The sequence below is a fragment of the Vicugna pacos genome, chromosome 9 (genome assembly GCF_048564905.1).
Source record: "Vicugna pacos chromosome 9, VicPac4, whole genome shotgun sequence".
Taxonomy (NCBI): Eukaryota; Metazoa; Chordata; class Mammalia; order Artiodactyla; family Camelidae; genus Vicugna; species Vicugna pacos.
This window is the reverse complement of record NC_132995.1, coordinates 24949326-25093504: the sequence shown is the minus strand read 5'-3', so window position 1 is coordinate 25093504 and position 144179 is coordinate 24949326. Positions and strand designations below refer to the sequence as shown.

Here is a 144179-nt window from a genome sequence, read left to right as displayed (position 1 = left end):
GACACCAAATCTGCCAGCACTATAATCTTGAACTTCTCAGCCTCTAGAACTATGAGAAATAAATGTTGTTTAAGCCAGCTAGTCTATGGTCTTTTTGTTATAGCAGCCTGAATGGACTAAGACCAAACGCTCAGTAATGTCTAGCCCCTACGCCAATACTTTGAGACCTTCGGCATCCCATTGATTCACCCCAAAGTTACTCTTCTTAGAGGTTCTGCGGTTCAGAAGAGTCTGGAAACTTGCTCAAGATCACACAGGCAAGATTCAAAACAAGATTTGCCTGCCCTAAACCTGAACTCCTTCTCCAAGGATTAGTAGCTCCTAAACTCAAGATTTCTGGGCCCCATCCTCTCCCACCCTTATTCAATAAATCTAGGGGCAGGTCTGAGAATTTGTATTTTAAGAGTTTCCTGGGTGACTCTAAAGATCGGCTAGGTTTGAGAACCATTTCTAGAGAGCCACTGTATTTCCCCAAATCTAAACAAAATGGCCCCATGAGGCTCAGTTTGTGACCTGAGCCCAATTTCACCACTCCCTGTAAACAGTCAGTTACCAGTCTATTTCAAATCATGTCTGCGCTTATTTTAAATCAAGTCTTTAAACATCTCAATATGTTAAGTCCTTTACTTATTGACTAAATCTCTGCCCTAAGATAGCATTTATTCTGCGACTAGGTACACTGTGGACCCTTCCAGCCCTGTGCCCTCTGTCATGCTGTAATCTCCTAGAAACAGAAATTGAGCATCTGTCATCTCATCCTGTGCAGAAAGACACTTAGTATGTGCCTCAGCCCAGCACACATGGCTTGATAGGAAAAGATGTCTGCCTTGTTGTCCTCCAATTTTAGTTCCTAGAATTCTGTAGGCTCCTTTCTGGCAGAAAGATTAGACCAAGGGCTGCTTTAAAGACACAGTTCTATGCCGTCCAAGGCATTAAGAGACTGGAATCATTCAGGAGCTTTCTAGAGCAGAACCATCTCTGCAGTCAGAGCTGCAAGTCTGAACCAATTTAGGAGAGAAGTTACTGCTTATGAGAAAGAGAGTTGGCTGAGCTTATAAATGGATTTTTTTTTTCATGAACTTCTTGTCCTGCCTCTGATTTCAGAACTGGAGCATGACAGATTATGCTTCTAACAAATACTTTTCCCTATTCAAAAACTGGGCTTACAATAAACCACTTTTAATAAGTCAAGGACTTGATCTAAAGAGTGGCTTATTTCATGCAGGCTGTATTTCTCTCTATTTAAACAGTATAAACCCTCTTTTCCTACTACACCGACAGAAAGCCTCAGGGAGCAATAACTTAATAGCTAAAATAAATGTTTCAATTCTCTGTTCAAAAAATAATAATATAGCTGTACTTAAACATTTAAAAGTAATTGCTGACTCTTTTGTGAGGCGAACGTGATAATGGTGACTCTTTTGATGAGTCTCTTCAGAGTTAGCCAGAAAAGATACTAAAAATGTCCCACAGAATTATTTTTAAAAAAAACAAACTGGCAGATAAAATGATTATGACAGTATAAATGATGACAAAACATTTTAATGAAGAGCAGAACTTAGTCAGTTAACTCTTGTCTACACCATGTCAAGAAATCTGTTTGATCTTTTGCTACTGAATTGTTTTTTCCCAATAAGTTGATTCAGTTTGCCAGACTGGCATCAAGACTGTACGTGTACCAATTTCGGTTAGTGCAGTGAACTCAGTCTCTGCATGTATGGCAGAGACGATTATGTGTGGCGTGTGGTAGCCTTACTGGTCTGGACATCCCATCATTTGGTCCCAGGGACCAAAGACATGTCGGATCACTGCCCAAGGATTTAGCTACTGTGACCTTTCTCTTAGGGTCACTAGACAGACACTAAATGGACATGAACCAAAAACACACTGAGGAAGGGGCACAACTGGTGGAAACAGGCAGAGAGGCTTCACCAAGAGAGGACTTTGCAGCCATGTCTTGAAAGATAAGAGAACAACTGGCAGATCATATTGCCTCAGGGACCCAATTAACCAGCTAGAGAAAGAAGGAAGGAAGGAAAGAAGGGAGAAATCAAGAAAGAAAAGAAGAAAGCAGGCAGGGGGAGAGACATAGATACTGATATATGGGGATCCCCAGCAAAAGAAAGGTCCTAACCAGTAATTCTTCACAGAAATCTCCTATAGAATTGACATCAGAGAGCTGATAAATACTTCTAACACTGTATTTCTCAAAGAACTCTAGGGTTCTGCAAGGTATCAATAGGGGCTCTGTGAAAAACCATGATTCAAAAAACAATAATAGAGGGAGGGTATAGCTCAGTGGTAGAGCACATGCTTAGCATGCACAAGGCCCTGGGTTCAATCCTCAGAACCTCCATTTAAGCAAACAAACAAATTACCTCCCCACTAAATTTAAAAAAAAACAATAATAAATATTACTTATGAACTTCACATGCCTTATGGTAAAATGATGGGCCAAAAAAAGATAAAGTATGATCCCCTCAAAATTAAAGTAGATCAAAAGGACCTGTGCAGTTTTTATATTGAGCTTCTTAATAGGCAAAGGGTAATGGGAGAGACATAAGATTCTTTTATCAAAAAAGAAGAAAATGTATCAAATATAAGAAAACCTTACCATATTAAAATTGAACTTTGATTTTACAATATAGGTTATGGTAGGAGACTCTCTGGTGGGAAAGTATAGCCAGTTACTGTTATTCTAAATAAATGTATGATGTTTACAGTTTTTATTTAACATAAAATTAATAGATATTCATTGAAGAAAATATGGCAACTCCAGACAATTGGAAAGAAAATAAAATTCTTAATAAATCACACCTTGGTTTATGACATATGCAATCATCTGCAGAATACTTTTTCTGATACACAGACTCATGGCTCAGTGTTGTCTCCAGAACCCTCAAAGAAAGACGAAAGCTTTCCAAGAGGTATAGTGTAGTGGACTCTGGTGGCTGCTCTGCCACTTACTATGCAACACTAGGCAGATCCACCTCTCTGCACCTCCGTGTCCTCATCTGTGAAACTGGGATAGGAACAGTACCTACCTGAGGGGTTATGAAGACTAAATGAGCTACAATGAGTTCATGCTGTACAGCACAGGGAAATATATTCAATATTGTATAGTAACTTATGGTGAAAAAGAATATGAAAATGAATATATGCATGTTTATGTATGACTGAAGCACTGTGCTGTACACCAGAAATTGACACGACATTGTAAACTGACTATACTTCAATAAAAATATACATTAAAAAAAAGAACTGTTATTATCTATAGAAGTCATTTTAATGGTATAGCCCAGTTCTTGGAAGACTGATAATATGCATAATTCACATTGATTAACCAGGGTGCTGCCTTCTTTGACCATGTCAGGTAACAGGAAATTTATTGTACTTGGTGTTTCTCAGGCATACATTAGAAAGGATAGTTAACATCGCTATGGGTAGCTTAGTATAGACACAGATGGACAGCTACAGAAGTAATTATAGATCTATACGCATACATGGGTATCAATTTTCCCAACTCTGTGCATTGAGAGGGCCTTGTAGCAACAAACACATCCAATGTTGAGATCTTATTTTCTAAGTACCATTCTCCAACAAGAGAAACCAGGGCTCTTTGGAGAAATAGCTGATTCTAGGTCTGGAGTTGGGAAAATACAAGATAAGCCCGGAGCATGTTGTTATACCAGAAAGTGCTCAAAAAAAAAAAAAAAAAAAGAGAGAGAGAGAGAGAGAGACAGATGTGAAAGGGACACAGGAGCCAACTTGAGAGAACTCCCAATGGCCAAGACTGGAAAAATTTAAGCAATAAAATAAATAACAGTATTAGATTATAACCCAAAACATAAAAATAAATATACATGAGTTCATACTGAATAAATAAATAAGGGAGAAGAGAAAAATCTTTTGCAGAAGAATTTATATTGATACCCCTCCCCTTCACAATGTGGAGCTTAACCTCTACCCCATATCAAAAATGGACTGTACTTAGCGATTTTCTTCCAAAAAATAGAGTGTTCTGAGAGAGAAGCAGGGAGAAACTTTACCGTACAGAAACATGGCAAACACTCCCAGGTGATTAAGATTAGCACCAAAAATGATGTCATATTGATAGCATGTACCTTGTAGGATGTGATGAAAAGGGTACTTCCTTACTGTGATAAAACCGCCCTAAAAACCCATAACTCAGTAAGTGAGAAAAACATTAAACAAACTCAAATCAAGGGAGAGTCTACAAAGTACATGATCAGTACTTCTCAAAACTGTCATAGTCAGGAAAAACAAGGAATGACAGAGAAACTGTCATAGACTAGAGGAGAGTAAGGAGGCATGACGGCTGAATGTAATGTGATATCCTGGATGTTACTCTGGAACAGAGGAAAAGCATTAGTAGCAAAACAAGTGCAACCAGAATAAAATCTGGAGTTTAGCTGATAGTAATGTACCAAGGCAAGTCTTAGAGTTGTGACAGAATTACCATGGTAATGTAAGATGTTAAAAGTCAGGGAGACAAGGTGAAAGGTTTATGGGAACTCTCTACACAACCTTGCAAGTTTTCTTTAAATCTAAAACTATTCTGAAATAACTTATGAACCCCACCCTCCCTCCCAAAAAAGATGGCCAAATATTTGTTTTCTTCTGGGTCTCTGCTCAGTTAGTGACTCAGGAGAGTTTGTTCCTTATTTGAGTGTCTAGATTGATCAATAGTGAGTGTCCCTGTTTCTCTCCATTTTTGCCCTTTCAGCCATTTTTTTAATCCAAATTATGTTAAAGTAAATTTCTAAATATTTTTGAGATATATTTCAAGTGCATAGGTAAAATCAACTACTTTGTTTCTTTCATAAGTTTATTTTATAAATCCAATGGGAAGAACCATAATATTCTTCTAATGTGGTTCTAGGGTATATATTCCTAATGTTTGTTACTCACAATCCCATTGTCTTCAACATTTTGGCACTGAATTTATTATTTTATTTTTTAAAAATAAAAGTGGAATCGAGAATTTCTCATTTATCAGTTTTTGAAGAACAACAGAAATGATTGTGAAGCAACTACAAGTTTGAGGTCTGATGGAAAGATTAATAATAAATCAATACTACGTTTGCTAATTTGCCAAGTTTGAAGTGGATTTTTTTAATTAAATGGAAACTGTAAAGAAAGAATTTTTAATCCCATTAAATGCCACAGAGGCATTTCTTCTGCACTTAGTGGTTGGAATACATTTAAATTTTCCAAGGGTTTCTTTAGTGGCTTTTGTTATATTCTTTTATTTTCTTTTTTTCATATTACAGCTTATTTTATTTCATTTTTAAATTTTTTAATTGATATAATTGACTTACCATATAAGTTTCAATGTGCAATATAGTGATTCAGTATTTTTATAAATTAAAAAAGGTCACCAGATAAGTCTAGTTACCATCTGTTACCATACAAAGTTATTACAACATTATTGAATATATTCCCTATTTGATACACTACATCCCTTAACTATTTTATAACTAGAAGTTTGTACCTCTTAATCTCCCATACCTATTTTACTCATCCTCCTCACAACCCTCCTCTTTGGCATCCACCAGTTTATTCTCTGTATCTGTCCTTCTGTTTCTGTTTTGTTATGTTTGTTATGTATATTTTCTGTTTTGCTTTTCAGATTCCACTTATGAGTGAAATCACATGGTATTTGTCTTTCTCTGACTGACTTATTTCACTTAGTGTAAAACCATCTAGGTTCATTTTGGATGGACTGCAAATGGCAAGACTTTATTCTTTTTTATGGCTGACTAATATTCTATTGCCAATATTCTAATATAGCTGACCAATATTCTACATATACATATACACACACACAATGGAATATATGTGTATATATACCACATCTTCTTTACCCATTTATCTGTTGATGGACACTTAATTTGCTTCCATATCTTGGCCATTGTAAATAAACCTGTAATGAGTTAGAGGTGCATATATCTTTTCAAATTAGCTTTTTTGTTTTCTTCAGAAAAATACCCAGAAATGGAATTGCTGGATCATATGGTATTTCTGCTTTTAATTTTTTGAGAAATCTCCATACTGTTTTCCACAGCAGCTGCACCAATTTACATTCCCACCAAAGGAGAATGAGGGTTTCCCTTTCTCCACATCCTTACCAACACTTGCTATTTGTTGTCTTTTTGATGATAGCCATTCTGACAGGTGTGAGGTAGTCTCTCATTGTTGTTTTGGTTTGCATTGCTCTAATAATTAGTGACATTGAACATCTTTTCATGTGATTGTTGACCATCTGTGTTTTTTTTTTTTTTGGAAAAATGTCTATTCAGGGATCCAAGATGGCAGAGTAGAAGGAGCTGAAGCTCACCTCCTCTCACAGACACACCAAGATCACATCTAACTGCAGAACAACTCATGATAAAAAACAAAAAGACTGGAAACTACCAGAAAAAGATCTTCTGTAGCTAAAAGCTTAAAGAGGAAACCACAATAAGACCAACAGGAGGGGTGGACTCATGATACAATCAGGCTCCACACCCCCAGGTTGGCAACCCACAAACTGGAGAGTCATTATATTGCAGAGGTTCTCCCATGGGAATGAGAGTTCTGAGTCTCATGTCAGGCTCCCCAGCCCAGGGGTGGTGGGGAGGGGGGTCTGGCACTAGGAAGAGGAGCCCCCAGAGTGTTGGGCTTTGAAGGCCAGCAGGGCTTGACTGGAGAAGCTCCATGGGACTGGAGGAAATAGAGACTTTACCAGAGACATTACACTTCAGGGTTACACAGAAAATCTCACCCTTACTGGGACCAAGGGCAAAAGTGGTAATTTCATGGGACCCTGGACTAGACATTCCTGCTAATCTTGGGGGTCTCCTGGGGGAGGCATGGGGCAGCTGTAGCTCACCCTGGAGATATGGACACAGTGGAAGACATTTGTGGGTGTTCACCTGAGTGAGCTCTCCTTCTGGGAGGCTGGCAACTTGCTTGGACATTAGCACTGAGACTTGGCCCCACCCAGCAGCCTGGGACACCTCAGGCCAAACAACTAACTAGCTGGGGACATATTCCCCACCATCAGCAGACAGACTGCCTAAAGATGACTCTAAAGCTGCATCTAGACACGGCCCTGCCCACCAGAGAGCCAAGACCCAGCTCCACCCACCAGCGGGCAGGCACCAGTCCCTCCTGCCAGGAAGCTTGACAAGCCTCTGGAACAGCTTCACTCACCAGGCAGCAGACATCAGAAGCTAGAAAACTTTCATCTTGCAACCTGCGACATAAGTCTGCAAACATAGGGCCAGAAACTACCCTAGGATCAGCTGGCCACAAGCCCCCAGATGATGAGAGGGGAATGTGCTGCTGAGATGCATAGGATGTCTCCTACAGAGGACCACTTCTTCAAGGTCAAGAAATGTAACTAACCCACCACACACATAAAAATACAAATAGAAATTCAAACAAAATGAGGCAACAAAGGCATACATTCCAGACAAAGGAACAAGATAAAATCCCAGAAAAAGAACTAAGTGATGTAGAGATAGTCAGTCTACCTGAGAAAAAGCACAGAGTTAAGATCATAAGGATGATCAGAGATCTCAGGAGGAGAATGGATGAACAGAGTGAGAAGATAGAAGTTGTTAGCAAAGAGATAGAAAAAATAAACAACCAAACAGAGATGAAGAATATAGTAACCGATAACCACCATATACAAACATAGATTAAAAAACAAATTTCTTCTGTACAGTACAGGGTACTATATTCAATATCTTATAATAACCTTTAATGAAAAAGAATATGAAAATGAATATATGTGTGTGTGTATATATACATATATATATATGCATGTCTGGGACATTGAACTGTACACAGAAATTGACACATTTTAACTGACTATACTTCAATTAAAAAAAAGAAGAATACAGTAACTGAAATGAAAAATACACTAGAAGGAACAAATAGTAGACTAAACAGGGCAGAAGAATAAATCAGTGAGCTGGAAGACAATGTAGTGGATATCACTACCACAGAACAGATAAAAGAAAAAAGAATAAAAGGAAATGAAGACAGATTGAGACCTCTGGGACAACATAAAGTGCACTAACATTCACATTATTGGGGTCCCAAAGAGAGAAGAGAGAATGGACCTAAGAAAATATTTGAAGAGATAATAGCTGAAAACTTCTCTAACCTGGGGAAGGAAGTAGTCACCTAAGTCTAGGAAGTGCACAGAGTCCCATACAGGACTAAAGAGGAACCCAAAGAGGAACACATCTAGACATATTATAATTAAAATGTCAAAAATTAAAGATAAAGAGAGAATATTAAAAGCATCAGGAGGAAAACAACAAGTAACATATAAAGGAACTCCCATAAGATGATCAGCTGATTTTTTTCAGGAGAAATTCTGCAGGTCAGAGGGAGTGGCATTATATATTTAAAGTGATGAAAGGGAAAAACCTACAACCAAGAATACTCTATCCAGCAAGGCTCTCATTCAGATTTGACGAAGAAATCAAAAGATTTACAGACCAGCAAAAAGCTAAAAGAATACAGCACCACCAAACCAGCTTTATAACAAATGCTTAAGAAACTTCTCTAGGTGGAAAGGAAAGAGCCACAACTAGAAACAAGAAAATTGCAAAATGGAAAAGCTCACTGGTAAAGGCAAACATACAGTAAGTGTAGGAAATTATTCTCAAATTAGTAGGAAGGGTAGACAATAGTAGAAAAATATCTATTCAGATCCTCTATTTTTTATTGAGTTGTGTTGTTTCTTTTTTCATCTCCCATTCAGTAAGCAGGCTTTTTGTTTTGTTGATAGATTCCTGCTACATAAATGCTTTTTAGTTTGATATAGTCCCATTTGTTTATTTTTGCTTTTGCTTCCCTTGTCTTAGGAGACAGATCCAAAAAAAAATATTGCTAAGTCTGATGTCAAAGAGAATACAGCCTATGTTTTCTTCTAGAAGTTTTAAGGTTTCTGGTCTTACATTTAAGTCTTTAATCCATTCTGAATTGATTTTTGTATAGGTGTGGGAAAGTAGTCCAGTTTGATTCTTTTGCATGTAGCTATCCAATTTTCCAAACACAATTTTATTAAAGAGGTTGTCTTTTCCTCATTGTATATTCTTTGTCATAAAGTAATTGACCATATAAGTGTGGGTTTATTTCTGGGATTTCTATCCTGTCACATTGCTCTATGTGTCTGTTTCTATGCCAGTACCATACTATTTTGATTACTGTTGCTTTGTGGTATAGTTTGAAGTCTGGGAATATGATACTTCTAACTTTGTTCTTTCTCAAGACTGTTTTGGCTATTCAGGGTCTTTTGTGTTTCCATACAAATTTTAGAATTATTTGCTCTAGCTTTGTGAAAAATCCTGTTGGTATTTTGATGAGTGTTGCATTTAATCTGTAGATTGCCTTGAGGAGGTGGTCATTTTAACTTCATTAATTCATCTGATCCATGAGCATGATATCTCTTTCCATTTGCTTGTGTCATCTTCAACTCTTTTATCACGTGTAGATTTCCAAATACAGGTCTTTTACATACTTGGTTAGATTTATTCCTAGGAGGTATTTCTTTTTGACACAAATGTAAATGGGATTATTTTCTTAATTTCTATTTCTGATAATTCATTGTTAGTGTATAGAAACACAACAGACTTCTATATATTAATTTTGTATCTTGCAACGTTATTGAATTCATTTATTAGTTCTAATAGTTTTTATGATGGTGTCTTTAGGATTCTCTCTATATAGTATTATGTCATCTGCAAACAGTGACAGTTTTTTTTGCTTTATGTATTTAGGTGCTTCTTTATTGGGTGCATATATATTTACAATTGTTACATAATTTTGTTGGAGCGATTCTTTTATCATTATATAATGTCCTTTGTCTCTTGTTACAGTCTTTTTTTTTTTTAAGTCCATTTGTCTTAAGTATTGCTAGACAACACCCTCCCTCTAGCTTTCTTTTCACTTCCATTTCCATTCATCATTCATTCCATGGAACACCTTCATCCGTCCCTTCACCAAAGTCTGTGTGTATCTTTAGGTAAGAACTATCTCTTGTAGGCAGCATTTGTATATGGGTCTTATTTTCTTATCCATTCAACCCCTCTATGTCTACTGATTGGAACATTTATTCCACTTACATTTAGAGTAATTATTGATATGTGTGTTCTTATTGCCATTTTATTAATTGCCTTGGGGTTAGTTTTGTAATTTCTTTTTGTTCCTTTCTCTTCTTTTGTTCTCTTCCCTAGTGATTTGATGACTATCTTTAGTGTTATGTTTGTATTCTTTTCTCTTTTATGTGTTTGTATCTATTTTGGATTTTTGGTTTGTGGGTACCATGATATATTGGGGTGTGTGTGTATATATATATGTGTGTGTGTGTGTATATATATATTATATATATATATATATATAATATATATATATAAAATTACTATTATTTTAAGTTGATAATCTCTTTAGTCTGAACACTTTCTAACAATCCTGAATTTTGACTGCCTCCATTCAAACTTTCAATGTTTCTGATATCATATTTTTCATCTAATTGTTTTGTCTATTCCCTAACTACTGGATGAGCAGCCTGTGAGGTTGCAGGCCTGGTGCCAGTCCACTAATGGGCAGGGCTGAGTCTTGGGGCAGTTGGTTGAGGAGGGAGGGGCCAAGGGATTCTGGGGCTAGTGTCAACCCACTAGTGGGCAGAACAAGGGTCAGGGTGGCTAGCTGTGTGACCTGGGGTTCAGGGCCAGTGCTAGCCCACTGGTGGGAGGGGCTCAGTATTCAGGTAACTGTCTGTGGGACCCACTGGTAGGTGGGACTATGTCCCAAGGCATACTGGTGCTGGCCCACTGGTGAACAGGGCTGGATCATGGAGCTAGTCCTGGTCCACTGGCCAGTGGGTAAGCCCCTGGAGATAACAGCCTAGAGGAAGGAACCCAAAATGGCACTTGCCAGCACCAGTATGCTCATGGTTGATCAAGCTCCCCAAAATGGCTGCTGCCAGCATCTATGTCCCCAGGGTGAATCCCAGTTGCCTCCTGCCTCTCTGGGAGGCTCTCCAAGATCAGCAAGTGGATCTGACCCCGGCTTCTTTCAAATTACTGCATCTGTGCTGGGACTCGGAGTGTGTGAGATTTTGTGTGTGCCTTTTAAGTGCAGGGTCTCTGTTTCCTACAGCCCTCCTGCTCTCCCACATGCCCCAACTGGCCTTCAAAGCCAGATGTTCTGGGAGTTTGTCTTCCCAGTGCAGGACCCCTGGGCAGGGGCAGCCCAGTGTAAGTACTGGACCCTTGGGAAGAACTCTGCAATTGTAATTATCCTCCAGTTTGTGGGTCGCCCACCTGGGGGTTGGGTCTTGATTACTGTGTGTCTCTGCCCCTCCTACCTGTCTCACATTTCCTTCTTTATATTTTCAGTTGTGGAAATTCTTTTCTGCTGGTCTTCAAGTAGTTCTCTTAAATGTTGCTCTGTAAATAGTTGTAATTATGGTGTGCCCAAGGGAGGAGGTGAGCTCAGGGTCTTCCTACTCCCTCATCTTGGTGACACATCTTTCATATCCTTTTCTAAAAGATATTTTCCCCATGTGCAAATTCTTTTAGTGCAATTTTTTGCTCTGTTCTTATTTTCTGATGAAAAGTGTCACATTGCCAATATTTGGAAGGAGTTTTAATTTCTCACTCTCTTTCCCGGATTAAAAATATTTTCTCTATTATCTGTATCAATCTGACAGAAATCTGCCAAAAATCTTGCTTACAGAGTCTCACAGTTTAATTTTTTATAACAAAAGTAGTATAAACCAGAAAGTCTAGAATAGAAGCTGCAACCTGGTGACCCGTAGGCCAAATCTGGCATGCAGGTTTGTTTTGGTAGGCCCCATATTACTAAAAAAATAATCAATGAATTTCACATGAAAATTTGAATTTCCATGTTGCCTTGAAATAGCAGTCTGACAGCATGGGACTCACATTTCCGTCCAGCTACAATTAGCTGGACCTGAGAAGGGGCTTCTTCATTTAGTTGACATATGAGTCCTCTAGAACACAACAGTCCTCATCAATCCAAATTGTAGGACCCTCAATTTACCCCATTTGTGCCTCTATGCAGGTAACTAAATTTCCAAGTCCTGATCTGGAATATCAAATACCTTCTTGGTCTAAATGATTTTCTTTGAAATGTCAGAAAGAGAAAATAACTAGACACATGAAGCAAAATAAACCTCCTACAAACCCTATAAAACCAGCTTAAAATCACCAGTTTATACATTTTTAGAATAGAGTAATAAAGAAGTTAACAATTTATTATAAATATACGAACTTTGAAATAATACTGTTGAAGCTGCCGACCAAAATTTTGGGTTCTTGATACTCAAGGCAAGAAGCAAAGTCACCTGCCAACCAGTACCCACCTTTGCAGTTGCCAGGGGATTCTATGCAGCCCTAGTGACTTTAAATTACATGCTGAATGCTTTTCTAAATTTGAAATGTAATCATGACTGGAAAACATCAGTTCTCAAATGATGAATCATGATCAGTGGTGTTGACAGAGGGAAAGAGATGAATGCATTTTCTGCATCCTTTACCATGGTGACAGCAGTTAGAGACTTCCCCGCTGACAGAGCCTGCTGGGGGCAGAGCAGCACAGACACGACAGAGGCACATGCTGTTTTCCCAACTTCTCAGAATATATTAGGCACTGACTGCTTAATGTCTATGCCACAAATAAAACTATATATATGTTCACCTTTTTCCCAAAAGCTCAATTTATAATACTATACAGCAAAAGAAAACAAAACTGATTGATATTTTCATTCTAACAGAATATATACACTGCTTTTCTATGTTTTTTGTAATAAAATTCTTCTTGTCTTAAGCATTTCTAAATTATCTGCCACGTCTTAGAGCCCTGAATCAAGAGTTATATACACTATGTATTAGACTCATGATCTTCTAGATCTCTTTGTCTAAAGTCAGCAGGAGTTAGTACAGCTGCATCTGGAAAGTTGGGTTGAAGGCAGGAAACTACAAAGGCCAGTTGTCCCAAAGGTAGAGAGGACCAATGTGAGCTGGGGAGACAGAAGTGGATGAGCTGCCTCCACCCCAAATTGTTTGCCTCCAGGGACCAAAGACTTGACCCAGGCCACTTTCTGCGCTTGGCAGCTCAGCCTTCTGCCTGGGCCTTGTCAGCTGTTCCCCTTAGGGCTTCTCTCCTCAGGAGCAAAGAACAGATTCTGCTGCTCTCTGGTTCAGGTTTGCTGGATGTCCTGACCCTTTCAACCCTATCAAGTGGGACAGAAAGAGGAAGACCCAACTTCAGCAAATAGAGTCCTCTGGAAAATGAAGTGCAGACCAGCGGGAGCATTTCTAATGGATTTTTCTTTACATGATGTAACAGGAAGAGGCTGATATGCTGGGGACAGACAGGACCAGATGTAGGTGGAGGCGAGGGCCAACTGAGTATCATCCCAGATTAGAAACCTAAACTAAATGCTAAGAGATTTTACAGTAACAGAATAATGGCCCCTTTTACCTCTTTGATCCCTGCCCCATCTTCATTTATCCCAGACTAAAACAAAAGACACCTTGATTGAGGGCTGATAGACTGGGTGGTGAGAAAAGACAGGTGGAAGGAAAGCGATGGAAGTTTAGACACAGGTGGATACTGGGTAAAGGGGGACTAATGCTGTCTGGTGGACAATGCAGAAGGAAACACATTAAAACCTGACAGCCTGAGAGCAAATAGCCGTGTGTCCCCCTGCGTGGTGGAGGCTGCAAAATCCCAGAGGAAATGACTGCATAGGAGCGTAGGCAGATGTGGCTTCAGAGAGACTCAGTTCCTTCCCAAGCCCAAGCACAGCAATGGAAGCAGCAGCAGAGTGGCCCTGATGGCCTTCACAACAGTGTGGATCCACCGACACGACCTGAAGGGACCAGGCAGATGGGGGGCAGGATGGCTTCAGGGACACTTGGTAGGCCACAGAGGACACACTCCAACTTTCTGGTATGACAAAAGCCCCTGGCGCTTGGACACAGCCACAGGAAAGGGAGGAGCTCCATGTTTCTATAACCGCACTCAAATAGGGGTCCTAGATGGAAACTGAGTTATAGAAAAATAGAAGAAGCTCTATTCCTTGCTTACCTCAACTGTGTGCCCACTAAAATGTGTAAATTTCTCTAGTTTTAGCCAAGGACAACAGCACTGTGAACCTGAAATCATGAAACATTCTCAGCCACACACAGCCACGGTCAGTGTGTCTACACTGAATAATGAATGGCTCTGTATTGCTTATTGGGAATGAGTGGTTTATTCTATGATCAAAATTTTAAACCTTTTAATATGCCTCCCAAGGGGTCATCTGATTTGGAAAATTAAAAAGGAAAACTAGCGTGTGAATAAGACTGCAGAAAAAGGAGAAACTGTTCTACTGAATTTTTTCAAACATGAATTGCGCTGGCCAAACAAGGTAATGTAGTAAACCAACCTGTTTCTAGGTACAATTTTTTATTAAAATTTCGTAAGAAAGGAAACCTGCACTCTATGCCATTTTTGTGTACAAAATGGAGATATATATGTTTGCATGTGCATAGAAAGTGCCTGAGATGGTGCATAAGAAACTGCTCTTAACAGAAATTACCTTCTGGGGAAAAAGCCAGAGGGTCTGGAATGAAGGAGAAATAATTCTTTATTCATGAATGCATCACTTTAATTTCAAAAGCCACGACAGCAATTAGCCAAAAACAAAACACAAAAACACAAAACCCTAAGTCATTAGTAAGTCAAAATTATTACAGTAGTAGACAGAAGCAGCAAATGAGCAAAGAGAGTGGGACCCCAGAACTGGGGGCATGCAGCTCCCACAGTTTCTGGTCCTAGGTTCCTGTGGTTGGTCCTAGTATTGGATCAAGGTTTGGGTCAAACTTTGTAAATCCTTATAATAAAACCTTCTTTGCTTGAGTAAGCTCAAGAAGATCTGTTTCTTGCCACCCAAAGAGCCCTACTGAAATTGCCAATCTCTTGGGAAGAAAGGCTGATTTGCAAACAAAATATCTAGACCAGACAGTCTCAGCTCACCTACTCTCCCCATGAGCAATGGGAAGGAGTATGATTCACAATTTTTACATTGTGTTTTTCACTCTTTCTGGCAACTCCATTGCCTTTTGTCTACCTTCTCTTGGCCGTGGTTCTGATAGACTGGCTGAATTCTGTATCATATAGCTAAAAGGCTCTATTCTGGCAGCTCTTTATAGTTACTAATCTGATGATGCATTTTATTTATTCATGTATTTCAGTTGAAGGTGGATTTTGTGATCTTGGTGATCCACTTAAATCCTTCTGAAATTAAAAGGTACAATGTGTATAATAACTGAACGGAAGAGACTTGCCGAAATATCAAATGTTTCTTTTCAATGGGACTGTCAGAAGAAGCTGCTTTTCTGAAAAAACAAAAACAAGAACAAACAAAAAAACCCCAACTAACCAACCAAGCCCTCTAAATATATTCCAGTCTCAGGGTCTTTGTACCTGTTGTTCCCTCTGCTTTGAAGGTTCTTCTCCCAAAGAGCAGGATGGCCAGTTCCCTCACCCTCTGTCTGGTCTCTGCTCAATTGTCTTCTTTATAATGAGGTCTTCCCCAGCCATCTTATTTCAAATAGCTTCTTCCGCCCTCAGTCCCAAGCTGCAAGCACACTGCTCTTAGACCAAATTTTATTGAAGTACAGTTACAATGTGTCAATCTCTGGTATACAGCACTATGTCCCAGTCACACATATAAATACATATATTCACTTTCATATTTTTTCATTAAAGGTTATTACAAGATATTGAATATAGTTCCCTGTGCTATACAGAATAAACTTGGTTTTTTGTTTTTTAAATCTGTTTTTATATATAGTGGCTAATATTTGCAAATCTCAGACTCTGAGACACATTTCTTATTTAGCCTTCTGAGATAAAGGTGGTTGATACTCTTTACAGCATAGCTGATGTTGTGAAGATTAATATAATATATTAAAAAAATTATAAATATGTCTGCTCAGAGTGACCTGTTTTTTTTAAATATCCCACATATTTCCTGGGGTAACAAATGGTTCAAAAGATTTAAGAATATTTAGGAAGAAACTTGTCTGCTGTGCAGGGTTGGGTTCTTTCAGTAGGAGAATCTGAATAACAATTGCTGGGGATGGAAAGAAAGTTAGGGAAAGGTTCCCATCACATTTCCCTTTTCAGGTGTTGTAGGGAAGGTGGGAAATGAAAGAGATCCAGAAGGATTTATTTAACTTTATTTTCTTTCAAAGGTAATATAAGTCTGGTAATATCAAGTAATATCACCAAGTTGGATTCGACAAATTAGGTTAGAAGCTACTTTATCTGCTGGCTTAGGAGCCAATAGGTGCTAAACATGAGTAGATGGAAATGAGAAAGTGGAGTTCAGGGTGAAATAAGAGACAGGTTTGTGATGAGAGCAACTGAAAGGATAAGGTCATTGTGGTTAAAAGAAGTCCTGGGGTAGCAGGGCAGTGGGAATCTGAGTGTATTCAGGGCCACTTTTGTGCTAACAAACTTCTTAAAACAGAACACGAAAGTTCCCAGTTAAGAGAAACCAAGCTTACTACAAAATAAATTCTCACATGCACAACTTAGAATTGATAGGGAACATATTAATAATATAAGTTCAGTAAGAATCTAAAGAAATTTTAATCGAATTACATGGACAGAAAAAGCAAAAGAGCAGATGTTCTGAGCACAACCCTAGTGTCATTTGCCATGTGTATGTATTTTAACACAAAAAACTTTTGTGTTTTATAAACAAAAGTATTTTAGAATAAACTCATATAGAAAATGTTTTATACATTCAGAAAAATGTATTCATTCAGTGAACATAGGGCCTCCTCTATGCCAGGTACTTTGCTAGGAAGTAAGAGAAATAAAAACAAGAGCCACGAACCCTACTCATTAAAAGCCTAAAGTCTGCTGGGTTCGACATTCAAGCTGCACGTAATCCAGTGCTGTAACTGCTAAGCATGCACATACACAAGTCAAGAAATTGGATGGGGCCTGCTACTTTGCATCACCTTTTATTCAGGGAGTTTTATGTTTTTACTTTCCACCTGTGAATAGTGTTTCAGTGCAACATACTATGTTCGCAGACAAACTCAACACCAACTATATGACCATTTCCCCATGTTGCTTCTCCTCCCTCACTTTTTCTTTCACACCTCACAGCAAAGCCTTAAAAGCCATTACTTTCTGTGTTGTCTTCAAAACTGATCCAGAATTCAGCCACTGCTAAACTTCTGGCACCAATAACACCTTGGACATCTTTTGCCTGGATTGTTGCAATAACCTCCTAACTTCTGTGTTGGGCTAACTGATGTCCTTCAAAGTCCAAGGACCCCCATTCCGGGGCTCTCAGATGTCTGACATTCTTTGCTGGGCATGTTTCCCCTAACAAACTCATAGCCCCAGGTTATGCTCACATTATCAGAGTCGGACCCCACCGCCCTTCCCAGACCCTAAACCTCTCACCTCACCTACAACCAATAAGACTTGTACACAAGCTGATTGGGCACCTTGTGACCCAACCTTATCAAACACCCCAACAACCAGCCCTTGGTGTTCATACAGACATCTCTCATCTGTGTGGCCCGCTGTTGTCTGTGACAGCATACCCTAAAAACCCCCTTCTATTCCCATACTTTATCTCTGCTAAATCCTTTTACCAACCCACGTGTCACCATGCCACCAACCAGCAGCCCTGTTGTGCCCCACAACATTCTGCCCTTACTATTCTGTAATCTATTCTCAATGTAGCAGAGTACCCTTTGAAAATGACCATCCCTCTATAAACAATAAATGCTGGAGGAAGGTATGGAGAAAAGGGAACCCTCCTTCACTGTTGGTAGGAATGTAAACTGGTACAGCCACTATGGAAAATGGTATGGAGAGTCCTTAAAAACTAAAAATAGAGTTACCATATGATTCAGCAATCCCACTCCTGGGCATATATCCAGATAGAACTATAATTTGAAAAGATAATGCACCCTGATGTTCATGGCAGCACTGTACACAATAGCCAAGACACGGAAGCAGCCTAAACGACCTCCGACAGATGAATGTATAAAGAAGTTGTGGTGTATATACATACAATGTACTACTACTTAGCCATTAAAAAGAATGAAATAATGCCATCTGCAGCAACATGGATGGACATAGAGATCACCATACTGAGTAAATCAGACAAAGAAAGACAAATACCATATGATGTCACTTACATGTGGAATCTAAAATATGATTCAAATTAACTTATTTACAAAACAGAAACAGACTCACAGATAGAAAACAAACTTACAGTTACTAAGGGGAAAGGTGGGGGAGGGGTAAATTAGGAGTTTGGGATTAGCAGATACAAACTACTATGTATGAAATAGATAAACAACAAGGACCTACTGTATAGCACAGGGAACTACAGGCAATATCTTGTAATATAACCTATAACGGAAAAGAAAATTAAAAAAAAAAAAAGAAAGAAAACGTCTATCCCATCACATTGCTTCCCTGCTCAAAATCCTTCAATGTCTTCCCATCTCAGCCTGGGTAAAGGTCAAAGTCTAAACAACGAACATAAGGCTCTGTGTGTCCTGTCTTACTTTACCTTCCTGACCTTGTCACATTCCTTGGCACACTCCTGTCGCAGGATCTGTACACCTGCTGGTCCTCCTCCTTGAACTGGAATGCTCCTTCCCCAGATCGCTGGTAGATCCTTCCCTCATTTTTTTCAGGGCTTGAATGTCACCATCTGTCTTCTCTGACTGAAGAAGGATTAATAAAATGGCCACACTTAGGCTAATAGATCGCTTATTCTTATTCTTGCCCTTGGAACAGTCAACAAACCTGACCGACAGGTTGCTACCCACAGCTCCAGGCCCATTGTTCAAACTAAAGCTATTGATCTTACTGCTTCTACTTTACTCCAGTAATTGAAAGTAATAATCATGCTTGGTCTCTGAGTCCTTTTCCAGGGAGAAGGTCACAGGACTTTAACCTTACAAAATAGCCTGAATTATCGAGAAGACCACACCTTGGGTGCTTACAAGATAAAGAGATGGAAAGAGCGAAAACCACTAGCCTCTACAGAATTAGTCTCCTGGAGCCATCATGACACCATTCTAAGTTTTCTGATGAGAAAATGATTCTGTTGATTGTTACTGAAGCTTTATTGTTTGGGCTATGGCTATATAACTACCCCACCCCATCCCCAAGGTGGGTTCCAGTTTTGAAGGCACTAGCCTTTGTGAGTCCCCTTTTCCTGGCAAAGTAATAAAGCTGCCTCTTTTCTTCCAAGCTCCAAGACCCAGTCTCTGGGTTATTTGGCTCATCAGGGATGGGGCCCTATCTTTCGGCAGCATGACTACCATATCTAAAATTTCAATACTAAATCCCACCACAACACTCCCTATTCTCTTTTCCTGCTTTTTCTTTTCATTAGCATTGATCACTATCACATTTAATATATATTTTACTTACTTATTTTCCAACTAGAATGTAAATTCCACAAGGGCAGGGACTGAATCTGGGGATTGTTCACTGACTTTTTCCCCCAAGTGCCTAGAACAGTGCTTATATAAATATTTCACTTATATATTTGGGGAATGAACAAATGGATGAATATATGAATTTATACAATGAATTCATTTATTCATTTTATAGATATTTGACTGCTTTCTTTGAAACAGATTCTCTCATTGACCAAACTCTACTCAGAGACCCCTGAACTCTTTTTCAACTAGGCCTGACTTTTGGACTTCAGTATTCATTTCTGCATTATCTAATTTAAGTAAGAATCCTGATAAATGAGTTTAACCAGAATCTCCCATCCTCCATATCTTATCACCTATATCTAATCAGATTCCTTATCCTCTACCATCCCACAGATGATGGCTGATCACCCTGGCCTGCCTCCAGCAAGAATCCTCTTAGGTCAGTTTAGTCAGAATATTCCTCTACACCTGATGCTGTTTCTTAGTAATTTTCTATCCACTGACCCCCACCCTGCTCCTTGGCTATAAATTCCCACTTGGCCATGCTAAATTAGGAGCTGAGCCCAATCTTTCTCCCTCACTGCAAAATTTCACCACAGTGGTCCTATACCTATACCTCCCCACGCCATCCTCTCCCCCCATAAAGTCTTCCTTACTGTGCTATAACGTGTCATCTTCATACTTTAATGCTATATACAAAGTACTTCTTAAAGTAGAAGAAATGAAAACAGGCAAGACAGATATAGTTCCTGCTCCCATGAAACTTACAGAAAAGTGGGATGTAATCTTTAAACAATTTTATCCTCAGAAAACTTAAGGGCATAACAGGACATAAGGACCGTGGTCCTTGGTCTGTGCACAGATCTACAGATGGCATTTTCTTTACCCTTATGGAGCATCCTGGATCTAACAATTACAGTACTGTTTTATCTCCTATCTCCAAAAGGCAATAGGATCCTTCATATTTGTGATAAACCACATTCACTTCTCAATGTCTGTCCAATTCTGGAATCCAATTGCTGGAAAACACAGGCAGTGTTGAAGCTGTCTTGCTGGTGAATGGTCTTTGAAGAAGGAGGCCATGCCCATTCTATAGTACCTGGCAAGAGTGAGTATTCAGTAATGCTAGTTGTTGTTGTTACTGATGACCACTTCAGCAAAGGTGAACAGCCACACTTTGTGGCCTTTCCCAGAGCAACTTTTACAGAGGAGTGGTCACAACTCCCAAACTTTACAAGGTTTAGAATTTCATTAATCCTGCTAAGAAAACAGGTAAAAGAAGTCTTACAAGAAATTCTTTCAGGAGTTGAGGTGTGATGAGGCGGGAAGCCCCATAAAAAAACCAGCAGGGCTCCCAAGCAGGACCACTACTCTTATGCCAGCACCATCAGGTTCCCTGGCCCAGAGGCTCTATCTCACTTTTTGCCTCTGAAACAGCTTACTTACCCCTAAAATTCTATTGGTTCCCTGAGCTCATTTCTGATTGGTTATTTCCTTCACTCCTGATTGTTTATTACTCTCACTTCTGATTGGTCCACTTCCCTAACTTCTGATTGGTCCATTTGTAGCATTTCATTTGCATGGAGCTCACTCTTGATTGGTCTATTTCTACAAAGCTTGTTCCTGGTTGGTCAACTTCTGTTATACTTTATTTGCATATGATGTTGGAAAGTGTAAAACAGGCAGCCTATAAAGGCCTGTGTAAACCTACAGATGGGGTCCAGAGCTTGGAGTGTTAACTCCTTTGGGCTCACTGGCATAATATAACTTGAGTTCTCCAACTCTCCGAGTGCTGCTTGGTCTGTCGCCTGGATCCAGGTTGCTGTCAAAACTGAGCTGTAGCACCGAGTTGTAACACTGAGCTATAACACATTTTTCTGCAACATTTCTGGAGGCCCCAGCGAGATTCCGACCACACTGGCCCCTTGAGCCGCCGGGACAGCGGAGCAACCGCCTTGAGGTCAGGAGCTCCGAAAGTGAACAAGGAGGCGCACCACCCGACAGTATTCCAGGTCCTTCTTCGTGGAGGTGATTCAGTCCTCCGGGTGGCTGTGCCCCAACTGGACTCAGTGAAGGGATGGAGCAACTCACCAAGCAACATGGCAGAACAAGGTAGGAGCCCCGGGAAGTGTCCATATTTAGGTTAGGTAATCAGGTCCTGTCCAAGTGGACAGAAGAGGAGATTGATCGCCTCCTCCAGGCTCCTCGCCTGACAGTAGTCCGGCTGGGGAGATCTGGTTAGATTAGGTTAGATTAGGGATGACCTGGTGATAGGGAGGGGAATATGCAAATAATCTGTGTGTGTGTGTGTGTGTGTCCCCTGAAAAGCATGCGATCAAGGTTCGAGTTTGTAGCTCCACGGCATTCTGCTAAGGAGTTCGAATGAGTCCCCACCTGCGGTTCCGTGGTGACCTCATACGGCTCATAGTGGTATCGGCCTCTCAGGGTATCAATCGAAGTCAGCGGTTTATACTGACCCGCCAAAGCTAAGAGGCACCTTCGTCCCCACAAGGGGAGTGGCCAGGTGGATGCAGTGAAAACCCTCCCTTTGTCTCATTTGCGACACCAGCACAGGATGGCTACACAGGGAGGGAAAGGGACATAGAACAGCCTATGAGTAAATGACCTCTGTGCCTTTAGGGACTAAGATGAGACTACATTAAAGAGTGTGACACAACCTTGACATCAGTTCCCTGGAATATCCCATCGCGATTAATCAGCCTCAAAATTAAGACCACAAGGCCTGAGCCAGAGGGAGCCACCCCAGGACTGGCCGGATACCTCTTTTGAGGTCCCCTTTTGGTCCATTTATCCTGCCACCGGCCGACCATACCAGCCTCACAGTTTGTCAAATCAGGCTATAAAGACTTTATACAGGAACCTCTAGAGCTCATCCAGGCCTGAGGGAATCTCAGGGTTACCTGCCTAATGTGGAAAGCCCAACTCTTTTGCAGCACTTGCAGCCAAGCAGATAGATGTTAGGCCCAGTGAAGCAGCCAGCTTTTTGAGAACTCCACTGTTTTGAGGAGTGGGACAAAGATACTGGGGTCACAGTGCCCAGTGCCAGAAGCACATCCACACCTATAGGCCATAAAATCTGTCAACTAATAGTAATGGGATCCTCAAAATCAAAGCCAACAGTTCTGGACTGCATGATTAAAATTTTTAAAAAGGGTTTCTCAAGAAGCTATGAAATTAAATTGACACCAAAAAATTGTGCACGTTGTGTGAGTCACAGTGGCCCACCTTTGGAGTGGGATGGCCCCCGGAAGGTACACTAGACCTGTCAGCTGTCGGGGCCATACACTGGATAATCACCATGCCCCCAGGGCACCGCAACCAATTCCCATATAGATTCTTGGCTAAAGACCACCCAAACCTTGCCTCCATGGGTTCGGGTCTACGCAAATGGTCAGGGACAATATAAAATTCTCATGGTCCCAACATTAAAAATGAAAAAAAGACATGAGGCCAGTCCTTCGGGGCAACCCTGAAGAACTGCAGATGCTACCCTTGCCAAATGTTCCTCCTACTTCTGCAGCTCCACCACAGCTGCCTCTACTGGACGGTCCACCACCGCCTGTACCGCCACGGTGGCCCCGGGCTCTGAGCAGAGAGCCCAAGGGGTGGAAACCCCGTTCAGCCCCACAGTCCGCCCAGCCAGCGGCCACTCTCCGGAGGCCTCTCTGGGAAACCCAAGGGCCCCAACAAGTTGGCAATGGTGGCCCTGAACAGCCCGGCTACTCCATCTTGTACTACTAGCCTTTCAGTACAATGGATCTCCTGAACTGGCGACGCCATACTCCGCCGTATTTGGAAAAACCCCAGGCCACGATTGACCTCCTAGAGTCCATCTTCCAGACTCACCAGCCGACGGGATGACATTCAACAGCTGCTCCTGACACTCTTCAATACAAAAGAAAGAAAGCAGATCATAACAAACTAGAAAATGACTACAAGAGGAGGCCCCAGAGGAAACCATCGATGTGGAGGAATGGGCCCGGAATGCAGCCCCAGACACAAGACCAGAATGGAACTCTAACTCCCAAGCCAAATGGGAGGCTCTGCGGACATATCGGAGAGACCTCCTACATGGGTTGCGAGCTGGGGCAAAGAAACCAACCAACATGTCTACGACCACCATGATACAAAAGCCAGACAAGTCCCCCATGTACTATGGTGAAAGGCAATTTGGGAGCCCACAGACATGCCAATCATCCACTATAAAGGACACCATAAAGGGAAATGACCCCACAAACAGAAGAAACCAACTAGCAGATCAAGCTACACATAAAGTGGCAAATGAATCGGGCCATGCCAGAGGTCTTGGGGCCATCCCAAAGGCTCGACCAGCATCCAAACTGCTGCCAACATCTCCAGCATACAGCTACGAGGAAAACTCATGGGCAAAAACTAAAGGAGGGTCCAGAGGAAAGGAAGGATGGCGGGTGATGCCTGACAAAAGGATATATATACCTGAATGATTAGCCCACCAGGTGGTCCTTCAGCAACATGAGCTCGCCCACCTGGGAAAGACTGCCCCAGAGGCCCTGCTGGAGCAGTACTGTCTGATCCCTCAACTTCCATCCCTCTGTGCCGCAGTCTCAGAGCGCTGCCTCATATGTGCTCAGAATAATGCACAATGGGGGTCAGCTGGACCAAGAGAAATCCAGTGCTGTGGCCAGGCTCCTTTTAAAGATATGGAGATGGGTTTTGCAGAAATGCGGCCCAGCAGAGGATACAACTACTTGCTGGTTTTTATCTGCACCTTTTCAGGATGGGTAGAAGCATACCCAAGGCAGACTGAGGAAACAAAGAGAAGTAACAAAGGCCTTACTCAGAGACATCATTCCCAGATTCGGGATGCCATTAACCATAGGGTCAGACAATGGACCTGCATTCATGATGGAAATAGTACAAGAAGTGGCAAAAACACTAAACATCTGCTGGAATCTACATGAGGCCTACAGGCCCCAGCATTCAGGGAGGATGGAGCGCATGGGCCAAACCCTAAAAAGGAAATGATAAAGCGTGGTCGAGAAACTCAACTACCTGGGACTGACACTCTGCCCATGGCTCTCCAGTGGGTACTCTATGCCCCTACGTCCAAGATGGGATTCTCCCTTTTTGAAATCTTACATTGGAAACCCCCTCCCCTGATGTTACTAGGAGAAAAAGTTAGAGAGGTGGGAAGCTCAGAACTTCATAAACAAATGCAGGGTCTCAAAAAAACTATGTGGAAATCCATAGGTGGGTAACTGACAGGACCCCAGTCTCACTGGGAACAATGCTACACCCATATGAGCCAGGAGATCAAGTCTGGATAAAAGATTGGAGAAAGGAGCTCCTTGAACCCACTTGGAAGGATCCCTACCAAGTAATACTAACCATCCCAACAGCTCTTAAAGTTGCAGGTTATTGCCCCATGGATTCATCACACCAGAGTAGAGAGAAGCACCACCGTGAGATGAGGACGTCTAGAGACTCAACCAGGACCTTGAGGAGCCACTTGAAATCGGGGCCAGAGACTCCCGCCTCACCTGCCAGAGAGCACCAAGCCTTGCTCTAGCCACACCTGGAAGCTGGCTAGTCAACGCATGGTGGAAGCCTGAGGAGCCACCAATCAAGACATAAAATAAACTTCTGCCCTTACTTTATTATTGAGTATTGTTACTATATTACTAGCTGTAGAACTGATAGCCACTGCACCCCAGGATTGGAACATAGGCCAGAAACTAATACTAGCTGTACTCTCTCTACAATAAAAAGCCTAATGGTCAGTCAGTGTCTGCTAATAGGAACCATATCTCCCTGTTAAAAAAAAAAAAAAACCCAAACCCTTCTGCTTATAAAAGTAGTTGCTGACATATCTCTTTCCATGACGGGGGTTCCAATGGGACCCATTCGCTAAATTGCATTTGGCAGGGACATACTCCCCAGAAAAAATCCCCAGCCTACATGCTCAGGGCCCTTCTATTGACCTAGCAAGGACTGGGAAAAGAAAAATAGACCTAGGTCCATGCTTTATAATCAGGCCTCCCAATTAAGTCCCTTATTAAACAAAGTCCATCACCTTCTTAATGCTACTAACCCACAACTAGCAAGTGATTGCTGGCTCTGTCTGCGTCCTGGCCCCCTCCAGCATGCAGCCAACCCAATAGGTCTCTCAGATCTAACCAAGTTTAATGGCCGCCGTGGGTGGCCCCCAGATTCCACAGATGTAAGCCCCAAGTCAGTTAATGTACAGTTGGCCTATATGGTTCCTGACTGCATCTACAACTCGGGGACAAAACATTCTGCAGGAAATCTGGCCACTGCCCAGTGTGCCCAAGCCCATAACTGCACAACTGTTTATGGTTGTATGCTGGCCAAACTAGTGCACACCAAGCCCAGGAACCTTTTTTGTATGTGGGGCACACGCCTACTGGTGCCTGCCAGCCAGTTGGACAGGTACTTGCACATTGGCCTTCCTTACCCCTTAGATGACATAATATTTAATAACCAGAGCCTTCCCGTACCCCTGATGGCCCATACTCAATCAAAAAGGGCCATCCAGTTAATACCACTACTCACTGGGCTAGGAATAGCAACTGGAGTGGGCACAGGAATAGGAGGAATAGCTTCATCATCCTACTATTACCAGCAGTTATCTGCTGAGGTCATTGAAGGTTTAAAACAAGTGGCTGAATCCTTAATGACTCTACAAAACCAGTTGGACTCCCTAGCAGCAGTAGTCTTACAGAATAGGAGGGGTTTAGACTTGCTCACTGCCAAAAAGGGGGAACTCTGTCTTTTCCTAAATGAGAAATGCTGTTTCTATTTAAATCAATCAGGAATTGTCAGAAATATGGTCCAAAAACTACAAGATCGAGCTGAATGCAGTAACCAGGAATCAGCAAACTCCTGGGCACAGTGGAATAACCTCTGAAGTTGGGCCTCCTGGCTCCTCCCCCCCAGCAGGCCCCCTCCTTATGATCCTTCTAGCACTGCTGTTTTGTCCCTGCATCCTTAATCTCATTACCCGTTTCATTAGCCCACGAATAGAGTCACTAAGACTACAGCTACTAGTTACTCAGTACAGGCCCCTGGACCAGGAAGAACCCAATGATGAATAAGGGACACCATTCTAAGGTTGATGCTCACTACAGATGTTAAAGAGAGCATCAAAAGGGGGGAATGAGGTGGGAAGCCCCATAAAAAAAACCCAGCAGGGCTCCCAAGCAGGGCCACTACTCTCATGCCAGCACCATCAGGTTCCCTGGCCCAGAGGCTCTATCTCACTTTTTGCCTCTGAAACAGCTTACTTATCCCTAAAATTCTATTGGTTCCCTGAGCTCATTTCTGATTGGTTATTTCCTTCACTCCTGATTGTTTATTACTCTCACTTCTGATTGGTCCACTTCCCTAACTTCTGATTGGTCCATTTGTAGTACTTCATTTGCATGGAGCTCACTCCTGGTTGGTTATTTCTCTCACTCCTGATTGGTCTATTTCTACAAAGCTTGTTCCTGGTTGGTCAACTTCTGTTATACTTTATTTGCATATGATGTTGGAAAGTGTAAAACTGGCAGCCTATAAAGGCCTGTGTAAACCTACAGATGGGGTCCAGAGCTTGGAGTGTTAACTCTTCTGGGCCCGCTGGCATAATATAACCTGAGTTCTCCAACTCTCCGAGTGCTGTTTGGTCTCTCACCTGGATCCAGGTTGCTGTCAAAACTGAGCTGTAACACCGAGCTGTAACACTGAGCTATAACACGTTTTTCCCCAACAGTGGCACTTCACTTCAGGTCACCATGGATGTGATGGCTTTCTAGATAAGGAGAGGTATTCATTCATGACTCTTCTTAGTATGCAAGCCCCCAGTATGGCTGAAAAAATATTTAAATAGCTTATCTTTGATTTGCTGAAAGAAAATTTCAGAATGGGATCTTCTTTCCAAGGAGACACAGGCTTGAGCTACAAACATTTCAGAGTTTCATCTCTCATGGAGATCTCCCTAAAGAGTATTCTACTGTGGTTTCTTTTTAAAGAGAAAGAGGGCTTCCATCGCCAAGGCCAACAATCCTCTGGATTTCTTCTATGTATTTTTCCAGTTGGACCTGAGTAGCTGGTTTCTTTAGCAGGGTAAATCTGCTAGCCAAGTTCACAGCTAAACCACAGCTAAAGTAATGTCTCCATTACACTGACCTAGAAACTGTAATTCAAAACTACTGTTCATACAATTTCGAGGTATCTTTCCCTGAAACATAGGAAAAAGTTAATGACTGAGCTCAAATGACAAATGCTGATGCTAATGGCTGTTGGCTTTAGATAGTCCCCTGGGAGATCTTTAATTCTAGGATATTTGCAATTAATGCCTTCTGTTCTAAAGAAAATTTGAAATTTCATTTTGATTAAAGCAACTTCCTTTAAAAATCAAGCTATCAAAAATAAACTCAAAACTTCAGCCGTGTAGAATGCCCTTGAAGACTTAGATCCTATTTTCTAAAAGTTGGGAAATAAAGAATAACTTCTAAGGCATTTTCACATCTGACATAGATATGTATCTTAATTACCAGATAACAAGTTGACAGTCCATCAATAAAGAGCTAATTTAAAAAAAACCCATGGTACATGCTCACAATGTATGTTGTTATTTTTATTTTAAATGAGGAAAGAAAAATGAAGAAAATCTCTGTGTACTGATGTGGAAGGATTTTCAGGGTTTATCTGTGATCAAAACCAGTGCAGAGCAGTGCATATAGTAATCTACCTTTTATATTTTAAAAAAAGATGAGATAAAAAGATGTTTGAATTACTTGATTTATATAAAGAAACAATGGAAGAAGGCAGGAGGGTATAGCTCAAGTGGTAGAGAACGTGCTTAAAAGTCCTGGGTTCAATCCCCAGTACCTCTTCTAAAAGAAAAAATAAATAAACCTAATTACCTACCCACCCCCCAAAAAAGAAATTTAGGCAATGGGAGTGAGGTAAATCAAGGTGGAGAGGACGGGGTGGAAGCAAGATTTCTCTTTGTATAATTCTAAATTACATAAATAAAATATAAATTTAAAAAATCAATTTCCCTGTAAGCAAGATGTCTATATTCATAAACTTATAGGTCTAAGAAACATTCACATCAAGATGGTTAAAACTGAAAAAGGTGCCTTTGAAAATAACTTAACGAAATTTTTCTAAGCTAGATTAAATAAAGTTCTTTCTTTTTCTTTTTCCTCTTCCCATTTTCCTTTAAGAGCTCAATCCTCCAGACCCAGAAATTTAGAAAGAAAGCATTAGGACTCTTGATTAAGCTAGAACTGGAAAAATATCCAATATCTTTTAATATAATTAAAGTTCTGTAATAAATCATTCCAGGGGTTGTGTAGCCAGATCACACCAGATCTGAACTGTTTCAACACAACATTGGCTGGTACTACAGGAAATTTAAATTCCTGTGGATTGGGTCTAAAATTATTGTCTGAAATTCTTCCTCTGTGCCCTCTGGAATTCACTACCCATCAAAATTCCTGTAGCCTCAACTCCTCTGAACATTCCCTTTGCCTTCTTACTCAAGTGGAAACCTGCAGCCCTCTTAAACTGTAGCTGTTTTTCCCCCTTTCCCCTGGGCCTTGAGGGTGACTTCAACCAGTCCCCAGACTCTGAATGCCACCATAGGATAACTGCTGCAAAATTTCTATCCCAGTCCTAACCTCTTCCCTGAGCTCTTGATTAGATCTGACTCCTTAGTCTGCTTCTCTAGTTAGATATTAGAATTTCAAATTTAGTTCTGCTGAAACAGAATTCCTGATTCATACAATCACCAAATCTGCTTCTCCCTTACTCTTTTTCATAAATGCCTTTTCCACCATCTTAGTGCCTCAAATAAAAAAATATGAAACCATCTTGACTTTTCTCTTCTTTCAAATATCCACATCAAACCCATCAGGAAGTCCTATGGGTCCTATAGGACCACAACTCATAATCCACTGACAGCACCACATTCTCACTGACATCCCACTGTCAAACATTATCATCTCTCTCCTGCACACCCTCAAAGTCCTTGTTCTACTCTCATAATGGTCACATTGCTAAATCCAATCCTCATGTGACAGCTGAAAGATTGTTGGGTCAGAGTATTAGAGTGAGTGGAAAGATAAGTGGTAATCAGTGAATGAGATTAAGGAGAATTTGACAATGACAAAGTCATAGTCACAGGAGTGAATAACTCCATGGCAATGGAAGACAAGACCATTGGATGTGAGTTGAAGGAAGTGACAGGCCAGGATGTTGGATCATTTACACATAGTATTTCAAGCTAAGAATTAATACAGTAGTGGAGTTGGAGAGTACGCCAAGAGCTGTAATTTCTGAGAAATAAGAGGGATTCTAGGGGTCAGTAAATTGACAATGCAATGTAGGGTAGCAGGTAATATTGTCTGGTGACTAAATACTAAAGGCTTTACGTTTTTTGAAACGTGGGAGGAAGAAACATCTGAAAACAGCAATGAGATTCACCCATCTTATCTCCAGGCTTTAATTCTAAAATATATACCAAATCCATTCACTCCTCTCCATTTTTACTGTAGCAATCCAAATCCATGCTGTCTACCTTTCTCTCTCTCTCCAATCCCTACAATTGAGTTTCCTAATTGGTTTCCTTGATTCTTACTTACCAATATTTTATATTGTGTCTTTCATACTGTGATTTATTTTAATCTGATGAAATTCACTGAGAAAGAAGGTATTTGATGAGAAAATTAAACTAAGTCCCAGATTGTGAATACCTTGATGACTAAGTCAGAATTGAATGAGCTTTCTGTATTCTATTCAGTTTTGCTCTTTCTTAGCTATGATTTCTTTTCTTCTGATTAAAACAGTGTTGAGACCTCTTAGCACTATATCTAGGAAAAAGATTTGACACATAAATATCACTACAGATTTTGAATGATTTTTCCTAATCTATATTATCAATTCTTTAATAACAATTGTTCTAATACCTAAGGCATGGAAATTTTATTAAGCAAATTCATAACTTTAGAATATTTAAATTGTATACCAGAACAAAAGCATGTGTTCTTCATGTGTGAAATTGACAAAATAAAACAGTAACAGTAGTCTACAAATGTATCCTACATAAGCAACCAAGAATATGCACAAAAATTAGACCACTGTTGAATCAAAAAAAAACTGATAAAAATCTTGTTTACGAACCAAAAATAGACTCACAGACAGAAAACAAACTATGGTTACCAAAGGGGAAGGGTGGGAAAGGGATAAATTAGAAGTTTGAGATTAATAGAAACACATTACTATATAGAAAACAGATAAACAACAAGGACCTACAGTATAACATAGGGAAATATATTTAATTCCTTGTAATAACGTATAATGGAAAAGAATCTAAAAAAAAAGTATGTATATGTGTAACTGAATTGTTTTGCTGTAAACCTGAAACTAACATTATAAATCAACTACACTTCAATAAAAAGCAAAATTAAAAAAAAAAATTAGACCATAAGGCAGTTCATAGAAGCATTGTTTACAATGTTTAAAAACAATTGTAAACAATCCAAGTATTCAAAAATGAAATCACCAGAGACTATTTTTAAAAATACAATGCCTTGCCCTAATTTTGATCAATTCAGTCAGGACCTCTGACAGGTGAGGCCCAGACACTAGCATTTTAAAAAAGTTCTGAGATGGGAGGGAAGGGGGCAGGGAACAGCCATTAAAGGAATGACACAGCAATTAGCACCAAGATTTCAACTCCCAACAGACCTTGAGGCCCAGGATGGCAGGAGATTTGACTTCTAGTAGACCTTGAGTTTCATTATACACACTGTACTATATTAGCAGGGTGAATGGCATGCCCCCAGGGGCCATTACAGGCCCTCCAGAGGGTGGTAGCCTGGTTCCTAGGAATTCCCACCCCTTCCCCAAAGTAGTCGGAGTAATCATTAGCATATGAAATTACTAAACCCATAAAAACTAACAGCCCCACACCCTGTGGTGGCTCTCTCTTGCCTTCTGAGACCAGCTGCATTCTGTCTACGTAGTGTGTATCTACTTTTATTTTAACCATCCCCCCTCCCCCAACCTCAAGGCTTCTTTGGAGTGTGCATATCTCTGAATAAATCTACTTTTACTCAAATACAACTCATTCATGAATTCTTTCCTGCGCAAGGCCAAGGATCCTCACTTGGTGGGACACATCCCAGGGATTTGACTGAGACCTGGGACATGGCCATCCTCTTCTGCCCCACATTTTTTCCTGTATCAGTTCCTCCATGAAGTTCTAATGTGCAATTTTTGAGTGAACTACTCTGTTTAAGTTAACACAATCTCATCTCTTTATACATCATCAATGTGTTGAGGGGGTCCTAAATTTATATCTTCAGCCTGGAGTGCCACCCTTCCAACTCCAGTCTTATAAACCCACTGCTTAGTCAACATTGCTCCTTGAATGTCTAATAAGCATCTCTAATGTGAACTCTTATTTTTACCCCACTCCATTTCCACCCCAAATGTATTCTTTCACCTGCAATTTCAAAATATATTCAGAATCCAAACATTCCTCACCAACTCCACCTCTTCCACCTGGGTCCAAGTCATATCTCTCTTGGGTTTTATTACAATAGATTCTCAATACAGTTACCAGATGTGTTTTTAAATGCAACTATGTTTATGTTTCTCTTCCACTCAAACCCTTCAGTGGCTTCCCATCTCTCAGAGTAAAAGCCAGAGTCTTTACAATGGACCTGATTGGGTCTTGCACAACCTCTCCGACTTCAGCTCCTTCTACTATCTTCATAACTTGTTGTCACCCAGCCATACCGGCCGCCTTCCTCTAATAAGCCAGGAATGCTCTGCCTTAGGGCCTTTACAGGCCCACTGCCTAAGAAGTCTTCTCAGAAATCCTCATGGCTAACTCCCTCACTTCCTTTGGATTAAAGTTCAAATGAACTTCATCAAATGAACCTTATCAATGAAGTTTTCCCCAAATACTGTAAACAAAAATATTTTGGCCCACTGGTAGTTACCTATAGCAGCTTACCTATTAAACTTTCCTAAACTCTTAAAAAAAATAATAGTCAAATCCCATACTCCCTTATTCCTCTTCTTTCTCTTCAGAACACACATTATCATCTTTTAACTATATATTAACTTGTTTGCTTACCTTCTGTCTTCTCCACTAGGATGTAAATTCTGTGAAGGCAGTGATTTTTGTTTTGTTTATGACTATATCCCTAGCCTTGAAAAGTGCCTGACGCATAGTGAGTCCGTAATACATATTTCTTGACTGAATGAATATATAGACATATTTTCTCCACTATTTTCTTCTCACACAAATGGTTAGATAAACTTATCCAGTCAGTTTCTCCGCTTACTGTACCACTGCAATAATATAAGCAAAACTGAATGTTTAAATGTGCTAATTTACATGGAAGGGTGTGACATGACAGGGTTCGACAGGTTAGCAGTGGGGCTATATGACCACGTACATCATAGGTATATGTATATAAATATATGTATGTATGCAAACACATACAATAGGTATATACATATATACCATATACAACCATGCTGCCCCATCACTAAACAACCTAGTTTAGGAAGCGCAAGGAATTTAGATTGTCCAGTGATCCAAACCCCTGAATTTTTTCTTCTCAGAATGTAACACAAAAGAACAAATCTGACTCCGTATTAGATCTGTTTCTTTGGCTTTAACCCTGTGCCCTGTTTTCTAGGCTTAGTCTTGCTACCTCTGCACCTTTTGTGAAAGAATGTTGCCTTTAGCCTGAAATATACAGGAGAACCTATTCTCAAGGCTCTGGCCTTTGAGGATATTAACACTTTTGCACTTAAGATAACAAGTTGCAGAATAGAAAATAACATTTGTTTTGTTAGAGGTTTTACAAGGGCACCATGACCTGACCCTCGTGGATAGCTACAAGAACAAAGAATTCCTACACCAAGAAGTTTGAAACAACCAACCACATCTCCTCCCTTTTCTAGTATAAAAGGAGCCTGAATTCTGACTCGAGTAAGATGGTTCTCTAAGATGTTAGTCTGCCGTCTTCTCCATCTGCCAGCTTTCAGAATAAAGTTGCCATTCCTTGCCCCAACACCTCATCTCCTGATTTACTGGCCTGTTGTGCAACGAGCATAACAAGTTTGGACTTGGTAATAAGAGTACCAAGAATCATCAATTCTAATGGACTAACATCCTCATGACAAGGGGACTAACTTCTGTATACCCTGAAAAATATTTCAACTGGCATCACCTGCTCTCTACATTCAAAACTAGGTAAAAGGCAGAAAGCAAAACTACTATATGAACTGCCTGAATCATACCTACAAGGCTGTCTAAAATAATGGATTACATAGTTCTGTATTCAGCTAGCTGTGAACAATACAAATGGCTTTAAAAATACCGTAGTTCATATACTCTTTCCCTAGTCCTTACCCACCTCCTCCCCACACAGTTACATAAGTATTCCAAATAAAAAAGGAAAAGAGAAAGAAAGGAAAGGAAAGAAAGGAAGGAAGAGAGAAAGAAATGAAGAAAAATTAAACATCAGTATAAGACTGGCAGAAATCTAAAATCCAACTTCAAACTTCAAATCATTTGCCTAGCGAGGGCAGCCCTCAAATGCACTGTGACTCAGCGTTTTATGGTGCCTGAGACATGAAGTGAGATAAAGGTCTTGTTCTCTTCACGGCATTAGCTAAATTTGGAGCTAAAATAAATGAGCTACCTTAAAAACACAAAGTCAGTGGCTGAAATGTTACAGTGTTCACAATGACACAGGTTTGACTCAATATGTGATGACAAAGAGGAGAGCACATGTCAGTGGGAGCACACCGAACTGTTCTGAAATCAATTATTAGATTATTATTGACCTATAGTATTAGCAAATAACAATGCTAACTACAATTAAAATTCAGAAATGGAGAAAATATTGTAACTAAATGAAAATAAAATAAAAATATGAACTGTGGTGACTGATTTAGAGTCAGGTAAAAACTAACTTAAAGCTAGGAAGGAAATTTACCCAGATCTTCTTCAACAGAAAACAGAAGCTAAAATTGAACCAAGGGAAAACCCTTGCCAAAAAAAAGAAAAAAGAAAAGAAAAATATTAAGTAAAACGCAACAAATAGAAAAGTCCAGCTCTTTCTGACTCCTTATGAACAGAAAGAAAATAAGGTGAAAATATAATAAACTACATGAAGGTTACAATAAAGACAATGTTTTCAGTTTATATTCTCATGTGGACCAGGAACTAATGAAGAAGAGACTACAGTAACTGGCAAGCAGGGAGAGTTGGATAGCTGAGATCAAGAAGAAAAAGAAAAAACTTTCTCCATTGCCTATGTGAAATAGGCAGTGGAGGAAGTTGGGGTATCACTTGGCAATCCAAGAATTTAAATACTAAAGGCAACAAATAAGAGATGTGGAGACACCTTATAGGCAAACGGGCAAAAAACAGTTGCTAATACTCGGTTTTAGCTCCTGTTTTTAGTACTCTGTAAACATTAGTTCTTTTAATCCTCAAAAACAAGCCAGTGATAAAAACACTATAAAACCCCATTTAACACATGAAGAAACAGTCTCAGAAAAGTAACTTGCTCAAGGTCACATTGTTAACAAATGGCAGAGCCAGGCTACCAACCCACACACTCTATCTCCTCCACAACTTTATACTGCCTCTTATGAACGTCTCAAAATGTGAAAAGGAAGTGGGAGAATTGAAATTAGGCCTTTACTGCATTCAAAACCAGACCTTTATATTGCCTCTTATGAGTACCTCAAAATGTGGAAAGGAAATGGGGAAACTGAAATTATTGAAGTCTTTACTGCATTCAAAACCAGACCATCTGCATTCAAAAACAGAAGAGCGAATTGCCCCTAAGGAACCTAAAGCCTATTAATGGAGTTCTTTCAGCAAAATACCACTCAAGTCACACATCAGACCTATCTACAAAAGGCACAAGCCAACGGTAGTGGGAACTCAAAAGGGACAGCAGTGTTCACCAAGTTGTGGAATCAAGGAAGACTTCACCAAAAGAGCATTTTGGATAGGATCATGACTTTACATCAGTTACTCCCCAGGGTTTTCAAGATAAATTTCAAACTCCTTGGCATGGCACTTAAGGCCCTCCAAACTAGGTCTGGAGACAAAAAGGAAAAAAAAGAAAAAGAAAAAGAAAAAAACCAAAAACAAAACACTAGGTCTGTAGAAATGCCAGGGAGAAAGGATTATCCTAAGTGAGATGCTTATACTGGAGTTTTTATTACCAGTTCAGGTTCCAAAGGATCAGAGCATCCTATTTTCCCCGTTTCCATAAACTCTTAGTGCACTGAAGGCAAGCACTGCAGCTTATTCTTTTTTTAACACTCCTCTCCACCAGTCCAGGCCTCCATACGTCTTAGCATGTGGCAGGTGCATGCACAGCAAACATTTTCTGAAGCGAGTATAAATCATGGGAGACAATCACCAGACGACTGTGCGCCCAGCCAGGCTGCCTGCTACCATCCAGACCTCTGGTGTTGACTAATTTTAAAGCTACCAAGTCAGAGACTTAAACACACGATCCAGATACCACAAACCAACTGTGAAAGGACACAAGATAATTGTGAAAGTCTAAACATGGATTAGGTATCGCATGAAGGAATTCCTTGCATTACATGTGGTGATGTGGTTATGCCTTAAAAAGTCATGTTAGACACACAGACTTAAAAGAGTATTTATGAACGAAAGGGTTTCCCTTAAAACACTTAGAGTAGGCAGTATGGCGGCGAGGGGGAGGATGAAACAAAATTGGCAAAATGTAGCTAACTGCTGTATCCTTCGGTGTAATACACTACTACTTTTGGTGAATGTATGAAAATTCCCTCATATAAAACATACACGGCACACACACCCAGGTGCTGTTTTTCATCGTAAGCCCCGAGGGAACCAGACCCAGAGGGTCCACCTGCGGCATCTCGGATTCTAAGAACGACCTCAGCGAGCACAGACCGATTTTCTCTCCCGCCGGACTCCACGCTGACCGAGGAAGCGGCCTCTTCATTCTTTCAGCACCCACTATAGATGCCTTTGGAGAAAGCTTAAGTCCTGGAAGGCGCCATGCAGTTAGTTCTCCCGGTTTCCACGCTGGACACTGCCCGGCGACCCAGTGCCTCAGAGGCAGCGAGGACCCCTTCGACCCCCTCACCACTCGCGAACCCTACAACTGCCGCTGGGCGCTCGGGGGCGGGCTCCGCGCAGTGACGTCACGGCGGGCAGTGCGTCGGGTCAAAGTTCAGCCCCGCCCCCGTTTCCCCCTCGCTGTCTCGCTCGGCCTGTGCTGCCGCCGCCGCCGCTGTGGGCCCGGCTCCACTCCGTCTGCTCCGCCGCCTTCCTCTGTGAGCGCTGCCCGGCCGGTCGCCATGGCGAACGTGGCCGACACTAAGCTGTACGACATCCTGGGCGTCCCGCCCGGCGCCAGCGAGAATGAGCTAAAGAAGGTATTGGGGAGCTGGCAGGGTGTGAGGGTCGCGGGCCTGTGCGGCTGGGATCGCCAGGCCGCGCTACGGAGCGGCCCGCGAGCCGGCGGCGGCGGCGGCGGGCCCAGGCTGGGGCCGGCGGCGAGACCGGCCTGCTGCGGGCCGCGCACTCCGGCCTCGGCTGACCTTGGGCCGCCGGCCCCGCCCGCCCGCCCGCAGATGCAGCAAATAAAACCCACCCCTGCGCAAACACGACGAAAACGCTTCCTTCCTCCCTCTCTTGGCGGGTGCCCGAGGCCGGGAGCTCCCGGGAGGCCGCTGCCTGCCTGGCCCTCCCCTCGCCGAGGTCACCACCCTGGAAAAACAGGTTGGACCGAGGCGCCCAGCGCATCCCGGTCCCGGGAGAGGAGTTGTCTACGCCGTGGACGTCGGCACCCGAGCCGAGTCGGGGCTGGGTCTGGGCCCTGGAGGGAGGGTTGAGGCCGCCCTCGCCGGGTATCTGCGGATACTTGGGTATGTTTCCCGAGAGCCACGGCCTCAGGAGAGGGAGTCTCCCTTGCTCCCTTGCCCACTGACCCTGAGGTAGCGTGGGTCTGGGTGCATTGTTCTGTGGGCAGGTAACCTAAATGTTCTGTACCCACTTCAGGAAGAAGCCGTGGGTCCCAGCCAAACACCTGAGTGTACGCTGACTAAAAATAAGTAGAAGGCCTCATTATCGCTCCTTGCGATGCTGCAAATCTTTCATCTCAGGATTTCAAAGCACGTGAGGCGTTTGATTAAGCCCCACAGCATCTTCATGGGGCTTAGAGTATCCGGATTTGTAAGCTGAGAAAAATGAGAATGCTCGTTAGGCAGTGGGACGGGTACAGTTGAGAGTAAAAGGACTTCCTGTTACCTTACCGGAAATGCTCGTCCGTATTACATAATTCATGGGTCTGTGAATGAACGCTTAAGTGCTTTTTATCTGAGCCACTGGTATGTATGTCGCTTCTCTAAGGCTGAGGTCACTCCAATCAAGACCCCAATCAATCCACCATATGAAAATAAAACATGGTTTAGGAGCTTATCTTGGCTTTTTCCTGATGTTACAATGAGAGGAGCCGTCATGGGCAGGGATTCTTACCTTAGCTTAATTTTAATAATAGTGATTTTCAGCTTGTAAAGCTGAACAATCATTTCTCTTTAGAGTTTATTGGAGTCTTGTTCTGGTTACCGGCCATCAAAGGCATTTGACAATAGTGAAAATGTGGAATTTTTCAGTGTTTCTCTCTGTGGCTTTGTTTCATTGTATCTGGCTTCAGTGTAACCTATTTTCAAGTGTAACTACTATCTGCTTTGTTATATTAAATTAGTAAACAGTATTAGGATAGAAAATGCCTGAGAATAAAGGACATTTTTGGAAGGTTATGAGTTTTAGAACATTGCTTCTCAGAAAATTAGTACTCGTATCTTTTAACTGGTCTTTGTATGTAACTTTTTTTTTTTATCTTTTATTGAAGGCATACAGAAAGTTAGCCAAGGAATACCATCCTGATAAGAATCCAAATGCTGGTGACAAAGTAAGTTAAGATACTTGAGACTTTTTTCAGTTTTAAACTTAAATTGCCCTTCTTGAAAGGAAAAAAAAAAAGAAAAAAAAACAGAATGTTGTAGAAAAAGTCCATCTGTGCCCAAAGAACCAAATTTTTATGTCAAGAGTATTTTGGTTTTGTGATGGGAATTACAGATGGGACATTCTGGCCTTAGTAGGTGGTAAATAGGACCAGAATCAAACCAAAGGTAATTTGTGGCTTTCTTAGAATTAAATGAATCCTAGATTCTTATCGCCTTTCCCCAGTCTTCTATTTGAAAATCCAGTTTTCCTATTTTTCTTTTCTTTTTTTTTTTATAGTTCAAAGAAATAAGTTTTGCATATGAAGTACTATCCAATCCTGAAAAGCGCGAGTTATATGACAGATATGGAGAACAAGGTCTTCGGGAAGGTAGCGGCGGAGGTGGTGGCATGGATGATATTTTCTCTCACATTTTTGGTGGGGGATTATTTGGCTTCATGGGCAATCAGAGTAGAAGTCGTAATGGCAGAAGAAGAGGAGAAGACATGATGCATCCACTCAAGTGAATACCTTTTTTCTTTTTTAAAAAAAAATTAAGAACTTTTTTCCAAGTAGAAGTACTCAGTAGAAGAGAGAAAAATTATCAAAAGAAAAATTCTGTTCTTTATCAGGAAAAAAAAACCCTTCCATTTGCTTTGCTGTTCTCATTGGATGACTAAATTGAGCTGAATAACCTATTTTACTAAGAGATCTTAAAGGATGATTGATGTTTTTACAGAGTAGGATGATGGTTTTGTTATATGCTTCCGAGGCTGCTTGTTTTTAAAAATTTCAGCTGTGGAGATTTTTTTCTTTGAAGTAGTTACATCTTCCTAGTTACTTTTTATTTAAAAACTTACAAAGTGAGTGACTGGCTAGTTTGTTGACATGTTGTAGTCACTCTTTACTTGATCCTCAGTGTGAGCTCTCCAAAATTGGTTTCCATGGAGGTTGCTGGCTCCAAGCCTGACATTAACCTGCCAACATATGATAGATGTCTGAACTCGGCCTTAGTCTGTGAACCCAAAATGAAAATAACTTTTATTTTGCAAAATTTGTGAAGTCTTTTATCTTGTTAATTTTTCATGAACCAATAATGGTTTTACTAGTAAATGCCAGAGAATGAAGTTCAAGTGTTTCTTCAAAATATTTTATATTATCTAGTTTATACATTTGAGTAGGTAAGAGGAAGTAAAGCGTAATTTTAAAAAATTTTCCAGTTACTGCAACATTTCATTTTGGTGGCATTATAATACTCCATTCCATGATTTTCTATAGGAGAGTACCAGTTTTTTTCCATAATAAATAGTGCTGCTGTGAATATCTTTATATACAGCCTTGTCTCTCCTTGGCAGAGATTCCCGGGCACACATCAGTGTTTTGAAGCTGATAAATAGAAACTAAATTGGCTTGTAGAGGATTCTGCCAGTTAGTCCCATTGATGGAGAGTGTCAGCTTTGCTAGACCCACATTTTTCCTTCCTTTTGCCATGTTTATTGAAATGAGGATTTTTCTGCCCTCTTAGATTGTAGTGCTGCATACTAATTGCAATTTAATATGTTAGGAGAATAAGACCTACGTATCATGCGAATGGTTAGGTTAAGGGTTCTTAGGAGAAGTATAAAAGACATGCAACCAAGGGCTTTGGCCTAAGGTTAAGCTGTAGGTAAGCAGTTGTTTGGAACTGCTGGTAATGTTTTGACCATAAGTATTTTCTTACCCTGCCTGGAATGTATAAAAGGGTTAGCTTAAAAATAACAATTCTAAGAAAGTTTAAATGCTTATAAAATAGTATAGATGTGTTGCAAAGTACTTTTAACTTTTTTATTTTAAACTAAATGTTTACTACTAAAGGAGATTTAAAAACACAATGAGAATGTAAAACCAAATTAAATGCATTGCTTCCAAATCTAAATGAATAGTATTTTTGAGATTTTTGATATACATAGATTTTTTTGAGGTTAATTTGGAAATGAATAGTCCTCCAATTCAAATATGCTATGTGAATAAAGGTGAGTTGGGTTTTATCAATTGAATATTTTTAATAAGCTTTTTAACTTGACTATCTTGGGGTCGTAGACTCCTTTGAAAATTTTGTAAAAGTTGCTCAAATATACAATTTTGCTAATAATTCACTGAGTTCCTCAGACTCTAAAACTTGTAGGCTCTCTTGGAAACCTGTCCTCTGTCACACACTGTAGATAAGGCCACTTTTTTTTTTTTTTGAGACAGGCAATCTGAGTGCCTCCCATAAGTTGTAATATAACTGTGTAGCCTTTCTGAATTGTTCTTGGAGGGAGCAGAGGTTTATAGTAGGACATGGACTCTGGAGCCAGGCTGCCTGTGTGATCTTGGGCAAATTACTTAACCTCTCTGTACCTCAGTTTTGTCCTGTAAAATGGGAATAATAATTGTACCTCTTTCAGAGGGTTGGATTAGGTGGAGGGCTCTTGCCTAAGGCCAGAAGTTGTGATGCTTGAGTTGGTGCAATTACCAGAAAATGCAGCACAGCAAATTGCTAACCTGATCCTTTAGGATCCGGCTTTGAGCACCACATGTATTGTTTATAGCCATAAAATCTTTCTGCTAATTTGAGCTACAAAATAAAACTTACTCAGTAGACTAATGTAAGAAGCTCTTGAATTCTTTGTTTAAAAGGCTATAGTGGAATTTGCTCTATCAGCTATCATTTGTGTCTTGTATTTAAGAGAACTTGGCGAAACTTGAACCTAATTCTTTTTTCTCCAGAGTATCTTTAGAAGATCTGTATAATGGCAAGACAACCAAACTACAACTTAGCAAGAATGTACTCTGTAGTGCATGCAGTGGGTAAGTATGTGTTCTGGCTTATGAAATAAACTTCATCTGTTTCAGTGGCACATTGAGTTGATGTCAGATAAAATTGTTCATGACTTCAAACTGACTGCCCAACCCAGAACATTTTCTGATATCTCTGAAAGTCAGTTTAAATACCAGTCATTGGTATTTAAATACCAGTCATTGGGAGGTTGAAGATGAAGATGAGAAGCACAATTCCTGTTTGTCAGGGCCTATGTGGAAAAATCTAATACATACTTTCGCTTGCTTTAGCCAAGGCGGAAAGTCTGGAGCTGTTCAGAAGTGTAGTGCTTGTCGGGGTCGAGGTGTACGCATCATGATCAGACAGCTGGCTCCAGGAATGGTACAACAGATGCAGTCTGTGTGTTCTGACTGTAATGGAGAAGGTATGCGTGCCAGTATTTCTTTGCTTTTATGTTGGAGTAGATTGCAGAAATTGTAGAGGCTTACGGTTTTTCTTTTTCAACGTGTCTTCATATTCATCTTACTAAAGATACAGAGAGTTCCAAAAGAAAAATGCAAAAATAATTTCCTTATGCATAGGCCCAGTGAACACAGAATAACAGTAAATTTATATTATATGTAACATTTAAAATAACATAAGTGTCTTTTCATTCCAAAAAGATGGGCAAAGTCTTTTGTCCCTTTATATTTTAAATGGTTTTATTTGATAAAAGGGAGACAGCAAATTGTTCAGTTCTCATTCTGATAAGTAGAGGATTTTTACTGTAAGCTTTAGTTAGCTTTTGAGCATAGATAATTGGCATTGAAGCTTTTATAGAAGTAAATATTTTAGGTTTTGTTGGCAGAATGATTTCTGAAACTACTCCTCACCCTTGCACCTTTAGCACTTGTATAGTGCTGCAGACGATATGTGAACAAGTGGGCATGACCATTTTCTAGGTAAACATTACTTACAGAAATAAGAGCATGCCCAGTTTGGCCTGTGAGCCTTAGTTTGCCAACTGTTGTTCTAGAGCAGTGCTATCTAAAAGAATTTGTCTGTAATAATGGGAAGGTTCTGTGTATGCAATTTCTAGTGTAGTAGCTGCTAGCCACCTGTGGTTGAGGAACTGAATTTTAATCTTTATTAATTTAAAATTAAAATTAAACAGCCACAGATGGCTAGTGGCTACCATATTGGACAGCACAGTTATAGAACATCCTTTTCCAAATTATTTCTGAAAGTGAAAAGGTAACTTGGTATATATGATATTCTCCTCCTGAGAGTCTCAGTGCATTTTACCTTATTAAAGTTGCTAACAATTCTCACCATCAAGAAACCAAAGTTTTCTGAAATTTTTTTCCCATGTGCCATTATCATTTTAAGGAACTAGTGCTTTACAGAACATACTCTGCAGAAGCAGTGTTCCTGAAGTCACTGTACATGTCATCTAAGCATAAAAGTGTGCCAATAATCAGCCTTCAGAAATTGATGCTATTTTTTTCTCAATATACATACAACTTCAGTTTTATTTTATTATAGCACTGATCAAATGACTCAGAATAATACATAGAAAGAAAAAGAAACTGTTGTCCTAAACATGGTATGAAGGTACTCAGTGCCAGCTCTCATTGGTTTTGGAAATTTTCAGTGGTCGTGTACCTAGATAAAGGGAAGGTCCATAATAGGACACCTGAGGAGGGTTTAGTCTGTGAAATACAAAAGATCTGGGACCAACTAGGCAAGGTAATAATGAGTCTAAAAGATACTTAAATTTTGATTTGGGTTGTCTCTGTCCATTGTTAAATTCATGTGAAGCTAAGACTGGAAAAATAAAGCAGCTCTAGCATCTGACCACCTGTTTTGTTTGCTTGATTCTTAGGCTTTGTTTTAACTTTAGGAAATAGAGTCAGGAGCTAAGAAAGTATTGTTTAAGATACATTCTACTCTGAGACAGAGGAGACTGGGTAGCTGGATCCGCTAGATAACCTGCAGTAAGATGTGAGTTTTTGTTACTAAGAATGTTATTTTAAACAACTTGAGGTAGCAAATTAAAGAAGTTTAGAAAATTTATTTAGTGAATAAAGTGTTATCAAGATCTATCTTACTTAAGAGTACATTATAGTACCCTTGCTGGAAGTTTGAACGACTTCTTTTTCCAGGAGAGGTAATTAATGAAAAGGACCGCTGTAAAAAATGTGAAGGGAAGAAAGTGATTAAAGAAGTCAAGATTCTTGAAGTCCACGTAGACAAAGGCATGAAACATGGACAAAGAATTACATTCACTGGGGAAGCAGACCAAGCCCCAGGAGTGGAACCGGGAGACATTGTTCTTTTGCTACAAGAAAAAGAACATGAGGTAATTTCCTTTTTTGTTTGTTTTGTTTTGTTTTTGCTTTAGAAGACCAGAAAAGGGTCTTGTGTGCAAGGTACAGGTTAAATCAGTTTGGGTTTCCTGGAGCAACACTGAACGTAGATGAATTTGTTGAGTAGTTAAGACTGCATTCGTGAGAACTGGCTTGTTTAGCAGACCAGCAAAACAGGTGCTGTCAGTAGCACTGTAGGAGTTGGTCTTGATCCTAGCTCCACCATTGACTGGCACTGCAACCTTAAGTAATCCTGTTATCTCTGTACCCCAGTTTCCTTGTTTATGAAAATAAGGGGGGACCAGGTGACCTAAGGCAGCTTAGTTTTCACTGTGAAACTCCTTTGATGGGTAGTGAGTGAACAGGGCTTTAGTCCTCAGTACTGCTCTGTTGATTCATTTTACTTTGGGTGTGCATGTGAGCTTCTTGAAAGAATAGGTTCTGTGGTTTTAAAAACATTTTATTTTTGAATTTGTGATTGAATGTGTATTATATCTGTTATGTACAAGGCAAACTGAACTGGGCTAACGATGTGGCCTGGTGTGTGTTATTTTGATCATACATACCATTGCATCTGTATTTTTTAATGTGCAGAGAGTTTACTGTAGGTTTTTATTCATGAAGAATGTATCTGAAGCTTTGGTGTAGTCGCCCACATTCTTGAATATTGAAGCATTTGACAGGGTTCAGGCCCAGAAGTTGATCACATTGCCATTTCGAGTTCCTTTGAAAATCTTTAGGTCACAAGTCAACCACGTTTTTTAGTTTTAATGTTTTTTCCCATTCAGTGGTGGTTTCTACAGATAAGTAAAATTTTAAAATCACTTCAAGAATCTTGTAGAGAATAGAGCTATACTGAGATGCAGATTCTGGGAATTTGATTAGATTCATTCCCTCACTAGATTGTGACTTGCTTTTCTATACTAGCCTTTCTCAAGGTGTACTAGTCAAATTCCTTGCCTCAACAAAGCTATAAATTGCTATACATCTTGGCCCTTTGTGAATATTGCCAAACCTGCAAATGGCAAGGGTCCCTAGATTGCTTAAAAAAATGACAATTTCTAGAATTCTGCCTTAGTGTTGTGGGTTGAAATATTTGTAACTCTTACAGGATTGCCTTTTAACTGGCATTTTAGCCACTCCTTATTTGCTCAATCTTACCTTCCATGGACACTACCATAAAAGGCATAAAAGGGAGGAAGATAGAGAGACAGCCAGATAATTGAAACATATATAGTCTGCTTGGGTATCAAGTAAACTGTATTGTGAGATCGTACAAACCACATGTGGATATTTTCATTGATACATCATTGGAGTAGTTTGAGAGCAGTTATCGAATGATGTCTGGCAGTACAGCAGTGGGAGGGTAGTGAGGAAGTTAAGAAGTAATGTTTATTGGGGTGAGGGGAGACTGAAGCATTGGAGGTTTTTGTATGTCAGACTGATGGTGAAAATTTTTTTTACCCCTAAGTTCAATCTCTAATGTTGTTCTATAAGTATATTGGGATTTTAAAAACAGAAATAACTAGTCTTGAAGACAAGGGAGTTAAGTTCTGGCTCCCATTTATTAGCTTTGGCCTCTCTGGGCTTGGCTTTGCACACTTAAAAAAAGAGTCCTCCAGATGGATTCTGTAAAATAAAATGAGATAACTAATAACTGCTTTCTTTCTTGGAGCCATGGGGGAAGCATTTGGAAGTCAGTCACCTCTAAAATTATTGGCAGTGGTGGAATTGCATGGAATTTCTAACAGATAGCAAATGTTACTGGTTGTCTAAAGTAGAAGATAGAAGATGATAAAGGTTAGAATGAAAGTTCAACTAGTAAGAGGTCAAAGGTTGTTCCTTCCTGGTTTTTTGTATTTTATGAACAATAGAGTAAAGTAAATTTGAGCCCAAGATGAGATTTAGGCATCTTGTTTAATTTATACCACTGAAAATATTCTTAACCTTCTTAAGAAAAATAAACTAGTTTGAACTAGTTCACGAACAAGCTTATAGTTATTTTTGTTTGGGGCTTCCTCTTTTTTTTTTGCTCTCAACACTTGTGTTGAAGGAATTGTGAGGCCATGAGATCAGGGTGGGTACTGTAGCTAAAACAGTATAAATCTTCTGATCAAAAAAAATTCAGTTTTGAGAGTGCTGAGTATGTATGTATAGGCACCTTTCAGTACAGGCGTGCATGTGTTTGGTGATCTTGCTGTCATAGTGCAGTTACACAGCAAAGAGCCACAGTATCTGGTGATGTTAGTCTCCTCTGCGCTCTGTTTTTCTATTTCAGAAATTTTTGTAACTTCTAAGTGTTATGCTGTGTGGTTCTTAGTCGTCTCTCCTCATTAGTCTTGTTTTTCAAAAATTTCCTGGCCATTCTTACCTGTTTGTTCTCTGTTTGAATTTTAGCATCAAATTGTCTAATCTAACCACCCCTCCTGCTGGTCCCTTCCTCCCAAAAAATCAATCCTGTATCATTTTTTATTGGAACCACTTTAAGTTGAGCTGTATCCAAGAACATAATATCCCTTCTTGCTCCCTAAATATCCTTTGGTTAAAGATGGTTCTTGGAACAATAGTAGGATACTCAGAAACACTAGCATTTTACAGTTGCAAAAGCATTGAAAAGTCCTGCCTTAAAGAAACATTATTGAAATTAATTTTTCCACCCATTGTGAGAGACACCTGCATAAACTTGCATAGATAATATATTTGCAGTGAAGTTATGGATTGCAGGGCCTGGCCTCCATGGTTTCTGATGCAGAGGGTATGGGATGGGGCCCGAGGATGTGCATTCCTAACAGCTTGCCTGGTGCTGCAGAGGTTGCTGCTCCAGAGCCACTGTCAAGATGATGGTTTGAGATTTAACTTCCCTTCATAGGTAGATTTAGGAGCGTAATTTAGGAAGAGAGGGTAACTTTCAGATTTCCTCTCCCCTGTGAATGAACCAGCCAGCATTATTCTTTGGAAGAGAGACTTGTATTGAAAAAAAAATCTAGGTGACCTTTCACTGCAGTTAATTTTGTTTCAACTTAACTTTCAGAAGTTAAGTATAGATATTTATAAATTCTAATAAGCAAAAGTTATAAGTTGGGCATTTGTGAAATTGGATGTGTTTTTTCCTGAACGTTGAAAGCTCAGACACTTTTTTGTTTTGTTTTGTTTTGATTTTGTTGGCGGGAGGTAATTAGAATTATTTATTTATTATTTAGTGAGGGTGCTGGGAATTGAACCCAGGACCTTGTGCATGCTAAGCACATACTCTACCACTGAACTACACCTTCCCTCCGACACTTTTTTTTTTTAATGCTTATTGAGTAACTTTTGCATTATTTAGTCTATAGTCTTAATAGTGTAATAATAAGCCAGCGTTAGCATTTGTTATTTGATTTACATTTATCTAAGCAAGTTTTGAATTTGAGGTGAAATAAAGCTTGTTTGTACATGTATGAAGCATGGGGTTTGAGCCCCTTTACTGGCTGAGCATTCCTGATTCAGTTTTATGTTGAACTTGGACCTTTCCCTCCCCCTGTTAGGATTATGTCTGGAGGAGACTCAAAGGTGATTCTATAGAATCCCAGTGGGCCTTCTACACTTTTTTGCTCAGAGGCAGGGTTAGGAAATGGGCCATAATTGTACAATATGCCTGGTTTTGTTTTTGAAGCCTCAGCTGTGCCTTATGAACCATTGTTTTCCCAATTCCATTTCTTTACTGATAGAAATTTCTGGCATATTAATTGAAACTAGCTAAATTTCCTTATATAATTTTAGGGAATTAGGGATGGTGGCAGTTTGGCTTTTGCAGCGAATGGTAGAATTAAGGTTTTGAAATTGATCCAAGGAACATAGCACAGCAGACTGTGCCTCCATAATTTTTTAAAGGGATGTTTCTCGTGTGCTTTATTTGTAGGTGTTCCAGAGGGATGGAAATGATTTGCACATGACATATAAGATAGGACTTGTTGAAGCTCTGTGTGGATTTCAGTTCACATTTAAGCACCTTGATGGACGTCAGATTGTGGTGAAATATCCCCCAGGCAAAGTAATTGAGCCAGGTACATCTTGATTTCTGTCTAATCCAAGATTCTGTGTAATTTTTTTACAATAGATGACTCTCAAAAGAATACTAGTAAGCACCTTTCTTCTTGGATAAAATTCTTAATACTTTCCTCTTTATTTACTGGAATAATAGGATGTGTCCGTGTAGTTCGAGGTGAAGGAATGCCGCAGTATCGTAATCCCTTTGAAAAGGGGGATCTTTACATAAAGTTTGATGTGCAGTTTCCTGAAAACAACTGGATCAACCCAGACAAGCTTTCTGTAAGTGGTCTCTAAATTTAGGCAACAGATGACTTAAAGTTTAATGATAATTGTGTTTCTTGTTCACCTCCCATTTGTTTTTAGTGCTAAGACTGGATCACGCAATTTGTTAAATTTTACCTTTTAGATATTTGAGTGGTGAATAAGCTGTCCTGTTATTAAAGCAAAGATAGCTGATGTAAAAGTTGATGGGGCTAAGCAGGGAATATAGTAAAGGAGTAAAGCAGACTGGGTGTGAGGTAGTGATGGGAGGATTGGGGCTCCCTGGAGAGCAGATATCTCATCTGAAGAGGGCAGTTCCCCAGCTTAGCATCTGCTGATCCACGCAGGAAGGCATGTCTGGTGTGAAATTTTCTAGTGTTTAAATGTTGGCAACTAGTTCCAGTTTTTGTTTTCTAAGCAGTAAATGAGTTGCACAAAAGGTGTCTGCAGATTTGGTCTGTGGGTCATCCATTTGTGATCTCTGGCTTATAGTACAAAGATTTTATTTTAACTGTCAGAGAAGCATATACAGTGAATTATATCAAAAAAGAAGTTCATGATCAGTGAAGACACCTTCCAACTAACCTACTTTTTGTTTCTTTTAATGAAGGAACTAGAAGATCTTCTGCCATCTAGACCAGAAGTTCCAAACATAATTGGAGACACAGAGGAGGTAGAGCTTCAGGAATTTGATAGCACTCGGGGCTCAGGAGGTGGTCAGAGGCGTGAAGCCTATAATGATAGCTCTGATGAAGAAAGCAGTAGCCATCATGGACCAGGAGTGCAATGTGCCCATCAGTAAACTCTGCAAACAAATTGCACAGGTGGATTTTGTTTCCACGTTTGCCTGGTTTGTTTTCCGCAATCCAGCTGGAGAGAGTCTGGAGAGATGAACTGATGGACATCTGTTGGTCTATGTGTAACTTTTAAAATTGGTATAGTATCTACAGAGTGTATAATTTAAACTAACCACAAAGCTTTACATCTTCATTTTGACTGTTCTGTAGCAGAATAAAGCACTTGAAAGGAAATAAGACTCCCTTTCACACATGGGTTATAAGTTTCAATCCTGGTATCTGTGCTTGATTTTTATCAGTTTTGTGTAGATTTTATGTTTCATATTTTAAATTCATATCCCACATTGTAAAGTTTGTGTACAATTTGTCCTGAAGCTTTGTGTTTGGCTGCACCTGCATAAGCTGCTACAAATAGAATAAAGAATTTCATAGCCTGTATCTATCATTTAGATGCATGGAAAAAATGGGCTTTGCACACAATGGGTTTGGAGCTGACTGGGAACAATGGAAAAAAGTAACATTAGTTGAGTTGTGGTTGTAAAATTTTTCAGTTTTTTTTTTCCCCTTTCTTTTCTTTTTTCTTTTCTTTTTTTCTTTTTTTTTTTTACCATCTTGTGAAAGGTTTCTGAAATGCGATAATAAAAAGCAGTTGATGTAAATTACTCTTTGTCTTACATTTTTAGAAGGAAGAACATGTTTTGAACTGTAAAGTGTATCCTTAAACTGGAGAATGTATCCTTAGTTCTGCTTCTTAAACAGCCCTTAAAAACCCATTGGTCTGAAGCTTATGCCTCAGGCACATGCCCATTTTATAGTTCTAAAAGGCAAAAGAAAGTTTGATAATGTTGGTAGAAACAGGCTTTATTGGCTTCAATTAATGCTTTGTAGAGTCAAGGACATCTGAGTTATGTAACTCATAAGTAAGTTATGATCCCGAGCACTGGGGCCAGGTTAACCTAGCCTCTGTATCTCCCCACTCCACCGCCTTTTTGAAAAATAAGGTAACAGCAAATCAACATTAGAACCATGTCTGCATAGAACCTGTTAAAATGCTCTGTTTTCATTAAATGTTAAGTTAAAGATTCTCTTGTCTCTATTAAATTGAATATTTGAGATTGGGGGAAGCATTGATTATTACTACTATTTTACAGAAAAGTAAGACTGATAGGCTGGTATGAGAAAAATCAGGTAAAACTGCTATGAAAAGGATGTATCACTCTTTCATCTTTTATTACCCTCCTTTCATTCCCAGAGTAGGTATTTTTAGCACACACTTTAATTTTAGGGAAGAGACATCAATGGCACATTTTACATTTGTAAAAGAACAAATGAGAGAAAACTGAAAACTAAAAATTTAAAATGTATTATGCCATCCCTGGGCCTAATTGTAGTACTTGTAGTTTATTTCTAGGTGGACTAGAACCTAAATGAAAAACAAAAAAAAAAAAAGGGTGTCCTGGCATCGATCAGGGCCTGTAAGTTTTAAATTATTGCCCTGTCCACTCTACCTCCATTGTACAAAATCTTTTACAACCAGCCTGGGCAAGATGCAACAGCATAGTAGTTTTGTATTCAAGGTTACTTCCTCACAACCACTTAAAGCATAAGAAATGCAGTGGCAATACAAAGTTTGTAGCCTTTCCAATAAAGGTTTATAAAACAGTTGTTCAGTGTAGTTTTTCTTTCAGTTCTACCCAGGCTTTTTGACTACAGTAGGGAAAGCCATGTGGAAGGGAATAAAATCTTTTAAGATCTGTTATTTAACTCAGTCTACTGGCTCTACTTTGTAGGGCATCTGTCTGGAGAATAAACATACAGTATCACCAGTACAAAGAATCTTGTAACAGCTTTATTGAAATATTCATATACCATTAAATCTACTTTTTTTTAAAAAAACGTGCAATTCAGTGGTTCATAGAGTTTTGCAATCATCACTGCTGATTTCAAAACATTTTCGTCACCCCAGAAAAGAAACCTTAAATCCATTGGTATTTACGCCCCATTCCAATCCCCAGCCCCTGGTACAATCACTAATCCAGTTTCTGTTTCTAAGTATTTACCTATTTCGGACATTTTCTCTATAAAATGGAATCACAGTATATGTGGCCTTTTGTGAATGTTCATTTATTATGTTTTCAAGTTTCATCCCTGTCAGCACTGAAATAGCATCACTTTCATTTTTATGGCCAAATAATATTCCATTGTATAGATACACCATACATTGGTTTGCCCATCCATCAGCTTGTGGACATTCGAGTTTTTTCCATTTGAAATAATGCTGCTGTGAACATTCATGTACAAATTTTCATGATATGTTTTCAATTCTTCAGGATAAACCTAGGAGTGGAATTGCTGGGTCACCTGGTTACCTTAATCTTTTAAAGAACTGCCAAACTTTTCCCAAAAAACTGCACCATTTTACAATTCTACCAACAATGTATGAAAGTTTCAGGCTTTACACATAACTGCCCACATTCGTTACCTGATCTTTTTAATATAGCTGTCCTAGTGGGTATGAAGTGGTTTTGATTTGCATTTGCCTAATGAGTGATGATGTTAAGCATCCTCTCATATGCTACTGGACATTTGTGTGGAGAAATGTCTATGCAAATCCATTTCCCGTACTTTATTCAATAGATTTTCTTAGTGTCTAGCCTATTTCTGTTCCAGGATGCCATATTACAATTAGTTACATTTGCTGTAACAGTTGTCAGATTTTCTTTGTTTTTGGGTGATGACCTAGACAATCTTGAAGACTGTCAGATATTTTACAGAAATAAGGAGCAGTGTAGTATTAATGTTACTTATGTAGAAGTTGCTTCTAACAGTACGAGCTGCTGGAATGAACCAGTATAATGTTTAAAAGAAGAACCTGTTTCCTCTACTCAGCACTTCTGATACTACCTGGAGTTAATGCAGACCCCACAAGTTAAGGGCTTACTCCCACAAGGTTGCCTCGTCTTCAGACACCAACCAAGTACCAGGTTGTCATCTGTACTTCTGACCAACTGGTTATAAATCAGGGGTACCCACAACCCTCTCCTCAGGTTCAGTGGTTTGCTAGAATGGTTCATAGAACTCAGGAACACTTTACTTACTAGAGTACCAGTTTATTGTAAGAGATACAACTCAGGAACAGCCTAGTGGGATAGGGCATAATCATTGGCCATTGATGACTGAACTCAGTCTCAGCCCCTCCCCCCTACCCAGAGGTCTAGGGGTTGGGCTGAAAGTTCCAACCATCAACCCTCTTAGCATATGGTTGGTTCCTGTGGTAGCCAACCCCCAGGGGAGAGGGCTGTGCAACCCTCCCTTCAGGAGTCACCTCATTAACATAAACCCAAGAATGGTTGAAAGGGGCTTCTTACGAATTAAAAAGACGCTCCCTTCACCCCTATCAGGAAATTCCAAGGGTTTTAGGAGTTCTGTGCCAGGAATCAGGGACAAAGACCAAATGTACTTTTCTTATGCTATCCCAGGATCATAGTGTTACTTCAGTGAGACACTTAAGCACAACACTGTTGTGTGTTGCAAACTGTAAAGACGTGTGTAAAAGTTTCTAATAGTCCTACTTGCATGAATGAATCAGTAGTGTTATTTCAGTGAAACATAAACTGCTCCCATCATCTGCCCACCTTTTGCTTAGTTGTTTAATTCCAATATACATATATGGTAGTATCAGAATTGTTAGCCCATGCCCCCATAGGAAAAACTATCAACCACAGTACAGTGCTAAGTGTAGTTTCTTTTACCTTTAATCTTACAGACTCCATTTCCAAAGTTACTTAGGTCAGCACCCTCCCCACACCCGCTTCCGCAAGATTGTTTCTTATGTTTGTAATGCAGTTAAATTGTGTGGTTGCATTCTACACTCTGTCCTAGGAACAGTCCCACCACCACCCCCTAAATGATTTTTTTAATCTGCATACATTAAGGGTCACTTTGTGCTGTAAAGTCCAATATGTCTTGACAAATGCATAGTGTCATGAATTTATTAATACAGTGTCATACAGAATAGTTTCACCTTCCTGAGAAAATCCCCTGGACTTCACCTATTTAACTCCTCTCATCTCCCCCTCCTGAAACCATGACTATTACTTCTTACTGTTTTTCCTTTTCCAGAATCTCATATAATTAGAGTCATACAGTATGTAGCCTTTTCAGTCTGACTTTCACTTAGCAATATGCATTTAAGATGTGTTCATATCTTTTGTGGCTTGATTGCTCATTTCTTGTTATTGCTGAAAAAGATTCCATTTTATGGATGTACCACAGTTTATTTTTTTTCCCCTTGGTTGTCTTCACTTTCTTGATAGTATCCTTTGAAGCACAGTGCTTTAAAATTTTTATTAAGTCCAATTTATCTATTTTTTTCTTTTGTTGCTTATGTCATATACAAAATGTATGGCACTAGAGATGAACTTCAGTGTTCACTGTGGTATATAGTAGCTGCTTTTTTACATACAACAGGCTCTGGGAAGTACACAGGACATTGTAGATCTTATTTGGTAATTGATAATTTACTTGAGAAGCCTACACAAAGTTACTATTCAACAATAATATCAATTATTTCTTATGTATTCGCCCCAAGTACTGATTATACTCACCCACATTCTTTTTTTCTTCCAATTTTATTGAAATACAATTGATATACACCGCTGTATAAATTTAAGGTGAACAGCATAATACTTTGACTTACATTGATCATGAAATGATAACCATAGTAAGTTTAGTGAACTTCCATCATCCTGCATAGATAACAACGTTAAAGGAATCGAAAAAAAGTTTTTCCTTGTGATGAGAACTCTCAGGATTTACTCTCTTTCATATGTAACGTACAGCAGTGTTAATTATACTTATCAGGTTGTACCTTTCATCCCTAGAAATTATTCATCTTCTGACTGGAAGTGTGTACCCTTTGACTGTCTTCATCCAGTTCCCATTCCCCCTCCCCTTGCCTCTGGTAATCACAAGTCTGACCTCTTTGGCTCTGAGTCTGTTTGTTTCTTTTTAAAGTAGAATTGACCTACAACACCATGTTAGTTCCTGGTACACAACACAGTGATTTGACATTTTTGTACATTTCAAAACGATCACCATGATAAATCTAGTTGTCATCTGTCACATACCAAAGAAATTATGTAATTATTGACTATACTCCTCACACTGTACATTCCATAACTGTGACTCATTTATTTTGTAACTGTAAGTTTGTTACCTCTTAATCTGCCTCACTTGTTTCTCTCATCGCAACACCTCCCATCCCTACTGGCAACCACCTGTTTATTCTCTATATCTATGACACTGTGTTTAGTTACGTTTTCTCATTTGATTTTTTAGATCCCACATATACGTGAAATCGTACAGCATTTGTCTTCATCTGACTTATTTCACTTAGCATAACACTCTCTAGGTCCATCCATGTCGCAAATGGCAAGATTTCATTCCTTTTCATGGCTGAGTGATAGTCCACTCTCACACACAGATATATATATTATATTCCACATTTTTATACATTTATCTATTGATAGGCACTTGGGTTGCTTCCATATCTTGGCTATTGTAAGTAATGCTGCAATGAACATAGGGTGCATATATCTTTTCAAATTAGTGTTTTTGTTTTCTTTGGGAAAATACCCAGAAATGGCATTGCTGGATCATATGGTCATTCTATTTTTAATTTTTTGAGGAATCTCCATATATTTTCCATACTGGCTTCTATACCCACCCATTTTCTTGCCTTACCTTGCTAACCCATTTTCTTATGCCACACCTTACTACCGTGGAAGTTTTTATATTCTTTCATTGTTAAGTAAACACATTCTATATTAATATAAATAGCTGGAGTTTCATTATAAAGAGATGCATGTAATCTAATAGTTACTCCAGAAGTATTGTGATTAATTTATCTCCAATTGCAAGAGATTTGATAAAATTCTGAACCCCACATAATCGAGCACAGACTTCTAGAGAATGTTGTTAATATGATTCTTATTTGTTTTTAATTTCTGAAAGTTCAGTTAAATCTCTGGTCAAAGTGGACCAGTTGAGTCAAGCTAAAGATACTAGAAGACCTGACTTCTTAGCTGTAGGAAGAAAAGGGCCTAAGAAAGCTCTTTAGCAGGGGTAGATTGAGAACCTTCAGTGATGTACTTTAGCAGTCAATGTGTGAACAGCTAATCCCCTCTTGTAAGCCACAAATTATTTTTTCTGTTAGGAAGGCAGTACACGATTATTTAAAAAATCAAACATCACAGGACTATATGACTCAGAATAATGAATAACTCACCATTCCTCTCAAACCCCGTACTCATCAGACTATCAATACAAACAGATGGGTTTTTATTTTTCAAGATTTTCTTAACTGCATATACAACCAAATCTCCCATCTTTAGTCCTATTTACGGATGCAACCACTTTTACCAATTTCTCATGTGTGTGTATGTAAAAATGGGATACAATTTATTTTACAGCTTTTCTTTGGTCTTATTATTCCTTTGTCATATTTGCATACTAATACATAAAGCTTTGTGTCTTCATTTTAATGATCTCAAAGTTCTGTTGTTTGGATGAACCATTATTCATTCTTCTATTGAAGATATTTGGATTATTTCCAATTATTTCTCATTACAAACAATGATGTACATATCTTCATAAATATTCTTTGTGCATTTGTATACAATGCACCGATTACAAAGTTAAGCTTCTAGTGCAAAGAACACTGGCACATAGTAGAACCTAAAGAAATATTTATTGAATGAAGGAAATGCCTCTTGATCATCTCAGCCAAAGGTAAGATCTGGAGGATCTAAAACAATGACCTAAATCCCTGAAAAGGAACTCTAAAAAATAATACATCCCTGTTAGTATACCAGAACCGGGGGGGCAGAACCAAAATGTGCTTGAAATCAATATAATCCAACAGTATTAGACACCAGCAAATTTCTTAACATCTTCACCACCAAGGACCTCATACTGAAATATTATTTTGCTTGCCAAACAAGTTATGATCACTCACATTTTTACTTTATTAAGGCACAATTTTCAGTCTGAAGGCTCTAATGTAACTCACAGTGAAACCAAAGCCATAAAATGGGAATCTGTATTCAAAGTGTCCTCTACTTTGGAGGACGTAAGCTTCATCAAGGAGAATGCCTGTGTAGGCCACCTCCTGAGACACCAGAGGTACCCTTTTCAAGGAAACACCCAGCTAAAGAGCCCAGTACCCAGACTCGTGTACTAAGCCTGACGCCCTGGAAAGTGGGCTTCCTATATGGGCAGTTGGCTTCAGCTGGACTCAGTCTCCAGGGTTCTGGCCTTGTTCAGGCATCGAAAAGGTGGATTCTACAGAGCTCACCAGGAGGGCTGAGCTATTTCCCTGGAGGCATAGCTGATGTCTTGTTCCCAGTGCTTTTGAAGACCAGGCTCTCCAAACAAGCCTGTCAGTGCAGATAGCAGTGGCATGACAGGACAACATGGTAACACCCTATTCTATTCTTGTGCCCACCCCGTTGACCCAGGGATGTCCTGTTTAAGCATCTTAGGTTCTGGGTCCTCTCTCGCTTGATCCTAGACATTAGTCAATAGCTAGGTATCCAAAATTATCATCCTTGGAAAGACAGACAGTTCTGGATATTCCCTGTGTATCCCAACAGTCTAGAGGCGTCCACAGTAGTGGCCCCGTTATAGGTCTTCATGCTGTGAATGCTTCATTTCTTGCTATCAAAGAAAAGAGATTTAACTGTTGGTTAGGCTCTTGTCATAGCTGATGCTTCAGAGGTGGGAAAGTTCCAAGACCAAGGATGGAAAAGCAGGATTTCCACTGACCATCTCTGCCCTCACTTCTTGAGATACCCTCTGCGGCTTTGGCCTCAAAGAGCTTGTCCACAGAGCTTCCTTGTCTTTCCCCATGTTTACTCACTATTGATTACATTTGTTCAACACAAGATTCCTTAAACTATTTAATATTTGGTCCACATACAATATTGAGAATTCCTTTGCCAATGGTATACATTTTTATCTGACCAAGACGTCTCAAATCATGAGTTTATAACGGTTGATTAACTTTCTGCTAACACCGATCAGTACATATTTACATCTAAGACATCCTGTGATTGCAATGAACAAAAACATACCAGTTATAAGAAGCACATCTGGAGGGGACAGTCCGTAATACATAATGCATTGTCTTGTTGAAAATCCAAGAGTCTTGATCCACGGACAATTATGAGTCCAGAGGTCTGTCTGTTAAGAGTTGGCACAAAAGACGTCAGCAAATAAAAAAGTGAGACTTCAGCACGCAAGCGCTGCAGTGTACAGTGCCTACTTTTTGAATCCTGAGTTTGAATTCCTGATATAGTAGACCCACAAAGAGAAAAAACCTTTACTTGTTCTGACCACATAGCCTGGGTCCCTGGCCCACGTGGGTCACCTAATTTCTCTTTGCTTAAAGAAGACAAAATAGGCAGACCATGTCCAAAGTGTTAGGGGCTTATAATGGGCATTTTTTGTATTTGTCTACCTTCATTCAACCCCTTCACTCTGGGTACTCATACTCTGGTTTTCCTCTATAGCTGAGGACAGCAAACTACTGCCCATGGGTCAAATCTAGCCTGTTTTTGTAAACACAGTTTTACTGGAACACAGCCATACTCATTATTTTACGTATGTCTCTGCTGTTTTTGTGCTTCCACAGCAGGGCTGAGCAGTGACAGCAAAGACCTTGTGTCTGTAAAGCACCAAATATTTACTCTCTGCCCTTTTACAGGCAAAGGTGGCCTACTTCTGCTCCAAGGGACCACTGCCTGCCTTACCCTCAGTTCTTATGAATTAGAGCGAGTTAAGGTTGGGTTTTCCATCACTTGGCAACAGAGTCCTACCTGACACAGGGGTAGCCCAGCCCAAATCACTCCCGCGGACAGACAGGCTCAGCCAGACGAAGCTCGCCATCTCCCTTTACACCTCAGGGTGTGGACAGCGTCATCAAAGCCAATCAGCAGCACGGAATGACTGACATGCGCCAGGCTCAGCGCTTAGTGTTTTACACCTGTTACATCATGTGAAACCGACAAGAACCTTGTAAAGTAGAAATTATTATTGCCCCTGTTTGCAGGTAATGAAGCCAAATCTCAGCGATATTAAGACGTTTCAGAAGGGGCACATGGCCAGTTCAAGTTCAAACTCCCAAAGCCGAGGCTCTTCAATACGATGCTATACAACCACATCGGCAGCCCAGCAGCTCTTTCTCCACATCCCAGCAGCAGTCCTGTGTGGGGCTCCCACTGGCCTGCCATTGGTCAATCCCGGAACCAATCACTGGGGTCAGGGCACCAGGCTGGGTCACACGTCCAACTGTGAGCCTGAGGTGGGCCGTTCTCATCTAAAGATGTGACCTGGACAGTGACAGTGACAGCATTTTCGTATAGAAGGGCTTGGGACTAGAAGGTGGTGGCATTTTACGTGTTTCCGAAACATCAGTTGTCCACATTTGTGGGGGATGGGCAGGGGGAGCCCTGGAGGTGGTGTGTTGCCTCCCTTCCTGGCCTTGGTGCTTCTGTCCTTTGTCACCTTGACCAGCTGGAACATTGGGAGGTCATCCCAGAGGACCGGTTCTGACAGAGAGAGGTGCGCCTGTCAGGGGTGGGGCTTGCAGGGCGGCATCTTAGTTTCCTTCCCTGCAACCTGGTCAGAAAGAGTCTGATCTGGCTATTAAACCAGTCAAAGGGTCAAAATGACTACCAGAAGGCATACAAAGTGAGAACGTACCAGAAAGGCTCATCTGTAGGTGGAAACCTGCCCAGTGAGCTACAAGGAGACAAGCTCTCCCCTGACTAGGATCTGGTGTGCACATCCACCCCACCCACCACCCATCCCACCCTTGCACAGAATCTCTAAATTGACTTAGTCATATAATTGGCACAAGTCCATAATCTCTGTCTAATCCATTGTTGTCCGTCTTGGTGAGAAGATTTCAAAGACTAGGTGCTCTGTTAATGTGTTCCTGGTATCAGGCATTGTTTAGGGACTGTGCGCCCAGATGTTTTCGCATTTTCATTGTACAAAGCTGAAATGTGACTTAGAGATGGGCTCAGCTGCTAAGTTAAAGGACAGGGATTTGCTTTTTAAAAAAAAAAAAAAAAAAGCACTGCCAGTAGGTATCGGATAGGTGACTAGCTCCCCCTGGTGCTTAAACATTTTTTTCATCTGGAAATTCCCTTTCTGGGCCTTTATCTTTAGGGAAATGATGATTGTGCAACAAAACTCAGTACAAGAATGTTCACTGAAATATTATGATTGTAAAGAACTGGAAATTACCTGAACATCCCATTAAATTTTGTTATACTCATTCAATGCATAGTATGCAGTGCTAAAAAAAATGTTGTAAAGAATATTTTATGGCATGGTGTTAGTTATATAATAGGAAATGCATTATTCAAATATATGCCTCTGTAACTGTTCTGATAGGCTGTATATGAAGTTAAAAATAATGATTTTTCTTTGTATTTGTGGTTTATATGGTGTTTAAAAATGTTTTTATTATGAAAATACATGCAAAGTATAATAATAAAATGAACCTCTATACATCCATTACCCCAATTCATTAATTATCATCAATATTTGGCCACATTTGCTTCACCTGTTTTTGCAAACTGACTTTTCTCTCTCCTGAAGAATTTTAAAGCAAATATCAGACATCACTGAATTTTATCTCTATATACTTCAATACACACCTTTATAAAGGTCATCCTTTGTGTTTTTACAGTGCCATTATCATACCTAACAAATAAACAATAAACAGTTTCATTTCTGCTACCTGGATTATATTCACATTTCCATTAGTGATTTTTCTTTTCTTTTTTCTTATCTGTGTTTTCTAATTTTTTTAAACAATAAACAACATCTATTATTACAAAGCAATTAAAAAAAATCCTTTGACTTATATATTTTTTCAGGAACACATTGATTGCATTGAGCAATTAAATGCTAAATATGATGGGTCCAGCAAAGTTCTAAAGACTAATAAGGGTTTGCAACTTTTTAACTGCTTAATGATTCTTAAGAATTCTTCTTAAAGATCTGCCAGTTTAAGTATTTTAGGACAGAAAATTTTTTTTTTTTTTTTTTGTCAACGTATGATTTTGATGGTTTCTGGGAGTAGGTTTGGATAGGGCTTCTTTCTTTTTTTTTTTTTTTTTTTTTTTTTACATTTTTATTGATTCATAATCATTTTACAGTGTTGTGTCAAATTCCAGTGTTCAGTACAATTTTTCAGTCATACATAGACATATACACACTCATTGTCACATTTTTTTCTCTGTGATTTATCATAACATTTTGTGTATATTTCCCTGTGCTATACAGTGTAATCTTGTTTATCTGTTCTACAATTTTGAAATCCCAGTCTATCCCTTCCCACCCTCTACCCCGCCCCCCCCCCCCCCCCCGGTAACCACAAGTCTGTATTCTCTGTAGGACAGAAAAATATTATGAGGAAAAATCTTTTATTTTTAAGGGAGAGCCAGAGACATGGAAACATGCCTTAACCATAAAGGGAAAAGGGCCCACACAGTTCCTTTTGGGGAGGGACACAACCCCATGTAAGCACCAAGGAGCCCAAATAATCCCAGTTCCTAATTGGTGCCAATAGGTCAAGATGGACCTGCACCGAAAACAAATGTCCAGTTACACTAGATTTGTAAAAAGTGTTTTTTTTTTTAAATTGGACCTACCTCATAAAGACTCTAGTGTAACTGGACCCAAAGCATTTTTATTTCAGAAACTGTGTGATTAAAAAAAGAAAGAAAAAAGGCTACTACTGACAAAAAAAAACAAACAAAAAACTGTAATAACTAACCTGCATTCTTTGCCTAGCAGATTATGTTCAGAAATTTTGGGAAATAGTTCTCACTGCCTCTAAATGTCATTTTCATATTTCATCTAGCATACCAAGGACCTATTTTTCCCTTCAGTTTAAATATTTATTGAACATGGATCTCATATTAGTACTGCTCTAAAGGTTAATCAGATTGTCCAAGATAATCACAGAAAGTGGTCAACAAATGAAGCTACTTGTCATGAGCTGTGCCAAGTTACACACACACAAACACACACACACACACACACACACATCTCAACCACATAAAAATATTCTCAGGAAAAGGACAGTAAGGAATGTTAGGTTTAATTAATTCTGATTGGAAGATTATAGGGGATTTTGAAATTTCTTCCTTGATTTTTAATTTCTAGTTTTCCCACATGAACATGTTTAATTTGATAATCAGAATTTTTTTGTTGTCTGGTGTACACTTTTGTGCTCTGACCAGTATCACTAGGATTATAGATGTTTTTAAAGTTTTGAAATTTAATATCTTCAAAAGGTCTTCAAGGTTATGCATTCAGAGCAAAGGCAGACAAAATGGGGGTGGAGACCGAAAAAAAGTCATGAGAGCCAGCCCTTAATATCCATAAATTGAACCAGCCTCAGATCAAAAAAATTTTTTTTCAGAAAGTTCCAAAAAGCAAAAGGTGAATTTGCCACACTCAAGCAACTATTTACATAGGATTTACACTCTATTTATAAATATTCACATAACAGTTATATTGTAACAGGTTTTATAAGTAATGCGGAGATAATTCAAAGTATAGGGGAGTTTGCCGGTTATATACAAATATTATACCATTTTATGTAAAGAACTTGAGCATCCTTGGATTTTGGTATCCTGAAGAATCCTGGGACTAATTCTTCCATGGGTACCAAGGGACGATTATGTCTTTCGGAGGGGAGGTGATAAATTCTTTTTTTAATTGAAATACATTTGATTTAAATTATTATATTAGTTTCAGATATACAGCATACTGATTCAGTGTTTTTATAGATTATACTCCATTAAAAGTTATTACAAAACAATGTCTATAATTCCCTGTGCTATACAATATATCCTTGTTGCTTATCTATTTTATAATAGGAGTTTGTGTCTCCTTTTTTTATTGAAGTGTAGTTGATTTACAGTGTTGTGTTAGTTTCAGGTGCACAGCAAAGTGATTCGTGTATGTATTCTTTTTCAGATTCTTTTCCATTATAGGTTATTTCAAGATGCTGAAAATAGTTCCCTGTGCTAAACAGTAGGACATTGTTGTTTATTTTGTATATAGTAGTGTGTGTCTGCTAATCCCAAACTCCTAATTTATTGCTCCACCCTCCTTTTCCCTTTTGTAACTGTAAGTTCATTCTCTATGTCTGTAGTCTGTTTATGTTTTGCAAATAAGTTCATTTGTGTCATTTTTTTAGATTCCACATACAAGTGATATCATGTGGTATTTGTCTGTGACTTACTTTACTTAGAATGATAATCTGTAGGTCCGTCTGTGTTGCTGCAAATGGCAGAATTTCACTCTTTTTGTGGTTGAATAATATTCCACTGTATGTATACATATACATCTTTTTTATGGACACTTTGGTTGCTTCCAAGTCTTGGCTATTGTAAACAGTGCTGCTATAAGCAATGAGGTGCATGTACCTTTCCAAATTAGAGTTTTTGTCTTTTCCTGATATATGCCCAGGATTAGGATTGCTGGATCATGTGGTATCTCAGTTTTTTAAGGAAGCTGCATACTGTTCTCTATAGTGGCTGCACCAATTTACATTCTGACCAATAATGTAGGAAGGTTCCCTTTTCTCCATACTTTCTCCAGCATTTCTTACTTGTAGATCTTTTTGATAGTGGTCATTCTGAGAGGTGTGAGGTGGATACCTCATTGTAGGTTTTTTTTAAAAGCTCATTTAATGAATTTAAAAAAAAAATTTTTCCTCCTTAACAGAGGCACTGTGTATTAAACCCAGGATCTCATGCACGCCAAGCATGCACTCTATCACTGAGCTATACCCTCCACCCACCTCATTGTAATTTTGATTTGCATTTGTCTAATAATTAACAATGTTGAACATCTTTTCATGTACCTGTTGGCTGTCTGTATGTCTCCACTGAAGAAGCATTTATTTAGGTCTTTCGTTCATTTTTTGATTGTGTTGTTTTTCCTCCTTTTTTTTCTTTTTTTCTCCCTCCCCTTCTTTCTCTCTCTTTCTCTTTTTCTTGCTTTTTCTTTCTTTTTCTTTTTTTCTCTTTCTTTCTTTTCTTTCTTTCTTTCTTTCTTTCTTTCTTTCTTTCTTTCTTTCTTTCTTTCTTTCTTTCTTTCTTTCTTTCTTTCTTTTTCTTTCTTTCTTTTTCTTCCTTCCTTCCTCTTCCTTCCTTCCTTCCTTCCTTCCTTCCATTCTTTCTTTCTTTCTTTCTTTCTTTCTTTCTTTCTTTCTTTCTTTCTTTCTTTCTTTCTTTCTTTCTTTCTTTCTTTCTTTCTTTTTCTTCCTTCCTTCCTCTTTCTTCCTTCCTTCCTTTCTTCCTTCCTCTTTCTTTCTTCCTTTCTTTCTCTCTCTCTTTCTCTCTCTCTTTCTTTCTTCCTTCCTTCCTTCCTTCCTCTCTTTCTTCCTCTCTTTCTTTCTCTCTTTCTTTCTCTCTTTCTTTCTCTCTTTCTTTCTCTCTTTCTTTCTCTCTTTCTTTCTCTCTTTCTTTCTCTCTTTCTTTCTTTCTTTCTTTCTTTCTTTCTTTCTTTCTTCTTTTGTTTGCTGTATAAACTGTTCGTATATTTTGGAAATTAAGCCCTTGGTTGCATCATTAGCAAATATTTTCTTCCAACCTGCAGGTTGTCTTTTCATTCTGTTTATGGTTTCATTTGCTGTGCAAAGTCTTACAAGTTTGATTAGGTCCCATTTGTTTATTTTTGCTGTTATTTCTTTCTGTAAGAGACTGACCTAAGAAAACAATGCTGTGATTTATGTCAGAAAATGTTTCGCCTATGTTCTCTTCTAGGAGATCTGTGGTATTCTGTCTTATATTTAGGTCTTTAAGCCATTTTGAGTTTATTTTTGTGTATGGTATGAGGGAGTGTTCTTACTTCACTGATTTGCGTACAACTGTCCAGCTTTCTCAGTACCACCTGTGGAAGAGACTGTCTTCTCTCCATTGTGTATTCTTGCTTCCTTTGTTGAAGATTAATTGACCATAGTGTGTGGGTTTATTTCCGAGTTTCTATTCTGTTCCATTGATCCATATGTCTGTTTTTGTGCCAATATTACACTGTTTTGATTACTGTAGATTTATATATTTTTTCAAATTCTCCAGCTTTGTTCTTTTTCCTCAGGTTTGGTTTGGAGATACTGAGTCTTTCGTGGTTCTATAGAAAGTTTAGGATTATTTGTTCTAGTTGTGAGAAAAATGTCCTAGGTAACTTGATAGGGATCACATTCAATCTATAGATTGCTTTGGGTAGCATGGCCATTTTAACAATATTAATTCTTCCAATCCAAGAACATGGGGTATCTTTCCATTTCCTTGAATTATCTTCAATTTTCTTTATCAATGTTTAGTAGTTCTCAGGATATAACTCTTTCACCTCCTTGGTCAGGTTTATTTTTAGGTATTTTCTTTAGCATGATTTTAAATGGGATTTTTTTTCTCTTTCTGATATTTCATTGTTAATGTAAAAAAAATGTAACAGATGTTTGTATGTTAATCTTGTATTCTGACACCTTGCTGAATTCATATATCAGTTCTAATAGTTTTTGTGTGGAATCTTTGGGGTTTTCTATATAGGGTGTCATGTCATCTGCATATAATGACAGTTTTACCTTTTCCTTTCCAATTTGGATGCCTTTTATTTCTTTTTCTTGCCTAACTGCTGTGCTAGTGCTTCCAATACTACGTTGAACAGAAGTGGTGAGAGGCGGCATCCTTGTCTCGTTCCACATTTTAGCGGGAAGGCTTTCAGCTTTTCACCTTTGAGAATTGTGCTGGCTGTGGGCTTGTCGTAAACAGCTTTTATTATATTAAGATATGTTCCTTCTATACCCACTTTGGTGAGAGTTCTTATCGTGAATGGATTTTGAATTTTATCAAATGCTTTTTCTGCATCTATTGTGATGATCATGTGATTTCTTTCCTTTCTTTTGTGGATGTGGTGTACCACATTGATTGATGATTTGTGTATGTTGAACCACCCTTGTGACCCTGGGATGAGTCCAACTTGATGATGGTGTATGAGCCTTTTTATGTGTTGTTGGATTCTGTTTGCTAATATTTTGTTGATAGTTTTTGCATCTATGTTCATTAAAGATACTGGTCTGTAATTTTCCTTTTTGGTAGTGTCTTTATCTGGTTTTAGTGTCAGGGTGATGGAGTACTTTGCATCTCTTAATCCTTTATCCCTGTCTTGTCCCTTACCCCTTCCCTCTCCCCTCTGGAAATCATTAATTTGTTTTTCATATCTATGAATCTGTTTCTGTTTTGCCATATAAATTCGTTTTATTTTTTTGGTTCCACGTGTAAGTAATATCATGTAGTATTTGTCTTTCTCTGACTAATTTTTTTAACCTTTCTTTTTTTTTCCTTTTTCAGTTTTATTAGGTAGAATTATTATAGTTCAACTGCACATATACAGTATATTGCATGTAAATACATATATAGTGTACTGCACATTTTTTAGTTTACATATGTGTACTGATCATTGTTTCTAAGAACAGATTAGAGCTTTAGCTTTTTAAACTTACATAGTTATCAAAGGAATAAAGCCAACTACAAAATAAGGATCAACAGAATGCAGTAATCCAATCATAAAGGACAGTGAAATGTGCTTACACACATTCAAGAAATCAATCATCTAAGTTATAAATATTAAGTAGTTCACTTGTGTCCTTATTATTATTTTATTATTTTAGATTCCTCATATAAGTGATGTCATGTGACATTTTTCTTTCTCTTTCTGGCCCACTTCACTTAGAATGACGATCTTCAGGTCCATCCATATTGCTGCAAATGGCATTATTTTATTCTTTTTTAGGGTGAGTAGTGTTCCATTGTATATATGTACCACATCTTCTTTATCCAGTCATCTGTTGATGGACATTCAGGTTATTTCCATGTCTTGGCTATTGTAAATAGTGCTGCTATGAACATTGGGGTGCAGGTGTCTTTTTGAATTTTATTTTTCTCCAGAAATATGTCCAGGAGTGGGATTGCTGGATCACATGGCAAGTCTATTTTCAGTTTTTTAAGGAACTTCCATACTGTCCTCCATAGTGGCTGCACCAATCTATACTCCCACCAGCAGTGTATTTAGAAGGAGGGTTCCCTTTTCTCCACACCCTCTCCAGCATCTATCATTTGTAAACTTTTCAATGATGTTCATTCTGGCTGATGTGAGGTGATATCTCATTGTAGTTTTGATCTGCATTTCTCGGACAATTAGCAATGCTGAGCATTTTTTCATGTGCCTATTGGCCATTTGTATGTCTTCATTGGAGGATTGCTTGTTTAGGTCTTCTGCCCACTTTTGAGAGCTTGTTTAGAAGTTCTAGCAGGCAAGCATAGCTACTCATATACCCTTGACTGAGAAGAATGGTCCTCCTCTATCAGAGATGGTCGTCCTCTTTGACAGAGCATGCAGCTTTGGGAGGGACACACATGGGGCAGTGAGGGAGGAAGGGGACACCCTCCTAGCCAGCCAGATCTTGGCAATCAGTGGGGTGACAGATGTCGCAGCCAGATCTCCCTCACATCCTTCTGCCCATTTCTGGATTGGGTTGCTTGTTTCTTTGATATTAAGGTGTATGAGCTGTTTGTATATTTTGGAAGTTAGTCCCTTGTCGATCACATCATTTGCAAATATTTTCTCCCTTTCTGTAAGTTGTCTTTTCTTTTTGTTGATTGTATCCTTAGCTGTGCAAAAGCTTTTAAGTTTAATTAGATCCCATTTGTTTATTTTTGCATTTATTTCCAACACTCCAGCAGCTGGTTCCTTTAGGAGTTTTATAGTATCTGGTCTTACATTTAGGTCTTTAATCCATTTTGAGTTTATTTGGTACTTGGTGTTAGGGAATGTTCTAGTTTCAGTCTGTTACAGGCAACTGTCCCGTTTCCCCAGCACCACTTATTGAGGAGACTGTCTTTTCTCCATTGTATATTATTGCCCCCTTTGTTGTAGACTAATTGACCATATGTGCATGGGTTTATTTCTGGACTTTCTATCCTGTTCCATTGATCTATGTGTCTTTGTGAAAGTACCATACTGTTTTGATTACTGTAGCTTTGTAGTATAGTCTGAAGACAAGGAGCATGATTCCCCTAGGTCCATTCTTCTTTTTCAAGATTGTTTCGGCTATTTGGGGTCTTTTGTGTTTCCATACAAATTTTTAACATTTTTTGTTCCAGCTCTGTGAAGAATGTCATTGGTAGCTTGATAGGGACTGCACTGAATCTGTAAATTGCCTTGGGCAGTATGGCCATTTTAATATTGATTCTTCCAATCCAAGAACACGGTACATCATCCCATGTGTTTATGTCATCTTCAGTTTCCTTCATCAGTGTCTTATAGTTTTCAGCATACAGGTCTTTTGCCTCCTTGGGTAGGTTTATTCCTAGGTATTTTATTCTTTTTGGCATGATGATAAAAAATATCATTTCCTTAATTTCCCTTTCTGCTATTTCATTGTTAGTGTATAGAAATGCAAATGATTTCTGTATATTAATTTTTTTTATCCTGCAACTTTACCATATTCATTGATGAGTTCTAGTAGTTTTCTGGCCAGTTCTTTATGGTTTTCTACATATAGTATCATGTCATCTGCAAACAGTGACAATTTTACTTCCTTGTTTCCAATTTGGATTCCTTTTATTTCTTTTTCTTCTCTGATTGCTATGGCTAAGGGTTCCAAAACTATGTTGAATAAAAGTGGTGAGGGTGGGCATTCTTGTCTTGTTCCTGATCTTAGAGGGAATGCTTTCAGCTTTTCCCTATTAAGTATGATGTTAGCTGTAGGTTTGTCATATATGGACATTATTATGTCAAGATATGTTCCATCTATGCCCACTTGCTGGAGAGTTTTAATCATAAATGGATGTTGAATTTTATCAAAAGCTTTTCATGCATCTATTGAGAGTATCATATGGTTTTTATTTTTCAATTTGTTAATATGATGTATCATGTTGATTGATTTGCGTATATTGAAAAATCCCTGCATTCTTGGGATAAATCCGACTTGATCATGGTGTATGATCCTTTTAATGCATTGTTGGAGTTGATTTACTAGTATTTTGTTGAGGTCTCATTTGGAACCCTCTTATTCTGCTTGTGGGATTATAAATTGGTGCAGCCATTATGGAAAACAGTATGGAGTTTCCTTAAAAAGCTAAAAATAGATTTACCATATGATCCAACAATCCCACTCCTGGGCATATATTTGGAGAAGATGAAAACTCTAATTTGAAGAGATATATGCACCTCAATGTTTATAGCAGCACTATTTACAATAGCCAAGACATGAAAACAAACCAAGTGTTCATTGACAGATGAATGGATAAAAAAGATGTGATATATACATATCACACACACAATGGAATATTATTCAGCCAGTAAAAAGAGTGAAAGTCTGCCATTTGCAGCAACATGGATAGACCTAGAGATTATCATATTAAGTGAAGTAAGTCAGACAGAGAAAGGCAAATAAATATATGATATCACTATATGAGGAATCTAAAAAAAAATGACACAAATGAACTCACTTACAAAATAGCAACAGATTCAGACATAGAAAACAAACTTATGGTTACCAGGGGCAGGGAAAGTGTGGGGTGGAGGGATAAATTGGAACTTTGTGATTTGCAGATACATATTACTATATATAAAATAAACAACAAGGTCCTATTGTTTAGCACAGGGAACTATATGCAATACCTTGTAATAGCTTATAATGAAAAAGAGTATGAAAAGGAATATATGTGTGTGTGTGTGTGTGTGTGTGAATATATATGTGTGTATGTAAATGAATCCCTATGCTATACACTAGAAATTAATATGACATTGTAAATCGACTATACTTCAGTTAAAAAAATTAGGTCCCATTTGTTTATTTTTGCTTTTAGTTCTTTTGCCTTAGGAGACTGATCCAAAAAAATATTGCTATGATTTATGCTGAAGAGTGTTCTGCCTATGTTCTCTTCTGTAAGTTTTATGGTTTCAGGTCTTACATTTAGGTCTTGAATCCATTTTGAATTTATTTTTGTATATGGTGTGAGGAAATGTTCTAATCTCATTCTTTTACATGTAGCTGTACAATTTTCCTAGCACCCCTTATTGAAGAGACTGTCTTTTCCCCATTGTATATTCTTGATTCTTTTTTGTAGATAGGTGTGTGGGTATCTTTTATTTTTTAAGTGAGAGAATCAAGTGAGATTTGATTCTCAGTAGGAAACTGTAGCTGCCCCGTGCCTCTTAAGGAAGAGAGGGTGGGTACCTGGCAGTAAGTTTCATCTTCCTTTTTCTTGGGGGAAGTCTTCTAGAGTAGGGGCAGGATAAAAGCCAAAGGCAAGATATCCATCAACAGGTGACTGGATAAAGAAGTTCTGATATATTCGTACAATGGAATACTACTCAGCCATAAAAAAGAATGAAATGCCATTTGCAGTAACATGGATTGATCTGCAGATTGTCGTTCTAAGTGAAGTATGTCAGAAAGGGAAAGAAAAATATCATATGATATCACTCATATGTGGAATCTTAAAAAAAGACACAAATGTACTTTTTTAAAAACAGAGACAGACTTGCAGATGCAGAAAACAATGTCTATGGTTACTGGAGGGGAGGTAGGAAGGAATAAATTGGGAGTTCGAGATTTGCAGATGCTAACTACTATGTGATGTATGTATATATGTTATTGAAACATTATACTGTACACCAGAAATTGAAGTATAGTCAGTTTACAATGTTGTGTCAATTTAAAAAAAAAGGGAAAAAAAGATATCTGGCAGACCTCAGAAAGCACTGCAGAAAGAGTAGAGGTGGGTAGAGGCACACCGAACTAGGAAGAGAACTGCATCAGCCCCCACCCGTATACCTCACCCACCTACCGCCTGTAAGGCCAGCACCACTGGGTGGATGGAATTAGAGTACTGAGCTATCTGGTGGCCATTCCATCTGTATGCTTTTTGAGGACAGTTACCGCATCTTATTCGCTTTTGACTCTCCATTCCCTACAAGTCTGTGACTCATGCTGGGTCCTTATCGAACATTTGAAGGCTTTCTGGGTGTGATTACAGCAAACTCCATACCAAAAAGTAGTCTAGAGTATATAACTTTCTTAATCTTTATCTATTTAATAAACTCTTTGTATAATAAACTATACCAAGTTTGCTCCCTAGACGAAGAGATGTAAATGTTCCTAAGTGTGTGTGTGTGTGTGTGTGTGTTTGTGTGTGTGTGTGCACGCACACGCAATCAGGGAAGATGCAGAGAGCATCTTCAGTCCCCTTGGTTATTAACCAGTAATGACTCAACCTACCTTGAACACACCGTCTCATCCCCAGTCCGTCTCCAAAGAGTTCCCTGTGGTATATGAGGTTTGTAGGTGCAGTACCACGTCCAGCCCTTTCCTATGGGAAACAGCTTCTCCTCCAATGGCCCCGATGGGGCTGGTGATTCTAGGCCCTTCCCTCCCTCCACTCATGCACAGGGCCAGCCAAAGGACTCTTCACATTGCCACGGAGACTGGTTCAGAGAAGGGCACATGGACCAAGGATGAGCACTCCCATGGGATTTTTCCATGTACAGCTGGACGGACAGGCTTTGTACTAACAGTGCATGTAAGCACCAAAGTCAGCATCCCTCCAGGATTTCAATAAATTCCTCTTACATGAGGCACTAAATTCTCTTTTGCTTAAGCTACTTTGAGTAGGTTTCCCTATCTTCCAACTGAAAAAAAACCCCTATATTTCTTTTCTTATTTTTCCAAGTTTTCTTTAATAAAGACAAAAGTTTCCATTTCAAGTGAGAAATAAAGGTTTGAATTCCAAAACTACACATCAAAATTGATGTGAATCTGGGAAAGCCTGGGGCAATGAATGAAATCCCTTGCACAGGCAGCTTTCCTTTCCCCACGGACCCCACTGACCTCAGGCCTGCGATCTAGTCCTTGTTTCACTCCCACTAGGAAACCAAGATCTGTATTCATTTGAACAACATTTTATTTCAGAGAATCCATGGTTTTCCCACCTCTGGCAACAAAATGCAGCTCAGGGTCCTTGGGGTTGACACCTAAAAAGAAATGGAAGCTGAAAAGCTGTGACTTTAGTTTGTAGTATTTGGGAGGAAGGAAGGAAGCAAGGGAGGGAAAAAGGAAAGGAGGGAGGGAGGCAGAGAGGCAGTGCTTTGAACATTAAGTTACAAAGAATGAAGATGTAGGATCAGTGATGTCCACTTGATTTTTAGATTTAAACTACAAAGAGAGCTAAACAGTCACCATTTTGGACATATATTTTATTGTTTAGAAATTTCCACCAGAGTTATCATTAAGTACCTTTGTCAAGAGATGCCTATGAGAATCTAGATTGGAAAACAAGGACAGGCTGGCCTGTCAGCTCTTCCTGCAAATCCACAAACACTGGGACAACCAGCCTGGCCTCAGGGTACAAGGTGACAGACCGCCCAAGGTATTAAGCCCAGCATCCCCCACGTGCAGATCTAGATCTACAGCAGAAAACTTGACAGGTGTAGGTTTAAAGTGTGACCTCAAATGACAAACGACTTTCTCTGGCGGTGCCCCAACACGACACCTGGATCTGCAGAAAATCAAATCGATCACGATCAGCTTTCTGACCTGCACGAAGTTAACCAGCTGACCTTATTATGCTTTCATTCATTTTAAAAGCAAACCAAGTGTATATGGCATCTTTTAAAAAATTATGTAAACGCTGCAAATTTCCTAGGGGTTATTTATAATCTGAAGATTTATTAAAAAAAACCTACTGGACTTGTTAAAACTACAAATACTAAACCCTCCTCCCCCCATGAAAAAAGCAATTGTTACAAAAATATAAAAAATATACTAGCTTCTACTATTCAACCCTTCCACCAGAAATCTCACCGCTCTGGGACTCATCCTGCCTTATACACCATCAACAAGCACAAGTGCAATTTTCTCAATTCTTTTAAGGAAGAAAAAGTTCCAGAACATTCCCTTTGCTATCTGAGATTGTGGCTATTTCTTCATAGGGACTGTGATGCCAGTGGGCAGGGCAGTTTGAAGTTTCCTATTACATCCCCTGCATGGACCTGGCATGGATATGCTTTCAAAGCCCACTCCTTTAGCCTCTTCAGAGTTCCTTCTCCAGCCCCTTCAGATCACTTCAGACCCACTTTGGGACTTGCTGGGCCCCCAGACCCCTGAGCTGGCCCTGGCTTCCCTGACCACCCACCCAAGGAGGCTCATGGTAGGAGAGGCCTGCTGCCGCCCACAGAGCCCACTTTCTGGCAGCGTGGGCCGGGACCCCACGCAGGTTTGCTCCTGCTGGGGAGGCTGCCCTCTTGGTGGATTCTCCCCCACCCCCCGGGAGACGCCTGATGCTGCAGAACAGTCTGCAGAGCCTGGGAGGGGAGCCAGCAGCAGACGTGGAGGCAAAACACTTTGCATTAAGTTAAAACACTTTTATAAACTTTGAATCGGATCACGTGTACACAGCAGCCAAGCTACCAGGCACTTGGACTGTTTAAGAGCTAGGAAATGGACCAAGTTCAGCTTGAAACAACTCAACAAACACTACAAGAGTGGTTACCTGTCATCAAGTTCATAAGGATGCCCCTCCCACACTAGGACATTTTCAGGGTTTCCTTGTCCCTGCTGTCACCAGGGGCCATGTGTATAAAGGCTCACTCAAGTTCTTGGGTGAGACAGGGTGCTGGGTCACAGTGGATGGATGCACACACCACCAGGCAGGACTCCTCCATGTGATGGGATATTGCTGGGTGGCCCGCTGTGCCCCTGGCGTCCAGGGAGACCTCTGCACGGGCATCCCAGTCTCGGCATGCTCAAGAGAACCCTTCAGCCTGAAGCCCTCCTGTGTGCAGTCCTCACTACCTGCTGTGTGCTCCCGGGTGGAGACCCTGTTCATCCTGGAGCCTGGCTCACCCCACGTCCTCCCCTGCAGGACACTCTGACCATGTCTGCCACAGCCTAGCCTGGCCCCCACCGTTCTTGTCTGAGAGGCAGGCTGCCTGCCTCCAGCTCAGAAGGGCCTGGCCTCTCTGAGCCGCCAGTGGACTCCAGGTTCTTGGGCTGGAAGGACTAGATTTTCACACCGCGATGGGTTTTATTTCACAGATCACGGCGGTGAGTTGGGGATTTCCAGGTCTTCGCATGACGAAGTTATACCTACTGTGACACCTTCTTGTTTCCCAGATCTAAAACATCTCACTCAACACACCCTGGTTGTTTTAAACCCCAAGTTAATTTTCTGAGAGCAACAATAACAGATTCAGAGAGCACCGCCACGTGTGCTGAGCAAGTTCCCTCTACTTTGGCTGCATCGAAAACAGGGCTTCTGAGACATCCCCAATTCACATTTGCTCAGAAGAGAGGTGCTCCCACCATCAAGGCACAAAGAAAGAAGTCTCCTGGGGCAAAATGACATGAAGGCGACCAGTGGCCTTTGGGAGGCCTGAGGCAGAGTCGCAGGGGAGCGGAGGAGAGTTCAGTCTGTGCAGGGCGGCCATCAGGACGAGGGCTCTGGGGCCTGAGGAGTCCTCACGCGTACTTCTCCAGGAACTTTATGTGAAAGTCCTTCACCTTCTGTAGAACCGTCTTTAGCTTCTCCACCGGAGGAAGAATGGTCATTCTGTCACGAAAGAGAACAGCGTCAGCCGGACACAAGCTGCTCTGGAAAAGGGGAGAGGAGTGAACCCAGCAGGCCATTCCTCCACCTGAAGCTGTGGAGACCAGGAGGTGCAGGGACAGGCCTGTCTTGTCCATTGTGACAGCCCCAGGCCCTGGACAGCGCCTGGAATGTCCTCCACCATTCACACATTTATTTTTTTACCCAACTAATACACATGAACAAAAGCAATAAACCAGCAGCAGCATTTCGGCTCACTAACACATCCACCAATCATCAGAGAAGGCCTGCCCAACACTGTGGCAGGTGTATAAACTTTCTCTAGAGCGTGACTCTTGGTATTTCCCATGGGTACAGAGCGAGATTTCACTCATGCTCAGGCAGGCCTTCTGTATCTCCCTCATCAGTCTCACAGTGAGAACCCAGTCACAAATCTCCCTCTTAAGCAATTCCCATGTTACCATAATAACTAACTCCTCCTTCCAATGCTGTCAATCTGCTTCCCAGCCCCAAGGGCAGCCCTGGGGATGTAACCACTTCTTGAACAAGCCATGAATAGCCAAAGGGAATCTACCTAATTAGGGCAGAAAGGCCAACCTTACACATTCATCCATGGGGGTGGGGGGTGTTACCTGACCTTCATTGTGTTGAGACATGGCCCGTAACATTTCCTTTTTTAGCATCTATTGCAGGAGGCATCTGAGAGCACCTCATGGAGAGGTTGCTCTTTGGAACAGAGCTGGCCTTGGCGGGGACACCCCGGCTGAGCTGCTCCAGCTCGCAGAGTAGCAGGCCTGTGAAAGGCAGCACAGCGAGTAGAGAGAGCCAATTCCTCTGCGTCTCGGGGCTTTCAGCGCAGTGGGTGAGCTATTCAGCTGGATGCTGTATGACGCTATCACGGAGTTGAAAAGGGACAGGGGATGAAACCACAGCCCCGGGAACATTTCAGATGGCGTGTGACAGATGGAGGCAGTGGAGGGGGAGACTGAGTGGTCAAGGAGATGACCCTGGGAGTCCACTCAGTTTTCCTTGGTCCCTGGGCTGCAGGGTCTCAGCTTGGCTCTGCGGCATGACGGAACAGGGGTGGGATGGGGAGGACAGGGGCTGCACACATCTCTGTCTCTGCAGCCACCTTGGTAAGAAGCATGAGTTTTCCAAGACAAAGCTGGGACCAGCCCCCGGTGCAGAGGCCGTGGTACCTGAAGTGGTGGGTGCCTTCCTTCTGCCCGAAGCCGCTGCCGGGCACCACACAGATGCCGGTCTCCTCCAAGAGCTTCATGCAGTAGAACATGTCGGGGGCCATCTTATGGGCCTGTGGGAATGGGAAGAACTTAGGATTCATTCCTGGTTTTGCACCACACAAACACACCACTCAAAACTCAAAGCCAAATACACTTGAAATGACAGCTTCTTTCCCGTGGCAGGGCCCTCTGCCCCCCCCCACTTCCTGTGAGAGCCAAGGCAGGACACTGGGCGCTGCAGGCAGCTGGTGCCGGGGACAAGGAACCCAAAGGTGACTCCAGGACGGCCGGGGGCTGTGGTGGCCCTGCACCCCCCACAGGAGTGCCAGCCTGTTTCCCGCGCGGCCCGTCCCCGGCAGCAGCAACCCAGGCACTGGCGCGGACTTCTGTTCACCAAGCTGCACAGTCCTCTGAGTGCGGGGCCCTGCGGCTGGCGCCCGGGAGCCTCCAGGGAGTAAGTCTCTGGGGCCCTGCTAATAGTGCTTCTCACACTTCGGTTTGCACAACCAGGCTGCCTGTTTAAACAGACTCTTGGACTCCAACACCAGGGATTCTGATTCAACTGGGGGACCAGATTTTGCATGTTTAAGGAGGCACTGAGGAAGTTGGGGATGTGAGGACACTTTCAGAAATACCGCTATGGCCCTCAATCCTCAGAGTAGGGTCTGTGGCACCACCTGAGAGCTTACTGGAAATGCAGAATCTCAGGCCCCTCCATGGACTTCTTGAACCAGAACTGACATTTCTAACAGGACCCCAGGTGATCACACACACATCTAAGTCTGAGAGAAGCACCCCCTCCAGGGTACAGAGGCCTTGTGGAGCAGACAGCTCTTGATGCTGCCCCAGCGACCGTTCAGTTTTAAATGTACCACATCACACCTGGCACCTGCCTTCAGGGCACCAGTGTTAACAGAGTCCAGATGGGCTCTGCTCACCTGGGGCCGACCTCATGCCCGCCCCACCTCCACAGCACATGGCAGGGCTGGATCTCCCAGAGCCCAGCATCTTCACACACTAAACACCATCTGACTGAGGGAACCACAAAGTCCAGAGCCTCTGGGGCAACACTTCTGCTCCCCAAAGCAAGAAGCCATCCCAAGGGAACCCAAAGAGAGAGCCAGCATCCCAGACCTGAGCTGCCTCCAAGGCTTTGGCAGGGATGAAGATCCGAGGAAAGGCATACATGGCCCCCTGCAAGGGGTTGCAGTGAATTCCTGGGACTTGGTTAAACAGGTCTTCTGTCAGCTTAGCCTTTTTGGCCAGGTTACCCAAGACGGACTCTTTCTCCTGATGAGACAGAGAAAGCACATGAGTCAGCACCTCTGGATCCCTTCACACTGGGCAGACGGGTGAAAGGCGAGCTTGCATGTGCACGAGCACAGCAAACTGGGGAGGTGGGCAAAACACACGTCCCTCTGCAGGAACTTCTTCCACAGATGCTCAGCCCATGAGCCATGCATCCTAGAGGCAGGGGCACGCAAGTACACAGGGAGTTCCAGGCCACAGGTAGGTCCTATTAGGTTCTATTCTCATACTAGGATGTCATTCCAGAAAATGAGAAAACCCAGTCCCGGCCCATCAGTCTGAATGAACGTGGCTCTGGACGGAATACCCTAGAACATGCTTCTAGGAGGTGGCCCCACCACTTCATTGTGGGGAGCCACCCCTCCCCACAATCCATGTGGCGTGCCCGGGGCACATGTTCCAGGCAGAGCACATCAGTGACAGGCTCAGAGCTGGACGTGAGTCCACAGCTGGAGCAGGGAGTCCAGGACTTCTGCAAGTGCTGCCAGAATGAATGGGGGTGAAGAGGTGGGGCCTGCGGACGAATACACCAACAAAATGCAGTACCTGCACACAGGGCAGTATTGCTCAGCCTCAGAAAGGAAGCACATTCTGAACCACCGGACAACAGGGATGAACCCTGAAGAAGCTACGCTAAGTTAAATAAACCAGCCACAAAAGGGCAGATATTGTATGGTTCCATTTCTACCTAGAGGAGTCAAATTCACAGAGACAGAAAGTAGAATGGAGGTTCCCAGGGGCTGAGGGGAAGGAGAAGTGAGGAGTTAGTGTTTAATGGGCAGAGTTGCAGCTGGGGATGATGAAAAGGTTCTGGAGATGGATGGATGGTGGTGATGGTTGCACAACAATGTGAATGTACCTTATGCACTAAACTGTTCAGCTGAAAATGGCCAAGTGATCATGTATTTTACCACAATTAAAAAAGATGTGAATCTGGAACAGCTGGAACTTCTTGGTTATAGGACCCCCAAATTCCACTTTTGTTTAAACTAGTAGTTAGAGCTGGGTTGTTGTCACCTACAGTTAAAAGGTCTGACTGAGTCATTTCAAGCTGCAAGGACATCTGGTTAAGCCAGAGGCAGGCCCACAGTCCAGAATCAATGCTGTGCTCATCTATTTCCCCCTTTCAGTTTAGTACCAGAATCCCCGCCAGGGTGTTCTCAGGCCATGGGGCCACTCCCTCTGGGTACCTGCCCATCCGTGGTGCTCACGAGTGAGAAAGAGGACGCCCCCCCACACGCACAGTCCTCTCACTTCAGAATATAGCCCAGCTGTATCCTGAGACGGAATCTTGTTGGGGTGGGTCAGCCACCACGTGGAGCCCTGAGCACCTTAGGCCGTCCGGAGGAAGGATGGCTTTGGAGACTGAACACATGAACACTGGCCACAGCAGTGATGCAGACAGGCCACGGGACACAGCAGACTCACCCTGCTGAACTGCTCAAAGGATTCCTCTCCTGGCACTGGGGGGTTCACGACGATGTCCATGGCAGCCTGCCCAGACACTGGCGGGCACAGACGCACTGAGAGCAGCTTCACCAACTGGCCCTTGATCTCAGGGTGCAGGTTGATCACCTCCATGTAGCCCCCTCTGTAGCCACACCTAGAGGGTTGAAGTGGGGAAGAGGATCCACCAGTCAGAGAGACCTCTACTAAGCGCATCCAGCCGACCAGAATCCTCCGTAACCAGCCCCATGCCCAACAATGAGTTGCCAGGTGTGGCCGAGTTCTTGCCGTTGGATGGTGAATGGAAGTGCTAAGTGCAAATTGCACATCACTTCTTCAAAAGCAAGCTCTCTCCTTTTCCCCATTTCCTGAGAAGTGCAGACACCGAAGCAGCAGCTTCAGAGCTCGAGGTGCCACATGCTGAGAAGACAGACCACCCCACCAGCCCCAGTCCCCAAAGACTTCCTGGAACAGAGCCTGCTCTGGACTCCTCCGGCCTTTAGACTGTTTTCACAGATACACTTTCATCTTGTTTGACCTACTGTATTTGGGGCTTTTTTGTTATAGCAGCTTAGCCTGAACCCTAACTAATATACCAGCCCTGCTCCAAAGGGGTACATGATCCAGGCTGGGCACCCCCTGCACAGGTTCCCCGAGTAGGCATACGAGCAGCAGCCCGAGGACTTGCTGGAACTTTCTGCTACTTGAAAACAAAGCCAACCCAAAAGCGAGCAGAGCTGAGAAAATGAGACAAAGCAAGAAAGCAGAGACAGAGACCCACTGACACCTTTAAGCCTCCTGATTTGACTTTACTCCTTGACTTCTTACCAACATGGATTTTTAAAGAAGCCTCTTTGATGTAGGCCAGTTCAAGGTGAGTTTCTGTTACTTATTGCCAAAAAGATCCTGACTGATACAGGGTCAAAACTCATGAAAATAAGCCGAGATCACACAATGAGATCATACCAAAAAACTTTCCGAACCAAATCAGCTCCATCAGCCACACTTTCTGGAGCTATGCCTCCTTCTCTGGACTGTGACTGGTAACTTTCAGACTAATGACCAAAGAAATGTAAGCGCCCTAAGGCAGGCACCTGGTCTGGTCCTGCCTTCCTCTGCATATGCACCCCCTCACCCCCTCACCCTCGGAGCACCTAATATGATGAGACACTCAATAAAACACTTTTAGGATCAGCCTGCAGAATGAACTGGCAAAGACAGATCCCCGTCTGATCCCTTGATGGGCCTTTTCAAGGCAGGAAGATAAATTCTGGCATCTCAGAAAGGTTTCCTGTAGCAAAGGTTGAAAGAAGAAACCTTCTGCTTTATCCTCTGCTGATGAGCAGAAAATCAAATTGAGCAAAGAAGTCTAATCCTGGGTAATCAGAATCTGAGAGCAACAGGATACCAACTCAGGTTATCAACATCTGGGGCATCACTGATAAAAGATTCATCAGTAACACAGACGGAGAGATGGATAGGTATGTGATAAATACACTTGAGTTTGAAAAATGAGTTAATAGAGAACATATTTGTTTAGGAAAAGAGCTACACAGCTCCTGAAAGTCTAGTAAGGAGGTGGTACTGCGAATGGGGTAGACCAGGAAGACCAGCATAATTAACTCCTGTCCACATCAAATACAGCCAAGAACAGTTGGGCAGCCACCCCAAGGGGACAGCTCCCTTGACCAGGCCACAGTATTTCTCCAAGCTTCACAGTCCTACTGGCCTCCAGACCCTCTCCCCTAGCCGGACCCCTGGCACAGAGCAGAACCCCAGCAGCACTGGAGAGTGACTGCCCTTCGCTGTAAATGCACTGGCCTTTCTGTCTCAGTCTCCTTTGCAGGTCCCTCCTCTCCTCCCCCACCTTCTGAGCAGCAAGCGCCTCAGCCCAGTCCCGGGACCTCTCCTCTATCTATACTCCTTGTGAGATGTCCGGGCACAGAGACCTAACTATCTAACAACTCACACACTGACAACTCACCAAGTTAGATCTCCAGCCAGGTATCAGTCCTGAGCTGCAGACTCACACATCCATCTCCATCTGGACGTCCAATAGGCATTTGTAAATTTAGCACATTCCAACCAACTTCCAACCTTTCCCTAAAACCTGCTTCTCCCACAGCCGTCCTCATCCATTGACAGCAACTCCATCCTTCCTATCGTTTCAACAAAACCTTGGGAATCATCTTCGACTTCTCTCTCTCTCAGCCACCTTTTCCACCAAACAACACCTGTCAACTCCATCTTCAAACATACGTGGGATCCAATGTCTTCTCCCCACTGGTACCCTGGCCCACGATATCTCACCTGGACTGTAACAGCCTCCTAACTTGAGTCCCTGCTTCTGTCCCTGACCCCATCACACAGCAATCAGAGAGTCTGATAAAATATAAGTCAGGTGAAGTTTCATCTCTGCTCAAACCCTCCAAGGGTTCCCATCTCACTCTGAGTAAAAGTGAAAAACAACCTAAAGCCCAGGTGATCTGGCCTCCTATGACTTTTTTGGTCTCAACTTCTGCCACTTTCCCTCTCACTCCGTTCTAGTCTCTTTGCTGCTCCTGTAACAGTTGCTCCTTCCCGCTCAGGGCCTTTGCACCTGCTGTTTCCTCTGTCTGGAATGCTTTTTCCTTAGATATCTGCGTAGCATCCCCACCACCCCTCCCTTGGGTCTTAACTCAAAAGCCAGCTCCTCGGGGACCAGCCCCCACCTCCTGGCATTCCCGTCTCTCTCTGTTTTCCCCCACTTAACCCATGATTTTCATTCATCTGCTTCGCTCCCCTCACTAGAGCATGACTCTGTGAGGGCAGGGGTTGCTGTGGTTTGCTCACTGCTGTAACCTCAGTGCCGAGCTCAGGACTCGACTCACAGCAGGTGCTCCATAAATAATGGTCGAATGAACGAATACAGGATTGAAACTGACTCTTGGCTCAGAGGTCACACAGGGCTAAGGCCGGGTGCAGACAGAGCGCCTGCACACAGAGCTTGGCCCACGGGCCTGACAGCATTCATCCACTCAAATTGCCTTCCCTGGTTGTCAGACGTCAGTCAGTGTCAGAGCAATGGTGACATGGCTGGCAGAAAACACCAGCGCTGGAAGCTACTCTGAGGTCCTGTTTTCATTTTCATCATGGTCTTATTTTGTCTGAGCCCTTGCCCAGGGGTGTCCTCACACCCCTGGGCTTCCCTCGGGGAGGTGTGGCCCGTCTCCTCCTGCTTCTTAGATCAGCACTAGCCGTAGGTAAGGGCAGCTGCCTCCGTCCAGCGGGCTGGGGCTAAGGCAGGGCAGGGCAGGGCAGAGAAGCGCAGGGACCAGGCGGGCCCGGGGCAGCGGGAGGGAGGTGGGGGCCCACATACTCGCCCATGTAGCCCTTGGAGGTGGAGTGGAAGGAGGCGAGCTCCACGTTGCTGGAGTACTCGGGCCCCATCTCGTAAAGCACCTTCTTAAAGGACTGGAACTTGCAGTCTGGAGAGTATACGTTATCCTGGTACACCTGCAGAGGGGACAGGACGGGACGGGGACAGTCACCACAAGCCCCCCAGGAGCCTGCGCCACGCAGGCTGTGGCCGAGGGAGAGCACAGGTGCTCCGGGCCAACTTGCAGTCAGGCTGCCTGCCGTGATGCCCGGCCCAGACGCTGCTTCCACGCCAGAAGGCGCCCGACGGAACCTTCCAGAACAAGGAGGGGAGGCCTCAGGCTGGATGCCCACTTGATTTCTTCAATGACTTTCTGAAATAAATATGGAGACCCCCTCTCTATTTCGTGTGCCTGTGGCGACATCCAGTACCCCATCTGCCCCAGCAGGTCTTCCCCCTGCATGATGGTCACTCTGTCAGTAGGATGAGTCACGAAAGCAGTTGATGTACCCGTCCTCGGACCATCCTGCCTGAAGAGCTCGCCGTGTTCCCCAGCACTTCACCACACTCACCCAGTTTGGAACGATTTTGTTTTCTGTCCCCACTCGGTCTCCCCCAACTAGACTGAGAAGGGCCCACACTTGCTTGCTCCTTCCCACTGCTACAGTCTGGAGCTCAGCAGGCAGGCGCCCAGCTGCCCTTGGAGGTGAACTTCCCTTTCCCAGTGTGGAGATCAGGGAAACTGAGGCTCTGGGGCACTGTGGGTCAGCGGGAAGGTCAGGTCAGCTCCATCTCCAACAAACCAGCCAGAGTCGTCAGATCCTCCACTGGCTCTCACCTCCTCCCCCTCCCCCATCTCTTCCCAGACCCAGAAGGAGGGGGTCTGTGCACCAGGTCACTCTGATACCCCTTCTCTCCTTTGGAAATTAAGATTCTAGACCCATCTGCAACAATCACAGTAACAATTTGGTGGGTAAGCTGTGTGTATGTTTGTGTGTGCGAGTCTGTGTGTGTGTGTGAGTGGGGGTGGTGCTAAGGAGCAAAGAAATGAAGCTAGTGTGCTAGAAGCTACGACTGACCAGAAATCATACAGAAATGAAGACGTGAAGATAGGATTCCACAGGTCTTTCATTTCTTCCTTGCAAAGCAAAAAAACCAAAAAAAAAAAAAAAAAAAGAAACAAAACAAAAAACAGAACAGGCAGGCCTTGTCTCCAGAACTGGGTTCCAAGCAGCAGCAGCCGTGGGGTTAATTAGGATTCCCCTCCTCACAGAATCACAGCGTGATGCTGACACCCACACTCCTTGAGAAAGAGCCCCTCGGTTTCCCTCAGGGTACACCCTCCTCTGCACTGTGTGGGGGTTTGGGGGCACAGGGTAGATCTCCCCACTGTGTGCAACCACTGGGCCACAGGGGCTGGTTCAGCCTCGGGTGTCTGAGCCATGCTGCACCAATGAGGCTCAATTCTGAGATTTTGCTGGAAGTGCCAGGAAGAAATGACCTCTTTCTCAGCTGGGAAGATAGCAAGCCTGTGTATGAAGCCAAGCCAGTAGGATAGAAGGAGAGAGAAGCTGGAAGATACAGCTGAAGCCTTGGATCCAGCCCACACCTGTGATCCCACCATCTTTTTACTTTTCAAGTTTAAAAGTCGACTATGTTAGATTTCTGAACCTTATAACCAAGACTCCAAACCAATACAGGGATGATTTAGTTCACAGTTCTCATAGGCTGCAACACTGAATATCCTTGTTAGAATCTCTCCCCCGACACATAGAAAGTTCTCACTGGCTACAGAACAACCCGGCCTGGCTCCCTCCCCCTAGAAGAGAAAGCGCACCCTCACCTCTGAGAGCAAAGGGCGCTCTTACCTCATCAGCCAGGAGAAAGAGCTTCTCCTCCCACGCAAAATGAATCACGTCTTCTATGCACTTTCTGTTCTGCACCTGACCTAAAAAGTCCCCAGACAAAAGCAGAATGTAGGTTGTAACGCTGTTCACGTTGTCCCTAGGTAAGAACCCCAACCAGAATCACTCTGATGTCTGTGTTCTTCGTGACACTAAGCTCCCTAGCTGCCACGATCGATGAGGTGTGGTCACCCCCCAGGACCGCTGGGAAGGTCAGCCCCATCCCTCTGACTCAGTGAAGCTGGGTACGTGGAAGGAATAGTGTTTCACACCCAACTTCCTTGTTATTCTTATTAGACTGTGTGTGGAAGTTGTCAGTCTGGGCGGGAAGACAGGAAGGCATGGAAACCTCATAAAGAGCAGGAAAGGAAAACTGACGGCGTTAAATCGTTCAGCTGCGCTCCCCTCCTTACCCTACGCCAGCAGCCCCCATGAGAACTGCCCTGGCTACACCTGCTCCCCACATGCGCCGCGCCGCAAGGCAGGAGCAAGGGCTGCAGGCTCAGCGCCCATCCTCACAGCCGACACTCAGCGGGGCCCCAGTCAGCGCGGGAGCCTGCCTGCCAGCACCCCTCAGTGTCCCTGCCAGGCCTCCCTTCAGGGCTCGACTCGACACTTCACCCATCTTAGAGAAATGAGCGCCTGCAGCAAAATATTAAATACCCTGGGTTTCGGTGGGGAAAGGAACAAATGCAACAAGGTGGAAACGAACCTTTTCCCAGCATTTCCTGTGACCCACTATGAGGGCGGCACTGGGAGGCCTGAGGCTCTCACATCCTCTGGAAAAGCACTAGTCAGGCTTGCTGACTTCTCACAAAAGGCTGTTTCCTTACTGTGCATCTGTGTGTCTACAGATGTTACGTGTATGTATACGTCTACGTGTGTACGTATGTGCATGTGTGCTATGTACACATGCTATATACCCTGATACAGAACAGTATGTAGAGTATGTTACCTTTGGTTAAAAATAACTACATTCTCATGGGGAGGATATAGCTCAGTGGTAGAGCGCATGCTTAGCATGCACAAGGTCCTGGGTTCAATCCCCAGAATCTCCATTAAATAAATGAATAAGTAAATAAGCCCAATTACTTTCCCTCAACAACAAAAAACAAAACCAAAAAAACCCCCTATATTCTTGGGTGGGGTGAGTATAGCTCAGTGGTAGCACACATGCCTAGTTCCCACAAGGTCCTGGGTTCAATCCCGAGTACCCCAATTAAAAATTTTCTTTTAAATTAACTCTTATTTTAAAAAAAACCCTATATTCTTGTCTGTGCTAAGAATATCAAGATAAGTCTGGAAATAATATGTAGATATATCTTATAAGAGCACGCTATGACTCAGCCAGGATTTTAGCCTTAAACTACGTAAGCAACGAACCAATCCTTTTACAAAGGGACCAGCCTGTCAAGCAAGTGCCGCCCCCCCCACCCCCGTCTTCCTGTGAAGCAAGCTCAGGGCTCTGGGAGTGGGGAAAGGCGGCAGCCCTGGATTCTACAAGGAACCAGCCACTGTTCTCACAGACGGAGGGGGGCTGCCTATCCAGGGGGCTGAGCCTGCCTGAAAACGCTCCTAGTCTTCCCTCCCAGGGCTACCATCTTACAAACTGTATCCTGCTAGAATGCAGGCCAAGATTTGAGCACCAAGAATATAAAAACCATGTGCCAGGGCAGTGCAGAGAGAACTGAGCAAGGACCAGGCCTCAGAAAGCCTGCAGCTCGGGAGGGGAAAATGAGACCTGCTGTACGCACATAACCCCTCTGATGGGGGCCATGCAAACCGAGGATGGGGACAGAGCTTACTTCTCTCCAGTGCCTGGGACGAAGTGGTCACTCAGAACATGCCTGCTGAGCCAAGGACAGACAAACGTGCGGTGGTGTAGAGAGTCCTATGCAGCTTTAGAGGGGCCAGGGCACAGCTGTGCCCAGCAGGGCACGACATGAGACCACCCCACAGAACAGATGGCTTTGCCATTGTCCCGAAGGCTGGGGACAAGTGGGTCTTCCAAGTGTCCCTCACTAAAGGCCTCGACAAAGGAACTTCAGCACTCAGCTGCCCTATGGAAAGCTCCCTCTCTTTGCACCCCAGCATGGGACATGGAACACAAACCTGGCCAATCAGAATCTCAGTGACTTGACTAGGGATGGACAGGTGTCCCAACATGGGCCAATGAGAGTCTCGCCTGCAGCTTGCATTTCAACTGTAGGCAAGGCTGTCTGGGGAGGATGCCCAGCTGGTGGGCAATGGCTGGAACTGCTGAAGGCCACTCCCAGGACAGATGTGTCCTAAGCAGGATTCCAACCCAGAGGAAAGCAGAGCTGGGAAATGGCCTGAGGTTGCTATGACAATAATGCTGATTTAAGTGCGCTGCTTCACCCCGGACTTCACAGATCCACTTCCTTCAGTCTCGGGATGAGTTTCCGTCTTGAAACCCAAAGAGCCCTAGCTAATACCCCACTCCATTTTGACACCTTTTAGCCAGTGGTCAGTGTGTGGTCCAGACAAGATACATGGTCATCACAGCTGGGTTTCTATTTTCCATCTCCTATCTTCCAATAGCTGCTTTTCACACATTAAGACCCCTGAGAGAAAAAACAGCCTCTGCCCATTCATAAAGTTATTCTTTAGAAAAACCACTTATGTTAATATACATTCACATGACCCCCCCCCCACTTTGCCTCAAACAGGAAGTCTGCTGCAGTTTCTTCTCCCCAGACAGCCAGGTGAAGCTTTATGTAAACACCTGGCCAAGAAGTTACCAACCCTATGATATAAACTAGGTAAACAGAGTACTTCATAAGATGTAAGACTTGCTACTCCAAGTGTGGGGCCAGCAGCATCACCATCACCTGGGACCTTGTTAGAGATGCAAATTTGCTAGCCTCACTCCAGGGCTCCTGTCTGGAAGTGGATCCCCGCAGGGATTTTTTTGTTCTTTATTTTATTTTTTTAAAATTATTTGTTTGTTTTGTGGGGGGTAATTAGGTTTATGTATTTATTTATTTAATGGAGGTACTGGGAATTGAACCCAGGCCCTTGTGTATGCTAAGCACGCACTCTACCACTGAGCTATACCCACCAGCCAAGCAGTTTGTTTTTTTAATGAGCCAAAGTTTGAGAACCACTGTCCTAAGGTACAGTGCCCCCTACGCGGATGCCTGGGCCTTACCCCCAAGATAGGTGTGTGGGTGTGCCCTGGCATTTGGCATTTTTAAAAGCTTCCTTTGTGATTCTAATACGCAACCAGGATAGAGATCCCAGCTGTGTCATTCTTCTACCTCACCACAGTTAGAGGCTTCACCCTTCCCCCAAGCAGTGGGTGTAAATAAACCAGTGTGGCGGGCAGCTGCACCCATTTTCTGCACTCAGGAATTCAAGTGGCGCTTTCAGCTGATTGATGCATCATTTGATGTTCCCAAGAAGCAGATTCTACAATCAGCTCCACTGTGTTTGGCCCTGACCCAGTTTATCTCAACAAAGGAGGAGAGAGGAGCCCTTGTTCTCGGCACCTGAATAGCAACGGGGGCACATGAAGCCAGCAGCCCAGAAAGATCAAAACAGGCAGAACTGTGCATTTTTTTAAAAGAAAAATATGCAAAATTAGGAGTGCTTTTCAACTTCTGGAAACAGGTTTTTTTGGTTTGTTTGTTTTTGTTTTTAATATGGCATTTCCTTTTCAGGCCTCAAAGTACACAGTAATGCTGTGTCAAAGAAAAACAAAAATGCAGACACCAGCAAGCTGAAAACTGGTTCAGAAGAACAAGTAGGAGTAAGGTAAAATGAGGCCTATGATTAATGATGACGGTTTGTGTGTAACCTGTAACCTCAAAGAGAAGATTCTTTGCAAATGCAAGAACAGGAAAGAAAACTGGCCTTAATAATTAATACAATCCTGCACAAGTAAACGCCTGCATTTGCTCACCTCCTAAGGTGGCCTGCAGCAAATCTTATAGCTTTATGTTAGCAAATCTGGAATTAGACTGGCCACCCGGGAGCGAAGAGGACTTCACTGTTTCTTAGCTCTTCAGTGTCCAGATGATCAGTACGCCGGCCGCCCCGCCCTGCCCCGCCCCCGAAAGAAACTGACAAGGAAGTGAAGCGCAGACCTGTGGGGTTCCCGGGGTTGATGATGCACAGCACCTTGGGGTCACAGTGCTCCTTGGCCTCCCGCAAGGCCCGCCGGAGCTCGTTCACATTCAGGGCCCAGCAGTTGTCCTCATCCAGGTAGTAGTTCACCTGGATGGCATCGAGTTCGGAGATGACCGCCGAGTAGAGGGGGTACTGCGGGATGGGGATCATCACACCCGTCCGGGTCTTGCCGCCTCCGGAGACCAGGATCTTCAAGATAGTCTGCAACCAAGAAGTCACACCTTACAGGACCACTGCCACTTCCCAGCCCCTGGGGGCTGACCCGCAGACCAGCTGGAGGGCATCTCACCAGCCACCCCACTGCCTGCCTCCAGCTGTTGAACTTCCCTGAGTCTCACCTTCCTCATCTGTGAATTGAGGTCGGCTGTGAGAAATAAGCAGAATGCTCTCAAGTTGTCCGCACAGTGCACCACACGGACTTAAAAGATTCAATACTTGTTAGTATTTTTCAAAGAGATCTTTTCAAGCAGTAGCCTTGTCTCAGAATTATTCTGACTTCACCCCTGAAACTCATTCTGCATGTCTAGGGTGGAGCCCAGGAATCTGTCTGGTCAGTGGTGCCCAAGGTTGGACAGAACCCTGAACAAAGAAGGGATTGTTGAAACGGGACAAGAACACCAGCTACTGCCACCAGGTGGCGCTTCAACACAGTGGTTTCCAAAACTGAGTGGGACCTGTTTTCCTACAATTCCTGAGAAACCAGGACTTGGGAGCTCTCTGGGGCTTGGGTGGAGGTGGCAATGATTTACTGAATTAATAAGCCTGAACTCTCTTCTGGGAGAGTCCCCACCTTACACACAGGCTTAGCTCCTTTCTCAGGCTCAGGTCCTTGCCGCACTGGATTAAAAACCACAATGACCCAACTCTCTTCACTAAATCTTGAGGACCCCTTCTCTGGGACCTCGACCTGGGCTTCCCTGGGAACGGAGAGGGGGCTTGAGGGCAGAGCACAAGGGGGGATGCCATGGTTGGGGGCTGAGTCCAGCACTAGAGTCCCAATGCCACGAGAGGCTGACCTAGAGGAGGGAACCAGTAAGAGTTCAGTGCATCTGAAAGGCTGTGGGAAAGGACTGATGCTGCAACAAACATCAAAACAAGAGCCTCAGAGGTCAAGAGACATGAACCACCCCATCACCCAGCACCAACTGGGCGCTGGGGAGCCTGCTGGAACGAAAGGGAGGCCGCAGGTCCCTCAGTCCCAGGGTTCAGCCCCTTGTGCTAAGGAAGCCTTGATACCAGCCCTCTTCCCCTCATCCATGGCTGATCCCCAGTCACCTCTTCTCTTGCCTCCTAAACACTCCCTCACATCTACTACCCCTCCCAGCCGAAGGTAAAGCTTAAGAACATAAATCCAATTATGTGCCCCCGCCTGCTTCAGATCTTTCAATGGCTCTTAGGACCATGACCCAAATCCTCAGCGTGGCCTCTGAGGCCCTTCAGTACTCAGGCCTCCCGGTGCACGGCTGGTAACCGGCCCTCACCACATGCATTCGTCCCTCCAACTCCCCACTTCAAAACACGCAGCCTCCTTCCAGCTCAAGGCCTCTGCTCCAAATACTCCCCCTGCTCTGCCTCCTGGAGTTCACACCTACACATCCGCCAGCTCTCTACCTGCTCAGCCATCCTGAGAAAGCCTCCTGCCCTCCCCCCAGGTCAGAGCTCCTGCTACTCCCTTCTGTAGTACTTTGTCCTCTTCAACCAGGAGAGAAACCGAAAGCTTAACGATCTGACATGTATTTATGGGATATTAATATTAATGCCAGTCTGATCTAGCACTGGTGTGTAAGCAGAGACCAAACGTGTTTGGCTCCCCATGGTCTCCCCAGCACCTGGCACAGTGCCTGGGAGGAGGAAGACCGTGCATGCTGAGTGAGAGGCCGATGCTGCCAGAAAGATGGGCACTCAAGTGCCCCGTGACGCCTCCCTTCTGCACCTGCAGGGAATCCGGGGCTGCAGGAGTAGCCAGGTTCACAAAGACTGAACAAGGAAAGGACAGAGGGCTACCAGGTAAACAGCAGGGACCACAAGCAGCCAGCCTGGCCCCCTAACGGCCCACGTGCTTGCCCTAACATGCAAGGCAGTCCTTCGTGTGGCTGAACAGTGGATCACAATGAGCCGCCTTCACACATACAGAAATGCCGTCGCTAGCTCCAGTGGTCAGGTAAATGTTGTCCGGGTCGGCAGGTACACCGCCATCTCTCCTGGTGATGTAGGCGGCCACATCTTCACGGATGCAGTTGACACCCTGACTAGCACTGTAAGACCCTGTAAGACAGCAAGCAAGACAGTGACTAAGAGGCAAGATGTCTGGCCCCATAGACTCTGTGATATCCATATAATTAACTGGCTGTGGGAGGGTGGGGAGAAGGTTAGGGAGGTGTTGGTGGGGCCCAACTCCCACTACTCGAGGCTCTGGCACTACGGCAAGCTGCTTCACCACCTATCTGGGCTTTACCCACCCACCCTCTCACCCATCCATCTACCCACGTGTCTGCCCACCTACCCATCCATCTGCCTGTCTGCTAACCATCCATCCATCCATCCAACCACCTGCCCACCCACCCACCCATCTGCCCATCTACCCACCCTCTCACTCATCCATTCATCCACCCAATGTTTACTGAGAACCTACTTATACATCAATCATTATTCTAGACCCTGGCTTCTAACCAGTTAAATGGCGCCCACACCTATTTCACCCACCCTCCCAGGATGTCTACATGTTCCGTGACAGTATCTATCATTATAGCTGGGACTGCAATGCTTTCATCACTATTACCTACACATGATTACAAAGAATGTGAGAGAATGGGTCAACCCAAAATGGTACCACCTGCCAGCCCAGGAGTTTGGAGCCCTAGCCAGCACCAACCACAGATCCCCGGGGCTGCTGAGCATGACATCCCCCCACCCCCACCCCATGTCAACAGTATCGTCAGGCTGCCAGTTAGCATTAAAATCCAAACTACCATTTATATGAGGTTCAAAAACAGTGGTGACCACTTAGGGGTTGGGGGTATTGACTGCAAAGGGGCATGAGGTGCCTCCTGTGGTGCTAGAATGTTTAATGTCACGACCTGAGCGGGGGTGGCACATGTGCAAAAATTATTCAAGCTGTACATTAATATTTGTGCATTTTACTGAATGTATGAAAACTTGTTAAAAATGTCAGGCCACTATTTGTTTTTAGAAAGAGATTGAAAATAGGAATCTGCACATGCACGAAATCTCTCTGGAAGGAGACTCAAACTGGTGAGGTGAATTCTCTGGGGAGGTGAACGACGAGGCCTGGGGTCAGATTTTTCACTATATCCCTTTACACCATTTGAATTTCATACCACATTTAAAGAAAACCAGCCTATTCCTTCTAGGACTACCGCAAAACCACCACTAGGAGGGAGGACGGGGCTCTGGAGAGTGACTGGCTCTTGTCTGAGCCTCAGTGCTCATCAGCCCAAGCCCCGCACCCAGGAGGCGCTCACTGTAAGGGTCTGTGCAGCACTGGGCTCGCCCTTCCCCTCTGACCATCTGTAAAATGGGCGGGGGTGGGGGGACTGGACTACTTTTCTAAGGTTCAAGCGGCAAACAGTAACACACATCAAATCAGGGTGGTGGGTACAGAGCCTTCTGTCACATTATCCAGGGTATACTAATGCATTTGAAATTTTCTGTAAATAAAAAAGTGGGGAGGTGCAGATGCTGGTGTTGGAGAATCTTTCTTCCATGGGGTGATCTATTTGCTATTTCTGAGCTCCTGTGCTCAGAAACCTTCCAGTGCCTCCTATTTCCCTCCGCTTTCTTTCAGTGCCCTCCCCTCCACTCCATGGGGCCTGGCCATTTCCATGCCAGACAAGCCTCCTCTTTCTGCCTCTAGCTCACTTGCTTCCCTGAATTTCCAGGCCTTCACCCACTAGCAAGCTCTCTGCTCCTGCCAGCCACAGATTTTCTGCCCTCTTCCTTTAGCTGCTCTGCTATAGGTGGAACCACACTGATCCTTCATACCAGATCCTCAGATCTTGTCTCTCTCCCTAGGGCCCAATGTACTGTTCGACCACAGCCTCTATTCTAGCCTATGATTTCTCTGGTGATTTTATTACATTCCAGTGAAGCCCTGCCCCCTCTATGTTGACATGAGGGCAGGGACCATTACTGATTTCTGTGCATCTCTGTAGAGCATCTACCCCTTTTTGGGCCCTGCTCCACCACAGTCCTCCGTAGGACCCACTGCTCTGAACCTGACAGCAACCTTCCTCCTATGGCCCACAAACTGGCACCATCACCACTGCCAAATCCCCCGGCCTCATCACACCCAAATCCTTTCACTCAATCACACTCCAGTCTTAAACCTCAGGGCCTTTGCACACACTACTTCCCATCTGGCAGGCATTAGCAGATTCTCTTTACTCATCCTCCATGTGAATTTGAATGCAGCTTTCTCCTTAAAACCTCCCTCTATATTAGAATCCCTTGTTATAACCCCACAGCTCTCTGCTCCTTTTCTAAGAACTCATGAAAACCAGGGACTATGTTTCTGTGTTAATTCTTTTTAATGTTTGTTTCTCCCAAATCTGACAGTGAGCTTCATGAGCACAGAAACTCCACCTGCCTTGCCCATTAGTGTCCCTCAGAGCCTGGAGCTGTGCCTGGTATATGGCGTGTGCTCAGAGAGGAGCTGGACGAGGGCATATACCTGCCATCTCCCACCTGCCCTACATGTGTCTGAGAGTCGTCTCAATCCTACTCAAGATCCAGGACAGTCTGAGAACTGGGTCACTCATCAAACAAAAAATAAATGAAGCCCCAGTAAGAAATAATTTTAAAGATCATGATAAAAACATTTAAGAGCTCCAGGTGAGCTCTAAGACCCTGTGTGCACATTTAATCCCTACCAGGGTCAGGGTGGCCCTGGAGCATAATGACATTTTTCAATTCCTCTATTTCTCTGGGCAGGTGCTCAGGCTGCCCGAGGCTTGGCTGACAGAGAGCACCACCCACCATTTTCCCCGTTAAGGGCCAGTACTGCATTGTCCACCCCCCCCCACCACCCTGCAATGGGCAGGAACCGGGAGTGACCTCTGGGGCAGGGCTTCTCCGTATCTGTCAATGGGCTTTAGCACAAACGTCAACCTTCGTTGCAATCCCAGGAGGTGGGTACAAAGTACTTTAGTTCAAGGATGAGAAAAGAGGCTCAGAGAGCACCTGCCTCGCCTGTCCTCCTGAGCTCCTCAGACAGAACCCAGTGCAGGTCCCCAAAACCCCGAAGGCCATCAGTTCTCTTGCTACAACACCTCCAGGGGAGCCTCACATGGACTTGGCCTCCCAACCCCATTCCCTCAGCCCTGGCTGACAAACAGTGACACAAACTTGTTGGTGAGGCTTAGTACAAGGAACAGGGGGCCCCTACCCATTCCCCAGTCACATCAGACCTGCAGGAGCAACCCCCCTCCCCCACCTCTGGGCTGAGGGGCTTGGAGTCTCAGGCCCACGGCCATGGGTCTCTGAGAAGCGCCTCTGTCCTCTGGGCGAGGCAGAGGGTGCAGGAGGAAAGGAGCTTGGAGGCCAGGCCTCTGGGCTGCTGCGCTGCCCTCTGACAGCCTTGCCACACAAGGTGCTGGCCCACACCCCATCCAGGCTGACAGGCAGAAAAGTAAAGGGCAGCTGGTCCCTTCCTAGAGGGATACCATGAAGGACACAGACTTGGACAGAGGGCTGGTAGGGTGCCCACAGCTAGGAAGGGCTCTCGATGAAGAGACAGAGCAGGATGGGAGTAAGGGAAAGGCAGGGAGGTGACAGAGAGGACAAGTGTGGCTGGCTGATCCCCTGCTGCACAAGCCACGAGAATCCCTGTCCCACGTTCCAGAACATCCAGGCACGTGTCCTAAAAAAGCCCTAAGAACAACTGTTTTCCTCAGGACAAGGGAAGCTGGATTCTTTGTGTAGGCAGAGGACAACGGAATGAGGCAAAAATAAACAGGAAAAAGAACATGAGATGAGAACAAAGAGCTAGAGGCCTGAGGCTGAAAATCCATCTCAGTGGAGAAGGGAGAGAGATTCATTTTCACATCAACAGGGGCCAAATTCCAGGCCTCGTCCCTGAGCCCTCTGGGCGTGGGCTCCAGGCACAAAGGACTGGAACACAGCAACGTGGTGGGTAGGCAGGACCGTTAGAGCGAGGAAGCCACCAAAAGGGGCCCAGAGGCACCTTGCAGCACGTCCCTTCCACAACAACTGACCGCCACCTCCTGGATGATTTGGGGACATGTGTTCAGGCTGGACAAGGTCCAGCCCCGGGCTGACCTCCCGTTCTGAGGGAGGGCTCAGCTTCAAACTTGGCTCCCAGAGGTAAACCCCAAAGGCAGCCTCTGGCGCCTGAAGTGCCCCAGTCCACCAAAAGCTGTCATTCACCCCGTCAGCTCAGCAGACAGGAGGCTAACAGAGCACGGACTGTTCTTCATTGACTCTGCACGTCAGCCACCCCCCACACACTTGCACACTCACTCACACACAGCCCTCCATTTGGGGCCAGGGTCCAGGCCCACACTGAGAACACACGGTCTTTTCAGGCCAGTGAGGACCTGGCAAGTTGGGACCTCACCCAGGCTGTTTCCGCCACAAGCCTGTAGGATCCGACGGGCTCTTTTCTTAGCATCTTCTGGGAAGCTGGGGCTGTCCAACAGGTTTGGGTAGGTACAGAGTGCCATCACCTGGAGGAACAGAGGCATGGGCTGGGCTCCCAGCACCTCCCACCCCGGAGCCCCAGGAGGGGCACAGAGGACGCGGGGCAGGAGACCGTGGGAAGATGACAATTCTGAGGGACAGTACCACACAGGCCTCTCCCGAGGACCCCGGCAGGAGGAGGACAGTGGGCTCTCTGCAGCAGAAGGGAGACTGTGAGAGGCAGGCTCCATGATGACCTGGGCCTGGGCCTGGGCCAAGGGTGGGCCGCCAGGAGAGGAAGCCGGGAAGAGCAAGGCTGCTACTCAGCCCCCGCCCCACCTCCTCCGTAAGGGACAGCCGCTCACGTACCCAAGGCCACAGGATCAGGGGTTCCTGAGCAGAGGGCCGGGGTTGGGCCCACCTGATAGTACGGCACAGACCCCTCTTTACTCCCAGCCTGAGTCCCCTCCCCCTTTCCTCACCATCACCCCTTTTCCTGGCCACAGCTAAACACCAGGTCAGCGTTCTCATCTCTGTAACAGAGAAATCGCCCTAACCTCCTCACAAATTAAGAGGGTTAAGTAAGGAAATGTTTGCAAAAGTGCCAGCAAATCCTAGCTCACCGGGCAAGTCTAAGCTGGAAGCTTAGGAGTGGAGCCAGGAACACTGAGGGGAGTGGGGGCTCAGGGCTGTGACACCAGCTGAGTGATTTCAGATAGACGCCAGCTTCTCAGAGCCTGGCTCGTCTTCATTTGTACCAAGGGCAGTGACCCAGCCTGCCCTCCTGCCAGGGGTGCTTGTGAAGATCAGAGGAGATGCATGAAGGCTGGAGGAGGCCTGCACCAGGTGGGAGAGGCTGAGCCTGCCATGGCTGGCGGCAGGGCTGGATTGGACTGTGTCAGCCAGCCAGAAAAGGCTGAGGCCACAGGACTGTGTTTACACCCAGAGCCCCAGGCATCTGTAGGGAACTTCTTCTGTTCTCTCCTTTCCAAAGCTGCGTGCTTCCAGGATGAGCTTTCAGGACAACCAGGACATTCTGACTTCCTCCTGCCTCTACTTCCCCAGACCACTCTGTCTGGTCTGATCTGCTGCCTCATCCCGGGACCAGCCTGGGGCCTCTGACATTCGTGGGGAGCTGACACGCCCCTGAGGTGAGCAGCAGGGGCCACAGGTGGGAAGCACAGAAGACGTTCCTCAGGTAGTGGCCAGTCTCGGTTCTTTTCCTCCACACCCTGTGTGAATTCCCTGAGGGGCTCCAGGCTGAGGCCCCTGGTCTTGACACCCCTCTGCCCAGAGAACAAGGCAGGGTCGCCCCTCCTGCATGCCAGCTCCTACAGCAGGAGACGCAGGCAGAGAACAGAAGACTGGGGCCTCCAGCACTCAGCTTTCCTGCCTGGGAACCTTACCCACACAAGGACCACATCTTGTCCAAACAGGTCCCAGTTCTTCTCTGGGAAAAAGCTTTCTCCACATCTGGTCTCCAGCCTCTGTTCAGGAGTCCCCATGGCACTCTCCCACCTTGTCTTTTCCCCTCCAGCCCACCGATCCCACAATTTTGACCCATGCAGTATCCCTTGGCTGGTGCTCAAACTGAAATACTGAAATGTGCCTCTTGGCGGCCTTCACACTCAGCATCTCCCCAAGGCCCCCAGCAGTCCTCCGAGGCAGTGTTCTGGTGCTCTCCACTTGCCTAAAGCCACTCAGCTGGTAAGCAGCAGAACCAACACTCAAACCCGAGGCATCTCACTTGGGAGGCCACTTCTGGACCCCTAGACACCACCTCCCAGCCCACTGGGCCTCTACCTCTCCCGCCTACTCTCTGATGCCCTCACCAACTCAGCTCTGAACTCAGCATCCAGGACCATGCACTGTCGAAGAGCATCCCTGGAGCCTTGTACATTAGAGCAACCGCACGATGGGTTTAGGAGTTTTAGACAAGCTGGGAAGGGGAGGAGACTGAGGGAGAGAACCAGGGGACATCAGCACTGGAGGGGGCTGCTACTTCAGTGGCACCGCCCTGTGGAGGTTCTGGTGCCTGCTGTGTCCTGAGGGGGCTGGACAGGCAAGGAGGCTGAGGTAACGGGCCTGGCTGGCTGGTTCCCTGCTCTCCTAGTGGCCTCTGCACTTGAAAGTCAGCTCACCTGTCGGAGGAAGGTGATTGGCTGCTGACCCATGGCTTGGGCATCCCCGATGTTGGCACGAATGACCTCAGTGAATGGTTTTTTGATACCCTGGGAGGAAAGAAGGCAACAGGTGGTTACTTAGAGACTCTAGACCCTGGATTCCAAAGGCCAAGCAATGCTCCACAGGATATTAATAAGCTGCCCTATTCTGAGCCTTACCAGGTGTCGGGCACAGTGCCCAGCCCTTGACATGCCTGGTTCCATTTGACCTTCACAACCATCCCCATAAGGAAGAGTCAGTATCCATCCCATTTCACAGATGAGGAAATCAAGGCTTCAAAAGGCTAAGAAACTTGCCTGAGGCTACATAGTTGGTAAATACAAGTACTGGGATTTGAAGCTTAACTCCAAAATCACTCCTTAAGCTCCACCATCTCCCACTTTCTGAAAAGGCTAGAGGAGCCCTCCTGGGTGGACAGAGTTCCGAGGCAGCTGCAGGTCCATGCTGACCCTGGGGCAGATGTGGTGGGAGGGAGGCAGGGGTGGGGCAGAAGAAGATGCCAAACACCAGGGAGAGGATCCCACGACTGCCAGCTCCCCATCCCCAAGTGCAGCTCCACCCCGACAGCCTAAGTGAACGGCCAGGGGCACCACAGCCTCCCTCCCCTTCGATCAGCAGAGACCTCTAGGGGTTGTGGTCTTCCAACCTTGGCTTTGCAGAATGAAGAATGTGGGCTGATTTTCACATCAGGATAAAAACACTGGCTGAAGAGTAAAATTGAGGCCACTGCCTGAGCAACGTGTTTAGCACAAAGCAGAGATCGCAGAGAGAGGAGGAACTTAGAAACCCGGACACAGGCTGCTACAAAGGGCAAAATGCAGTTTGGATGGAGAATTGTGGGGACCTGGAACTGTGGCGATTCTACACAGCTCCCTGATAAATCCAGAATTAGCCACTGTAAGAGTCAGAACCAACAGTGGGTTCGGGGACCTCCCCGGGCAGCTGAAAGGATTATCTGAGACAAACAGTGTGAAAACACTTGGCAGAGTACAAATATCATCTTACAAAGCCTGACCAGGAACAAGGTTGCAAAGGGCATGATGGAGGAAGGAGGGGCCAAGAGGTGGCAACACCAAGAGGTGGCCTGGGTGGAATGCCTGGCCACCTTCCCATCTCCTGCTGCCCTTTCCCCAAAGGCACCCTAAATACAAATTTTAAAGATACAATTCTATGGTTTTGACACTTGTCTCCATTTCACACAATGTGTGAATAAAACTTCAGAAAACATTTTTTCCTCTTTAAAATCAGTAACATACACTTTAAACCAAAACCAGCTGGTTTAAGGGATGAAAGCAGCTGCCAAACAGGTTTTCTGACCCTCGTTTGCTGACCCTAAGCCCCTTCTGTATAGATTCTCTAGCTGCTTCAGGAGCCAGGAGGCACAGTGGGCTGAGCAGGGCGCCCCAGAAACGGCCCTGGACCTTCATAACCAGGGCCTGATAAGTCTCCAAAAGCTATTTCTGGGGGTGGGGGGTGGGGAAGTCTCTTTAATTCCCTTGTGCCCCTTTTACCAAGTTCTTCAGGGCTGGCCAATATGGAAAGCGCCCTGGAGGGGCCAAGACAGGGGGTTAAGCACTGCCCACTGCCCAGGGAGAGGCCAGGGGTGAGGGCGGGTAACCTGGAGACAGGCCCCCGGTGTGTGGCCTCAGGGCTCATCCTACAGGTGAGATGACCCAGGCCACTGAGTGCAAAGGGGCGGGCCTGACCCACCCCTTGGCACTGGCCTGGGCTCCTGGCACAGGACCCTCTGCCAGCCTGACTGAATCGCCACGGCCCCCCCAGGCTGGCCAGTTGAACGCAGGTGATTTCAATGGTGTGGGCACAGCCCATTCTTCAGTAGGAGGCAAATCTGTCAAGGTCAAGGGCCAGGAACTACAACACATGGTTGCAGGCCTTCCGCCAGCCCAATGCAGGGAAAGAATAAGGCCTGGAACAGATTCCTGGATGTTCCTTTTCTGTGCCCTCCCCTTGCAGTCACTGATCAACCAATTCGGGGCCTGCCGACAAGGAGCCTAGAAATGCCAAGAATCTCCTTTCTGGGCTCTGGGGCACCCAGACCCCAGACACGTTCCTATGATGGATGAGCTGGGCAGTGGGAAACTGGCTTCTTCGAATGGGCGGGGGACCAGCCTGCCCAGCCAAGGGCCACCATACAAAGGAGACTCCTGTATCTAGGCACTCGAGGTCTATAACAGTTGGGAAACACCAAGGAGCCAGAGGCAGGCTCCTGCCCAGTGACTCATTCAGGCCTGGCAAGCACACCCAGTGGCGACCTCGCCTCCGCCCCACCCCCAGGAGCCTGCCAGGTCAGCACGTAGCTTCCTAGTTGATTCCCAGCATTCTAGAGCCCACCTGTCTAACTCACCTGCACACACCCTGCCCAGATCTGCCTCCCTGTAGGGTACTGAGATGAGACCCATCGCAGGGGGGCTCCCTTCTCACCATTCAGCTCAAGCAGGACCCAGGGAGCAGGCCCCCGGGATCTGGGGATGGCATATTGCAGACGGTATTAGTGGGGAGAAGGAAAAAGGAGTCATCATTGTCCTTCCCAGCCCACAGGCCCAGCATTGGGACAACAGATGATTCCAACGTGAACAAGGCAGTTTCCTCGAGGGGGAGACGGCCCCTGTCATTTCATGACCCGTGAGCACGAAAGCTTGGTGGGACAGTTACTCCTTGGGACCCTCCCCCTCAACAAATACTTATAAATCATGCCCTGTGACAGAAGTGGGTAACACAGGAGAGGCCACCACCTTCAGAGCCCAGGCTGGTGAAGAATAAGAAGTGGGCACAGAGAAGACAGAGAGGGTATAGCAGGCCCCAGGCCAGGAAGGCCACATGAAAAGACACTGGGACCATGAGCAAGACGGAGGGGATGGTGGGGGGCCAGGCAGGAAGTCCTACAGAGAGCTCCAAAAAGAGACTCCAGAGACAAACTCCAACTAGTCCCAGCAGTGCCTGAAAACAGGTGCATTTCATAGCTGAGAAAACTGAGGCTAGACCCTGTGCTGACTATTACAACAAGCCACGCTGGAAGAAACTGAGCCAAAGCTATACACACCTATGATGAAGAGATTAGGTGGGAGCTCCAAGGGCTGACTTTCCTAGCCACGAAAGCAGGGGAGGCTGGATGTAGGCTCCTGAACTCTGGGGGTCTGGGGGAGGGTCAACCGTAGAAATTGAGAATTGCAGGGCAGAAACAGGGATGAAAGTTGGATGAGCTCCAAATAGGATAACTGAAGACAGCAAGGCTAAGTTCCGGGCAGGAGAGAGCAAACCCCAAAGAGTATGTTCCCAGACCCAGAGAGACTCAGGAGGAAGACAAGGAAAGAGGGACCCTTGGCACTTCTCCCCAAGCATCTCATTAGCTTGAAAACAAAGACTCTTAAGAGTCCTGTATGGCTTCTAGCTGTTCAAAGCATCATCACTAAGATCTCAAACTAGTCTTTAGAAGAAATAAATTGGCTCCATTTTAGAGGAATAACTGAGGCCAAGGTGAGCTGAACAACTTGTCTGAGGGCCACAGCACATAGGGCCCAGGATGCAGGTCCTTGGCAACTCGGGCAGGGTGGGTGGGTGGAGGGTTCATCCAGATGGAAGCCTACACTACAAATTTCCTTATTTTAAAATAGCACCTACATTCTAAAGAAAATGACCAATGAGATTTCACCACCTGTGCTTGGCACATCCAGGGTTTCCAATCTTAGTTCTTAGCTAACTATAACCACGTGCTTGCCACAGCACCCTCCGTTTTAACCTGTGCTTAAATGTAGCACGCACTGTTAACAGTATTCAGTTTTTCCGTTTGTGAATGCCTTGCCCTGAATCCGTGTACTTTTACAAATAGAAGCCATTTCTCTGTCTCCACTTATGCCAACCTCCTCCTCTGCCCCAATAAAGCAAGAAAAAAAGAAGTAGGCTGAGGAGGATCTGACAGATCTTTTCAAAACTCCTTCTAATGGCAGCTTATATTTAAGTGCCGCTCCCAATGAACACCAGGATTTGAAAAGCTGGTAGGTTCCCCCACTTGGAGCTGCTATTAGGAGAAACAGGGCCTCCCTGAGAGTACACAGACCAGGCTGGAGGAGAATGGCCCCTTTTCACGCCCACTTAGCCAACTGCTCCTCCTCCTTGAGGCTCTCCTGAGCATTCTCCTCCACTCCAATCACAGAAGCAAGACGGGTGGGACTTGCCCAGCAAGCCACCCCAAAGTCAAAAACCAGAGCCACGTGTCCAGCCAAACAGCGGGTATTGTTCTCAGAGCACCTGGCAAAATGATTCCCTAAGGCAGTTTAAGTGCCTTCAGATAAATAAAGAGGCACGAAAGTCAGGGCAGGGAAAAACCCTGGGCCCACCTGGCCACTGAATCTCCTTTTCTAGACTAGGAAAACCAGCCCCAAGGCACTGTTCCCCCTACCAATCCCATCCCATTTCTAACTAAATCAAACCCTTGAAAATAGCATCAGTACAGTTTTGAATACTAGAATTCAAAACAGAGATAGAAAAACCAAAACTGTGCAAAGCCAAGTCAAAAAAAAACCAAACAAACAAAAAACCAAAAAACAAGGACTGGGAAAAATACGGCTCTCTCAGAAGGGGCTATTTAAACTAGTAAAATGGAGAGGCTGTCTCCCAAGAATGAAAGGTTTAAGCAAGGCCACACTGGCCTGGCCGAGGCTACTATTTGCAGTACCTACAGTACCTAGATTCAGGCAACTGAGCCTCGGCAAAGTGAGAAGAGAACAGGGAGGGATGAGTTGGAATGAAAGCACGGGAGAAGGTAGGTGGACAGAAAGAACATCTCAACTTACTCAGGGGTAGGACATGGCAGTGCAGGGCATCTGTCCTAGAAATCACAGGGTGTTTCCAGCTCAAGTGACCGAGAAATTTGTCCACCTCAATCATGGAGCCATAGCTTGTTGGAAAACCTTCCTGGTTCCCCACTGCATACCAAACTTTGTACCATAAAGTCTGGAGCCCAGCACACAAGACTCCAGTCCACCTTTTCCATCTTATTCCTCTACCATATGCCTATGCCAGACAGTGATCTCCCAACGGCATCAATCCCCTTCCCCAACTGCCCAGAACTTCCCAACCTTCTATCTTGGCTCACAGCCCACCTCCCACCTGGCATACTCTCACATTTTCTCTGTCTGCAAAAAAACAAAAAACAAAAAACAAAAACAGAAAAAAAATAAAATAATACCCCACCAATCCTTAAAGAATTGGCAGAAGAGAGGCTCAGGCCCAGAGAACATCATGGCTTCAGTTTCCTGAAGGCGAAGACACTGTCCCGTTCTGTCCTAATCATCCTCGTATTTCGTGGAGCTCATACCCAAGCTGCTATTTAACAAAAGGTAGAGATAATCCTTGAACTCCTACCAGCTCTGGAACCAGAGAAATCAGTTGTAAAATGGTAACTAGAGACAGTTTAACCTCAGACTTAACAGGGAGACTGTTGTCTCAAGGAGGGCCAGCTCCAGTCTGCCAGGCACCAACAAGGAGCAGAGCAGCAAAAACTTGTCTTCTCTGCCTCTGGCCTGCCCTCGGGACAGGGAGGCACAGAAACCGAGCTGGCCTCCTGTGGGCCAAGCCTCAAACTTAGCCCTGCAAGGAGTCAGAGGGAAACACTGGATGGACTCTGACTTGTCCACCTCACTGTTTTGAGTCAGCAGAACTGGGTGTCCCAACCTGGTCTCAGCAGGCCAGGAGCTCATCAAACCCCCAAAGTCCTGGTGTTAATGGGGGCCAAGCGTCGTGGTCCCACCATGGCTTCCTCCCATGCATTCAAGAGATATTAAGTAACCAACTCACCCCCAAGAGGTCCAGTTCTGGTGCCTATGAGAGAGAGATCAAGAAACCCTCTCCCCTTCTGGGTTAGAACTATCTTGAGCAAGCAGCTGGGTGATTATTCCATTAGTTCTTAGAATTCTTAAGAATGTTTACTTATTTTACATTACCCTTCTTGACTTCACTTCTTGAATTCCACCCCAGTTAGAACTCTGGATCCCACAGGGGCATCTCTTACACTCACCCCAGCCGCTCTGGTTGTGCGTGGCACTTTACACGCAGTTGTGAACTCAAGTCAAGATCCCAGCCAGCTGGCCCCAAGAGTAAGAAAGCCCCAGGGCCAGCCTACCAAGACCCAAAAGGCCCGAGCCTCTGCTACCCACAAGGGGTAACTGTGTCCTCAGAGAACAAAACATGGCTGCCAGTCAAGGTTCCAGAGGGGGCCTAAAGGAAGGAATTGTGCGGGACCCTCCCCAACACCTCCATTTTTGTCAGGAAACCATTACTAGTAGAATGACCCAAAGGTCTCAGACAGAGAAAAGGCTTGGGGAGCAAACCTAGGTCTGCTCAGACCCTTCCTCCCCCCTCCAGAACCTAACACGATCTCCTGCCCACCACTCCATCCAGAACCCCCATTCCACCGCTCCGCCATTTTACTTTCTTCAAAGCACTTATTCACTATCTGAAATTCCCGTTTATTTCCTTACTGCCTGTTGTTGCCCTCACCCACACCCCCACCCACCAATGAATGGGTCTTGGTTTCATGCGGGTAGGACAGCCACATAGCAGGCAGTGCCTGGCACTAAGGACCGCTCAGTTATAATTGCTGAATTCAATTCAGCAAGTGAACCGTATCTGAGGGCCTTACTTTGTGCCAGGTGCCGGGCACTAGTGGGTGAAGGGATGGGGGGAGGGCACTCACTTGCTTTAGCCAAGGTTGGCGGAAAGGAGTTGGCCACGCGGGTGGGAGTAAGTCCAAGCAGGAGGTCCCCAACTGGGGACAGCTGGTACTCTTCCCCTACTAGTGCTCCCTGGCCTTCCCCGGCCCTCCCTTCCCACGGGCCCCGTCGCCCGCGCTCACCCGCTGCAGTTCGAGCTCGATTTCGCCAGCCTTGAGCACGATGGGTCCCCGCACCGCGTACTCCACCGCCTTCACCTGCGGGTTCATGGACTCCAGCGTAAGGATGCGCTCCCGCCGGCTCCGTTCGGGCCGCACCTTGAGCACCGCCGAGGCCTCGGCAGCCGCACTGCTCTGACTACGGCCCCAGGGGCCTGGGGGCCGGGGGCAGCAGCCCCGCCGAACTAGCGCCGCCGCCCGTTGCATCGCGCGCCGGCCCAGAGAAACCTTGGCACAAAAAGGGAAAGAGAACAAACACGTCGCGCACAGCCCAAGACGGGCACCCGTGCCCCCGCCCCCAAGCCCAGCCAAAGGTTCTTTCAGCGAGACGAGCCAGAGGCTCCGGGGTCGAGTGCCCATCCCCCGGCAACTCGGACCCTGTACCACGCCACGCCAGAGCCAAAGCGCTGCACAACCAGGTTTTACAAAGACTGCGCTCAATGCATGCATGCAACGTGCCTGTCGCTCCCTGGCCACCCCTAGCCTTGTCGGTCTAGCGCGCGCGCCAGGAGCTGCTCCACGACTCCCGAGCCCGCAGCTGCATCCTAGCGCCCGCGCCGCTTGGCCCCCTGCGCTCGCACGCCCACAGCCGGCGAGTCCGCCCGGGGCCCGCCCGCTGGCTCCTGGGCCATGTAGTTTTCTAGTCTGTTTTCGGAGCAGGTGTGGCGAGCTGCCCGAACTACAAGTCCCATAGTGCCTCGCGCTGGCCTGATCGGGGGCGGGGCAGGAGGCGGGAGCGATGGTCTGGCTCTGCTGCCAGATGGGCGGGCTCTTTGTCTGGCAGAGGGGATGGAGAGCCCCGAGGGGGTCTGACTGGGAATGTCTTCTCAGCCTTCTGCGAATTTAGAGCTATATGTGGCTTCTCCCTGGAGGCGCACCCCGCATTCCCCGACACCCACCCTCCCCCAACACCTGCAAGGACACAGGCTGAGAGATGGTGCAGTCCTTGCCCTGAGTTTCATCATCCACGCCCGACGGTGGCTGTGGCCACTCCACGGGGGCCGCACCACGTGGGTTGTTAGGAAGTCGGGGTAAGAAGTTTAGGACTTGGCTGCCACTCTTATCTCCTCTCAACGTCGGTTATCTTGTCGGCAAAACGGAGCTCACAGCGTCTAGGGATTGTAGTGACAGTGCCAGCCGCTGATGTATACTAGGTGGTCAGGCTTTTCCTGACTGCTCCGTTTCAAACCCTACCCCATCACCTTTACCTCTTTTAATTTACTTTCTAGCATCAGAAATTACCTTTAGGCACTTTTTACTGGCTCTTGCATTAACTTTTAAGCTTCTGGAGGGCAGAGGCAGTGTTTTTCTTGCTCATCATATTCACACCACCTCTATGTGTTCCCAGCACATAGTAAGCACTCAGTAAATGTTTGTTGAAGAGTGAATGCTCAGCGCAAGGTAGCTATTCTTTTGTGGAAAGGTATCTGCAGGCAAAGGCATCCTGGCTCACCCAGAGCGAAGGCAAGAGTGGGAATGGAAGACACCTATTACAAGACACCAAAATGATAGAGGGTGTGGGAAAAGTCACCTCCTATCTCTTGGCCTCAGATTCTCTATCTGCAAAATAAATTGGATTAAGTAAACTCCACTGTCCCTCCTGGGCTTAGAAATTGTGTGTCTAAGGTGTTTTCAGGCAGATGAACAATCCAGAGCTCCCTTATACCAACAAACACACACACTCACAGTAAATTTGTGAAAGTAGGGGTCAGGAGGCACTTTAAAACACTGCAGTGTAGGGGAGAAGGTACTGAAAAATCTGGGTTTGAATAGATTCAAATAGCCACTTACCACTTGACTGACTTTGAGCATGTTACTTAGCCTTTGTAAGCCTAGTTTCCCCATCTATGAGAGAAAGGTCAATGAGGTAACTGTAAAAGCCAAGTGCTTGGAACACAGTGCTGTGGTTCACTCTTGTTCATCTTTGTCAAGAGAATGCCACAGATTTGGATTAAATAAATTGATTACCAATAAAAGGGAAAGGTGGATGAGGAGAACAACAGAAAACAAAGATCTTGCTGAGTATTCCTGTTAGCAAACCGGCTTGGCCCACCCAGGGCCCTGGAAAGTAATTTGGGTTCCTCATCACGAGTTCCACCCCCAGCACCTGTGTCTACACTAGCTCCTTCCCAGCCTCTGTCTCAGTGGATAGGCATTCAGTCTCCAGGAAAAAGATTCTCCCCCAGGGAGAAAACAAGTTAATGTCCCAAATACATCCTTTGCCAACCTGTCATAACCGCATGAGAAGAAAGCTCCCTTGCTTCCTTGTGAACCACACTTTACAATTTGCAAAGCACTTTCTTGCCTAGTGTTGCATTTGAACCTGATAGATATCAATGAAGGAAAAAGGGCAGCATTATCCCCACTTTGTGGATGAGGCTCAGAGAGAGTGTGACTTGTTTGGGGGCACAGTTAAGTGTTGAGCAGGAAGTGTGATTCCTGACCCAGTGCTGCAGCCCATACACGCAGGGACTGGGCTTGTGTGGCTCTCCAGGTTTGGAAATTTGAGCTACCCATTGCAATGCACTGAGCCCTTCAAAGGCTTTTGAGTTGTAGTTATGGTGATGATGATGATGGTGGTAATAGTGTGAACTTTGCCTTTATTTTGCCTTCTAGATCAGATCAGGGTGGGGCAGGAGGCAGTCTCGTAAATATTAAAGATAAAACCTGATTGAAATGATCACGAATGCCTCCCCTATGAGCTAGATGAGCGCTCCAAATACACGGCAAGCTCTCGATGACCCACACAGTTGGGAGAGTCATATGTTTGCAAGACAGGCTACCAGTCTTTATTCCTTTCCTCAACAGGTTTTTACTGGGCACCTACCACGTGACAGGTCCTGGCTGAGCTCTGGGTTTATAGTGAGTCTCACAGACCGTCCTTTCCTGCACAGAACATAAGACTTTCTTGAGGAAGGCAGACATTGATTAGATAACTACACACACAAAAGTGATTACATAGTGTGATAGCTGCTGAGTTTTATGAGCACTTATAGCCCAGAGGTCTGAGTGAAAGTTTCTGAGAGGAAGCGGGCCACGAGCTGGAGCTGCCCGGCAGCCTGGCAGGATGCTAAGGGACAACAGTACTGGCAGGCGTGGTAGACACATGGATGTGCCCTCACCTGTCAAGGGAGAACTTGCCTTTAACCAAGGGGTGCAGTCAGTCGACAGCCTTGCACAGCACTTGCACAGAACCACCTTGCCTGAGGTCTCCGTCACACCCTAACTGGAGAAGCTCACGGGACTGCTGAACAGTATTTGCTTCAGGGCTTCCCCAGGAGGTTGGCTGAAGTTTCAGCAGGCCTACAATCATGGATTTTCTTTCTCTGCCTGACCCTGCTTCCTCCCACTTCCTCTTACAGGAGTGGACTCCTAATATCCATCTTGCACCTCACACTCCATCTTAGTGTCAGTGGTAAGGCAGATGGCATCCTGGGCCAGGGTTTGAGGAGCTACAAGAAGGCTGGGGTGACAACAGGTGAGACAGTGAGGGAGGGGCAGGGCTGGAAGACTGGGGTCAGAGGTGAGCCCCTGGTAGGACAGGCAGGCCAGGTCCCGAATGTAAGAATTTTGGTTCTCATCCTAAGTACAACTAGAACCCCCATGGGAGGCTGAAAACAAGTGGTGGTGGGGGGGGGTGACCTGATCACATTTATGTTTAAAATTCTGCTGTATGGAGGGTGAAGTGGAGTGGGTAACGCAGGATGTAGGAGAACTAACTGTGGCACGAACAAAGTCCATTTTTGGCCAGGACTTGGGTGTGGGTGATGGGAAATGGATAGGCTCTTCTGCATCCCCAGAACCTCGAATAATACTTGGCACACAGAGGTTTCTCAGTGAATTTTTATTGGATAAATGAGGACCTTGATTCTGTGAGGTCCATGCTCTCAAGGTGTTTGCAGTCCAGTAGGAGATGGGCAGCACTTAGTCAGTGTGGTAAAGGCAGACCCCAAGAGTGCAGAGCGGACAGTCCTTGGAGTCAGTAAGGGCCATACCACTCAGCTAGGAGGAGAAGAGACATTTGTAAATAACCACAGAGCAGGACAGAACGTGACAGGGTCCTCCGAAGAGAACAGATGGGCACTGTGCGGCTGCAGGAAGGGACTGATGACCTCTCAGAATGCCAAGTCATGCTGGGGCTGGGTGCTTGGATGACTCCAAGGTTAACTATTCATCCTTTCCTCCCAAGGACTCTTAGGAAGCTGAGTAGGAGTTGGTGATCTCAGTAGTTAAATGCCTTAGCTAATGGTCTAGGGTAGCGACTTTAAAGTGGAGGTGCTGGGGATTGAACCCAGGAACTTGTGCATGCTAAGCATGTGCTCTACCACTGAGCTGTACCCTCCTCCTCCTTTCAGACTTTCTAATCTACCCAAATGTCCCTAAAGAAAATAAATTTTTAAAATATAATTTTAATCCTTTCAGCAACCCTCTGAGGTAGCTACTGTTGTCACCTCACTGACCGGTGAGGAAACCAAGGCCCAGTGAGCAGAAACTGCAGCTGTGACTGGGAGAGTCAGCAGCACTGGAAGGGGAGACTGGACTGTCCTCAAGCTCTCCGAAGAGCCAGTAACTCAGAAATCAGGTAGAAATGCAGGTGGTCCTGCAGAAGAGGAGGTTAAGGCCCAAGAAGGTATAGCACTGGTCAAGCTCATACATCTAGTTAGTGACAAATTTGGAACCAGAATTCAAAACTACCTGATCTGGGCTCTTCCCACTATGATAGTGCCTCACCTTGCTCTACACCTGTGGTTAAATTTTTGTGTACATCAGAATCCTGATTTAAAGAAAAATCCCTGGGCAAAACTAGCCTTGGAGTTTCAGGACAAGCAAGTCTGGACCAATGCTCTGGAATCTGCATTTTAAGCAAACACTCAGGGAGTTACTGTTTAAGAGGGACAGAGTTTCAGTTTGGGAGGATGAGAAAGTTGTAGGGATGGATGGTGGTGGCAGTGGTTGCACAGCAGTGGAAATATACTTAATGTCACTGAATTGTACACTTAAAAATGCTCAAAAATGATAAATTTTATATTACATATATTTCTCCATAAAAAATTTAATGAACAAGGATTTCCTGTGTAATGCAAGAACATTTAAAAAGGAAAACAGGAGGGAGAGTATAGCTCAAGTGGTAGAGCACATGCTTAGCATGCACAAGGTCCTGGGTTCAATCCCCAGTACCTCCTCTAAAAATCAATAAACCTCATTACCACCCCCTCAAAATAAAAATAATTAAAATACAATGATAAACAAAAAGGAAAACAATGTAAATCTAAGAATGCTTATCCCCTGTTTCAGAGATGGCTAACTGAGCTGTTTCTGGGGTGTGAGAAGGCATTTGCTCGGGTCTCTCTCTCTCTTTCTCTACCACATACCAATCAGTTCCCATTCTTGCTCCTCCTGTTTTCCTTTTAAACAAGGGTCTCTTTTTTTTTTTTTTTAATGTCAGGCTTGAGTTTTTAAGGGGAAAATTAGGGGGTTTCATTGAGATCCCATCAGCTCTGAGTCTCTTACAGGCAAACGATTGCCTCTCTAACAAGCAAATATTAGTTGAGGTGACCTAATAGCCAGGACATATGCATTGGTAAGCTTTCAAAATGACGTGCAAAGTGGGTTAAAGATAAACTTGTGATACAAAGCCAAGCTGGACATAGGCAGGCAACTGGCACATTTGACATAAGTTTAATTTGTGAAGATTGACACTGAATAAAGACATTTCACAAAAGCAGTATTTGCAGTTCAATAGTGCATCAATAACATTTCAAAACAGAGGCAGACACATTGTGGTCTTTGCAGCTGACTCAACAAAATCCAGGTATTGGAGAACAAGGAGAGGAAAGGGTAGACGGGTGAAAGAGAAAGAACAATTGTATTTGCTTCAGGAGCGAATTCAACCTTCTTTCAGAGTGTGTTTGTTTTCCCACATTCCTTGCTTTCTTGCTTGCTGGTCTTGCAGACTCTTTGACTTAACTTCTTGCATGGAGGACACTTGCAAAAGATTTCAGAAACAATCCAAGGAACTAATTATCTTTATTATTAACTTCTTAGCAAACTCAGTGACTTCAGCTATTCAGTGTCTCCAAACAGATAAAAATATTAAGCAATGGCTCAAATCAATACTTCCAACTGGGGTTTACTCTGAGTTTTGCCAGATATTTTCTTCATGAAGCCACAGAATCTTTCACCTAGAGAAGCTTGCAAAATAGTTTCAGGACCCAGAAGCTTAAGAGAAAAACATATTTATGCAATACCATGAACCCTTGTCCTTAGCTGTTCTCATTTATGCCTTTAGTTTTTGGGTTCTAGTTCTTAAAAGGATCTGTTTCCTATTTTATGCCTGGAGATATGGGCACAGATTATATTTAGCACCAGGGTGGTGTGGCACGAAGCTTTCTTTATTAGTAATAACATTATTAAAGTTATAGCTAATCATTATGAGGCATTTTAATGTGTCAGGTACTGGGCTAAGTGCTTTACTGCATTACTTCATACAAGCCTCAGAACAACCCTATGACATACTGACTACTATGATCCCCATTACAGATAGGAAAACGGATGTTCAGAGAGATTGGGCAACTTGTCAAGATCACACAGCTCATAAGTAGCAGAACTGAGACTTGAACTTAGGACCTCAAAGGTTAAAGGCTCAGGCGAAGTGGCTGGGAAGGGATAAATTGGGAGTTCGAGATTTGCAGATACACACTACTATATATAAAATAGATAAACAACAAGTTCTTACTGTATAGCACAGGGAACCCTATTCAATATGTTGTAGTAACTTACAGTGAAAAAGAATATGGAAACGAATATATGTATGTTCATGTATAACTGAAGCATAATGTTGTACACCAGAATTGACACAACATTGTAAACTGACTAGACTTCAATAAAAATATCTATATACCGAGAAAAAAAAAAGGTTAAAGTCCCACAAGACTGCCCCACTCCTGTTACCAGCCACACGTGGAGTCCCCAGGCTACCTGCCCTTCTGCTCAGGTAACTGCAAACTCGAGGGACCCTACAATCCCTCACTCAAATACAGTACTCCCCTAGAATGGCAGAATTCAGTTATCAAAACTCTACTTACGATTACAATTTTATTATAAAGGCTACAACTCAGGAGTAGCCAAATGGAAGGGATGCACAGGGCAGTTTGAGAGGCGAGCAGTGGCATAAGCAGTGGAGGAGGGCATGCTGTCCTTCCAGCACGTGGATGTGTTTGTTACCTGCCCAAACTTGGGTCTGTTGGCCCACGCTTAGCAATGCTAACCTACTGACACACTGGGTTGTGGTGAAGGAAAACACAGTGTCTGCTGCAGGGCGCCAAAGCAAGGGAGAGGAGAGTCAAGACTCAGATTCACTCCAACTTGGTCTTGGGTTGGGATTTTTTTTTTTTAAGAGGAAGAACTGAGAAGCTGGGATTAATCATCTTGTGACATTTCTTTTTTTTTTTTTAATTGAAGTAGAGTCAGTTTACAATGTTGTGTCAATTTCTGGTGTACAGCACAATATTTCAGTCATATATGAACGTACATATATTTGTTTTCATATTCTTTTTCACCATAAGCTACTACAAGATATTGAATATAGTTCCCTATAGGGGAGGGTATAGCTCAGTGGTAGGGCACTTGCTTAGCATGCACGAGGTCCTGGGTTCAATCCCCAGTACCACCATTAAAAAAAAAAAATCTAATTACTCCCCCTCCTGAAAGAAAAATGAATATAGTTCCCTATATAGTATACAGTGCTATACAGTATAAACTTGTTTATCTATTTTATATATACCAGTCAGTGTCTGCAAATCTCAAACTCCCAATTTATCTCTTCCCACCCCCTCCCCCCCTGGTAACCATAAGTTTGTTTTCTATGTCTGTGAGTCTGTTTCTGTTTTATATAGAAGTTCAGTTGTCTTTCTTTCTTTCTTTTTTTTTTCTTTGATGGTGGTTCCAGGAGTCAGGATGTCTCTGGTTACGATTCTCTGGTCCATGGCTGGGAGGCTTATCTTGCCCTGGAGAAACAACCTGAGCTTGCAGGTTAATGATGCTATTTCATGAGGTTATCTTCACAATGTTATCGACAACAGCAACTTTAGTTATCTGACTCTGGTTGATTAGTGTTCAGTTAGCACAGGATTGAGGTTACAGGGGTGAAGAAAGGGAATAAAGTTTTGGATAGAGAGTGAGTAATCATAAACTCGGTAAGGGAACTCAGTCTTAGGGGGACTTGGTTTGGTGTTCACCGACCCATAAGCTCCCCAAGGCTCCTTATACATGGAATCTAAAAAGAAAAAATACACATTTTATTTATGAACCAGAAATAGACTCACGGACATAGAAAAAAGACTGTGGTAACCAGGGGCAAAAGGGGATGGGGCGAGGGATAGATTAGGAGTTTGGGATTAATAGATACACATTTTATATATAAAATAAACAACAAGGACCTAACGTATAGCACAGGGAACTGTATTCAGTTTCTTGTAATGAGCTGTAATGTAAACGAATCTGAAAAAATATATGTGTATGTATATATCTATAACTGAATCGCTTTGCTATACTCATGAAACTAACATTGTAAATTGATTACACTTCAATAAAAAACAAGAAAAAAGTTTTTGATGAAGGCTACTTTCCATAGGCATGACACAACTCATCACACCATTGACCATTGATGACTGAACGCAATCTCCAGACTCATTCACCTCCCTGGAGTTTGGCAAGTGGGGCTGAAATTTCTAACCCCTCTAATCAAGTGTTAGACTCACCTCCAGCCAACTTGTTAGCATACACTCTGATTCCCAATGCTCCCATATACACAGCAGCTTTTAAGTGTTTTAATTTCCCTGAGAATCTTACTCCTGCTTTTAAAAGGGATCTTAGCTGGTCTATTGTATTCCTTAATCAGTAATCTTTTGCCCCAGGTGTCTGGGGGTCTGTAGTCCCTGTGGCTTTTACAAGCTGTGTCCACTGCTTCCCATAGCTTTTCCCAGCCTGAGACCTGAGCTGTACTATGTTTGGCCATCTGAGCTCCAAGTTAGGTGACAGGGACCAATCAGACAACTCCCACACAGGTTAAAATGTGGAAAATTAGGTCCATTCTGCTTTTTCTGGCTCGTGGAAGAAAACTGGGGACTGGATCACTTCTTCCCCTAGCCCACTGTATGCCACGCTGAGCAGGAGGCGGGGCAAGAGCAAGTAAAACCACCTCAAAACTTCATTCCATTTTGAATGTGGCTTTTACTTAATTGGCAATTTGCTTGGTTGCTGTAGGTCTTGCATTTGTAGAGCTCCTATTAAGTTAGTTTAGCCAATTTCTAGTTGTTTACGTAATGTTTCCAAGGGGAGAATGAGGACCTAGAGCTTTCTAGTCCACATCTAGCTGATGTTACTCTAAACGTCATTTTGTAACCCAAAGATTGATTTATTTTTAAATAATTTTTACAGAGCAACTACATTATAAATAATATAAGCCTTCACAAATTAAGAGATTAAACATTTTCCTTAAATGTACATACTGTCACTCAAAAATTGCACATTCTAGGATGTCAGTAATTATACCCTCCTTAAAGAAAACTGCACACAGACTATTTCATCATGAAATCTTTGCTGCCAATTCAGCCATTGAACTGCCCACAGCTTCTAAAATGTTCTTACAGCACAGGGAAGATGACTGATTTTGAAAATGGAGAGAAGTAAAAACAAGGAAAGCTCTGACATGGACACTGGGTGGCCTACAAAACCGGGAGGCTAACAGGCTCTTTACCAGAGCATGTCTGTAGGGCAGAATTGCTCTGTCCAACTAAAGAAGTACAAAGTAAAGAACAGCTCCTACACTTTCAAATGTTGGGGGATAAGCATCTTTTTATTTTTTTTAACTTGCTCTGGGTTTTTGTTTGTTTGTTTGTGAGAGGAGATAATTAGGTTCATTTATTTATTTAAATGGAGGTGCTGGGGATTGAACCTAGCACCTTGTGCATGCTAAGCATACACGCTACCACTGAGCTATTTCTCTCCCAGCATTTTTTAGTAATGTGTGACCATAGCAAATTCTCTTTGGTGTCCACCAGGTAGGTAGTGGGACCAACCAGGGTCTAGTAAAAACATCAGGAAGCTGGTACCTCTATTTCCTCCATGCTGAGAGAAGGCCAGAATGTCGGAGCCAAAAGGGCCCTGCAGTTATCCAGTCCCAGCCTCCGCCACCACCCCTCTACAAAGATAGGGGCCAATACTGCTGCTTACACCATCAGCCAACTGGGATCTGAGATGAAGTGTTTCTCTCTCCCTTCCCAAGAATAAAATTAACTGTTCATATTCAGAGTAGTTTTACAGTTTGCTAACTTCCTTTCCTTTTGTCCTGTCAATTTTCTAACCACCTTGAGTGGTGGAGGCTACTAACCAGTCGTACAGATGAGCAAACTGGGAATGAAAGAGCTTAAAATTTCTTCTGAAACACACAGGTTTTCTCATGGCAGAGTCAGAACTTCCAACTGGAAACCTATGTCTGTACCATGATGTGATAGGCTGTCATTCTGTCTGTGGCGGAAGTGACATGTTCAATGTGGGGTCACCTCCTCTGACTCCATGGACAAAGGGCATGCTGCCTTCTCCTGAAGATAAAGGGTGAGGGACTGGGGAAGCCAGATCCCAGGACAGGGAAAGAGTCCAGAACTTTCAGGACGATTTCTGATGTTCTTCACAGAGGGCAAGAAAGGCTCTAGGCAATTCCATTATTTCAGGGTCACTTTAATTAAGGGGGAAAGAAAGCCAAAACAAAGCACAACAATTGTGGTATCCTTTTATTTACATATGTATTTAGTAAACTTTTTTACATAAAAATTTTCAAGGGGGAAAGGTATAGCTCAGTGGTAGAGTATGTGCTTAGCATGCACAGGGTCCTGGGTGCAGTTCCTAGTGCCTTCCTCTAAATAAAAAACTTATTACCACCCCTCCTCCAAAAAAAATTTTTTTTTTAAATTTTCAAGTTCACAGAAAAGTAGGGAACCCATATACCACCAACTAGACTCAACAGCTGTTAACATTTTTGCCATATTTGATTAATTTACATATAATGTACTTCTTCAAATTGAAGATGCCATTGATTATAAGACATTCCATTATTTTATAAAACAATAAAAAGAAGAAAACACTGCCATTTAATTGTTAAGACACCACCAATTTCTAAGCTACATTCCAATTTCAGGGATATTAAAATGTGAAAAAAATGTGTGACTAAAGAGTATTCACTATATAATTCTATTATTTGAAGTTCTAGATCAGATAAAACTAATATATAGTGAAAGAGAGCATCAGCACAGTGGTTCCCTCCATGTAGGGCAGGAGAGGGGATTTACTGGGAAGAGCCAGGGAAACTTTCCTGGGGGAAATATTCTGTATTTTGATATAGTAATGTCATTTATCAAAACTCATTTAACTGTTAACACTTAAGATCTTTATATACTACATAATATATTTTATACCTCAATTAAAAATTATGATAACAAAATGTGACTTGTAATCGATTTTTTTTTTTTTGCTACAGCATTTTAAAGTAAAATACAGTATGGGGGAGTGTATAGCTTAATGGTAGAGAGCATGCCTAGCATGCACAAGGTCCTGGGTTCAATCCCCAGTATCTCTATCAAAAAAGTAAATAAGTAAACCTAATTACCTCTTCTTGCAAAATAAATAAATAAATAAATAAATAAATAAATAAATAAATAAATAAATAAGTTAAAGTAAATTCTTCAACATGCATCTCCAAAAAATAAGAACATTCTACTACAATACCATTATACCATGCCTAGAAGTTCAACAATAGTTCCCTAACATCATTATTAGTCCATATTCAAATCTCTCTAAGTATAATTGTCTGTTTGATTTTATTTTTGTTGCTTTTAAACATTATAAAATAAAACATATTTACAGAAAAACATGCATATAGGTTAGTGAATTATTGTAGAGTGACCACCCATAACCACCACTCAGGAAAAGGGAGAGGACTTTGCTGACCACCTCAGAAGCCACCTATATACCTCATCTCAATTACAAACACCCTCTTTTCAAAGTGACCAAAATTCTAAACAAGATGCCCAGAATTTCTGCATGTTGATGACAAGTTGTTTGTCTGTCCTTTTATCCAGTTGCATACTCAGTTCAGTTGAATACAAAATCTTTGGCTCACATTTTCTCTCCTTGATATCTTAAAAAAAATTTTTTCATTCCAGTTTTATTGAGATGTAATTGACATTTGCATTGTATACTTTTTGGGGGGGATAGGTAATTAGGTTGTATTCATTATTTATTCAAATGGAGGTACTGGGGATTGAACCCAGGACCTTGTGCTTTCTTGGCATGTGCCCTACCCCTGAGCTATACCCTTGCCTCCTTTTTGATATCTTATATATGTGACTCCATCTTCTTCATAAGGCATTGGTGTTGAAAGTTTAATGACAATCTAACTTTCTACCCATCGTAATTCACTTCGCCTTTTTACCTTGACACAAAAAAGGACCGATTCTTTTTCTTTAAAGTCTAGAATACATCTTGGTGTTGGTCGTTCTGGGTCAATATTTTCAGGTATAGCTATGCCTTTTCAATACGTAGTTTCAGATATTTATTTCAAGAAAGCTTTCTTGAAATATAATTTTTAGTGGTTGTCATATTGTTCCCTTGGTTTGATTTTCTTTTAGTTACTATGATTATAATATGTTGTATCTTGTTTACATGGCTTCATATTTGTCACTTTCTCTTGAATCCTTTTTCTTCAGTCTTTATTTTTAACTTAAAAATACTTTTTCACCTTTTATTTCTCATAGGGCAATATTTGTATTGTGTATTCACTCTTGTTTTCTTTTTTATTTAGTTTCATTTCAGAAATAACTTTTATTTAGCCCTAATTTTTCCTGAGTTTTATCACTTAATTGCCATAATTTTCTAGATCTGATTTACGTTAATCTCTGATATCTTGTACCTTTTGAAACTAGAGATCCTTTGTACTCACCTGATACTGGAGCAGGCAAATCCCTTGTCACTTCAATTGCTTTGCTCTGATTTGAAGGCTCATTCTGCCTTCCTGTGAACACCGTTTTGCGGGCCATCAGATGCCCTGTTTCTTCCCTCTGTTTTCTCCTGCATAAATGTGGATATCATGCAGATCTTATAGTTATGATGGTGGTTGTCCTCCCTCTCTTGTATTTTGGAGTTTTGAGGGGGATACCTTATCACCTGGCCTTGTAGATGTTGTCCTTAGTTTTTGGCTTTATCATCTAGCTGCTCTGCTTTTTTCTTTTTCTTTTTTGATAGGGAGAAGATTCAGGGAGATTAAAAAACTATGCTACTGCTGTGTCTTTCCAGAACTGTTAGGGAGGGAAAAAGAGTCAAGAGAGCCCAGGAAGGGAATTATTATATTTGCTTTTATGGCCAGACCAAGACCAAGTGCCACATACCTGAACCAGTTAGACGTGAACAGGAGAAGGTGTTTCCCAGAAAACAAGCCATCATATTTTAAACTTCTGAACCAAAGAAGGAGAAAAACAACAGATGTTCATTACAGTTCTAACAGGATGTTTTATTTGAGGGGTTCCATTATTTAAAAAAAAAAAGTGTGATGACACTCATCTAGGATAATGCAATTACATGACTTTTCCTTTAGCCCTATCTACTTCAAAGTTAATTTTTATTTGTTTACAAATAATTTACAAATACATTCCTTTATAAGAGATCAACACATAAATAAGACTAAAGTCCTCTTTGGCCACTCCTTGGCAATCCAGGTGTCCTGGCTATTTTTTGATGCCTGGTTGACTTTGCCCTGTCTTCCATGGGCATCTGGTCCTTGACCCTCTGCCTTGCTGAGAGAGCATTTAAAGTCATTTTAACATTAACCAGAGTTAAATGTAATTATAAGAGTGAATCCATTAGCAGCCATTTTGGAGGATTATCTGAGGTGCGATTGTCTTCCACTTGTACAATAAATGGTAAAACTTGAAACGGTTGCGAATTTTAGGAACTTGGCCCTTTCTCTGTTCTTAAGCATGATCAGGACCTTGAGTCAGTTTTATTTCCGATCAGCAAGCCTACTGTTCCATCATAGCATTGTAACTAAGGGGACTTTTGGCCCAGCTTTCGCAAGGTTTGTTGAGATTGTTTTGATTAGGCACCATTATGATTCAAATTGCAGAAAACCCTACCCATATCGGCCTTATAAAAAGGGATCTACTGATTCATGGGACCAAACAATGTGGAGGTATTTGGCACTTCAAGAGTTGCTGGACTCAGGGCTCATGTCAGGTTGTGACACTACACTATGCCCAACTCCAGGGGGCCCTGTTATATTGTGTGGCGTGAGCCCAACACTATGTATTCTTGGCAATGTCCCTGGAGTTCTGTGTTGTGGGTCCCTCTCATTGCTCTGCTTTCTCTGTTCATTGACTCCCCCTTGGCGGCCTCCATTTACAGCAGTAAAAGAGCTGTGGTAGCTCCTCTCCCCACCTCTGCCCATCCCCAAAGTCAGAAAAGAAGAGAGGGCTCCTTTCTCCCAGAAGCCCCAGGAAAAGTCCCGTCATGACTTTAATGGGGTCACAGGCCCAGCTCTGAGTCAATCACCAAAGCTGAGAACACGGATGATTGGCTCGTACCTGGTCAAAGTTAGCTGCTTCTTCAGAACCTCTTGGATGAAGAGGGGAGGAGGAGGGAATCAGGCATGGTGAATATAGTGGGGCTGGGACAATGGATAGCTCAGCCTGGCTTCAATGGCACCCTCCCTTATGAGGCATCATATCATAGTGGTAGAGAATGTGGGCTACAGAACCAAAGATCTTGGTTCCAATATTGGCTTCACCCTTTCAGGGCTGTATGACCTTGGGCAAGTTAATAAACCTCTTTGGCCTCAGCTTCCTTATCTGAAAAATGGGAGATGACAACACATCCCCCATAAGACTGTTGTGACATAAAATTGACTAAATATGCATATTAACACTTAGAACAGTGACTGGTGTTGGACAAGATCTAGAGAAGTCTTTGCTATTATTGAGAGAGAGTTAACGATCCGGAGGGAAAAGTAGGGAAAATGCTCTGTACAGCTAGTGTTGAATAAAGGGTATGGTTCCTTTGGCCTAAGGCTGTGAGATACAGTGACTGGAAGAGACCCCTTTCATCTTAGTACGGAATGAAGAGCTTCCAGATTCCATTCATTTGCTGGGGAGAGGTGGTTCACAGAGGAGATCTGGGGGCAAGGGCATAGCGGTTGAATACCATCAATGACAACTCATTGTGAGATTTGGTTCACAAACATTGTTCTAGAACTTTAGGCTTTGATTCATGATTTTGCTGCCAGCCTAAGGAGCAGCAACTGCTTCAGTCTGTGACACAACACACTGATTTCTAAACCATTTATAACTCTCTTGTACAGTCAACACAAGCATCCCACAAGGGATTTGCAATAAGAGGGGAAACTGGGGACTGCAACTGAACTTTCTCTATAATGAAGTCCTTTTGAATAGTGCTTCCTTCATAAATCCCAGGTCTCAAACATGGTCATTAAGAGAAGCCTGAAAGACAAAAGAGGCTTGTGTTCCAGGCCTTCTTTTCAAGCCCTAAACGTTGAATTCTCTGTGCCTGTGTCTTGGCCTGGCACGTGATTTCCCCTCTGTAACAATCCCAGATCCTGGCAGCAAATGGCATGTGACGCGGGGCACATTTTTATTCTACGCAGATAGGGTTATATAAATCTTCTTGTTTTATAGTAATTTCTTTTGCCTTTTATTTCTTTTCAGTGCCTTTAGGAGTCTGCTTGGATTCTTAATGGGCCATACCCCAGGTTGGCTTTCTTTTCTGTTTTAAGCAAAACATATAGAATTCAATGACTTTCATCCAGGCATTCACACATGTGGCAGTTGCCTTGCCAGGTGCTGATATAATCAGAAAGCTTTTTTGTATCCTTTTAAGCTAGTTTTTTTATCCAAAAAATTCTTTCTTTCTTTCCTTCCTTCTTTCCTTCTTTCCTTCCTTCCTTCCTTTCTCTTTCTTCCTTTCTTTCTTCCTTCCTTCCTTTCTTTCATTTTTTTAAGGCATTGGTTTTGCTAAAAGGCTTAGTTCCTATATGATTTTCCCCTGTCCTGGTGGGTTAATCCAATGAGACAGACTGTATCAGGCTATATTTCCTTGTTTTCCAAGGTACTTCTTTTTGGGGTGGGGGGTGGGGGAGGTAATTAGGTTTATTTCTTCTTTTTTTTGGAGTTGTTAAATCTTTTTTTTTTAATTGAGGTATAGTCAGTTTACAATGCTGTGTCAATTTCTGGTGTACAGCACAATTCTTCAGTCATACATATATTAATTTTCATATTCTTTTTCACTGTAAACTATAAGATATTGAATATATTTCTCTGTGATAGACAGTATAAACTTGTTTATCTATTTTATATATACCAGTCAGTATCTGCAAATCTCAAACTCCCAGTTTATCCCTTCCCACCCCCTTCTCCTCCTTATTTTTTTTTTTAAATAGTTTTCTGGGATTGAACCCAGGTCCTTATGCATGCTAAGCACTGCACTCTACTACTGAGCTATATAACCTCCCCCTGCTTCTGGGCACCCTCTTCCTTCCTTCATTTGCTTATGCCTTCTATTTTTCTAAAGTGAGGCCAACATCATGGCTCTTCAGGGTAACTTCCTGGACCCCTCTGATTTAGACATTCCTCCTCCAGCTCCCCCTGAGTCCACCATTCTTGGAGAAAGCACTGCAGTTGGACTGTGAACACTGCTTTACTTGTCTGTCTCCCTCACTAAGGTAGAAGCGAGGCAGGGACCCTGTCTGATTGGACCTACTGTCCCTGGGGTCTAACAGATAAGTATCAAATGAATGAATGATCACATGTTTGCCAAGTACCTACCATGTGTCAGTCACTGCGTTAGGCTCTGGGGACACCAAAGTCTTGTCTCTTTGAAGATTATAATCTAGAGGAAAGATACACACTGGGTTAATAATCACTTATGTCACTACATAATCTTGGACTGTTCACTGCTTTGAAAGAAAAGCACAGGATGTTAGGAGACTGTGGGGTAGGAGTCCTTGAATAAGCAGGACTTTTACCTCGGTAGGAATGGAGAGGGAGAGCTGGAAGTGCTATCAGGAGGGAGCCCCTGGGTGCACTGGGTGAGTCAATAGATACGTGAGTGAAAGGAAGAGGAAAGGGTAAATGCAGCTGCCTGGTCACCGTGGGCATCTGCTGACTCGGCTTATCACTGTGTCTTTTCTTCAGGTGATAATAACTTGATTTTTTTTTTATCCTTGGGAATTCAAACCTTCCTTGTTCTCTTCCTGACCTATGCTTCTTTCTAGCAATGGGCATTTGACCTAATCAAATTAGGTATGTCATCTCCCAGAACTCCACCTGTGTGATTAGTGTAGGGATCTTGAAAGAACTATGAAGAAAAACATTTCTTTCTTTCAGCACTTGGGCATTTGTGCTCAAGAGAGAAGGAAGAGATGGATGGAGGCAGATAGATTACTGACAATTTTCTTTCAGCAGCTGGATCCAGACATGCCTGAAACACATGTGGATATAGTTGTGTCTAAATTCCCCTATACATGGCTCTTAAGGCTACTGAACAATTCTTCCATCTTTTTACTTGGCTTAAGCTCATTTTTCACAGGGCTTCAGTTACTTGCAACTTAAAGTGTCTCTATTAGTACAATGATTTTAACTAATGTCACTCATTTGCTAAATCCAAGGGGGTTGGGGGAGGCCAGCTAAAGCAATTGTGGAGGTCCTTTAGCCAGGGGGAGGGGCAGCCCAAACACACCAGTATTTCCTGCACCAGGAGGGATTCCCCCTAAGCGTCTATATTCTACAGCCTCTTCCCCAGAGACCTAGACCCTTGGGTCTGCATCGGTGTTTGAGTGTCTAGCAACAGATGTACTGAGGGAGAGCCTGTAGAAGCAGATAATAATAGGAACCTTCCCAGGCCCTGGCAGGGCAGGGAGGCCCAGGTACCCAAGGTGCTGGAAAACCACAAGCTTCTTCTACATTGAAGGAATGTGCAACAACCCTGATTTAAGAGTGGAGAGCTGGCAGCAAACCAGCTTTTGCTGGACTGTGAATAATGAATCTGCAGGGTCAGGCAAGCGGGAACTGTCGATGGCTTCTACGAGCAGCAGCACTGGTGGGCATGACTGCCATCTAGCGCCAAATGCCACTTTCTGCAAGTTGTTTACTGGCTGTTTCCAACTGGAGAGACTTTTGAGGGGTAAATGGAGGTAGGAGGTCATTCATTCATTACCTCTGCCTTCCCATCAGGAAGCCTCAAAATCAGACTTTCGACATCATCTCTAATTTAGCTTATTACACATACAGTCCCAGAGGCAAACTGACTGGATGAGATAAAAGGGCAATCATTCCATAACGTTAAACTTGTCTCATTCCAAGTCTCTAGGGCACTATGAATTTTATACGTTAAGAAACAGATAATATTTTTAAAAGCCTATATTTATGATTCAGGGTTCTGGCAGGAAATAGGTAGCATCCTCCCAAGGGGTGACTGGGGAAGAGTTTAATGAAAGGGCTACCCACAAAGGAGTGGAAAGGGGTCCAGGGAAAACAATCAAGGATCAGAGAGGGACTCTAGAGTTAGTGATAATAGGAAGCACTTACCACCCATAGACCTAATGAAGCAAGAACAGGGAGAGGACCCAGTGGGACTGTTCCATAGGAGAGAGAGAGCCATTTGATGGGTGCTGTGGCCCCAGCTGCTGGTTCTTGGCACACCTGCGGATGATTCCTTTGTAAGTGATTCATTAAGGAAGTGTGCTGGGGCGGATGGGAAGTGGAGGGGGAGAAGCAGGGCAGAGAAGGTGACAAGGCCAGGCAAGGTGTGATCTCAGGCAGAGTCTGGTGGAGGGTGGCTTTAAGTCTGAGCCCACAGAGGAACTCTGGAGGGTAGGTTATGTCTCAGAAGTTCTGCCTGGAGGCAAGGAAGGTTGGCATTGAGACTCTTGACCCGCCAGTCACTGGTCAGATTTGGGGGAGAAGAGGGAGTTGGAGAGTAAACTGGACCCTGGCCCTTCTGAATGTTCAGTGGGGTTCACCCTCTGGGGCTCTGAGAGCACTACCTGCGCACGGCTAAAAGCACTGGCTGTTAGAAGAGCACACTGAAAATCAGTCAAAAGGGGTCCAAAGGGGTCTGGGTGAGTAAGAACATCTGCTTCAAGTGGGGATGGAAGCCAGTGAGAAATGACAGTTCAATTGACTCCTGAAGGAGGTAGACACTGAGATGGAGTTTCGGGTACAAGAGGTTTATATAGGGGAAAGGGTAACACGTGTGAAAGATAAAGGGGAGCTGCAGAACACAATCAGATCTGATGTTCTCAGCCTACTCCATGGGAGCTCTGCAGCAAAGACTGCCCACCCAGAGGAGTCACGCATTGGGCAGAAGTGACCAGGCCCTAGTACCCCTCTCCATGGCCAGTTATTGGCTGGTTGTTGATCAGGAAGGACATGGATCCTGAAGGTGGTATAACTGGAGGCTGCCAGCTAAAGGTGCTCCTTGGAGCTGAATGGCAAGTTCTTTTAGAAGGGAGATCCAAATGAAGCATGCCCACAGCTGCCACACTTAATGAAATGTAGCACCTTTGGTTGTCTTAGCCATCTCCCCAACACCAGGAAGAACTTGCCTGAAGAGGGTACAGAAACAGGAGGCAGAGAGAGAAATGTAGCCTAATGGTGCACATGAGTACATTGATCCAGCTGTGCCTGAAGCCCACCATATACTTGGCTTTTTTGGTTACATGAGTCAATAAATACTCTTGTTGCTTATGCCATTTTGAGTTTGGGTTTTCCATTTCAGCAAAAGAAATATTCTTTTTTATCTTTCTTTTTCTTTTTTTAATTGAAGTATAGTCAGTTTACAATGTTGTATCAATTTCTGGTGCACAGCATGTTTCAGTTATATACACGCATACATACATTCCTTTTCATAATCTTTTCTATTATAGGCTGTTACAAGATATTGAATACAGTTCCTTGTACTATACATAAATTTATAAATTTATTGTTTAAAAAGAAATATCCTTAATATAGTCTCTGCACTTAACTGTAAAGTGTGACTCAGGGTTTGAGAAGGAAGAAGGACAAAAAATGTAAAGTGCAGGCACAGAGCAGTTGCCCAATAAATAGTATTACTACTATAGGAGGAGAAAGCAAAGGAGGCAAAATAAGGCGTGGGTCATGCCTGGAGGCCCCTCTCATCCAGGGAAGGCCAGTGGGCTGAGTTCAGAGCTCACCTAAGGCTGGTGCCTGTCTTGGACTGTCCAGAGGTACCCAGCTGTAAAGGAGGGCTGGCCCCCTTGAGTCACTTGGAGCCTGTGGCTTTTCTGCAATGAATGCTCCCTGACCCAGTGTGTTATTAGCCTCGCAGGAGGAGAAGAAAGTTGTCTTTCTGGCCAAAGAGGAAGATTCTCACCCTATTTCTCTTTACATGGACAGTTCTTTGCATTTATTTATTTTTTTTGTTGTTGTTGTTGGTAGACTCTTTATTTGTGGAAATATGTAAAGTTCATAACAAAATAAAAAGAATACACAGGAAATGACCACATTTGCAGCACTGTGATGATGCCAAAGCTTTTGAGGGGGAAAAAAAAAACCAAGAATGAGCAAAGACCTCTAATTTATAACTCAGGAATTATTTTTGGTTTTCTGAAAGAAATGGGGAATTTTATATTTTAAGGATCTGCTGAGCTTCCCACTGTTCCTGGTCTCTCCCATCAAAAATGTAAAAGCTTTAAAAGGCTCCTTGGTAGAGACTGTGTTCTGAATGTTAAAACAATGACAAGCGTAGAGGTGGAGGCTGCTACAGCTCATTTCTCCCAATCACTCGAGGAAGCTCATGACCTAGTTACAAGAGAAAACAAAAAGTGGCTTTGAATAGCCATTTTGGTTCATCAAGTACTTAATACCTATTATTACAGAAGCTCCTGCCTGGTGTAATTGCATATTGTGAGACTAGAGCACCTCCAGCCATTTCAGCAGCTCACATGAAAGATAGCAAGCAAAGTTAGAAAGAGCATCAAAAGCCAGTGGAAAGCAGACTCCTCTGGCACCTGTCCTGGTTCTTATGTTCCTTCTGTCTTCAAGTCAAGGATAGAACTAGATGACCTTTACTGATCCTCCTCATTTTTCTCAGGGTCTGTGGGACCCCAAAAGCCTATCTCTATGTCATTTCCTTTGTGGAGACCTCCCCAGCATGCCCTGACAGAACTAACTATTACTTTCCTTTGGGTACCTGTGAGCCATCTAGGATGGCTCCCACTGATTCCTGCTTCCTGGGATACATGCCCTCATTTAGTCTGTTCTCACCCTGAATGAGGCCGACCTGTGTAACCAATAGGATACTGCAGAAATGACAGAGGGTAACTTTTGAAGTTAGGCCATCAGAGATATTGTAGATTCCTTCTTGTTCTCTCTTGGGTCACCTGCTCTGTGGAGGGCCAGCTGCCATGTCATAAGGACACTCAAGCAGTCCAGTGGAGAAGCCCACATCCTGAGGAACTGAGGCTTCCTGCCATCAGTCACTGTGGTGGCTTTAAAAGATGTCCACAAAGTCTTTGACACATCTCTCTTAAGAGGTGGAGCTTAATTCCCTTCTCCCTGAGTGTGGACTGGGTTTGTTAACTCACTTCTAATAAATAGGTATAATATAGCAGGCAGGATGGCTTGTGGCTTCTGAGACTTGGTCGTGAACGAGCTCACAACTCTACTCTTGTCTCTCTCTTAGATCACTTGATCTGGAGGGAATCTGCTGATATGTCATGAGGACACACAAACATCCCTGTGGATAAGCCATGAAGCGAGGAGCCAGGACCTCCTGCCAACAGCCATGTGAGTGAGTCACCTTGGAAGCATATTCTCCAGCTCTAGTCAAGTCAGATGGCTACAGCCCTGCTGACAGCTTGACTGCCACCTCCTCATGAGAGATTCTGTGTCACAACCACGTGGTTAAGCTGCTTGCACTTTTATAATCATTTAAGTTTTTAACTGCCTTAAAAGAATACACATGTAGTTTAATATTTTTAGGTAAACTAGAGAAGGAAAATTTATTTTTTTTATTTTCTACCCTAATACAGCAAAACAAACTTTACTGTTTCTGTTTTGTTTGTTCATTTGTTTTTGTCAACAGAAGCCAAAATTAACAATCAAGAACCAAGACTGCGGTATATTATTTGTGGAGGTATACTGACCAATGAAACAATAAGACTCTGGACCCTGGAAAGAGAGAGGGTCTGAAGGCTGAGTTCAGTCACTTATGGGCAATGATTGAATCAACCATCCCTATCTAATGGAACCTCCCTAAAAACCCCTAAATGATGGAGTTTGGAGAGCTTCCAGGTTTGTGAACACACTGAGGTGCTGGGAGGGTTGTATGCCAAGAGCGAATGGAAGTCTTGTGCCCCAGCCCTGTGCCTTGACCTATGCATCTCTTCCATTTAGCTGTTACTGAGTTGTAGCCTCTCATAATAAACTGGTAATAGTAAGTAATGTGTTTTCCTGAGTCCTGTAACCTGTTCTAGCAAATTATTGAAACTAAGGAGGGGATCGTGGCAACTCCTGATTTATAGTGGGTTGGTCAGAAGTACAGGTGGCAACCTAGGACTTGCAACAGTTATCTTTAGCTGGGGCAGTCTTGTGGGGCTAAGTCCTTAATCTACAGGTAGTTAGTGTCAGAACTGAATTGAATTGTAGAACACACAGCCAGTGTTCAGGAAGCTGGAGAATTGGTTACTGTGGGGAAAAAGAACCCATGTACTTAGTGTCAGAAGTGGTGTTAGAAAACACTATAGGTGATATGATTATATTTATACAAAATGACCAGAAAAGGTAAATCTATGGAGACTAAAAGTAGATAAGTGGTTACCTTTATTAGTTTATTTGGAGTCCCCAAGAAGAGTGCTGAAGTGCTGCTGTCTGGTATTACAAAGCACAAGAAGTCTGTGACTGTCTTATGGAGAAAGTATGTGTATTAGATAAGCTCTGTTCAGGCATGAGTTACAGTGCCATTGGTCATTAGTTCAGTGTTAGTGAATCAACAATATATAGCAAATAAGGTGTCTTTAAATGGAAACAAACATAAAAATAGGTGATGAATTAATGAATCGAGAAAAATGTTGTGATCAGAGGATTGCAGGAACCCGATCTTGTATTTCCCCTAGGAGCAATGATTCAGTATTCACTAATTCAATGTTTAAGGTGACTTTATGGAATTTAACTACTACAAATAATGAGAGTTAACTGTATGTCTTTGTATAGTTCTGTTTCACAGTCATTATGGCCTGGCCCTGTGTTACCAACAGAATACAGTGAAAGTAATTCCTCATGATTTTCTGAGCACGTGAAAGCTTTGTATGCCCCACCTGAACAAAGATAATACCAGCTGTGAATGGATAAACAAAATGTGGCATATCCATATATTCTTATATGACTTTTAGACTAAAGTTATATAAGACTTTAGGCTGTGGGGGGAGGGTATAGCTCAGTGGTAGAAAGTGTGCTTAGCATGCACAAGGTCCTGGGTTCAATTCCCAGTCCCTTCATTAAAAGAATAAATCATAAAAAAAAAAAAACTTCAGGCTAAAATTTTAGCCATTTTAGACTTTAAGCTAAAATTGATCAGAAGAGACATAAGGGTTATTATATAATGATAAAGGAGTCAATCAATCAAGAAGACGTAGAAATTATAAATTTTATGCACCCAATATCAGAGGATCTAAATACTAATAGAACTAAGAGAACTAAAAGGAGAAATACACATCAGTATAATAATAGTTGGGAATTTTAACACCCTACTCTCAACAATGGATAGATCAACCAGATAGAGAATCAATAAAGAGACAGTAGATTTGAATTGCTGTTTCAAACAGCACTATAGACCAAATGGACCTAACAGACAACCTAACCAATCCATCCAACAATAACAGCAACAGAAAACACATTCTTCTCAAGTACACGTGGAGCGTTTTCTACAATAAATCATACATTAGGCCACAAGTCTTAGCAAATTTAAGAACACTGAAAATATACCAAATATCTTCACTGATCATAATGGTATGAAAACTAGATACCAGTAATGGGAGGAAAACTGGAAACTCACAAATACATGGAAATTAAACAGCATACTCTTGAATAACCAATGGATCAAAGAAGAAGTTAACAGAAAAATTAAAAGTATCTTGAGACAAATGACAATGGAGACACAACATACCAAAACCAATGCGATGCAGCAAAAGCATTCAAAGAAGAAAGCTAATAGATATAAACATATACATCAATAAAATAGACCTCAAATAAAAAACTTAGCTTTACCCCTAAAGAAACAAGGAAAAGAAAAACAAAGCTCAAAGTTAATAGAAGAAAGGAGTAACAAAGATTACAGCATAAATAAACAAAACAGAGAAAATAAAAACAATAGAAAAGAGCAATGAAAATGAATTGGTTCTTTGAAATGATAAACAAAATTGACAAACCTTTAGTTAGACTACCAAGAAAGAGAGAGAACAAAAATCAATGTGAAATCATAAATGAAAGAGGAAACAAACATAGCAACTGATACTACAGAAATACAAGGGATTATAAGAGACTACTAGGAACAACTAAATACCAACAAACTGGACAATGTAGAAGAAATGGATACATTCCTAGAAACATACAACCTACCTAAACTGAATCAGAAACAATAAAAAATCTCAGCAGATCAATAATTAGTAAGGATATTGAATCAGTAATTAAAAACATCCCAACAAAGAAAAGGCCAGGACAAGACAGATTCACTGGTGAATTCCACCAAACATTTAAAGGGGAATTAATGTCAATCCTCAAACTCTTCCAAGAAATAGAAGAGGAGGGAACACTTCCAAACCCATTTTATGAGGCCAAAATTACCCTGATATGAAAGCCAGAGAAGGATACTACAAGAAAAGAAAACTACAGGCAATATTCCTGATGAATACAAATGCAAAATTTCTCACCACACTAACAAACCAAATTCAGCAGCACAATAAAGGATCATATGCCACGATCATGAGGAATTCATCCCTGGGATACAAAGATGGTTCAACATACACAAATCAATAATACATGTAACACATCACATTAAAAGAATGAAAGATAAAAATCATATGATCATTTCAATACATGTAGAAAAAGCATTTGACAACATGCAACATCCATTCATGATAAAAACTCTCACCAAATTAGGGATAGAAGGAAACTTCTTCACCATAATAAAGGCCATATATGACAAGCCTACAGCTAACATTCATACTCAATGGTGAAAAGTTGGAGCTTTTCCTCTAAGATCAGGAATAGGACAAAGGTGCCCACTTGGGCCACCTCTATTGAACACAGTACTGGAAGTGCTAACCAGAACAATCAGGCAAGAGAAAGAAATAAACGGCATCAAAAATGGAAAGGAAGAAGCAAAACTGTCTCTATTTACAGATGTATTTTTAATTTTTTACTTTATCTTATTTATTTAGTAGAGGTACTGGGGATTGAACCCAGGGCCTCATACATGTTAGGTATGCACTCTACCACTGAGCAATACCCTCCCGCTACAGATGGTTTTATATGTAGAAAATCCTAAAGACGCCAACAAAAAAGTGTTAGATCTAATCAACAAATTCAGTAAAGTTGCAGGATACAAAACCAACATGCAAAAATTAGTAGCATATACTAAAAATGAATTATCTGAAAAAGAAATAAAGCAATCCCATTGACAACAGCATCAAAAACAAAATACTTAGGAATAAATTTAACCAAGAGGTGAAACATCTTTACCCTAAAAACTGTAAGACATTGATGAAGGAAGTTGAACAAACAATTGGAAAGATATTTGATCTTCATGGATTGGAAGAATTAATATTGTTAAAATATCCATACTACCCAAAGCCATCTATACATTCAGTGGAATCCTTATCAAGAATTCAAGGGTAATTTTACAGAAATAGAAAAAAAAAGTAAAAATTCATATGGGGCCACAAAATTCCCTGAATAGCCAAAGCAATACTAAGACAAGACATATGCTGGGAGTATCGTATTTCTTGGTTTCAAACCATATTACAAAGCTATAATAATCATAACAGCATGGAACTGCCATAAAAATAGACACACAGACCAATGGAACAGAATCAAGAGCCCAGAAATGAACTCATGCATACACAGTCAACTAATATTTGACAGAGGAGCCAAAAAAAATTCTGTGAAGAAAAGACAGTGTCTTCAATAAATGGTGCCCTGAAACTGGATATTTATTTGCAAAAAATGAAACTAGACCCCTATCTTATACCACTCACAACAATCAACTTGAAATGGATTAAATACTTAAATGAAAGACCTGAAACCATAAAGCTCCTAGATGAAAGCAGGGAAAAGCTTCTTGTCATGGGTCTTGGTAATGATTTTTTTGGCTCTATCACTAAAGCACAAACAACAGAATAAGAAATAAGTAAGTGGGACTACATCAAACTAAAAAGCTTCTGCACAGAAATAAAGAAATAATCAGCAAAATGAAAGGGCAACCTAGGAATGGGAGAAAATGTTTGCAAACCACATATCTGATAAGGAATTAATGTCCAAAATATATGAGGACATCATACAACTCTTTAGCAAAATAATAATAATAGCCAAAGCAATCCTGAGAAAAAAAGAGCAAAGCTGGAGGTATAACCCTTCCAGATTTCAGACTATACTACAAAGCTATAGAAATCAAAACAGCCTGGTACTGACACAAAAACAGACACATAGATCAACAGAACAGAATAGAGACCCCAGAAATGAATTCATGCAACTACAGTCAATTAATCTACGAACAAGTAAAACAATGAAATTAGAACATTCTCTCACACTATATACAAAAATAAACTCAAAATGGTTTAAAGATCTAAATGTGAGACATGATACCATGAAACATCTAAAAGAGAACATAGGTGAAACATTCTTTGACATACACTGCAGCAATATATTTTTAGATCAGTCTCAAGGCAAAAGAAATAAAAGCAAAAATAAATACGACCTAAGCACACTTAAAAGTTTTTGCACAGAAAAGGAAACCATCAACAAGGCAAAAACATAACATATAGAATGAGAGAAAATACTTGCAAATGATGTGACCAACAAGTGGTTACTATCTAAAACATACAAACAGCCCATATAACTCAATATCAAAAAACCCCAAACAATCTAATCAAAAACTGGGCAGAAAACCTAAATAGATTTTTTCCAAAGAAAATATATAGATGGCCAACAGGCACTTGAAAAGATGCTCAACATCACTGATAATTAGAGAAATGCAAATCAAAACTACAATGAGGTATCACCTCACACCAGTCAGAAGGGCCATCATCAAAAAGTCTACAAATAGTGAACCCTGGAGAGGATGTGGAGAAAAGAGAATCCTCTTACATTTTTGATGGGAATATAAATTGGGGCAGCCAGTATGGAGGTTCCTTAAAAAACTAAAAATAGAACTACCATATGATCCAGCAACTCCACTCTTGTATGTACATGTATCTGGAAAAAGTGAAACTTTTAATTCGAAAAGATACATGCACCCCAAAGTTCATACCTGGTAGACTCATCAGATATCTATTACAATTCCTCAATATTAAACTTGCCAACGCTTACTGAAGTTTATCAAACGCCAGGATCTGCGCTAAGCGTGTTTCCTTCCACCTGCGCTTTCACTCTCACGTTCTCCCTCCTCCCGGGGAGGGGGCGTGCTCAGCACCACCACCCGCCCTACCTGTGCATTCGTTGGTCGAGCCCGACGCCCGTTACCGCAGAGTCCCGCCCAAACCACGCCCCACGCCGTCCTCCCGGCCGAGAGGAGGCGTGGCCATTGACCCGCGGGACGACCCAGGCTGTCTCCCCTCGAGAGAATCGGGACGCGCTGGAGAACCGGAGCCGTGCAGGAGGGAGCGTGTTCCGCGGTCCCGCGGAGTCGGCGCACGCCGCGCCCCGCCCCCTCGGTACGCAGGCTCCGCGTGAGATCGCGCACGCGCGCACGCACCCGCCAGAGCCTCGGTCTGGCCTGCGGGGACCCGGCGGGCGGAGGCCGGGCCGTTGAGGTACGAGGGGCGGAGTCCGAGCCGCAGTCACCGCCGCCGCCGCCTCTGCGTCTGCCGCCGCCGCCGCTGCCAGAGAGGAGTATGTCTGCAAGTCGAGCCAAGAAAGTGAAGATGGCCACCAAATCATGCCCCGAGTGTGACCAACAGGTGGGCGCCGGGGGCCCAGCACCCGCCCGCGGACTGGCGGGGGGGTACTAGCGGGCGGGCGGCCGTTGCCGGCGGCCTTTGGCTGTGGAGAGGCCGCTTCTCCGGGGTCTCGGCGGCAGAGCGGGTGGGCGGGCCCCTGGGCTTGGTGGGCTCGGTGGCCACGGTGGGGGTCCGGAGCCGTCCGGGCGGAGCCGAGGGGTTACTAGGGAAACGCGCGGGGCGGCAGCTCGGCGGCTGCCCACCTGGCGGCGGTCAGAGGGCGAGTGTCCCGTCCTGTGGCCTGGCCGCGCGAGAAGGGGGCGTGGGCTTGTGGTGGTGGACGGGGCGCCGTGTCCGGACCCTCCCTGAGCCTCCGGGCCGGCTCCGGGTGACGGCGGCAGGATTGTGAGGGCAGCGGCCCGAGTGGACGAGCACGGCCCCGTCACCCGCTCCTGCCCGGAGGAGAATGCCCGATGTGCCCGACTCTTGAGTCCAGGCTCCTGGCTCCGAAAGCCCCCTCCTGCCACTCACGGTTGCTTTGTTCCCGTTTGGACCCCCCAAAACTGTCCCCACCGCGACCTGGGCGGATGTTTAAATGTGACAGAACGGGCCGCAGTGAAATGATGTTTTCCTCTTAGACTTGAGTAGATTGATGATCTTTATGCTTTTTCAATAATTTTTAATAACTCCAATAATCATTAACTTGGTCTGTATTTTTAGAACACTTTTAAATACTAAGTCCCCATTAAAGCCCTGTTTTTCTAGGCGCTCTCCTATTAAAGTGTTGCGTAGTCTTCTTTTTATAAGACAAATTTGCCATTCCTACTTTGTGTGGTTTCTTGAATTTTTAATATCTGCTTTCTAAACTAAACTCATTAGGTCATGCAGTGGCTTTATACCACTAGTGGTCTAGGGTTTAGATAGACATTCAAACTCACAAGGGTTCAGCTAGGACAGAAAACACTACATGTAATCAGAACAGCATCAGAATTGTGGCCAGTAAGGATCCTCACAGCATACCAGGGGCTTTCTCTGCCTCATCAATGACAGCTTAGATGTGAAGAAGCAAAACCACGCTAGTGATTGCAAGAGCTACTGTTTTAGAAATTTCATGTTTCTTAGCTCGTGGGCAAGGCCATAGCTTCCAAGGTTTTGCAGAGTGGCATGATTATACTGTACTTAGGAAAGTTCAAACTATGGCTTCTCACCAGGTACCTTCCAGTCCAGATGCCAACAAGAGGTCTTTTTTTTTTTTTTTAACCATAAGCAATATTGCCTAGTAACGCTGCTGACATGTCGTCTTTATCAGCCTAATGGGCACAGTGATAGGTTAACCAAAGGTATTTTTTTTAATGAAGGAATTTTGTTAATCCTTTATTAACATGTCATAACCCAATGGAAAATTTTTTTTTTTTACTGTTTTCTATGTGGTCATTTGATTATTCTTAACTAGGAAAGGTAGAAGTTCATTTAAAAGTCCTTCAATTAAAACCATTTGTAAGACATTTTTTATGCCAAAATGCAGACCTTGATGTGTGTTTCTTTTCAAAATAATTACTTCTCTTTAATTTCCCTCCCTTGACAAGAGAAATTTACTGCCTCCTGTACTTTCTTTCTGCAGTGTGTTATTGTTTTCAGTGTACAGGTTTTATATGTATTTTGTAAAATTTATCTCTATGAATTTAATTTTTTGGATGGTATTGTAAGTGGAATTATTTTAAACTTTTTATCTTATCAGTGTTCATTAATTATATACAGGGGTACATTAATACATTCACAGTGTGTTACAACCATCACCACTGTCTAGTTCCAGAAATTTTCATCATTCCAAAATGAGACCCTGTTTTCATTAAGCAGTCATTCCCTGATTCACCCTCCCCTAGTAATTACTAATTTGCTTTCTGTTTCTGTAGATTTTCCTATTCTTGATATTTCATATAAATGGAGTCATACAATGTGTCCTTTGATATCTAACTTCTTTGATTTAACTCATCCATGTTGTACCATATATCAGTACTTCGTTTCCTTTTATGGCTGAATAACATTCCATTGTGTGGATATACTGCATTTTGTTAATCCGTTCATCAGTTGATGGACATTTTGGTGGTTTCCACCTTTTGGTTATTGTGAATAGTGATGCTGTGAATATTCACGTACAAGTGTTTGTTTTAACATCTGTTTTCATTTATTTTTAGGAGTGGAGCTGCATGGTCATATCGTAATTCAGTGTTTAATTTATTGAGGAATTTATTGAGTGTCTTCCCCAGGAGGTGCTGCATTTCACAGTTGGACCAACATTGTATGAAGTTTCTAATTTCCCCACATCCTCACCCACACTTGTTATTTTTTGTTTAAAAAAAATTAGTATGGTTATCCTAGTGCATGTGAAGTGGGATGTCATTGCAGTTCTGGTTTGCATTTCCCTCATAATCAAAGACATTGAACTCTTTTTGTGTGCTTGTTGGTCATTTTATGTATCTTCCTTAGAGAAATGCCTATTCAGGTTCGTTGCCCATTTTTTAATTGAGTTATTAATTGGGTTGTTTTTCTTTTTGTTGTTTGAGTCATGTAAGAGTTTTTGTATATTCTGCATATTAGACCCTTATCAGATACATGATTTGCAAATATTTGTAAAAACACATTTGGTGGGTTTTCTTTTTACTCTCTTGATAGTACCCTTTGATGCATGAGTTTTTTGAGGTAGTCCAGTATGTCTATTTTTTCTTTTGTTGCTTTTGTGCTTTTTGGTGTCAGAACTAAGAAACTGTCACCAAATCCAAGGTCACTGAAGACTTACCCCTTTTCTCATCTAAGAATTGTATAGTTGTAGTTGTTATATCTATGTCCTTGATTCATTTTGAGTTAGTTTTTGTTTATGGGGTGATGTTAGGGTTCAGCTTCATTCTTTGGATGTGGATATCCTGCTGTTTCAGCTCTTTTTGTTGAAGAGATGATTCTTTCCTCACTGAAGGATATTGGTACCATTGTTGAAAATCAATCGACAATATTTGCTAGGTTTATTTCTGGACTGTCAGTTCTCTTTCATTGATGTATATGTCTGTTCTTATGCCAGCATTACAGAGTTTTGTTTTGTTTTTCTTTTTCCACTGATATACAAGATTTTTTAAAGACTTTGAAAAAAATTGAGGTATAATTAAACTAGTAGTTACCAGTGGGGAGAGGGAAGTGGGAGGGGCAACATAAGGGTAGGAGATTAAGAGGTACAAACTATTTGTATAAAATAAGCTGCAGGGATATATTGTACAATACAGGGAATATAGCCAATATTTTATAATAACTATAAATGGAGTATAACCTTTAAAATTGTGACTCATATTGTACACCTGTAACATATCATATTGTACATCAACTATACTTCAATAAAAAATTGAAGTATAATTGACATATAATGTTACATATACTAGTTATAACATTATATTAGTTTCAGGTGTATAGTATAATGATTTGATAATTGTGAATAATGTGAAATGATCACACAATAAGACTTTATTTATTTATAGCAGTTTTAGGTTTGCAACAAAATTGAGAAGAGGGTGTAAAGATTTCCCATATACCCTCTGCTCCACACATGCATAGCCTCTCCCATATCAACATCCCCCACTGGAGTGATAAATTTATTAAAATTGATGACCCTATGTTGACACATAGTTGTCACTCAAAGTCCATAGTTTCCATTATGGGTCACTCTTGGTGTTGTATGTTCTATGAGTGTGGACAAATATATAATGACATATATCCACCATTACAGTATTAGAGACTGTTTTCATTACCCTAAAAATCCTCTGTGCTTCACCTGTTCATCCCTCCCTCCCCACAAACCCCTGGCAACCACTGATTTATTTAGTATCTCCATAGTTTTGCCTTTTCCAGAATAATGTAGTTGGAATCATAGTATATAACTTTTTTATATTGGCTTCTTTCACTTAGTATTATGCATTTAAGTTTCCTCCATGTCTTTTCAGGGCTTGATAGTTTACTTTTTTTTTTTAGCCCTGAAAATATTCCATTGTTGGGTGTTCTGCAGTTTACTTACCAATTTATGTACTGAGGATAGATCACACAACAATTCCCAAGTGTTGGCAATTATGAATTAAGCTGTCATAAATGTTGCGTGCAGGTTTTTGTGTGGATATAAGTTTTTAGCCCTTTCAAAAGGTAAATATCAAGGAGCATGACTGCTAGATTGTAAAATGTTTAGTTGTGTAAGAAACTGCCAAACTGTCTTCCAGAGTGGCTGCAGCATTTTGCATTCCCACAAGCAATGAATGAATGTTCTGTTGGTCAACATCCTTGTCAGTGTTCCAGATTTTGGCCATTCTGATAAGTGTGTACTGGAATCTTGTTGTTTTAGTTAGCATTTCCCTGATGACATACTATGTGGAGCATCTTTTCATATGCTTACATACTATCGGTGTATCTCTTTGGTTAGATGTCTTTTAAGATCTTTGGCCCATTTTAAAAAATTGGATTCATTTTCTCATTGTTGAGTTTTAAGAGTTCTTTCTATATTTTAGATAGCAGTCCTTTATCAGATATGTCTTTTGCAAATCTTTTCTCCTAGTCTGTGGCTTGGTCTTTTCATTTTCTTCACAGTATCTTTTGAAGAGCAGAATATTTTAATTTTAATGAAGTCTAGCTTATCGGTTCTTTCTTTCATGATTGTGCCTTTAGTGTCATATCTAAAAAGTCATCACCAAACCCAAAGTCATCTAGATTTTCTCTTATGTTATCTTTTAGGAGTTTTATAGTTTTGTGTTTTACATTTAGGTCTGTGATCTATTTTCAGTGATTTTTGTGAAGGATATAAGGTGTGTGTCTAGATTCTGTTTTTTGTTTTTCTTGTTTTTTGGTTTTATTGTTGCATGTAAATGTCTAGTTGTTCTAGCACTATTTGTTGAAAAGACTGTCTTTGCTCCATTGTGTTGCACTTGTTCCTTTGTCAAAGATCAGTTGGCTAATTTATGTGTATTTATGTCTGGACTCTCTGTTCTATTCCATCGATTTTTCTGTCTATTCTTTTACCAGTACCACATTATCTTAATTACCGTAGCTTTATAGTAAGTCTCCAACTTTGTTCTTTTCCTTACAGGTTGGGTTGGCTGTTCTGGGTCTTTTGACTCTCCATATAATCTGTTTGTTGATACCCACAAAATAACTTGGTAGGCTTTTGATTGGGATTGCAGTTGAATCTTTAGGTTAACTGGGAAGAACTGACCTCTTGACGATATTAAGTCTCCTTATTCATGAACATAGACTATCCATATTTTTAGTTCTTTGATTTTGTTCATTATATTTGTGTAGTTTTCTTCATATGGATCTTGTACCTATTTTGTTAGATTTATATTTTGTATTCCTTTTTTTTGCCATGCTGATGTAAATAGTATTGTGCTTTTAATTTCAAATTCCACTTGTTCATTGCTGATATATAGGAAAGTAGTTGGCTTTTTTCTTTTTTTTTTGTATTAACCTTGTGTCCTGCAATCTTGTTTAGTAGCTTATTTCAAGAGATTTTTGGTTGATTCATTTGGATTTCTACATAGGCAGTCATGTCGTCTACAAAAAAGTTTTATTTCTTCCTTCCTAATCAGTATACCCTTTATTTCCTTTTCTTGCCTTTTTGCATTAGCTGGGACTTCCAGTATGATGATGAAAAGGAGTGGTGAGAGGGGACATCCTTGCCTTGTGTTTGATCTTAGTGGGAATGATTCTTGTTTCTCACCATTAAGTATAATGTTATCTAGGTTTTTGGTAGATATCTACTATAAAGTTGAGGAAATTCCCCTCTATTCCTTATTTACAGAAAACTTTTATCATGAATGGTGTTGGAATTTTATCAAATGCTTTTTCTGCATCTACAGGCATACCTTGTTTTACTGCACTTCACTTTATTGTACTTTGCAGATACTGCATTTTTTACACAATGAAGTTTGTGGCAACTATGTGTTAGGCAAGTCTATCAGACCCATTTTCTCAACAGTATTATTTATTTATTTAAAGGGGTTGGTAATTAGTTTTTTTTTTTTTAATGAGGGTACTGGGGATTGAACCCAAGACCTTGTGCATGCTAGGCACGCACTCTACCCCTGAGCTATACCCTCCCTCCAACAGTATTATTTTAAAATCAAGGTATGTACTTTTTTTTTTAAGACATAGTGCTTTTGCACACTTAATAAACTACAGTTTAATGTAAACATAACTTTTATATGCACTGGGAACCCAAAAAATTCATTTGACTCACTTTATTGCAACATTTACTTTATTGCAGTATCTGGAACTAAATCCTCAATATCTCAGAAGTATGCCCATATTGATATGATCATGTGATTTTTCTTTAGCCTGTTGATGTGATAAATTATATCAGTTGATTTTTGAATGTTGAACCAGCTTTTCATACCTGAGATAAATCCCATCTGGTTGTGGTATATAATTTTTTTATACATTCTTGGATTCCATTTGCTAATATTTTTGTTTTTCTCTGTTGCTTGCTTGCTTTTTCACTGATTTCCTCTTTTTATTATTTCCTTCCTTCTACTTTGATTTTATTTATTTTTATTTTCTTTTTTTAGGGAGCTGGATATTTGGTTTATTTATTTATTTTTGGAGGAGGTACGGAGGATTGAACCCAGGACTTCATGCATGCTAAGCATGTGCTCTACCACTTGAGCTATACCCTCCCCCACTTCTACTTTGATTTTAATTGCTCTTATTTTTCCAGGTTCATGAAGAAAATTCATTTTAGACCTTTCTTTTCTAATGTAAGCATTTAAAGTTACAAACTTTACTCTATACACTGACTAACCGCATCTGACAAATTTTGATATTTTTTCATTATCATTCAGCTTATAGTATTTTCTAATCTCCCTTTTGATTTCTTCTTTGACCTGTGGGTTTTTGTTTTTTTTCAGAAGAGTGTTTAAATTCCAGATTCTTGGGGTTTTCTCAGTATTTTTTATCGATTTTAGTTTAATTCCATTGTGGTCAGATAACATCTCTTGAAGATTTCAGTCTTTTAAAATCTGTAAGAATTGTTTTATGGCCCCCTATATGGTCTGCCTTAATGACTGTTCCTTGGATACTTGAAAACAGTGTATATTCTTTCAGCTTTAGGTGTTGTGTTCTATAAATTTCTATTATGATAAGATGGTTTATATTGTCATTCAGATATCTTTACTAAATTTTTTTGTCTAGCTCTATACATTACTGAGAAAAGTGTGCTAGAAATATCCAGTTATGATTATGGATTGGACTGTTTGTCTTTTTAGTGTTCCCAGTATTTGTTTCATATATTTTGAAACTCTTCCATTAAGCACATAAACATTTATAATTTTGTATCTTCCTAATATATTTACCTTTCTGCTATTAAATATCTGTCCTTGTCTCCAATAAATGCTGCTTATCTTGAAGTTTGCATTGTCTGATTTTATTGTAGCCGATCTAACCTTCTTATACTTCCAGTTTGCATGGATGAGTAGGAAAAACTCACTTCTCTCTCTCCTTTACTTTTCTATTACTACCACTCTCACAACACTTCTGACACCAGATATGTAGGGGGTTTTCCTACACCAAACAATTCTCTGTGATACCAGCTCAGTTCTTACACTATCTACCTGGAGTTGCAAGTATTAGGTCCCAAGGACACCCACAACTTCTGTCCAACTTGTTTGCAAATTGGAGATTCCTGTGACCTCCTCCCTCATGGATTAGATTACTTGCTAGAACAGCTCACAAAACTCAAGGAAGTATTGACAACTGTAAGAAAGGTTATGATAAAGGATACAGATGAAAGGCCAGATGAAGAGATACATAGGGCAAGGTCTGGAGGGTCCTGAGCACAGGAGCTTCTATCCCCATGGAGTTAGAATGTGTCACTCTTCCAGGACTTAGATGTGTTGACCAAATTGGAAGCTCTCTGAGCCCCTTACTTTTGGAATTTTTATGGAGGCTTCAGCACCTAGACATGATGGATCATTGACTCCATTTCCAGCCCCCTACCTTCTCTGGAGAATTGGCAGTTGGGCTGAAAATTCCAAATTTTTAATCATAGCTTGGTCTTTCTGGTGATTAGCCCCCATCCAGGAGCTCACCAAGAGTCACCTCATAAGAACGGAAGACACTGCTATCACCCAGGAAATTCCAAGGGATTTACGAACTCTGCGTCAGGAACTGGGATCAATGACCAATTAAAATAAAGGATGCTCCTAATGCTCTTATCACTTAGGAAGTTACAAGGGTTTTAGGTGCTCCTTGCCAGGAAATTGGGGGCTGGGAGGGGGCAGAAACCAATATATTTTTCCCATTATCTCACAATGGTGTATCTTTTTCTTTTTTTTTCTCTTTTAACTTGTTAGTGTCTTTGTGTTTAAAAGTGTGATTCTTGTAAACAGTTTTGTGTTGGTTTTGCTTTGTTATCCATCTGACAATATCTAACTTTTGACTGGAGAATTAATTCATTTATATGTAATATAAGTATTAATATGTTTAGATTTAATTTTTTTGATGTTTATTTTCCATCTCACCAGCTTTTTATTATGTTTCTCTTTTTCTTCCCTCTTTTGTCTTAATCACATGTTTTTTGTACTTTGTTTTAATTTATCTATTGGCTTTTCAGCTTTATTTCTTTGCTTTTGTGTATGTGTGTGTGTGTGTGTGTGTGTGTGTGTGTGTGTGTGATTGCTCTAGGAATTACATTATGCAACTGTAACTTATCACAGTCTCTTTAGAGGCAATTTTAGATTAGTTCAGGAAAAAATACAGGAATTTTGCAACCATCCAGTTCCTTTTACTTCTCCCAACCTTTGTGCTATAATTAGAGTGATCAGCTTATCTTCTGTTTGCCTAGGAACTTCCTGGTTTTAGCACTGGAAGTCCTATCTTTCGGCAACTCTCTCAGTCCTGGGCAAATTGGAAAGGTTGGTGACCTTTGCTATTGTTATCATCTTTGTTACATCTATTAATGTTATAAACTCAACAATACAACGTTATACTTTTTGCTTTAAGTGAGAGGTGGGCAAAATATGGCTCCCATACCAAATCTGGCTTCTGGCCTGTTTTTGTAGGACCCACAAACTAAGAATGCTTTTTGCATTTTTAAGGAGTTACTAAGAAAAAGGAAAAAAAAAAAAAAAAGAGACACAGTTATGTGACCCACAAACCAAAAATATATATTAATCTGGCCCTTTACAAAAGAAGGCATAAACAATCATATGTGTCTTTAAAAGAAAGTAATAGAAAAAAAATACACACACATATACTTATTATTTTAAATTTGAATCATTTGTAAAGACTGGAGAGCCTTTTTTTAAAAAAAGACTTGAATACATTGTTTAGGGAGCAATCTTGTGGTCTAACCAAATCTGTATTGTTTTACACAAATATATTTTATAGACAGTGTTGAAAATGTGATCAGATAAAGATTAAACAAGAGAAATATAGTTTATGTTGTTCCAGTGCCACCAAGCACTGCCACTATACAGTATAAAAACAATTTGGTGAGGTTTTCCAAAGTAAAAGATTCTTTCTTTTTTAAAAACCTTTTAAAAATTGAAGTATAGTTGTTTTACAGTGTTGTGTTAGCCAAGGATTGTCTCCATTGTTAGTTTAAAATTAAATTTATTATGTTTTGACAATTGACTTGAGTACTTGTAAATCACTTCGGAAGAAATAATTTCAATATTTAAAACATTTTCATTTATTCTGGTTATTTGAGTAAAAGCTTAGGTTTACATTGTATACATAATACCTTCCAGTTTGTTTAGGTCATAAACTGTATGCTGGCTTAGAGATGAAAAGAAAATCTGAGGACAACTACAAGTTTTCATCATAATAGCTCAATTTTATTTGGAAAGAGCTCATTAATTATGTTAAATATATTCTTTTGAATATAACAAATATATAATTTGAAAAATATTTCAGTTTTTAATGTAAATACTTAAGGGACTTCATCAGGATTTAATCAAACTTTTGTTGTTTCTTAAATGTGCTTTTTTTTAGTAAAAATAACTGAAGAAAAATTATAGTTGAGGCTTTCTAAGTTTTTAAAGGTGAAGTTTGTTTTAAACTTTATGAAGAAATAGTTCTTTAAGATATAAGCTGAAAAAATGGGAAACCAGAAAGCCTTGTTTTGTTTCTTGCTTTTGTTTACTACATAACATATTAGAATATTAAATATTGCATATTAGAATATTACAATGATTCTATAATACCTTATATCATATTAAATTCTTATATGTATTTTATATGTAATGTATAAAACCTTTAAAGTTTGAAGGAATTTTTCTATTTGAATATATTATTCCTTTTAAAAAAATTTAGAAACATAATTATAGAAATACTATGCACAGTTCAGTGGTATTAAGTACATTTATATTGTTGTGCAACCATTACCACCATCCATCTCCAGAACTCTTCATTTTGCAAAATAACTTCCCTTCTGCTCTCTACCCAGCTCCTGGCAACTACTCATTGCTTTTTGTCTCTATGAACTTGACTGTTACTTCCTTTAAGTAGAATCATACTATATTTGTCTTTTGTAACTGACCTATTTCACTTAGCTTAATATCCCCAAGGTTCATGTTGTAACATGTTTTGACAAAGTTTGAGAAGGACTGGTGTTAGTTTTCTTTAAACGTTTGGTAGAAATCACCAAGAAGTCATCAGGTCCAGAGCTTTTCTTTGTTGGGAAGGTTTTGATTACTGACTTAGTCTCTTGACTAGTTGTAGTTATATTTTCTGTTTCTTCATGATTCAGTCTTGTAGGTTTTGTGCTTCTAGGGTTTTGTCCATTTCATCAAGTTATCCAGTTTGTTGGTGTGAAGTTGTTCATAGTACTCTCTTTAATCCTTTTTACTTCTGTAGAATTGGTAGTAATAAGCCACCTTCAAATCAAATTATTTGGTTTAATAATTTGTCTTCTCTCTTTTAGTCAGTCTAGCTAAAGTTTTGTCAATTTTGTTCATCTTTTCAAAGAAATCAACTTTGGTTTCATTGATTTTCACTACTTTTTATTCTCAATTTTGTATTTCTCAAATCTTTATTTTTCTTCCTTTTGGTAGCTTTGGGTTTAGTTTACTCTTCTTTTTCTAGTTCCTTAAGTTAGAAAGTTAGGTTGTTAATTTGGGATCTTTCTTTTTTTTAATGTAAGTGTTTACAGCTATAACTTTCTCTGTAAACATTGCTTTCACTGTGTCCCATGAATTTATTAGGTTTTATTTTTGTTTTCATTCATCACTAAGTATTTTCTAATTTTCCTTGTGATTTCTTTTTTGATTCATTGGTTATTCAAGAATATATTGTTTGACTTCAACAAATTTGTAAATTTTCAAGTTTTTCTTCTGTTCTTGATTTCTAACTTCATCCTGTTATGGTTGGAGAAGATACTTTGAATGATTTCTATCTTTAAAAAGTGAACTTTGATTCTTAACTTGTGCCATATACAAATAATATTCTAAGATGGATCATAGACCTAAATGAAAAATTTTAAACTATGAAACTTCCAGAAAATAGTAAAAAACAAAACAAAACTTTGTGAACTTAAGTTAGACAAATGTTTGTTAATTACACACCAAAGGCACGATCCATAGAAGAAAAAAGTGATAAATTGGACTTGTTCAAGTTAAAACTTCTACTCTTTGAAAGCCATTGATAGAGGACTTATATCCAGAATATATTAAGGACTCTCAGAGCTCAATAATAAGAAAATGAACATTTCAGTTAAAACAAGGGTAAAAATTTGAATAGACACTTCACCAAGGAAGACCTACAGATGGCAGTAAACATGAAAAATGTTCAACATCATTAGGCATTAGGGATATGCATATTACCGCAATGAGATCCCACTACCCTACTAAAATGGTTAAATAAAATTAAAGACTGAACCTACCAAGTGTTGCTGAGAATGTGGAGGAACTGTAACTCTCTTAAAACTGCTGGTAGGAATGTAAAACAGTATAACCACTTTGGAAAATAGTTTGTCAGTTGTTTTTAGAAAGTTAAACACCTACTGTATGATCCATCCATTATTTATTCATACAAGAGGAAAGAAAGTATATGTCTATACAAAGGCTTGAACTTGCTGTATTCATAGCAGCTTTATTTGTAAAAGCTAAAAAATGGAAATAGTTCAAATGTACATCAGCAGGTTGATGGATAGCTGTGGTATATCCATACATGGAATAGTATTTAGCAGTAGAAGAAATGAACTTATTACATGCAACAACGTGGACAGATCTCAAAATAATTATGCTGAGTAAAAGAAACTAAACAAAAAAAAGCATGTGCTTATGATTCCATTTATATAAAACCTTAGAAAATTCAAGCTTATCTATAGTGACAGCTGATCAGTTGTTGCTTGTGGATATTGAGACGGGTGTTAAGAGGGAGGGGCAGGAGGTGAGATTACAAAGGGGCATGAGGAAACTTTGGGGGATGATAGCTGTATTTACTATCTTGATTGTGGTGATGGTTTCATGGGCATATACAGGTGTCAAAACTTTTGTCAAATTGTACATTTTAAATATGTGTAGTTTATGTTTATTATACCTTAGTGAAGTTGTTAAATGATGTGATGGTTTTTTCACTTAAAAATATGTAAAGATCATAGACTACTTCAGATAGTAAAGAACTTTTGTTAGAAAAGTAACAAATCTGCAAGGCTTATAGGATTTGTTTGATATCTTTCCTCAAGAGGAGACTAGGAGAACCTGTGTCTCAACACCTTTTTTTATAGTCTTCCATGTTCCTTTTCTCCAAACTGGCTATTGTGAATGATCCTTTTTCTGTAATTGGTATTGACCCTCTTCATGCTTGAATTCTTAAAGACTCGTTTTCAGTTCTGTTTTATTATCAGCAATCAGTTTGTGTCTAAGTCTTGTTTCTTCCTTGCTTTGAAATGTCTGTCAAATGTATCTTTTTTTTTTTTCAATTACATTCTCTGCCAGCATTGCAGAACAGACCAACAGCCTCTCATTCTGGAATTAATGCAGTAAGTTCCTAACTAGTCCCTTTCTTCTAATCTAATCCATGTTGTAACTATTCTGAGACTGACATTTTAGGAAATAAATTTTATGCTTCACATTCTTCTCCTGGCCATTCATATATTAAACATTTACTATATGCATGGAACTGTAAAGGACTAGGAGAACAGAAGGACATGATTCTTATCTCAGTTTTTATGGGGAGGTGTTTAAATATAAATGTTATTTTTACCTTCAGGGTTACTTATTGTT

General features: G+C 42.3%; 2 protein-coding genes across 2 annotated transcripts; one reads left to right on the top strand and one right to left on the bottom strand.

The window, feature by feature from the left end:
- Positions 1-36824: 36824 nt before the first annotated feature.
- Positions 36825-50505, top strand: DNAJA2 (DnaJ heat shock protein family (Hsp40) member A2). The gene is made up of 9 exons (XM_072967298.1): positions 36825-37034; positions 38513-38572; positions 38905-39128; positions 41354-41434; positions 41696-41829; positions 43550-43746; positions 47652-47796; positions 47934-48061; positions 48654-50505. The coding sequence occupies exons 1-9, from the start codon at positions 36957-36959 to the stop codon at positions 48843-48845; spliced, it is 1239 nt and encodes a 412-aa protein (XP_072823399.1). The 5' UTR covers positions 36825-36956; the 3' UTR covers positions 48846-50505.
- Positions 50506-71177: 20672 nt separating this feature from the next.
- GPT2 (glutamic--pyruvic transaminase 2) lies at positions 71178-103279 on the bottom strand. Its single transcript, XM_006207870.4, has 12 exons — positions 103164-103279; positions 102669-102932; positions 95755-95844; positions 93552-93660; positions 89088-89221; positions 86914-87157; positions 82769-82848; positions 80901-81037; positions 77525-77699; positions 75923-76078; positions 74747-74859; positions 71178-73550 (listed from the first exon to the last, which is right to left on the bottom strand). Exons 2-12 carry the CDS (start codon positions 102909-102911, stop codon positions 73460-73462), a joined length of 1572 nt encoding a protein of 523 aa, XP_006207932.1. The 5' UTR covers positions 102912-102932; positions 103164-103279; the 3' UTR covers positions 71178-73459.
- Positions 103280-144179: the final 40900 nt, after the last annotated feature.

What these genes read in the sequence shown, in the direction of transcription:
- DNAJA2 (XM_072967298.1), top strand. Translation starts at nt 36,957, where the DNA reads ATGGCGAACGTGGCCGACACTAAGCTGTACGACATCCTGGGCGTCCCG. An exon ending in GCGAGAATGAGCTAAAGAAG is followed by an intron (nt 37,035 to 38,512) that starts GTATTGGGGAGC and finishes CTTTTATTGAAG; the next exon opens with GCATACAGAAAGTTAGCCAA. An exon ending in ATCCAAATGCTGGTGACAAA is followed by an intron (nt 38,573 to 38,904) that starts GTAAGTTAAGAT and finishes TTTTTTTTATAG; the next exon opens with TTCAAAGAAATAAGTTTTGC.
- GPT2 (XM_006207870.4), bottom strand. Translation starts at nt 102,911, where the DNA reads ATGCAACGGGCGGCGGCGCTAGTTCGGCGGGGCTGCTGCCCCCGGCCC. An exon ending in TCGAGCTCGAACTGCAGCGG is followed by an intron (nt 95,845 to 102,668) that starts GTGAGCGCGGGC and finishes CTTTCCTCCCAG; the next exon opens with GGTATCAAAAAACCATTCAC. An exon ending in CAACCCCGGGAACCCCACAG is followed by an intron (nt 82,849 to 86,913) that starts GTCTGCGCTTCA and finishes GGGACTTTTTAG; the next exon opens with GTCAGGTGCAGAACAGAAAG.